We start from the raw sequence: 144,179 nt of genomic DNA on the forward strand, positions 1-144,179 counted from the left end.
TGAACATTCTTCTAGTGACTCTTGTCCATGCTCTTTAAATACGCAACGTGTGTCTTATGAATGTGCTGTTATGTGGTTTCCATGTTTATGTTTCTTTTAGCAACACATCACGAAGCACATAGTAATAATCCTTATCAATAAATGTTTCCTACTAAGTGGTCTTTGGATTTTGAATGGCTGTATTTAATTACTTTGCAGAGAACACCCCATAATTGCTTAGTCACCAGAATGCAAGAACTTTCCTTACTGTCCAGTTATTGGGACTAAAGGTTAGAGAGCTGAAGGACAGTGGCTGTGGCACATGCATTCCCACTCCATGGACAGCTCCCCAAAGTCCCAGTAGTCTTGTAACCCCATCTCCATTCCCACACCCATCTATTCACCCAACACCCGAGATACAGAAATTGGAGGAAGCCTTGAACTAGGACTTCCTGACCTAGGGAGAGCACTCCCCAGGGCCTGATGGGAACATGTCATGGGGCTTGCGAAGATGTAGACCCAGATGTGCAAGGAGAAAGACATCCTTTCTATGATCATTCACCTTAAAATTGCCAAGCTGCATTCCGTACCCACTGAACAGGAAAAGGGGACTGGTTAGAGACCAGGGCAAAGAGACAACTGTTGCCACCACACTCAGACCCCTTTACTAGGCTAGGGGTGCTGGAATTGCCCGCAGCCAAGTGGATGCCACAGAGAGGAGCCAAGTGTGTGCTGGCCCCACTCACCCACTCAGAAGAAACATATCTGTACAAAGATGGAAACAGTAACTAGCCTATGGGCTTCTCTACCGTGGGTGGATTTCAAGGGCGTGGATGTGGTTGGGGGGTCATTGGGACACCCTTCTCTGAGTTAACTGTGCCAACGGAAACCTCACACACCCTCAAGAGCTTACCCAAGGGTTCTCTGAGGATGTGAGTGTGCCATTCCTACTACCCAGAGGACACGAAACCAAGGTAGGGCAACAGCAGTTAGAGATTTAGTCTTTTTCTTGACGCATGTGGCCCTTCACAGCCCCTCCCTCGCATGATCTGCAATCAGAAAAGGGAAGACCATTCAGTCCGAGGCAAGAGGTAACAACCTGGCCATGTAAACCAGTGCCACAAACCTTGGCTTAGGCCTTGAAATTTACCCTGGGGACAGAGACGATGTGTCTTCTAAGAAAACAATTACCATGCATGACATTTTTTCCTGTATTCTAAAGGGTCATACGTTTTATGCTAAGAACACTGCTCTTCTGACACCTAACAATTCACAGAATTATGAGTCTAATATTCTAAATGTATGTGTGTGTGTCTCTCTGTGTGCATATGCACATGTGTGTGGGTTCCCACGGAGCTTAGAAGAAGGCATCAGACGCCGCAGAACTGGAGTTACAGGTGGTTGTGAGCCAGCAGACGGAGTGGATGCTGGGAGCTGGACTCTGGTCCTCTGCAAGAGCAGCAAGTGCTCCTAACCACTGAGCCATCTCTCCTGCCATATAATAGTCTTGGCAATATACAGACTCACTCAAGATAGGGAAAAGGAGTTTTAAACAGCTGGTCCTTATCCAGGGCTGAAGACAGCATTCTAGTCACTGTTACTGGCTAGAAGTGAAGCAGAAACAATCCTATGTACAGTGGTGTAAAGAAGCAGCCATGGATTCTGTTCAAGGGTTTTGTGGGTCAAAAACTTAACAGACAACAGCAGGAGAGCATGTCTCTGCTCCAGAGCTCTGGGGACCCTGAGCTAAGAAACCAAAAGGCTGGCACACCTCAAACATCTGGGGCTGGAAATATCTGGGCATTCTTTACTCAGACAGCTGGCACCTGGCAGAAATAACTTGATGGCTGCCATTTGAGACAGTTGGCAGTTGGGCACCTCCATGTGGCTCTCTGCCTTGGAGATGGAGTATCTCACAGTACAGCACTGGCCTCCAGAAAGGGGTCCCCCGAGGGAAAAATCCAACAGAAAATCCAATTGGGTCCCAGTTTTAGAAGTAAGTAATGTATCATTAAAGCAGCCACAAAACTCTTTCTCTGAACAAAAAGTGTTAAAAAATAGACGGAATTCTTAATGATATACTGAATTATAACACCCCAGTTAAAGTCAACTCATGCTTTGTCCAAGCCCTCCATTACTAGTGCATATACATACATATGCACATATATGTGATTTTTATATATATATATTCACATACAATTATAATTATACATAGATCAATAACAAACACAGTGTTCCAACATCAACAGTTTTTCAAGATCTCAATACTATAACTCAATTCTGACACTAAGTCCTTGTAATTATATTTAGTGTGAAGCCATAAGCTAAGGGCTCAGTTCCACAAGGTGACCTGCTCTTCAGACTCCTGGCAATCAGAAGTCTACCCTCACGCCTGTCTGACTTGGCCCTCTCTTTCCTAGAAAGACTCAGGACTCAAGAAGGCATCAAGCTCACAATGATTAGCTCTTAGGAATGTCACATGGGGGCAAAGGGCCAGAGCAGAGCCCAGAGTGCTGCCTTTGGGCACCTGTGTGCTTGAGTTTTTCAGTCCAGAGGTTCCTGGCCTCACTGTTTCCAAACTGGAGGGAGACCTCATTTGCTAGGCAGGATTGTTTGACTCACTGGCCCCTGAGGATAAAACTCCAGCTGCAACTTCGCTCCCCTCCTCGGAGGACAAGCACAGTGCATCAAGACCTAAGCCTGTGGTTAGTTTCTTCTAAACAGCGAGTCTACTCTGCCCATCACCACTAAGGAACGGCCAATTCCAAGGGCTCCCATAGCTCTGGTCCAACAGCCAAGGACAAAGACTAAAAGCACTATGTAAATTTGTTGCACAACGGAATGGTCAGTATTTATCTGCAGGATGTGAGGCTGCGGACTGGGACAATAAAGAAGAGGAAGGCGTTGAGCTGCAGAACCCAGAAAGGGGACAAGGAAAGAAAGACGTTCCTGAAAATTCTGTGAAATAAGCACCTAGGGGACTCAGGGAAGAATGACTAAGTGCAGGAGGAAGCGTGTGCTTTAAACAGTTTTTCCCGGTAAAGGAGGAATTATTTGCTTGTTCACATTCCCCTGATTGTTCGAGATTGCCGCGGAGACACTACTCAAAAGAGTTGGCTTGCAGCCAAGGGTGCCATGTGACCATCAGGGCGCATGCACTTCCTCCCAGCCACACGGGAAGGTTGGACAGGGCTGAGAGAAAAATCCAGCAAACAGAAACACTCTTCACAGGCGTCTACTTCCAGAGAAACAGCAAGCATGCAGAGAACCCGCTGGCATGTGAAGACAGGCTAGGTGGTGTAGTTAAAACACGCAGCACTGGGCACCCCTGAGCACGGTGCTCTGAGGCTTGCCCCGGGCATCTCTGCCATTTGCAGACTGGAGCAGCGAGAAGCAAGTCATGTACCACAGGTTAACTCTTGGGGGTTCTTGTTGCTTAAGACAAGGGAGGGTCAAGCTGAGCCCTCTAAACTCATGACTGGGGCATTACACAACATATTTGTGGCTGTTGGACAAGGAGGTGAGGTGATTTCCTAGACAGTCATATTTCTAGTAAGAAAAGAAGGCACTGAGCCCATGGCCTCTAGGCTTCTGTTTACTGTCCACCGCAAGGCATCGTTGCCGGTCAGCCATTTTGTTTTTTATCTCCTACAGAGACAAGGCCTCTTTTTCAAAACGATACTGGATTCTGGTTTTCTATTCTTTGTAAGCAATTGGGGAAAGCTCTTTGGCACTGTGTAGTTAATACTTTTTAACACCCACTAAATTTCCTGGGCTGAAATCAGCATTACACCCAAAGCAAGCGGCACCCCAGGTCAGCAGCAAGTGTAAGAGGACTCCTTCTCAGTGCCCTGAACATTCTGGATGGTACACACGGAAAAATGCCACGCTGCTCAGCCCTACTCTTCCACGTCCAGCTGTGCTGTCTGTGAAACCCTCCACTGTAGGGTGGAATGTGAATACGCAGTAAGTGGGAATTCTTACATTTAAAACGAAACCTTAAAATTATCAATGGGTTTGTTGGTTCAGAGTGGTTTTGTTGAAACATTAATCTGTAACTAAAACTTGGTGTCAAACACAAAGGCATCAACACTTCTGAGCAAAGGCTCCTGGGATGGGACCAAGAAGGAGCAGCTGGGACCTTAACAACAGGTGTGTTCCCTCCCTCTTCCTAGTAGGAAGGTAGACAGGAAGTAGGAGGTAGACAGGAAGTAGGAGGTAGACAGGAAGTAGGAGGTAGACAGAGAACCACTCAGATGGCTCTGCAAAACACCGTCTTCAGTCCTTGCTCTGTGAGCACCATCACTTCAGGTGTTCTACAGTACCAGTTTCCTTGGGTATCCTAGGTCCTGCAGACCAGTCAAGACGAGACCAAACTAGACCAGACCAGAGCTGTGCAGTGCTAGGGGGAGAGGCCAATACCAAAGAGCTTGATGGACAGTCAGACTAGCCAATAGGAGGGTGCCAGGTTCAATGAGCAAATCCATCTCAAAAGACAAGAAGGAGAGAGTGATCGTGGAAGACATCTGATGGAGACTGCTGGTCTCACACATACACACACACATACACACACATTGACACACACACACACACACACCATCATACACATGATTTACACACACACACTCACACACACGCATACACACACCATCATACACACACAGACACACCATCATACACACACACACACACCGTCATACACACACATATGATCTACACACACACACTCACACACACGCATACACATACCATCATACACACACATTGCCACACACACACACACACCCCATCATCATATACATATGATCTACACACACACTCACACACACGCATACACACACATCATCCTACACACACACACACACACTGCCATAAACACACACACTATCATCATACACATATGATCTACACACATACACACCATCACACACACCATCCTACACACACACACACCATCATACACACAGAGACAGAGACACACACACCATCATCAGACACATATCATCATAAAAATACCATCTCTCACACACACAATCATCACACACACACCATCACATACACATACACACCATCACACACACATACACACACATACACACACACCATCATCATACACATACTATGCTACACACACACACACTATCCTACACACACATACACACACACCATCATGCACACACACACTGCCATACACACACCATCATACACAACACATTATCCTACACACATACACACACACAACTCACACACACACTGCCATAACATACCATCGTACACACACACACTCAGAGAGAGAGAGAGAGAGAGAGCCCAATCCCCAACCCTAAAAACAATTCAAAACAGGGGCTGTAGAAATGGATCAAAGATTAAGAGCACTGGCTGTTCTTCCAGAGGTCTTGAGTTCAATTCCCAGCAACCACATGATGGCTCACAACCATCTGTAATGAGATCTGGTGCCCTCTTCTGGCCTGCAGGCATACATGCAGGCAGAACACTGTATACATAATAAGTAAATCTTTATGAAAAAAGAGAGCAACTCAAATCACAAAACTAGACCTATCGACAGGGGAAAATATGGGTAAGAGGAATCAAAGCACCCATTCTGAAAGCTTACTTATATAAATCTGGCTTCCACAGAGGAAGCCCAGTCATGAACTAGAGTTAAGACACTGTTTCTTTAAGATCATGGTAAGATGGGTGGTAACAGGACAGACAACTATTTAATTGCTGGTTTATTTGAGGGTCTGAAGAAAGCACTGAGTAGCACAAACTCAGAGCCTGAAACTATTTGCCCGTAATGAAATATTTTCTGGAAGTGCAAGGTGGACTGCAAAAGCAGAATTTTCTGGGAGGTAAGATGCTTCCATGGCGGCAGGACCAGCAGACAAAGCCCTTGTGTCCTGGGCCAGTCTGCCACACAGGTATGTGCGCCAGCTGGGGATTCAGACTGTGGCAGGCAGCCACAGGCACAGATGTGTGCTTTCCATCTGAGCCTGAGCGTCTGTAGTAACCACCAAGCACACACTCATTCTGCACAGACTCACTGAAGGTCTGTCGTAGGCTATGCTCTTGTTTGTGATGAGGGGGTTATAAAAGGACAAGGAGCAGTCTCTTGGCATCCTGTCCTAGGGACCCTGCCACGCTGGAGCTTGTGATCCAGCAACCTGGGCCACTGAAGAAAGTATAACAAACTCATGGATATAAGCTCACATCTCCGCAAGCAATGTGAGGCTCAGGGCAAAGTGAATGTGATTCTGCACATGCTCTTACACACCTCTTCACCCGAGACACCTCTCTTTTCTAAGTGGCTCTTAGAAATGCTCTCTGTCCCCAGATACCCAGGGCCCTATGCCTGGCCAGCTACATGCAGCAGACAATACAGCCTTCTCCTCCAGCCTTCAGCTTTAAGCCTCTGCCAAGTACGCAATTGCCAGAGTACATCTCCTAGAAATTGTGCATGTGCTCGTGTGTGCATGTGTGTGCATGTGTGTATGTGTGTGAGTGTGTGCATGTGTGTACGTGTGTGCATGTGTGTATATGTGTGCTCGTGTGTGCATGTGTGTGTGTGCATGTGTGCATGTGTGTGCATGTGTGTATGTGTGTGAGTGTGTGCATGTGTGTGCATGTGTGTGTATGTGTGTGAGTGTGTGCTCGTGTGTGCATGTGTGTGTATGTGTGTGAGTGTGTGCATGTGTGTGAGTGTGTGCATGCGTGTGTGTGCATGTGTGTGTGTGCGTGCGTGCATGTGTGATCCTTGAATTGTCTGCTGTAGTCTCCATGGGTACTGAAGCTGCCCCTGCCTAGTGCTCTCAACACATTGTATGTCAGAGGACTCCAGAAGGAAGTTCTTTTGCAAGGTTTGCTATGCTCTGTTCCTCATGTCCCTACTCTGTCCTTGAACCCCTAGAGACACTTAATTCAAGTGAATAAGAATGCAGTCAAGGTCTAAAATGTCTGGTCTGGTTCCTGGTTCCTCTAGAAGCTGTGTGACACAGCAAGCTTCTTCTCCTTTCTAGGCTTCAGTCCTCTTGCGTCAAATAAAGATGATAACATTATTTGTTGAAAGGGTTGCCGTGACAATCCATTGAGTTATCATACACGAACTGTTTGGAACAGCATGTGTGAAGGCTGAATACATATGTGTATTTGCACATTTCAAGATGGCTAACAGTCAAAGAGCTACGCAGAGGCAGTGTTTATTTGTGTTTGCATCCTAGCTCCTAGCACCTGCCCCCCATGGGATAGGTACTCCTTTGGTAAATGAATATATTAATGAATGAGCAAGTAAAACAAACAAGAGTCCAGAAGGCTGGATGAAGTAAAGCCGCTGGCTGGGAAAACAGTCACATGCCAGAGGCTCCAGGGCCTCAGCAGATAATAGGGAGACCAAATCCCTACTGAGCCCACCTTCCACCGGCAGGCGCGTCCCTCAGCCTCCTCCAGCAGAAACCGTAAGACAAGCCACTCACATCTGCACAGGGAATGGCTCCGCTCCTGTTTTAGGCAGCCCCATCCTGAAGGGGTGGAGACCTGTTCTCTCCTTGTGGGTGAAGGGTGGGAGGAAGGGTCTAAGGTGAGATGAACAAGGGGCTCGGGCAGTCAAAAAGACCTTGGGAAGAGGTGGCCTCTTGTGTGGGATTGTGAGCTCCCTGTACAGTCAGCTGTCCACTATTTTTTTTATTTCTGTGACAATCCACACCAGTGTCATTGACCCAGAATTGAGTCAATTGAATTCACAGTGCACTCCACACATGGCAGTTTGGCCATCTCTGTTTTCTGTCCCTGCCTTCTAGCACTTAGCTTTCTGTTGTCAAAACAAAACACAAAGAAATTTGCTTGGGCTCTTCACTCTGAAAGAGCAAAGTTGAAGGACCAGGGTTGGTGACAGGCTTCTTGGGACTCTGGCATTCCAAGACAAGAGATGGGGAGCACAAATGTACCATCTTTTGTAAGGCCGTTGTGCTCAGACATTGGGACAACTTTACCAGACCTAATTACTTCCCCCAAGCCACCCACCTAAATACATCTCACCTGGTTTAGGTTCCTCTTTGTAACTCACAAAGGGGTTTAAATGTCAGTACTTGAAGCTAGGGAAGAGTCTTCTCGAACACTCCAGCCATACTAAAAGCAGCATGTGCCCTGTAAGAGTTGCCAAAGCAGAGTTACATGATGTGGGTAAAGTCTGCACTGCTACAGACTTTAATTACAAGACTCAGGAAAAGTGATGGCATTGAGCTGTGATACCCCAAAAGTATGTTGGTTTGTCAAAGACAAACATACGCTTGATACTTGTTGAAGGTGGGAAGACAGATTGTGTTAATCAGGGGCTACATTTGTTGGCCGCAGAGTCACCGCCTAGTGTCATATGAATGGCAGCGGGAGAGACCAGTTCAATCCTAACTCCAGCAAAGATCCATGGATGTGCAAGACCCTCTTTAATTTACTCAGACAAAGAAAGCAATCTGGAGCAACTTATTGTTAGCCATGCTATCTGTTGGTTGGTTAGTTGACTGGCTGACTGGCTGGTTGGTTGGTTGGTTAGCTGGCTGGTTGGTTGGTTAACTGGCTGGTTGGCTGGTTGGTTGGCTGGCTGGCCAGTTGACTGGTTGGCTTGTTGATTGGTTGGTTAACTGACTAGTGGGCTAGTTGGTTATTTGGTGCCAGGGTCCCAGGGTCTCTGGTTAGAGAGAGCAATCTTCAGAGAACCCAGAGCCATGGACAGTATGGATGGTGCCAATTCCACAGTCAGGTCAAGGAGAGGAGAGGAGAGGGGAGGGGAGGGGAGGGGAGGGGAGCTGCACCATGAAAACTGGAACAGTCTGTCAGCGTGTCTGTCTGTCCATCAGTTTTCCAGTCTCAGGATTGGAGGCAAGTTCTAGGTTACTTTGGCTCCAGGAAAATTCCCTACTCTTTGGTTCTGGCACAATCAGCCCGTGCATGCCGGTCTATGGGGACACAGGCATGCAACTCACACACAACCACGCCAATTCTCCGATCAGCCTCACTGCTATAGAACTCTCCAAACACAGGCGTACACTTGAGAGCTAGTCACACCCCAGTCCAGATGCAGTTGTGATGGCCTACCCTCTCACACACATACACCCTTTCTCTCCTTACTACCCCACGCAGGGGTGGGGGTGGGGGTGGGGGTGGGCAGTTCCTCTACCACAAAGCTCTTTATCATCTTCCCCACAACGCCCCATCGTCAGTCAGCCACACTTCATATCCCCACAGCAGGCTTTCCGTATTGTTTCATAGTGAGAATTTGCCTCTTGGGATTCTTCACGAATTCACCCAGTCACATTAGTCAGCGCATGCCCTTTGCTACAATTACAGCCTGCTCTCCCCAGCCCAGATAAAAGTCCAAATCTTGGCCTTAGCAGCACTGTGCCCTTCTCTTACCCAATATTTCACAGTCTCCAAAGAGGCATAAAGGTGGCAGGCCCTCCTTCCTTCTTTGGACATCTGTCCCAGATGTATGGGGAACGGTTACTCACATAAGCGCAGTCACTCCCCAGGACGTTATTGACACTCCTCTCTGAAAGAGCATTCTAGACCTTTCTTGAGATTGGCATCTCTCTTCTGCCTCCCCCTGGAGAGACCGCAGCAGACACACGGAGAGAGACTGAGTTTTGTAGATGCCTCAGACTTCCAGGGAAGTATTCCCCTACTGAGATCTCATACAGGTTTTAGCTTCATAGTAATAATGCCGGCATATCAAAGTGTGGGCTGTGGGCCAGGAATTCTTCTGAGCATTTTTTCTTTCATGAAATAACTCATCTAATCTTCAAAATGATACAAATGCAATCAATATCATTTAACAGAGCTGGAAAATGAGGCAGAGGGTTATATATTGCTCAGAAGTCCTTGGTTACCGGGTGCTGAAGCAGGAACTTGGATGCTGTTTCTCTAAGTCCTGCCCCCTAACCAATGTGCACACAGATGCCAGTGACTGGCATTATATAACACGGACACCAGGAGACTCACAGTCCCTGAAAGGGGGAAGGGGCAGCTCTTACAGGGCAGGTAACAAGTGGAGTCCAGATCACTTTGCAGCTAGGACTGTAATGGTCACCTTAAGTCTCCAGTGTAAGTATGGGCACAGGGTGTGTCCCCTCACACCTGGCTCTGAACTCTTACCATGGCTGAGAACTCCAACTAGGTGATTTTTTTTAAACACTAAGACTTGCATGCAAAAATATCTTCAATATAGGCAGCAATTTGAGTTTCTTGATTAGACTGATAATTTTTTTTTTAAAATGTGGAAAACTCTCAGAAAATTTATAGAGACATCTGATTTAATTTTATCCCTCAAGATTTCATGGAAAAAGGACGAAGGGATTTTTTACAGTCTGGCCTGAAATGATGATTAGAAAGGTCATATACTTCCATTTATTAAATATTTTCTGTGAACAACCTGACCTGTGAATTTCTCTAAAGATAGAGACAAAAATGAAATCTTATTGAATTGAATTAAAGATGACTCTGCTCTGTAATCAGGGACAAGAGATTCATAAAGGACTTTAAAAGTCACATGTGTTGGAGGGGAGGGTGGTTAGGGTGCATGTGAGAGGGCAGAGAGGGTAAGAGGCAGGGAGGGAGGGAAGGAGGGAGAGAGGGAGGGAGGGAGGGACGGAGGGAGAGGGAACTAGGATCGACATGTAAAATAATAAATTTAAAAAAAATGCTTTGACTCCAAAATTTAAGTTCAAGGCCAAGTTACTGGGGAAAAGGATTTCTATTTGTGTTTCCACAGAAAATGAAAAGCTGTGGATTCCTTCCAGACTAATGTGGTTTGATCAAGCCAGAGTGCCTGAAACAGAGTACCAGGTGATCCTACATTCAAAACAGCTGGACAAAGCAGCCTTGCAGACTACAGCCAGGATTTCTGCATCTTCTGAATCCCCCATGACAGCGCCCCTTACCAGCAGGAAGTAGTTTGGAAAGAACGACGCCCAAATTCCCAAATATTATCTATAAATGTTTGTTTTCATTTAAATGGACTTGGTTATATAAAATAAATAAATAAATAAAGTCACGTGTGATTTGCTAACATGTGTTATCTCTTCTCACATTATTTTTCTGAGGCATTGGGCTTTATTACAGCAGAATGAAGCCTAACAAATTGTTATTATCATGTCTCTCTGCAAAACCACACTTCTGAAGTTAGTCTGACTAGAAGTAGAGAATTCCAGTTAACTACAGAGCAAAATAAGTAACTAAGTAACTAAACACACAAACAAAGGTGTATTAACATGATCTGTATTTGACCTGAAATGTTCTCAATACAAAAAACAAACAAACAAACAAAAAAAAAAAAAACATCATGTGACATGTGCCTATAATCTTGGGACTTGGGAGGCTAAGGCAGGATGATTGTGAATTTGAGAACAGCCTGGGTTACATAGTGAGAACCCTATTTGAAGAAAAAAATACAATGTTAACATTGTCTATACAATTTATATTGTTTCAATGACCAAATACAACAAAAGTAAAACTCTGCCCCAGCTGATTCTTTTGGTATGATATTTAAGTGAATTTGTTGTTGTCTACAAAAATACCTTTCTCAGGAACCACAAAGTAACCTGTGTGTATTCAGGCTCCCCTGGGTGGCGGCAGTCTGGGGTTGGAAGAAGGTGCAAATCTCCCTGGTAGGTCTCTCAGAACAGGAATGGGTTCAAGTCTTTCTAAAGGAGTTGGCTCAAAGACAGGCAGATGATTCACAGCCCCCAGTCCCAGACTCCAGAGCCACTGCTGACCAGTTGGTCCCTAGTGACCTCCCTGAAGGCCATCTGAGTGGGCTCTGGGTTTGGGGATGAGTGTGAGTTGGTCATTTCCCTAGTGTCCTGGGAGACATCAGGTGGCACACGGCATTCCTTCCAGATGTGGGTGGGAGGGATGGGCCCAATCTATCCCTGCCCAGGTGTGTAACAGTATCCATACACAGCTCTTGCACGTAGCAGGATTCCTGGAATCTGTTTAGGGGGCTATGAGGTAGAAACCATTTCCATAGCGATATGAAGCTACCACGGGACCTTTTCCTACCATGCTGACATCTGCCCTTGTAGAGGAAATGAGGGGGGGGGGACTACAATTGCAGGAGCCTTAACATGAACCCAGGGAGGTCAGCAACTACCCACAGCAGCACACTTCACAGCCACACTCAGCACAAACGGATTTGGTTATATCTCTGCCGTTGAATACAGCCTTGAAAATATTCTGAGTGATGGCATGAGGGGGGGGGGGTGGCGGCCTCCCCTGCTCACCAAATGCAATAGCTGCCTTTGCAACACAGGGAGCTGTGCTGGTAACAGCCACCTTTTCACAAGAGGGTATTTTTACTTCAAAGGATAATTGTCAAACTGTAGTTATTCCGGCGTGGGGAATTTGGCAGACTACTCTAGAAAATGATCGAAGTGAGCTGCTCATTACAAGGAAAACTGGAAATATTTGTGGCCAGTGACAAAAATGTGAGCTTTCAAGCAAACACTCAAATTCTAGAGAACTTGCATTCAACAGCAGGAACCTGGAAGCCTCCCAAGGCTTGAATGTCCTTTTTTTTTTTTTTTTTTTTTTTTTTTTTTTTTTTTTAGAAGGCTGGCTGGCTATAACAGGGATCTGTCAACATTTGGAAGATCCACCCAATTCAATGAACCAATATTTTCTGCATGGGCAATGCATGGTGTCACAAAATCACACAGGGAAAAGATCCATTCTAAGTCTGAAATGTACTGATGGAATGAATTACTGTCACAGCTCCCTGTCACAGTTCCAGATTTCCCAATGCAACCGGCCTTAATGAGGCCACCACTTGAGTTTTGGTATTGTAAAGATAAGGCACACACTGCTTTTGTTAATGTGTGATAAGTTTACTGTGAGTTACATTTCTAACTGGGTTAAATGCCGAGTGAGGACCCATGTAAACAGAAACCCTGAAGGGCTTTAATGATTATTAGGATGGTAGGACACTGCTCTTGTTCACCGGCATTCCAGATTTTCCTCACCATCTCTCTCCCTTTCCACTACCATCTTCGTGTCCAGAAATCCCTGGCAGCTTTCCGGACACTCCGTCCCCAACTCAGGCTGTGCTGTGGGATGATGCTCTTGTACACTGCCAAGATTTGTCACTCAAATTGGTCTAAGAAAATGCTGATTGGCCAGTAGCCAGGCAGGAAGTATCAGCAGGGCAAGCAGGCTAGGAGAATGCTGGGAAGAGGAAGGAAGGAGTCAGGAGTCGCCAGCCAGCTAGGGAAGAAAGCAAGATTTAGGCTATCTTTTTTATTTACCAGCTCAAAGTTACATTAGAGTCTTCTCGAATGTGCCAAAGTGGGGAGTGTACAGAAATAGTTTGCGTGTGGGTAGCAAAGGTTAAATGACAGCTTAACGTGGCTCTAAAATGGCAAGGCGGCTCAAGTGTCAACTGAAGAAAGCTGCCTTGTGTGGACAGAGACACCTGGCCTCAGCCAGCAGCACAGAGGGACACGTGCAGATCCCAATAACCGGCCACTTCTTCCAAGGGGGGGGCAGTAAATAAGGGAAGGAGATCACGCCACCCTCCACAGAGGGCTCATGTAGCTGGAGCAACCGGTTAATTTGGGCTCAAAGAGTGGCTCTTACCTTAACACAACAATTGGAAAATGCCAGGGGGTAAAGCTAAGAAGGAGAATGCAGCTCTAACCTAATTTGAAAAGAACAAAATGTGACTTCCAGAAAAGCCCCACCGGCACACGAGGACAACTTTATCTTCTCTGGGCACTCTACGGCATTCTGACCAGCCAGCTCCCAAGGCACAGCGAGGGTGACAGACTGGGGGCATCTTGGTCTCCAAAGGGACAAATGGTTCTCTCTTGGCTTCTGACAAACCCTCAGGGGAAAAGTCAGAGCTGAGTGAATAAAAGGGTTTCCTGGGAAACAGAAGATACAGGAGGAGTTTGGACTAAAGTTGGACTCCCACCACTCACCATCGAGGGCGAAGAGTTTGAGCTGTGACAGCCGTCACTTTTCTCTGGAGAAAGGGGCTCCACACGATCATTTCAATCTGGAGCTATACAAGCTACGCTTCAAAGTTTTTGTTTTTAGGACAAATCACATTTGTAAGATTTTTGCTCATGGCAAAGAATGACTTTTCCTGCTGGAGTCACTTGTGATAGATGTATGTGTCTAGTCTTGCCAGTGGCATGGCCAGGCAGGGGATAAAGTGGAAATGTCCAACCAAGACTAAGGGATCTAGGTTGGTGACACGAGATGTTATTTTTATCCACAGTAGCAGCTAGAAATGACACCACAGGGCCAAGATGAAGGGCGGAAGGGAGGAAGAGGGGATGAGAGGGTGGAGGCCTCATTCAGACTTTCTCAGTCTTTTGTTCCCTGCATGAACACAACTGAAGAAAGCTGCCGTGTGTGGACAGAGACCCTTGGCCTCAGCCAGCAGCACAGAGGGACACGTGCAGATCCCAATAACCGGCCACTTCTTCCAGGGGGGGGGGCAGTAAATAAGGGAAGGAGATCACGCCACCCTCCACAGAGGGCTCATGTAGCTGGAGCAACCGGTTAATTTGGGCTCAAAGAGTGGCTCTTACCTTAACACAACAATTGGAAAATGCCAGGGGGTAAAGCTAAGAAGGAGAATGCAGCTCTAACCTAATTTGAAAAGAACAAAAGGTGACTTCCAGGAAAGCCCCACCTAGGAGAACCCCCTGTAACTTTAATGTGAACATTTTGCTGCTATGTATGTGATTATGGTCGACATGCAGTTTTTATTTCGTAGGGTACGCCCACTATTTGATGAGTTTGGTTGGTGAGCTACCATTACCAGGCTTGTTTAGACTGCTTGACTTAAGGACTTAAAACCGATAGCAGCAAGCTGAAATATGACTAGCACTGGTAAGCAAGAGAGTAAGTTCCTTCACGATGGCACCGAAGTCTCCAGTTAGCAGGCAGTCATGAGCACACACTCTGTGACCTTTTCAATGAATTTAGTGACTCTTTACATTCAGGTAAATACTGAACCCCTTCCTTTACATACATTTCCCAGTATCTTCTCTCTACAGCTATCCATACTAGATGAGGAGCCAGTCTAGAGATGCTAAAGTGATTGCTCCAAGTTCAGTGGCTTCTAGAAAGTGCTGGGAGCCAAAGGCTCTTTAGTATCACCTACTTCTTCCCTTGGGGTCTACGGAGAGAGCAGCCTCTGTGTCCTCAATGCAGTGTTAGTCATCAATGCTTTCAGACACACATTCCCTTTACCTGTTCCATGTGCTCGTTAATCCCCACAGAGGGTTAGATGCTGTGATTACTTTGCTCTCAGTTTGCAAAGCATCATTCATTAGCTTTGCATCATTAATTGGAATTAATGGCAAAAATGATGGTCCAGACCCATCCTGTCATATCAAAATTAACTCAACTGCAACAGGGACCTAGGCAGCTGCTTTAGATAAAGAGCATTAGGGTATTGGTAGCGAAAACGCCATCACTGCCTCTACCACCCTCTACTCACCATCATCACAGCTATGGTTGACTAAACGTCATTTGTCTGCCCAATTCATGTTCAATTTCACAGTCTCACAACATAGGAGAGTGTAACCCTCCCTGACCTTTGCTTGTTTGGGGCAGTATTGTGGAGGCTGAGGCAGGAGGACAGCCAAGTTCAAGGCCAACCTGGTCAACTTATAACCTGTCTCAAAATAAAAAGTTAAAAGAGGCCTAGTGTCTTAGAGCTTCTATTGCCCTGAAGAGACACCATGACCACAGCGGTCCTTATGAAGGAAAACATTTCATTGTAGTGGCTCACTTAAAGTTTATAGTGGGCAGCTAGGCAGCGCGCAGGCAGACATGGCGCTGGAGAAGGAGCTGAGAATCCTGTATCTTGACTCACAGGCAGCAGGAAGTGGTCTGTCTCAATTGGCATGGCTTGAGCATATATGAAGTCTACTTCCACAGTGACCAACTTCCTCCAACAAAACCACATCTACTCCAACAAGGCCACACCTCCTAATAGTGCTGCTCTCTCTGGGGGCCATTTTCTTTCAGACACCACAGCTGGGGACGTAGCTCAAAAGTAGAATGCTCACCTGGCATGTTTAAGGTCTTGCTCTAATTTGTTTTCTCATGATAAATACCATGACCAAAACCCTTATGACGGCTAATGTTGGCTATCAACTTGACATACTTGGGAAGAGCAGCCCTCAGCTGAGAAAATGTCTCCACCAAACTAGGCTGTCCATGGCCTCTGTTTCTGTTTGCTCCAAGTTGTGTGTGTGTGTGTGTGTGTGTTTTGTCTTTTTTTTTTTTTTTTTTTTTTTTTTTGGGGTCTTAGCACCCCTTATGAAAGACAAAAGAAATCTTAGCAACCTGAAATATGAAAAAAATCTTTCCCTTCCTGAATTGCTTTTGGTATTTACCATGACCAAATTAAGAGAGGTCTTAACGTGCATATATTAATGCTCCTTCTCTAGCGCCATGTCTGCCTGCACGCTGCCTAGCTGCCCACTATAAACTTTAAGTGAGCCACTACAATGAAATGCTTTCCTTCATAAGGATCGCTGTGGTCATGGTGTCTCTTCACGGCAATAGAAACCCTAAGGCCAGGTTCAACCTCTGGGCTATATCCCAATCCTTTTTTAACTTTTTATTTTGAGACAAGTTCTAAGTTGAGCGTGTTGGCCTTGAACTTGGTGGTCCTTCTGCCTCAGCCTCAAGAGTAAATGGGATGAGAGGCCTATGCCTCTCATCAGGCTTGGCTTATTATCTCTATTTTTCACTTAAAGCAAGCTGGGTTCAGAAAGGTTACAAAGACAATATGGCTTCTAGACCTTCAGGGACCTTGGGATAAAGCTTATTCTTATCATTATTGGTGGATCCCAGCAACCATACTAAAAAGATGCTAAGAAAATTAAGATTATGGATGGTGGTGGCGCACGCCTTTAATCCCAGCACTTGGGAGGCAGAGGCAGGTGGATCTCTGTGAGTTCAAGGCCAGCCTGGTCTACAGAGCTACACAGGAGAAACTGTCTCAAAAAACCAATTTTAAAAAATCTGAAATAAGATTAGCCAGCTCTGTCTTCTCTACCCTGGGAGCAGCTCTCCTGCCTTGGCCCCTCACCCCTGAAAAAAATGCCTGCTCCAAGTTCATGTCCACTGGCTCCTTGATCAGGAGCACCTCTCAGCTGCTGAGTCGTCCTGTCTGCAGTGGAGTTGAATCGACCAGACATGGACAGATGAGGGTCTCACCCCTCGTCCTCTGACCTCACTCATTCCTAGCTGCAGCTTCCAATCAGTGTCATTTCCAGGCGATGAGCAGATCTGGTTAGTAGTCCACACATCAGCCACTAACACGGTAGCTGTCTTTTCTAACAGTCTGCCGCTGTGTTCCATACCATCTTTTTACACTGGGTTCCCTGCTTGATCTCATTTTATACATCACAGGTCCCAGAAAGCCCTTGTTCCTGTAAGTAACACAGAGAAGGGAACCAACTGAGCTGAGGGTCTCTGCAAGAGCCACAAGCATTCTTATTAACCTCTGGGCCATCTCTCCCTCTAGCAGATACTGAAATGTTTTCTCTTGTGTATAGTTTATAGAGAAGTTCTTAGGATAGTGGAAATAACTGTCTCTCCTCAGGTTTGGAAGTTACTAATGTTTTCCTGCATACACTTTCTCACATACTGTTTAGATCTGGTCCCTTTATCCATAAACACTTCAGAGTATATTTCCTACGAACACAAGTTTTCTGGATAAGGGAATATATTTTTTTTTCCCCAGCCAAAATTCAAAATTAACATATAAGCTCCGATACTAAATTAAAAACGGCAAGTATGAAGAAAAGTGTATTGCCATCCTAAGAGAAATGATTAGGGCTGCTTTGTTACTGGGATATTCCTAGACCTTGCACATAGTTCCTGGCTCATAGTGGACACTCACTAAAACCTACCACTACATAAAGCAAAACTTTATGTGACTTTTCATAATATGAGGAATAACTAAGTCTCCATGGGCCTGTTAGCCAGCCTAGACTGATCGTTAGAGCATGCACAGTAGATCTCTCCTGGCAGCCATCCTGTCGGCCACAGGGCCTTGACAACAGCAGAAGAGATGGCGTGGACCTGGGTGTGGGAAATGACCAGATCACTGTAGGGAGCCGTCCCTGCATTCTCCATTACAAGATGGCGCCTGCATCCAGCTGGCGTTGAGAGTAAACAAGTCAATGCGCAGGTGCAGGGTGATTTTTTTTCCCCTCCCTTGGCCTCTGCCTCTTCCGTGGCGTCATATGGGCTGATGGGCTGCAGCCAATCGGGAGGTGACACCTCCCAGGCGAAGGTTGTAAACCTATATAAGGGTTGGGTTTTGGATGTTTGGCGTCTCCTCTCTGTAAGCTTATGCTCTCCCTCTCAAGATGCATTAAAGCTTTACTGCAGAAGGATCCTGAGTGTGCCGCGTCGTTCTTGCTGGCGAGACTGTAGCGCGGGAGATTTGGTGCCGAAACCCGGGAACAGAGACCTCATCATCGTCAGCACCATCGGAGACCCCTTGACTACAAGGAGGATTCAGAACTGCAGGCAGATGCGCTCGGAGAGGTATGTCTTTTCTGGACCCTGGTAAGAGGTCCAGGATAGCATGTCAGAAACCGAGCATAGTGAGAGGTTGGATGCGCTCAGGAAAACACCGTCCCCACCCCACCCCAAAAAAAGTTAAAAAGGCCCTCCCGGTGAGTTTAATGACAAGGGAGTGTATTTGGCAGAAAATAACAACAACTGATAGAGGAAATGTTGCTGGATTAATTCAACTGATATATTTTGAAAATGCTTTGACTCTAATGTTTAAGTTCAAGGACAAGTTACTTGGGAAAAGGATTTCTATTTTTGTTTCAACAGGAAACCTCAGTTCATATTGCAGAATTGGACCTTCGAGTTTGAGCAGACGCTTCAGGAGTTGAGAGCCGTCATTATTCAGATCAACTCCACGTGCCTTGATCTATCCTTGATGGAGGGACTGTTGTCGTGGATTGCTTCAGCTGTTTCCTATTTCAAGGAATGGGTGGGGGTGGGATTGTTTGGTGCAGCCGTTTGCTGCGGACTTGTGTTGCTTCTCTGGCTGGTCTGTAGGCTCAGAACCCAAACTAAGAGAGACAAGGTGGTTATCGCCCAGGCACTTGTAGCTTTGGAACAAGAGGCTTCCACTGATATTTGGTTAACTATGCTTAAGCAGTAGGCCGCTGGCTAGACAGCTCTTGCACACCCGGAGCCCAGGCTCATTGCACAGGGTAGAGTGTCAGGCTTGAGCAGCCCATGAGGGATGCCGAGCAAAGCATCTCACAGGGAGTGCCTGGCATGCAGGTCTCTCTGGGAGGTATGTTGTCCTGCATAAGGGTTGCCTGCCCTAGTCTCCCTTTCCCAGAAAAACGGCAGAGGACAGGTCGAGAGCGCTTTGGGTCAAGCTAACAGCCTAATGGCGACTCTCGTACACAGTCTTCATGTTTGACTGGGAAGGTACAACCTCTGCCTCTATCCCTCAATACATGGGTGACGTTTTTGCTTGTAAATTTGAAGCCTTTTCATTAATAAAAAAGGGGGAGATGTAGGGAGCCGTCCCTGCATTCTCCAGTACAAGATGGCGCCTGCATCCAGCTGGCCTTGAGAGTAAACAAGTCAATGCGCAGGTTCAGGGTGATTTTTTTTTTTTCCCTCCCTTGGCCTCTGTGGCGTCATATGGGCTGATGGGCTGCAGCCAATCAGGAGGTGACACGTCCCAGGCGAAGGTTGTAAACCTATATAAGGGTTGGGTTTTGGATGTTTGGCGTCTCCGCTCTGTAAGCTTATGCTCTCCCTCTCAAGATGCATTAAAGCTTTACTGCAGAAGGATCCTGAGTGTGCCGCGTCGTTCTTGCTGGCAAGACAGTAGCGTGGGACATTTGGTGCCGAAACCCGGGAACAGAGACCTCATCATCGGCAGCACCATCGGAGACCCCTTGACTACAAGGAGGATTCAGAACTGCAGGGCAGATGCGCTCGGAGAGGTATGTCTTTTCTGGACCCTGGTAAGTGGTCCAGGATAGCATGTCAGAAACCGAGCATAGTGAGAGGTTGGATGCGCGCAGGAAAAAACCCGTCCCCCCAAAAAAGTTAAAAAGGCACTCCCGGTGAGTCTAATGACAAGGGACTGTATTTGGCAGAAAATAACAACTGATAAAGGAAATGTTGCTGAATTATTTCAATTGATATATTTTAAAAAATGCTTTGACTCTAAGGTTTAAGTTCAAGGACAAGTTCCCTGGGAAAAGGATTTCTATTTTTGTTTCAACAGGAATTGGACCTTCGAGTTTGAGCAGACGCTTCAGGAGTTGAGAGCTGTCATTATTCAGATCAACTCCGAGTACCTTGATCTATCCTTCGTGGAGGGACTGTTGTCGTGAATTGCTTCAGCTGTTTCCTATTTCAAGGAATGGGTGGGGGTGGGATTGTTTGGTGCAGCCGTTTGCTGCAGACTTGTGTTGCTCCTCTGGCTGGTCTGTAGGCTCAGAGCCCAAACTAAGAGAGACAAGGTGGTTATCGCCCGCCCAGGCGCTTGAAGCCTTAGAACAAGGGGCTTCCACTGATACTTGGTTATCTATGCTTAAGCAGTAGGCCGCTGGCTAGACAGCTCTTGCACACCCGGAGCCCAGGCTCATTGCACAGGGCAGAGTGTCAGGCTTGAGCAGCCCATGAGGGATGCCGAGCAAAGCATCTCACAGGGAGTGCCTGGCATGCAGGTCTCTCTGGGAGGTATGTTGTCCTGCATAAGGGTTGCCTGCCCTAGTCTCCCTTTCCCAGAAAAACGGCAGAGGACAGGTCGAGAGCGCTTTGGGTCAAGCTAACAGCCTAATGGCGACTCTCGTACACAGTCTTCATGTTTGACTGGGAAGGTACAACCTCTGCCTCTATCCCTCAATACATGGGTGACGTTTTTGCTTGTAAATTTGAAGCCTTTTCATTAATAAAAAAGGGGGAGATGTAGGGAGCCGTCCCTGCATTCTCCAGTACAAGATGGCGCCTGCATCCAGCTGGCCTTGAGAGTAAACAAGTCAATGCGCAGGTTCAGGGTGATTTTTTTTTTTTCCCTCCCTTGGCCTCTGTGGAGTCATATGGGCTGATGGGCTGCAGCCAATCAGGAGGTGACACGTCCCAGGCGAAGGTTGTAAACCTATATAAGGGTTGGGTTTTGGATGTTTGGTGTCTCCGCTCTGTAAGCTTATGCTCTCCCTCTCAAGATGCATTAAAGCTTTACTGCAGAAGGATCCTGAGTGTGCCGCGTCGTTCTTGCTGGCAAGACAGTAGCGTGGGACATTTGGTGCCGAAACCCGGGAACAGAGACCTCATCATCGTCAGCACCATCGGAGACCCCTTGACTACAAGGAGGATTCAGAACTGCAGGGCAGATGCGCTCGGAGAGGTATGTCTTTTCTGGACCCTGGTAAGAGGTCCAGGATAGCATGTCAGAAACCGAGCATAGTGAGAGGTTGGATGCGCGCAGGAAAAAACCCGTCCCCCAGAAAAAGTTAAAAAGGCACTCCCGGTGAGTCTTAATGACAAGGGAGTGTATTTGGCAGAAAATAACAACAACTGATAGAGGAAATGTTGCTGGATTAATTCAATTGATATATTTTGAAAACGCTTTGACTCTAATGTTTAAGTTCAAGGACAAGTTACTTGGGAAAAGGATTTCTATTTTTGTTTCAACAGGAAACCTCAGTTCATATTGCAGAATTGGACCTTCGAGTTTGAGCAGACGCTTCAGGAGTTGAGAGCCGTCATTATTCAGATCAACTCCACGTGCCTTGATCTATCCTTGATGGAGGGACTGTTGTCGTGGATTGCTTCAGCTGTTTCCTATTTCAAGGAATGGGTGGGGGTGGGATTGTTTGGTGCAGCCGTTTGCTGCGGACTTGTGTTGCTTCTCTGGCTAGTCTGTAGGCTCAGAACCCAAACTAAGAGAGACAAGGTGGTTATCGCCCTTGACAACAGCAGACGAGATGGCGTGGACCTGGGTGTGGGAAATGACCAGATCACCTCAGCAGATGCCTGCTCAATGGATCTCCTACGCTGGGTAAGGTTGAGGAGTATATAAGGCTCACCCCTTCCTGGAATAAACAGAGCTTTGTTTCAACCTGTTCCAGATACCTTCCTCCACCCCCAAGGGACACCTGTCAGGATCCTGCAACAATGATGTTTCCCTAAAAGAAATCAAAAGCAAACCAGCCACGGAGGCAGTCATTTCTTTATTACCTGTAATTTGTAATTTGCATGGTACAAAGGAGTGAAAAGCTTTGAATACAAAGGACTTGGGGGGGGGGGTTTACCGTTGAAAGATTTTACTTTCAGTATTATTAATTGTGTGTGTGCACACTCGAGTGTGCATGCATATACACATTTGAGTACAGGTGCCTACAGAATCCGGAAGGCAGTGTTGGATCCTTTGAGGCTGGAGCTATGAAGGTGGTGAGCCACTTCACATGCATGCTGGGGACCAAATGCAGATCCCGAAAGGACGGCGCACGTCCTCAACCATGGAGCCGTACCTCCAGAGCCACAGAACTCCTTCTACAGATGACACTGACAGTCATAGGACCACAGCGTCATCTTCCTCAAGGCTCTCCTCATAAGTAGCGGTTTCTGATGTACTCTCGGTACAAGGCACTGTCCTCTTTACCAAGGGGCTGCATGACTCCTCTGGTGGCCTGGATGTGGGCGTGGAAGATCTCTGTAGACTTTCTGTCTACTCTTGGGGGCTGAACTTCATAGATGTTGTCTGGCGAGAAAGCTGAAATGGGAGTTCTGTGAGGGGCAAGAGAGAAGACTGTGTTAATGGAAGCAGAAAGGGCTAGAAGGGGCCGAGGGAACCACCTCTGCGGCTGCTGCTGGCTGGCTTCTCCTCTGGCTGAAGACTGCTGGATAAACACCGCCTGGGAAGCCGTCCCTGATGCCCAGGAGGGGCACAGGTCCTGTTCCTGTCTGTCTGCCTGCCTGCCTCTCTCTCTCTCTCTCTCTCTCTCTCTCTCTCTCTCTCTCTCTCTCTCTCTCACACACACACACACACACACACACACACACACACACGAAAGCCAGAGAGAGGAAAGGGGTAAGGGAAGGATAAGCAGCGCATAAGGGAAAGGAGGAAAAAGTCCAGGTAAGAGAACCCTGAGATGGCTAAACGTCCCATTATCAGGCCTGTGTGTGTACACGCGTGCTTCATGCCAAGGATGATGAATGAAGATGACAGAATTTATAAACACTGGTGATTTATCTCGCAGTAAACAGGAAAGCCCCAGAATAACAATGCTGCCACTACCAGCATCAGTATGATCCCCGAGAACAGACAGCATGTGTATGTGTGCTCTTCCTGTCTCAGCTTGTTCAGAGATGAATTACATACTGTAATGCACACCATTTGACCACAGAGCTACGGCATCTTAGCCTTCCGTTAAACCTCTATTTTGGACTTATAGACAACCACAGTTTATTATTGACAGCAAGGCAATCAGCTTACGTGGGAGGGTTTTAATCCATGGTCTGTTGGTCCATTGCTTTTGGGCCTGTGGCAGTCTGTGTGTCCTGGTAGGAGTGTGTGACAGGGGCTTCTACGATACACACAGGGGAAGAGGAGAGCCCGGAGTCCCAGCATCCCTTTAAGGGCAAGTTCTGGATGAGCAAACCTCCTTGACTATGCCTGTCCTTTGTAGGCGCCACTGCCTCTCAATAATGCCACCAGCTGTGGGCTTCGGGGTCACTTGTCTAAGCCATAGAGACGTTCGTAGTTCTGCCGTCCAACATGCATTTCTACTCTGTCCATGGAAACAATACTTCCTGTTTTCTCACTGACAATGAAACCTTCTCCGTTTTACACTTGACAGCTTCGAAGATAATGTCCTTGGCTCACACGTTTCTTCCTTGATGGTTTGAAACACACTACACCTCAGGGCAATCGATAAAATTTTTTCCACAAGAAGTCTTCACAGAAGCCTAACTGACGCTTTTCCTTCAAGGTTTGCTCACCCACACCCTGGCGTTAGTCAACACAGGTCAACACTCTGAGGCACGGTGTGCTCTCCAGAGTCTCACATGTCAGGCAGGCTGCTTTAGGGTCTCTGTTGTAGTAGTTTTTCTTTTTTAAGGGGCCTATTTATCCGCGTTTAAGCTTTGCCTATTGTCAGCATTTGAAACTTTAAGTCATCTCCATGTCTCTCTTTGTTCTGAATGTAAAGGCTTTGTATTTTAGCTCACTGTGAACTGGCGCATTGTGTTTCCAGCCTTTTATAGTCATCTGGCGGGCACGTGTTTGTTGTCTGTGGGATGCTTGTAGGCTCCGTGCTCTGTTCTTGTCATAACTGTGTGTGGGGCTGGCCTCTGGGACTCCTGCTGCACACCCCAGGGAAGGCGGCGGGGCTCAGGAGACCCCTAACTTCACACTGCCTCTCCTCTGTTATTGTGTCACCGTACAAAAGCAAGCCAGCTTGCCCTCCGAGGCTTCCTTTGTGTTCAGATTCTTACATCTTTTCTTAGGTTTTTGAGGAAGGGCCTCATGTAGCCCAGGCTATCCCTGCCTGCTTGATGCCTCTGCTTTTATCCCAAGTCCTGGAACGTAGGGCATGTGCCTGCCTGGCTCATCTTTACTGCCAAAGTCCTGCTCAATTTTGACACATCAGCAATTCCTCCTCACGTCTGTTTGCTACCCAGGACGGGGGCTTGGGTTATTTCAAGGGTTTAAGTGACCTCGTCAGTGTCACCCCCTTTGGGAACTCACCAAGGACAGCTGGACACACCTGATACAATCCCTCCCAGCATCAGCAGCCACACTAACATTGCCTGCTATGATTTCCAGTGGGGAACCCCACTCCTGGGTCCTGAGTTCCGAGATCATCAGATTCCCCGCCCCCTGCTCCTTCCTCATTTCTTCCTGTGCGCAAACCGCAGCATCACCCGAACTATCTAGCTCTGCTCTGAGCTCTGTCGAATACCCTGCCATGCAGTCCGAGGTAAGCGCAGTCTGTGGGTGATGCCGTCTGAATCTGTTCTGCCAAATGCTCACGACTTGGCTGCCTGCTGGTGGGCTTTGGAGAGGTAACACAACCATGGCTCGCCATCCTGGTGGAGCCATCATAATTTGGTGGTGTTATTATTGCAAAGAAGTGGGAGGTAGGAGGTGAAGCCTGATTCATTAGAGGGAGCTTCTGAGTGGCAGATCTTTTCCTGGGCTCTTCCCCAGCCACGTCCACTTCCTGTCTGGTGCGACGGAAGCAACCCTGTCCCTGCCCCCACCACACCACGAAGCTCTGCTTTGCCATGACCCAGAAATAATGGCACCAGCTATGCCAAACAAAAACCTCCTATATTCTCCCCAGAACCCAACAGACACATTTATCTTAGAAGTATATTTTTCACACATCTCCCAACTGGACAACTAAAGGAGAGACCTGTCGCATAGCAACACACAGCCGCTCTCTCAGGTCATCCGCCTGCTCCCACGATCTCCTCTGGCAGGCCTTGCTCTCCTTGGAGATGGTGAGCCCATCCCAGGAGTCCAGATGGGGAAGCTCTTATCTTCCTTCCTGACAGTGTTATTTTCCTTTGCTGCCAGAGCACCTGGGAGCAGACAGTCTTTGTTAATAGGTTACTAGGTCACAGGAAGACTCTTGTGGGCCTGATGAAGACAGCTGTGCATGCCTAGAGACCTTGGACTTTTAAGTACTTCTGTAACGAAGAGCGGGCAGCTGGGTGGCTAGAGGGACAGACAGACTGTGACAGACAGCAGATTAGATTCTTCAGTACTGACTCAAGCACTCCTTCCAGTATTCCGAGTTCACTGAAAAGAAAAAGGAAAAACAAAAACCAACCATCCCGGAGTCCCTTGGCACCTGGCTTCAAAATGTGACCATGGGTTTTGTTTTTGTTTTTTACTGTTGTCTTAGCTAGGGTCACTATTGCTGTGAAGAGCCACCATGACCACCGCAATGCTTATAAAGAAAACATTGAATTGGAGTGGCTGGCTTACAGCTTCAGAGGCTCAGTCGGTTATCATCATGGTGGGGAGCACAGCAGTGTGCAGGCAGACAGTGCTGGAGCTGTTGCAGGGCAACAGGAAGTAGACTGTCACAGTGAGGGACGCTTGAGCAAGAGACCCCTCAAAGCCCGCCCCACAGTGACACACTTCCTCCGACGAAGCCACACCTCCTAACAGTGCCATTGCCTTTGGGGGCCATTTTCTTTCAAGCCAACACATCTGTGGCATTCACATGATGCTTGGGTTTGCAGCCGGGCCACACAGACAGGAGTATCTGTTTTGTAGACGGGGGCAAAGGTGACTTCACTCTTGATGTGGTCAGTGCATCGGTGACATTCTGAATACGGCAGGGAAGGCAGATGAGGCAGCCCCTCCGATGGCATGCCTCTTGGTTCAGGGGATGATTTCTAGAAGCCTACTCTGCTGCCCTCCAGTGATCCCAGAAACCACCGGGAAACCAAGAACGGTTGCACAAGGCACGGATCTCCAGAACTAACCGGGAGACAGAGATGAACGGTTGCACAAGACACGGATCCAGGGTTAACCGGGAGACAGAGATGAACAGTTGCACAAGGCACAGATCTCCAGGGTTAACCGGGAGACAGAGATGAACGGTTGCTTAATGCACGGATCTCCAGGGTTAACCGGGAGACAGAGATGAACAGTTGCACAAGGCACAGATCTCCAGGGTTAACCGGGAGACAGAGATGAACAGTTGCACAAGGCACGGATCCCCAGGACTCACCCCAGCTGCACTGGTTCAGGGTCTCTAGCAAGACAGCTTTGACATCTATATTTGTATTTTTTTTCTTTTTGGATTTGGAAAATTATAGAGAAAACACGGTGTACATGTGCCATCACCAACATGAGCAAAAACATAAATGGTGACATTCAGAGAGCAGCCCACAGCCCCAAACAGAAACCACATCCCCTCTCTATAGTAACCATTTTCTAGAACACTTAAACACTCCTGGTTTTTGGAACTTGACTTCAATAAGCTTATGGTGGTTTGAAAAGGAGCGGCCCGTAGCTCACAGATTTGAATGTTTAGTCACCGTCACAGGGAGTAGACTATTTGAAAGGATTAGAAGATTAGGAGGTGTGACCTTGTAGGAGTGGGTGTGGCCTAACTGGAGGAAGTGTGTGCTGAGGTGGGCTGCCTGCCTGCCGTGCCCCTCCACCCTCATTCCCAGCCTATGGATCAGGATATAAAGTTGTCAGCTACCTGTCCCGCACCATGTCTACCCACATGCCGCCATGTTCCCCACCATAATGGACCAAACCTATGAAACTGTACACAAGCCCCCAATTAAATGCTTTTCTTTGAGAGTTGCCTTGGACATGGTGACTCTTCACAGCAACAGGACAGTGACTGAGATACTACACTACCTCGATATCACCAGATCTCTGGAACCCAGGACTCGGGGAGAGGTTAACCATGATAAAGTGGATGCCCGCTTGGTACTGAAGCTCATTACAGGGTTACAAACCATGCTCAGCTCTTCCTCTTCCCCCCTACATAAGCCATTTCTAAAGCCACCCTATGGACAGACATCCGCACATGGAGGCAGCCTTTGACAGCCTGGGGGTGCCAGGACCCAGGTGTCACACAGGTCACTGGGGCAGCTGGAGTGGCACTGGACCCAGCTCCGAGAAGGACATTATTGAGGCTGGGTTTTCATAAAATGAACCGCTGCCAGAATGGAGGGCAAGCCTTAATTAAAGTAGTATGCTCGGAGTTTTCTACTGGGAAATTACTCTTAATTAGTGAGGTAAGGGGTGATGGGAGATTAATTACATACGGGGACTAATCAGATACACAAAATAAGGGTAACAGGAGTCAAATTCCTCACTGCTGTGGAAGGTGGCCACTAGTATGGAAAGTAACAAGTCTGGAATAAACTCTGGACGTTTTATAATTAGAAGCATTATAAACCTAGAGATATAAATGTACCTTATCTATGTTTAGAAAGATGTTGGACATTTATACATGTAGTAAAAGCAGACATAATAGATACTTATGTAGTTCTGTTTAGTATCTGTGCACGTCAACGCGCATGTCCTGCTTGAGCGGACCTGCAAGCAGTGACCCTGCTGTGGCAATAGGTACACCTCGTGCCCAGATCTTGGCTTTAATTTAATTTCCCAGCAAAAAGAATCAGGGACCCTCGGAGAAGTGACTGATTTCAGGGCTAGGACAGGCAAAGAACACGATGAGCCCAAAGCATCTTGTCCGAGAAATTGGGAAGCGCTCTAAGAAAGATGAGAACATGGCCAAAGGACACAGGGGCAGGCTGAAGCGAGGCTGGTGAAATTGGGGACAACCTGAGTATCAGAATTAATGACAATGATGGCTTATGTCCCATTGAATATAATAATTCAAGATCTCATAGTGAGAAAGATAAATATGAAAAAAATGCAAGGTTTGATGAACAGAGATGATGTCTAAACTTCCCAGGTGCCTTGCTAAAAATATTCACTAATTAAGAGTAATTTCCCAGTAGAAAACGAGCATACTACTTTAATTAAGGAATTAAAATAAACATTGAGTAAAAGCTGTCTGTCACCTGATCGGACAAATCTAGCCGGGAACTTGGGAAGGGCCTATTGGCTCTGGCTCAGTGTCCCTCACAGGGCTGCTGCCACCCCACTGACAATCACCGCCGTCCACTCAAGACTTAGCTGTGGTTGAGAACCCACGCTCGTTTACTCGGTTGACAAGGTCAGCTCCTTCCAGTTGGGTAGACGCTTCAGTTTTTCCTGAGTCTGTATATAGGGCTGCTCCCAACATGAATGCTTGCTTCCCCCAAACAAGTGGCCCAACAGACCACTTCAAAACCTAGCTGCTTCTGCTGTACACACTTGGCTAATAGTTCGGATCCCCCAAAGGCCTGTGCGTTACAGGCTTAGGTTGCCAGCCTGGGGCCCTGAGAGGAGGCAGCAGAGCCATGGAGAGAGGTGGGATCTAGTAGGAGGGTCTGGGGTAAGTTGGGCGCATGGCAGGGCTATGAGACTCAAGCCCCTTCTCTTGCTGCCGATCTGCTGTTATGCCCTGTTGTTAGGCCCTGCTTTGCTGCAGGGCAACGAGCATGAACCACAACCTCTCAGAAGGAACTTTTCTCTTCCCAGGTCATCACCCCAGCTAGTTTCCTATGGTGACAGAAAGCAGGCTAAAACACTACTGGCCAGAGACAGCCCTGGCACGGTGGGCGGGCACGGCACTGGGGTGTGACTAATAGAAGCAGGGTCAGTCCGAGAACTGCCTACTGAACTTGGGTATAGTCAGAGCACACCGAGTCAACGTACCGTCTACAAAACAAGTGACCTGCATTCTGAGTGTCAAAGTCATGAGAGAGAGTGGTGGCGTGTTCCAGAACGAAAGAGGCTTAAACAAGTAGAAGCAGTGTGGACTCTGGACTGGACCCTCTCCTGCGCAAGGATGCTAGTAGGTCCTGATGAGGCCTGAACAGGCTTCAGGCTCAGACAATTGCAATGCATTGGTGCCGGTTTCCTGAACGGCTGTCATTCTCTCCCTTGCAGGAAATGCCCGCTATGGAATAAGCAGGTTATGGCTGCTGGAGAACAGGGAAAAGGGTATCAGGTCTACAACCGATTGCAAACCCAAATATAAGAGGCATTTAAAGTTGTCTAAGGTAAACTATTACCTAGAATTCTAACAAACATATTGTTTATAGGTCAGAAATATGTGAACTTTGGTTAATTCCATATGCAAGAAAACCAAAGGATTTCATAACACCAAAGATAATGAATTCTGACCTTCAATAAAAAGTGTAAAAGGGCCCTCTCAGCTCCCCCCTGTCTGTCTGTCTGCACTCAGCTCTCCCTGTCTGTCTGTCTGCACTCAGCTCTCCCTGTCTGTCTGTCTGCACTCAGCTCTCCCCTGTCTGTCTGTCTGCACTCAGCTCCCTCCCCTGCCTGCACTCAGCTCCCCCCTGTCTGTCTGTCTGTCTGCACTCAGCTCCCTCCTGTCTGTCTGTCTGTCTGCACTCAGCTCTCTCCTGTCTGTCTGTCTGTCTGCACTCAGCTCCCTCCCCTGCCTGCACTCACTCTCTCCCTGTCTGTCTGTCTGTCTGCACTCAGCTCTCCCCTGTCTGTCTGTCTGTCTGTCTGTCTGCACTCAGCTCCCTCCCCTGTCTGCACCCAGCTCTCTCCTGTCTGTCTGTCTGTCTGTCTGTCTGTCTGTCTGTCTGTCTGTCTGTCTGCCTGCACTCAGCTCTCCCTGTCTGCACTCACTCTCCAGCCTTCCAACCGCCCAGCACCTGTGGCAGGGCAGCTCTTCGGGTGGTCAGGACAGATCTGTGTGGTGAGGTCTACCTTAGTTCAGATTTCTCTTTAGACAAAGTGTAACTTCCTTGTAACTGTTTGTAGCAGCAATTTCTGAAAGAAAGGCTCTCACTCCCATATTTTCCTTTTCCAGGGTCCCTAAATTCACTGGGAGTGGCCTTGTACAGCAAAGGCCTCTAAAGCTTTCAGGGCAGGTCACTGAGCCCCCTCCTGTTGCCTGAGCCAGTACCCAAGCTCTCCGTACTTAGCACTGGCCACCCCTTCCTTCGGGAAGCATCTTCTTCCCCTGGCTGCTGTGAAGCCACATTCTTCTGTTCCCTCCCTGCTTGCCTCGTGGTCCCTAAAACTCCCCTTCTCCACACACCTGGGGCAGTAGGCAGAGAGGGAAGGCATTGCTCTCCAGCAGCTCCCCACACCTAAGCTCCTGCGAGCTATCCCTTGACACCTGCCCCCACCCACCCTACCTTACCCTGCCCCAGAGCGCCAGAGCGCGGGGGCTGTGGCTCTTGCCATCCTTTGCTTCTCTGATGCGCCCAGTTTGGTCCTGCCTGGGTCATGATGCATGTTCTCCCTGCACTGCAAATGTTCCGGGTCATCTCAGAGAAGACTCTTTTTAACCCAGTCTCAGCTCAGCTCCTCCAAGCTATCTGCTTTGTTTATAGAGCACCTGAGAGGCAGGCCAAGCTCCTTGAGTTCCAGGCCAGGCTCTGTGAGTTCCAGGCCAGGCTCTGTGAGTTCCAGGCCAGGCTCTGCAAGTAAGGATACATGGCGAGATCCTATCTCAAACAAATAAAAACACAAAACCCCTAAACCAACCAAACAAACAACCAAAAAAAATCCTAATCTAAAATAAAATAGTGTCAGACCTTCACTGGCCCCAACTACTCCCTCCCATTTCCTTGGTTTGTGTTCTCCAAGACATTTATTGCAACAAGGAAGTGTCTTATGTATGAGGTTGCTGCTTCATCCTACATACCCTGGGGCAGAAGGACCCTGAAGGACGCAGGTAGCCTGCCCAGTGACAGAGCCGGCAGCACCTGACACCCTGTGAGTACTTAATACCTATCGAGTGAATAAACGAATCACCCACGTTCTGCTCAAGCTCTTAGCCTTGTGGCTGTGGTCATGATAATCATACATTTTTAGAAATTATTTTTATTTCACGTCACTTTGCTTGACCTCAGACCAAATGAAGAGATGCCGCAACACTGCCACCTCAATGTGGCCTCCCTTTGAGCGCTCTGGGTGATGCAACAGCATGATGCTCAGTGACAGAGACTCATCGTCATGGCCAGCGCTGACCACTGTGAAGATTTTTCTCTTCAGGAATCTTAAGTCTCCATCCTGATAAGTCCCACTTACTGGTCCCCAAGTCAACTTAAAAACCCTGCTTTACCTCCCCATGATTCAAGCATTACTTAAGGAGATGAGCACATGACTTCTAATCCTCCCCTCTGAGATAAATGCTCTGGGCTATCTCAGTATGAAAAATTAAACAGCACTGGGCATGAGAAAGGGTTTGAAAAAATAAGTCCTCCATCTTATCTGAGCGCTGCAGTTTGTGCGTCCTTGGGCTCCCAGGAAACACAGTCTCATTTCTCAGGGACAGCCGGCCTCTCGGCCTCAACCTCTCTCTGATATTGAGTGAATTGAAACACACACAGCCAGGCTCGCAAGCATCCTCCTGGAGCCTTATCATTTTCCAAACACATTTGCCACTCTGTATTTTCAGTGCTGAATACATTTTACATTTTTATAAGCCGAGAGAAGACTCTCATGATGTAACGGTTCACTAATGAGCCTTGTGGCAGGGGCTCTTTGCTGAGGGCATTCAATGATTTATTTCATGAATACCTTGCTAGTGGAAAGCCATTTTTGATTGTCCGTTCCTTTAGGCTTTCACTGTGTTCATGGTGCAGGAGGGCGGACAGCTTCTGTGGTTAAACAGACAGCATTTTGTCCAGGATCTGGGTCCTCTGCTGGGTCTTGCATGAGAGTAAGCCATCAATGAGTATGGCTGAGCTGAAGGAGGGGGTGAGTGAGTAAACAAATGGACTGAGGATCACAGAGGAAGGTGCTCCAGGCCAAACCCTCACCTCACCTCACACAGGGAGCCACGGCTCAGACAGGCAGCTCAGACATTCAGCAATGGTAGTTGTGGGGCCAGATCCCAGGATCATGCTCTCTTTCTTAATGGACACGTAGGCAAGTAAATTGCCAGTTAACTGGCCAAGCATAAAGTGTGTGTTTTGTGTGTGTGTGTGTGTGTGTGTGTGTGTGTGTGTGTGTGCTTAACTCGCTATGGTGGCCTTAGTATGTTCATGAACTCCAAATAACAACATTCCTTCAATCACAGTAGATCGTGTAGGGGCAGGGATGGCGCGTGGCCCAGTCCTGTCCACTGGACTAACAAGGAGAGGGAGGGAGTGCCCTGTGCAGGCTCTGGGACTCCTCGTTCCTAAGCAAGACAATGAAGCACTTGCCTCCCTGAGACTCAGGGGGCTGTGACAGCACCCCGGGGTCACACAGAGTTCCTGAGTCCCCTCCACAGGTGGGTGGCCCTGTCTACGGCTTCAACCACGGAAGTGTAACTGGTTTCTGGTCTTACTCCACAAACTTCCCTATGAGCGCATACGGAAAAGGAGTAATAACACTCAAATATTAAACATGGGAAAGTACATAATAAGAAAAGACTTGCTAGTGAAGTTTAAGTATAATTAGGACTTAATGGGGATTGTGTTTTTACAAAGTCACGCATAAAAGCTCCCAGGAATGCTGAGTCACACTTAGGCCCGCACAGCCATGAGTACACGTAAAACGAATGCATGTTAATATCTTCAGCACACATTTTCTCTCAGCTGGAAGGAACTGGAAGGAACAGGCACATCGCACCTGGACACTTGTCTATCCGAACAGAGGCAGTGGCTGTTGGGGAGAGGCTCAGGGACACAGCACTAAGTCCACGATCACCCACCACATACAAAAAACGACAGTTACCTATCCAACTAACAACACAAGAAAAAGCTAAGCCATCTCAGGTATGGTTCTTACATGCAAAGCTAAACACGGGCAGAAACAACAACAACACAAAACAAAACCCAATATTTTATAGGCCCCAAATGCACCCTACACAGAAACTACACAGAAACTACGCAGAAACTCGGAGTGGGCCAGAGGAAGAAGGCAGAGACGGGGCAGAGGGTCAGGCGGGCATCCCAGCCCCTGGGCTGAGCCATTGTCACCTATGATCTCCCACCTGGGGCTGGAGTTAGTCCCTCAGCTGCTTCACCCTCCAGCCTTTGAAGACTAGACTTGGTGTTTGGGAGAAATAACAAGTTACCCATGAAGGTTAAAACGCTTTCTGGGAGGAAGACGGTTTCAGAAGGAGGAACGGGCGGAGTCCTAGGGGTGGGGGAGGGGGGACTGAACTTCATCATATACTGTGAGTCAATACTTCTGTTACCTACAAACAGAGATAGAAAAGGATCCACAGGACACTAGATGCAACTCATGGGGAGGGTGGTGGCCCAAGGGGAGACTAGGGGACTGAGAGCATGAGGAGCTCTGCAGCAGAGTTACTCCTGGTGACTGGTAAGAGCGCAGTTAACGCCACTGCTGTGAGTTATCCTTAGGGGACACTGGCAATCCATCAGCATGAAACTTACGGATTCACCCTGCATTAATTACATTTCACCTTCCCTGCACCTGAAGTCAGACAGTACCCACAGAGTCTAGGCCTTGGATTTGGACCCATTTCTCAGAAGCGATTTTTACACGAGTGACACATCCTCCTGGAATAGAGCAGCAGACACAGAATACGCGTACTCACGTCTTCTTAACCTACTGATTGGCACGTGCAATATAACAACTGGCAGAGCACTTGTAAAAATGACAGAGAGAAAGACGGAGAGAGACACAGAGAGACACACAGAGAGACACAGAAAGACAGACATACACACACAGAGACACAGAGACAGACGGACAGACATACACACAGAGAGACAGAGACAGAAAGACACACACACACAGAGAGACAGACAGACAGACAGACAGACACACACACACAGAGATCACCTACCCTTACAGCATCCTAACTGCCAGGTGTAGCAAGTCCCATGGGAGTGCTTTTAACTCAGCACGTGTCACCGGGCAGAGAGAAAGGGACGATTCTGAAAGCCTGGTGATGCTCACCCCTCCTTTCACAAGTCAGCAGGGAACCAGGAGACAGGTGAGGAGGAAACACAGAGGGTTACACCTGAAGAGTGCTCAACAGGGGTCAAGGCCATGACACCCAGCGGGACGCATGGGACTTCATAATTCTGGGAGCGGCAGGGACGTTGTGGGCTGACCTTAGTATAGTACAGCAAGTTTCTTCTAAACCCAATTTAAGGTCTGTGTGTAGACCGAGGAGGACACAGACACAGGTTAACCTCGAATAACCTAGCAGCAGGTCTACATCAACCCAGATATTTACCCTAGAAGTCTCATTGTAACTGTGTGTAACTGTGCAAGGGCGTGTGTGTGTGTGTGTGTGTGTGTGTGTGCGTGTGTGTGCGTGCGTGCGTGCGTGCGTGTGTGTGCGTGTGTGTGTAGGAAAAAACAAAGGTACACTTTCTTCAATCATTAACAAGACTCAAAAGAAACGTAGTAGAGACATAGAAAGGTGTCTACTGACCCTGGTCATGCTATAAGACCAAAGTATGGGCTGTTAATGCTAATAGACCTCCATTTCTACCCAGTGGTTAGAAAGGCAGCTGCCAGCCCTAAGCATTTGCAGCTCGGTGGCAGGCATCATGGGCACCAGAAGCATCTAGTCTTGGATTGAATCCTACTTCCTCTACTTGCTGGCTGCTTGAGCTTGGGCATCTGCACTTGGCCACCTCTGTGCAGTAGACATGATAAAATACTCCTTCTATGGGAATTGAGTTAATGCAGCTTCAAGGACACAGGTCAGAGGCCATCTCACACTGAACGCATAGTAAATGACGGGTGTCCTTCCCAGTCAGATACTCTGGGAATACTGTGAGTCAGGAAGCTGTCACACAACAGTCTGGGTGTTTGTGGTGGCGACAACTGACCAGTGTGGGTTTAGCTGAACTTCTAGGAGAAGTCCTGCAAGGTCTTGGGTGCAGTGTCTAGCCACCCCAGGCAGGTTTCTGCATCTACAGTTTAGGAACCCTCTATGCCATGGGCATATAGTTTATATTAGTGAAGGTACACTTAACGTTTGCTGTTGTAACTTCTCTCCAGTTGAGAAAATGAAAGCTGGTAAGCTTCAGAATCTCAGGAAAAACTGGCAGACGCCAAAGCACCCAGGGACGAGCAGACACAGAGGCACGTGGACTTAAAATAAGATTGTCATTTTAAATGCGCTGGGACCTAAGCTGCAGAAGAGGAGGCTTCAAGGGCCTCGCACAAGCCGAGTCTCTGCTGGTCTGGCATAGCTCTAGAGATCTAAAAATGAATCGTTGACATTTTAAGAACCTGGTTATAGAGTTCCAGTTTAAAGGGCACACACACAACCCTCTCCAAAAACACGAGTGGCAGTTGCCATGACAGCAAAAGGCAGAGCCTCCAAGCCTTTGTTACCCTGTTGGATGGAGATGCTGTACAAAAACATACTCATGGCAGACTCTTGACTAATGAAGTGGGAAAGGTGAAAATATATATATATATATATATATATATATATATATATATATATATATATATTTCCAGATCCACACGGGTTTTGCCTGTTCATGGATCTGGAGAGCAAGTACTGGCATATTAATAAGCAGCAACTAAGTAGGCCGTAAGTAAGACAAAAAAAAACACGTCTAATATTGAAAAGCCAGGCAAATTCTTTCCCCTTCATCGTCGTCTCCTAACAAGCTGCACCTTACTGTTTTAATAGAACGGTGCATTTGAATCACACGACTCAGCTACCCAAGTGTCCTGTGTCACTAACATCCTGACACACTTGCGTTCCTGGGCTCACTGATTCCAACTCAGACTTCCGCATGTTAAGCAGCTATGGTGAAGAAAAAGTGGTTTCTAGATGTTTCTGTGTGCTTCCCTTGCCGTCAAAATGAAGAACAAGAAGAGAAAAGATATGTGTGGGAGGGAGAAGGGAGAAGAAGCAGCCAGGGGGCGTGGTGACATCATCGCAGCACCCCAGGGGGTGTGGTGACATCATCGCAGCACCCCAGGGTGTGGTGACATCATCGCAGCACCCCAGGGGGTGTGGTGACATCATCGCAGCACCCCAGGGGGTGTGGTGACATCATCGCAGCACCCCAGGGTGTGGTGACATCATCGGGTGCCCACCCCTGTGTACGGAAACAAGCATTCAGTGCCTGCCAATAGGAAACACGCTGATGGACTGACCACGTTGGTTTACGACGGGGAAATGGACATCTAAACGTCAACAGTGCCAGACAATGGCCTAGACCCCTCCCATAAAACCCTATCTGAATCCTCACGATGACCCCTCTTACAGAAGAAACTCAACAGAGTGTGTCTTGTCTGGGAAGCCCTCCTGGTCACGACCCCACGCTCTGTCCTGGTAAGCAGAGATGATGCCCATGATGGCCCCTTACTACGCACTTGCTCCTGACGCTGGGAGAGGTATGCTGGCTTCCTACTTGCCACCCTCCTCAGCAGCAGGAGCCATCTACGCCTTTGCATCTGAGGTACCCGAGTCACTTGGTGTTTTACATGTATGTTCAAGGCAAGTGGGGTGAATACAGTTCTGTTTAGTTAAGAATTTACTAAACTCCCGTTAAACAGCCACTAAGTTATTAGCAATGACAGGGTCACGTAGCAAGAAGAGCCGAACCCACCCATGCTCTGGAGCCGTGGGTTCTCAACCTGTGGGTGGAGATCCCTTTAGAGGTCGCACATCAGATATTTACATTATAACTCACAACAGCAGCAGAATTACAGTTATGAAGTGACGATGGAATAGCAATTATGGTTGGGGGTCACCACAGCACAGGGACCATGTTAAGGCAGCTGTAGGAAGGTTGAGAACCGCTGCTCTGGAGAGCCTTGTGGTAGACCAGAAGTCTCCTAGTCAGGGTGAAACTCATGGAGGGAAGCCAAGGGGTGCAGTTTGAGGGTCCCACTTCCTCTCCGCCACGCCCGCCACTGTCCCCAACACACAGTATTCAGTAAAGTAAGTACAGGGACAATGCTTTCTTGTGTCAAATTATACTAAGCTGGTGTCAGGACTGGGTGTTTTCCCTGGCAAGTCATCAGACATGCTCCATGAACGGCATGGATACAGAGACTTTTCTAAAGGTTTAATATATGGCCAGTGAGAAGGCTCAGTGAGTCAAGGTGTTCACCACCAAGCCTCACGGCCTAAGTTCACCTGGCAGAAGCACAGAGCTGACTCCTTCAACTTGTCCTCTGACTTCCACACACATGTTGTGGTGCACGCAGGTGTGAGCATGTGCGTGTATGCGTGTACATGCATGTGTGCAGGCATGAGCGAGTGAGCGCGCACACATACCCACACACACGCACACACCCCAAACAAAATGTAAAAGTTTTCCAAGTTGTATCTAGTACTTACAATTGTATAACCCCGTCAGAGCACTTGGGACACGGCTGCTGGCTGCTCCTGTCCTCTTTACGTTGACTCTGCCCCAGCTGAACAAACCTACAAATTGTAACAGATGAGAATGAGCTATGAGAGCAGGAGCTCGCCCCAGGCAGAGCGGCGTGGCTGAAGCCCCCTGCGCTTATCTGTTATCAAAGTGGGAAACTACACCGTGGGCACGCGGGCGAGAGGCTCACCCGAGGCGGGAAAGCTACGAAGGACCCAGAGCCCTGGCTCAGCTTCTTCAGGGCCTGGCAATCCTTCTCTCACACCCCAGCTACTCCAGCTACTCCAGCTACTCCAGCTACTCCAGCTACTCCAGCTACTCCTAGGAAAGCCCTCCAATCAGATAGAGGAAGGCAGACAGGCCGCCATCGCACACCACCCTCCCCAGGAAGGCAGAGTCATTCACGAGCGCACTAACTCAGACTCCTGACCACAGGATGGCCCGTTCCACACACGCCCATTCCCCTCAGATATTCGGAGTGGTCTGCTCTGTTTCCATGGGAGGAGACAGGGCAGGGTCAGGGAGCTCATTTCCTTTCTGTTTGTCTACCATTTAAAATATCTCCCTTTGGTGACTATGGATAACCTCATCATTTATTCTTCATAAGCTTTTTTGAAGGTCAAGTGCTACAGAAGCAGCAATTATGAGATTCTTACAGAGCTGCTGACAGACTCCCTAGAACTCGCTGACGTTGATGACAAGTGATGAATTGTGTCCACTGTTGCGAAGAAGAGAGAATATCATGGAGCATTAGCTACACACATTAAAATTTCTCAGCTAAAGTATACAGCCACTATCACAATAAAACATTAAAACTGTGGTGCTGGAGAGACGGCTCGGTGGGTAGGAGCACTGGCTCTTTTCCAGGAGACCTGGGTTCGATTCCCAGAACCCACATGGCAGCAGACAACTGCTTATAACTTTAGTTCCAGAGGATCCCAATGCCTTTCTCTGGCCTCCTTGGACACCAGGCAAACATGTGGCACACACATACACACATACACACACACACATACATACATACACACACACACATACACACACACATATACACATACACACACACATACACACACACACCACACACACACACACACACACAGAGACACATACACACTCCAGGGCCCTGTGTCCCCGAGTCAGCTGGGCCCTCACTCCAGGGCTCTGTGGCTGACTCAGCTGACTTCACTGTTCACACACACTCTATGGACACCAGCTTAGGGGGAGACCTCAGGGTAGGAAGCCACAGTTCGGGGCAGAACCCCACGGGCTCATGCTCAGCTCTCTGCACCAAGATAGCCCCAATGTCGGCTGAAACAAGAGCGTGGCTATGCAGTCCCTGAATATACCTCAGTCGCCCCGGCGTAGCTGCCCAGTGAAAACTTCAGGAGTTTGCATGGAATGTCTCCTGCCAAAGGCCCATGCATGAAAAGCTTGTTCCCGGCACAGGGCCGCTGGTAGGGAGGAAGGTGGCAGGATTCTTAAGATATGGGGCCTGGTCCGAGGCTTCATGTCACTGGAGGGTATAGAGACCCTCATTTGCTCTGCCCTTCCGTGTCCCAGCCAGGAGACAAACGGTTTTGCTTCAGTAAGCATTCCCCACCATACTGTTTCCCTTTGCCTCGAGTCCCAACAGGGTCAACTGGCCAAGGGCAGAAATCTGCACATTTGTGAGCCACAGCAAACATTTCTTCTATGTTCATTATCTCAAGCAATCCTGTTATAGCTGCAGACAGCTGACTTTGCCTCCGTCAATGGCTACGGACGATGAGGAAAGCAATACCCTACACAGGCCTGTGGAAGAATGAGGTGTCTGGAAGGGACGCGGGGCCGAAGGGGGGGCTGCTTTCACAGGGAAGGAGTGGACAGTGTCCCCTGCCCTCCCCTTTCACGGTAGGCATTAACGGCCGAGGGAGGGACCCCAGTGGAAGAGCATAAGTTGTCTAACCACAGGATTGCCAGGAAGCCCAGGGTATGCCTGCCTCCTGGACTCCTGGACTAGTCACCTAACAGCCCTGCACTTTGAGACTTTAAAGAGATTGGTAATCTCTTTGTAACCAACTACAGAGGCGTCTGAAGAACAAGCAATACACTGGAAGCCTTATGTGACTGGAAGGAGGTATAATCTCCCAGGGTGGGCTGCCCTGCTCTGCAGCCTTCCCTCCTGGACAGCCTGCCTTCCCATCTTCTCAGGCTGTTTCCAGGGATGCTGAGGCTGACAGAGCCTGTATCTCACTCCTGAAAGGGGACAAAATGAAGTAAAGCTCAGGGTCCGAGCCAGTGAAGGCTCCAGGGGAGCCATGTCTGAGGCAAAAACAAAGCAAAACAAAAAACCCCAGGAAACACCTGTTTCACCTGAGCTAACACCTCAGTCCTTGTCAGCCACACTCACACCTTGCAAGAGGCTTGGGTGTTCACCTGGCTACCGGCCCCCACCAGCCGTCCTTCCAGGCCAGGCTGCTTAACGCTGCTGCGTGCCCAGGGGTGAGCATGTGCGGCTGGGTCTAAGTGACTGACTCAGCTCTAGCTCAGAGTGACACAGGTTTATAAAAGTACCCGGTATGAAGGCTGATTTTGTAGCCAAGATATGGCGCGTATTTCATGGTCTACGAACCACAGAATGGATCCTACTCATCTGAAATAAAAACTGGCATCATTAAAAGGAAATGTCCTTAAAAAGAAATGCAGAGTTTGTGCTTGTTTGCATTACAGAAATACACAAGGTGAATCAGTGAGTGGCGTAGGTGAGTTGACATTTCCATGGAACATACACGTTGTCTGAAGGTTAAATTAGGCTCAGGAGATGCTTACGTTGGTCCCGCCAGGTTCTTGATGTCTTTAGGGTAAAGGATCTCTTGGAAGATCTTAGAACTGGAATATTTCCTCACACACACCTAATGCCTCTTGGTGAGCCCTCCTGTCAGCGAAACCCGGCTTCACCACACACTGTCGACTGGCACACGCACTCAGCCACTTCTCCCCACACAACATCTAGATCAGTTTCTGAGAGGTACTTGATCTTTATACCAGGAGGCGGGGGGGGGGTGTTAGCTGTGTATTCACGCCTGGCTTCAGATGGACATGGGCAGCATGATGCGTAAATGTCCCATACATAGCCTGTCAGCTGGGGTGGGTAGGGGCAGCACCTCGAGCGCTAGGTTTTCTTCAGGACCGTGGAAAGGAGTCCATTTCATCTTGACTAATGGCCAGAGAGCTTAAAAATGTCTTTATGTCCTTAAGTCTACAGCTTGGTGGCTACAGGATGTAGACTTGGGCCCAGGTGCTGTCTACCCTCAACCCTGAAGGCTGGATGGCAGGTGCCGCTACAAAAATACCTGGAGAATCAAGGGGAGTAACTCTCTTTGCTCCTTATACTTGATAATAGAAGTCCTCTGCCATTTTGTCTCCACCCACTGCTGGCTGAATACATAAGCGTGTAAGAATAAACTAAGGGAGCATTCGGTATGGATTGAATCTACCCTCCCGACAGCTACCCTGTGCCCACCCTGCCCCCACTCAGGTTCGAACCTGCAGCTGCTCGGCTGGCTCTGATTGCAGCCCCCTGCAAACACAGCCCCCGACAGCCCTCTACCCCCAGTATAAACCAGGGTTTCAGATCTGCGGTCCAAGCAGAGTCTACGCCCCACCACCGTTTACAGTGCTGTTGGCCACTTCCTCAGCCTGACACTCCAGCGTCGTCTGGGAAAAGGGAACTTCGGCTCCATAGCTCCGTCGGACTGGTCTGTGGGGCAGTCTGTCTGTGGGGCAGTCTGTCTGTGGGGCAGTCTGTCTGTGGGGCAGTCTTCCTCGCTGGAGGAAGTTGGAGGGCCCAGCCTTCTGCGTGTGCTGCTCTTTCTGGGCAGGTGAACCTGGGCTGTGTAACAAGGCACCCAAAGCCAGGAAGAGCCCCTCCATGGTTCCTGCTACAGCCCCTGCCCAGGCTTCTCTCAAGGACCTGCAAGCCAAATAAACCCTCTACTCCTTAAGTCTGGTTTGCTCAGTATTTATCACAGCAACAGAAAAGTTACAGCATATGTCATAATAATCACACGTCTTCCTTCCCTTTCTGTGTGAAAGTCTCTCACCTGGCATAAATGGAGAAGTCTTCCTCTGACAGGGTATCCGAGAGGTTAATCCCATACACTTCCTTCATGGGCTGGACCACACTCTAGAGTTTTAAGAACAGGAGTCAGTTAGAGTCAGATAATCTCCATGTTAACATGCCCGGGATGAAGGAAACAAGCCTAAGAGCTTACCTACAAAAGCAACAGTACATTTAAAAAAATATTTCTCAGTTAATATCTTTCAAAACAAAACAAAACCTGTTTGTTGGGAGCAGTGGCTCACAGCTCACACCTGTAACCCTGGCCAGCGCTTGGGAGGCTGAGGCAGGACTTCTGTGAATGTGAGGCTAATCTGAGTCACATAGTGAATTCTAGTACAGCATGGTATACCCTACCTCAAAACAAATCAACAAAAATACAAACAAACATAAACCCCAAGAAAACTGCTGATTTCTGTTTCTTACTAAAATGGCTTAGTTTAAGGTTTTAAAATGTGTTAAATAAACATGGCTGTTGTATCTAATGCAGGAGTTGGAAACCTCTGTTGCTACTACTCAGCTTTAGCGTATGGTGTGAGCCACCATATGCAATGTGAGTAGGCACAGCAGGTTTCCAACATAACTTTATTTTCACAAACAGGCAGCGGGCTGGATTTGGACAATGTCAGTTCATTAACTCCTCAACTAACGGGATGAATTCTCACCGCACCGTGACTTAGCCATTTCTAGAGAGCAGTTTCCCTCACAGCCAGATCATTGGGCCGTGTGCTGTTCTGTCTATTTGTCTTCCTTACTATGTTAGCAAACTCGATTTCACAGGACTCATTTCCACTGGCATATCCAAAGACCGGGACCCAGCTCCAAACTCTGTATGCTAGGTGTCCAGGGGGGACATCAAGTAAATGCCACGTTCACAGACAGACAAGATGCTCTCAAAACTTCTGAAGGGGTAAGAAATTTTCCACTACAGAGAGGAGCACAGCCCAAAGCATTTCCAAGTTTAAGTGGAACGCGGCCATCCTATGCTGTGCGTGGGGTAACATGACATTTTCTGCTCTCGGCCTTTTAAGTGACAGCACAGTGCTAAAGGTCCTTTTCCAGAGCCTGGGGCGGCTCACACACTTCCACCTCGCACCTCAGTCACTTTGGCACTGTCCCCGGAGTCGGCCATCTTCACAGGAGTGGAGCGCTGAGACACAGAGCCTTCATCTTCCCGGTCAGTGCCAGAGTCGTCCTCAGAGCTGCTGGACACGGCTTCCTCGCTGGGCGGTGGCGGGGCGCTGGCTGCTGTTTTCCGCTGCAGGACCGTCTCCTCTCGGTTGCTTTTGCTTCTTTAAAAAAGACAAATATGAGTGTGAGCCTCTTCAGGCTGCACCCTCAGCCCACGTCCGTCCATCCGTCCGAGGGGACCCCAGGAGCGTGTAAGGGGCCAGCATCTGGATTCAGGTCCTGCTGGGGCGGAAAAGCTAAAACTGCTGTAACTAAAAGCTAAGGCAAATGTACTCGAGAAGGGCGGAGGCCTCACCGCTTGGCTCCTGCACCTTCTCCTGGTAACTGACTCAGTAAGCGGACCGTGCTGGAGACCCAGGGCTGTCACGTGGCTGCTGGGGATCATATCGGACTCTCCAGCTTACAGAGAAAGTGTTTTACTGACCCAGCCATCTCCCACCCCCTGCCCCCTACTGTTAAAATATTTCAGTGTATGCCGCTAAAGAGGCGGTCATACTTGGAGACATCACCGGAAAGAAGGGAAGCAGTATGTCTCACCACTTAGTGTAAAAACAATCTCATTCTGACCTTCTCCAACTGAACGTTAAACCGACAGTATTTCTGTGCTACACCCCTGCCCAGGCGGCCAGCGGGTCGCCGCTCTGTCCTGGGAACACCTAGGTGGAAAACCCTCAACACTTCCCTTTTTGAAACTTAACATCCGGTCAGGGCTCAATGCGAAGCTCCTGAGGGGTCATGGATTTGGGGTACAGAAGTGGAAGGCATCCGCCTCTGACCCCGGGTGTAAACTACACCTAGCTCAAATCCAACTGCATAGCCACCCATCAATACAGCTGGGATACTGTATCTACAGTCTTGCTGTGACTTCTGACCCAAGTCCAGGAGCAATGCAACCATGGTAACCAGGTGGGTCACCCGAGGTGACAGAGAGCGTCTTTGGCCGGAACACTACACACTTCACTCCTATCTCTGAGTAGGGAAGAGGCAAAGGTGGAGTGTTCTTGTCATGTTGTTAAAGCAATTTCTTCCTGCAAATAATGTTTTAGCCATGCACAGGAAATTTATCAAGCTGTCAGAGTACACTTGCTTTTACTATTCAGATGCCAACAAAGATCAATGTAATAAGGACAATTTTTAATTAAGTATTCTATGTTGAGAAACAAAGAAGGCTGTGTTGTTGATAGAGCATCTGTCCCCATCTTTATCCCATATGGTATGCTCACAATTTAAAGTAATAAAATATACCATGCTGAGATTACTGTAAATTCTATTTCTCAATAGTGGACGTTTTAATGACCTCAGCGCTACACATGAGCTACAGGTATAGATGCAGCGAACAGAGTTTAAACGATGTGACTTGACATCATTAGTTCTGCATGGAGATACTGCCGTAAGCACGACTATGTTACATAAATCTTTACATTTTCATTCTGTATGCAAATCTTACCCCAGTACAGATTTCCCTGTTTCATCTGGCTTTCGCACAGTAAATGGACTTGGATCAATGCCAACAGTCTTAGGCATAAAATCACTAGAAAAAAAAAAAAAGAAAGCAAGAAAAGGTAAAATACCGTAGCAGTCACCATCCATGTAGATGACGGTGGCATGTGCCTCAGTTTACACTCACTGGTCTCTGCTACCCGTGCCCCTGGGGTCTGTACTAGTTTAACACCGGTACCCTGGAGCGTCAGCTGACAGGGATACAGAGAAGCCATGAACTTTAGCTCTGGGCAACGTCCATGTGACCACATCCACATGACCACATCAACGTGACCACGTGGCTTGACTTGTAACTGTAGGAGCCCAGGAGTTTTGAATGTAAAGTTGTGTTTGCTGGAAAGAGATGATACCCAAGGCATTTCGAGGATGTGTACCACCTGGTTAAATATCACAATTAGTCCTCTGGTAAATAAGCCAGTGGCCAAACACTAAGCCATTCAGGCCTACACACCATCACACCATTTTTTTTTTCTCCAGCTTTGGAGCATGTCCTGGAACTTGCTCAGTAGACCAGGCTGGTCTCGAACTCACAGATCTTCCTGCCTCTCCTTTGTTGGGATTAAAGGTGTTTGCCACCAACACTTGGCTACATACCATATTTTTAAGCCAGATCACAAAAGGAGGTAGATATAATGATCAAATCACAGTGGTATGATCCACCTCATTAAGCTAGGACTAATTCATAACACTCACTACTGTTGGAATCTGGGCTGATCGGAATGAAATTGACCCCCATTGACTCAAAGGGAATGGCCTTATAGGGGTGTGGCCATACTGAGGAGAAAGTGTTCCTGGGGGTGGGCTTTAAGGCTTCAGAAGCTGAAGCCAGGCCCCGTCTCTCTCTCTCTCTCTCTCTCTCTCTCTCTCTCTCTCTCTCCCCCCCCCTCCCTCCCTCCCTATACAGATACAGACCCTCAGCTCCTCTCCAGCACCGTGTCTGCCTGCATGACATCATGCTTCCCACCATGACGACCATGGACCGAACCTCTGAACTGTAAGCCAGCCCCAATGAAATGTTTTCCTTTATAAGAGTTGCTGAGGTCATGGTGTCTCTTCCCAGCAACAGAAACCCTAACTAAGGCAAAATGCTTCACACAGAAACTGATTTACTGTCCCACGCACTGAGATAAGCCCAGGTTCCTTCCCCAGCATCAAGGTGTCCCTTCCTCTCACCGCAGAAGCCAGGCACACCGCAGCCATGCACGCAGGGCAGCAGTGGGTGAGATCTGCTGATAACCCTGGCCTCTGGTGAGCTACACGGGGGGGGGGGGGGGGGGTCAAAGTAATCTTGGGTCTGGCTCAAGATGTCTACTTAATGCTATCTTACTATTTTTGTTTTGTTTGAGACAGGGTCTTGCTGCATAGACAGATTTGGCCTTGAGTTCGCACCATACCCCAGGGTGGCCATGGCCTCAGCCTCTGGCCTCAGCCTCCCAGAGGCTGATATAACAGACCTGTACCACCATGCTGGCCAAATGTGTATCCATGGTCTGAAAATATCTTGGTAAGCAATTTATGTTTTCCTTTTTAAATATAAAGGGAGAAGGGGGGCATAAGATGAAGGAGGAGAAGGAAGCATCTGCAGACTCACATGTGTGAATTTGCTTACTCACTGCAATGCACGTGTAGACACTCCCTCGCAGGCACTTCCGGCACGTGCTGTCAGGAGCCACGAAAGCGGCCAGCAGGTGGGCTCTGCCCTTGGTTTTGCTCTCACACACGGACCAGTGTCCTTTAAGCCATCTGTTCAGGGCTACTCTCACATTTGTGTGCCTTCTGTTGGTAATCTCGCTGTTTAAAACGGTCCCTGAGCGCAATGCTATGGCCTCTTAGTGTTTCTAACCATAAGAAGCCTGTGATGTGCCTCATGCAGACAATGATAGACAAGCTTGAGCTACACTGCTCTTAGCCATTAGTACACTGCTAGGAAGGGGGGCGGGCAGGAGAACAGACGAGAGGGGAGGGGAGAGGGGAGGAGGGGAGGAGGGGGAGGGTGTGAACATGAGGGACAGAAAGCTGTAACTTTATCAGGGTTGCATAGACCATGGCTGTCCTGAGATAAGAACCCAGCTTTTCTAGAACCATGAATTCATGTTAGCCCCCAATTTCCTCATTCAGTGAAAAACACAGGGTTCACTCCAAATGGCAAAGTAGGGCTAACGGTGGACATTTTTCATAAGAGCAATTATCCCAGTGGGCTAAAGAGGGAGCTGAAGTGATAGGCTCCCTCCCCACGGCAGGGCCTCCCATCACAGGAGGCTCTCTGAGTCAAGGCCCACTTCGGTAAAGACAGACAGACAGACAGACAGATCTCCAAGAGCTAGAGAGCTCCCCGCGCTTAGCTTGGGAGTGCCCACCACATACCGTGCCGAACTTGTCATGGCCAAGCAAAAGGTATCATCAAAACTGCTGAGTTCATAGGGCCGGAAGAACTCATTGTGAATGTCTATCTCCTCCTCACATCTGTGGAACTTCTTCACAACCAGCTTCTTTAGGTTTGCAGCGCAGATAACTGAGGGAAAACTTCCATTACTGCAAACACTTACATCTGTGATGTCAGCACCACTCAGAGAAGGCGTGGCCACATCCTGTGCTGGATACAGCACTGATGAAGTTCATTCACCCAGACTCAGGAGAGGGACTCACACACACACAACAGGGTGTATCTGCCTGTAACTGCCCCAAGGAGGGTCCTCAGAGTTCCAGGGAGGAGCAGGGAGTTACTTCAGAATTTAACTACGCTTTCCCTTAAATTCCATTTTACTCTTAAATCCCCTGCGCTGTTAACTGTTCTTGTTAAAGTCCTTTCTAAGCCCGGAAGGTGCCCAGGAGGTGGTGGGTCTTGCAGCCAAGTCTAACGACAGGAGTTCCATCCAGGACCTACATGGTAGCAGAAGACTGGATCCCATGATCTCCACACATCGTCCATGGTGCACCCACATACACACATGCCCACACAAACAAAATAAATGAACAAAGTGCTTTCCTGTCTCCCAAACAACCAACCCACCTTAGTAATGTTATTAATGACTTTGTCCAGAGTTTCAAGCTGCACATACTTGGGAAATGAATTAGTAATTTAGTAACAACCTAAAAGTCCTTGGTAACCCATCCTGAACTTGGTCACTCAAAGTTCGGGTGCAGAACCATGGCTTAAACACAACGAAAACCTGGATACCCAAGGTCGAAACAGTGACTTACTAACATAGTAATAGGAATTACTAATACAGTCAGGACTACAGGATACCTAAAGTTGGGGAGACACTTAAATTTGGAAATATCACTCAAATATATAGCACATTTTAGTATATGACTTTATTATATAATTTCTCCTGCCTTTCTGACATATTAATAAACTTTAGTTTAAATGTGATAGAATGTACTTTTACACACACTTACACATACATATTTGTATATATATACCTTTTCCACTGCTTAGCTATAGAAAAAATGTTTAATTTTGGCTTAATTCCTTCCTCTTCGCCTCTCAAGGACATAATAAAAAATTAACAAGAACTATAGTCAGGGGGCTGGTGAGGCAGGCGGCTGCTCTTCCAGAGGTTTTGAGTTCAATTCCTGGCAACATGGCGGCTCACAACCATCCATAATGAGATCTGCTGCCCCCTCCTGGACTGCAGACATATGTACAGGAGGAACACTGTATACATGATAAATATTTTTAAACATGCAAAAGAACTAATCTATTTTTAAGGAAGGAATATAATCAGTCCTAATTTAAAATGAATTACATCCCAATGCTTGCACAGTCTATCTAATAATTCTAAGCCACAAGGAGGCAGGGCCTACTCAGGTAGAAGGAAGCATTACAGTCCCCTAACAAAGAACAACATAATGATGAATCCACTTCTTTCTATAAAGTATCATATCAAATGCTGATGCTTAATTCTGTCTAGGCAGAGTCCCCAAACACATGGCAGAGAACCTAAAAGAGGAGCAGGCACTCACCTTCATCGTATGGCAGTGGCAAATGCTGTATCACCTCCGGTGTCCACCAGTGAGTGTAACTACAAAGGAGAGATGGACAAGAGTCACCGAATGTAAACCCTGGCAATCCACCAGTCTCCAGATAAAAGACGCTGGCCCCTACTTCAAAGGCCCTTCCTTCTCCGTTAATAACACATCTGCAGAGCTTTTGACACAGTAGGTCTTTATATGCTAAAGTGCTCCTCACGCCCATCATCAGAGACCAGCAAAATACCTATGTGCTCTGCTGTTGCTTAGTTTTGGGGGGGTGGGGGTGGGGGAGTGGGGGACGGAGGGGTGGGGGGAGGGGGAGTGAAGGAAGGAAGGTAGGAAGAAAGGCAGGTTTGCACAAACCATGCAGACACAAGGTTACTCCCCTGGGGACTCTTTCACCTGGGGAGCTGTGAGACTCTGACCCAGGTCCAGTTATCTGAGAGCTAAGGTTGCTTTCCTACTCTGCTAGGGGATATGTGTAGTTAATAAAGCAACTCATTGAAATCACAGGCGCAAACTGGATAGTCCTAATGAACAAGTCCCTTAGGGCCCATCCATTCCAGCCTAAAACATGGAGCACTTCAGTAAACACTCCCGGCTTCTCCTGGGAGAATCACCTCTGATATACGTGGAGAATCAGAACAAATAAATACTGAAACTCCTTCTCTCTCAACAAAGGATTTAACTGTAAATCAAATTCTCATGAAATGGAGATTGCAGGAGAAAGAGCTGTGTCAGAATTTGTGGAGGTTGGAAAGTGAGACAGTACATACAGTGTGAATGGGAGCCAGATCTCCAGTAGTTTAAAGGTATTTTAGACACAGAGCGAAGGATCACCAGCCTATAATTCACACCGCCAGAGGAACTAGGATACAAGGAGGATTCTAAGAGATTCCCACAAGGTCCCTCACAGAAGGGAAAAGGGACAAGATCCTCTGAGCATATGGGGATGGGGGGGGCAGTGAGGGGAGAGGGAGCTAGGAGAAAGAGAAGGGGAGGAGAGGAAAACATGTGGGACCAGGAAGATTGAGTCAGGGGAGGAATAGATTGGGGGGGGGGAGATACCATAGTAGAGGGAGCCATTATAGGTTTGAAGAGAAAACTGACTCTAGAGAAAGTCCAGAGACCTACAAGACTGACCCCAACTAACAACGTGAGCAACAGTGGAAAGGCTACCATAAATGCCCTTCCCTGATAATGAGATTGATGACTAACTTATCCACCATCATAGAGCCCTCATCTAGTACCTGATGGAAACAGAAGCAAACACCCACAGCTAAACACTGAGCCGAACTGGAATCCAGATGCAGAGAGGGAGGACAAGACCAGGCTACAGAAACCCACAGAGACAGCTGACCTGAACAAGGAGGAGCTCATGGATCCCCAGACTGATAGCTGGGAATCCAGAATTGTACCTACTCTGCCCCCCTGAACGTGGGTCTCTGTTAGAAGGCCTGGGCAGTCTAAGGGACCTCTGACAATGGGACCAGGATGTATCCCTTGGTGTAAGAAAGGACTTTGGGAGCGAATTCCCCATGGAGGGACACTCCCTTAACCTAGAGGCAGGAGGGGGGCCTAGACCCTGCTCCAAATGCCTTGACAGATTTTGATGACCCCTCCTGGAAGGCATCACCCTCCCTGTGGAGTGGGGGTGGGGGATGGGAGGGTGGTCAGGGGCATGGGAGGGAAGGAAATAAAGCCTATGGCCCAAACACTGCAAAGAAAATTTAATGTAAAGGGCTTTAAAAGATAAAAATGCTGAAATTTATGGTTATAAGTGTTCCTAATTATGAAAAAATGCTGCTGGCACCCACACTGAAAAGGACAGGATGGAGCGGGAGCCGGGGACCTGGGCTGGGGGCAGCGCCGACGGCTCAAAGGCCTTCCTGTGTCTCATCAGGACTTCTGTCCAGATCCCCTGTGCGCAGGAACCCCTTGGTCCTCCTACAAATCAAACTCTGAGTCCTGAGGTTTTAGATGCCACCTGGTGACCCTGAAGGATTGTTTCCAAGTTGCTTTCTCAACATCAGGCCTGGGACCATGAAAAGGAACAGGGAAAAGTCTGCCGCGGACAGAGGCTTAATTCACCCATTCAGCATTTATCAGTCACCTATACTGTGTCAGACACTGCTCAAAGCGTTCAAAGGGCTACAGGGAAAATAACAGCCATGCACAAGGTGACAGAGGTGTGCACAGCCCAGGGCAGACGCAAGCGGTGGATCAACTCTAGGTAAGTGTCCTGGTGCAGACAAGATGCAAATCTTACTCCACTGGAGATGGCTAAACGCATTCTTCTCTGTGTCATTCCAATTTTAATAAATGTGCTGCCAAAGCAACCATGCTGAATGCATTCTTGATGACCCCAAGTAAGAGGAAGACAGATCTCAACTATATGTCAGCAAAGGTGACATCAATCCCAGCAAAGTTCAAATTTTCCATTGAGATAGGATATGAGCAACCTAAAAAAGGCAATTTTGCATATACAAATGAGCCACATCTGTGTTAATTTCACTTCCTTTTGTGGATGGAAAACTGGGTCAGAGGAATCATGGCCTAACTCTTAGTCGGGTGGAGCATGATGGGGCACACATACATGTAAGGCAGAGCATGTGTGTCTTCCGTCCTCTGATGGCCCAACACAGGCAAAGTAAGACAACAGAGAAGATATCCATTCGTATATGAGGAACTTGCTAAAAATACGCTGCTTCCAATTGGCTTGCTTAGGAAAAAGGAGCAAACGCTGTCTGAAGAGTTTTAACTTGGAACATACTATACAGGTGTGGTGGCTTGTATGAGAAATGGCTCCCATAGGTTCGTAGATTTGAAAGTTTGGTTCCAGTTGGTGGGACTGTTTTAGGGTGTGGCCTTGTTTAAGGAGGTGCACCACTGGAAGAGGGCTTTGAGGTTTCCAAAGTCCACGCCTGGCCCAGTCTCACATTCCCTCTCTGCCTCCTGACTGGGGACCAGATGTGAGTCCTCAACTACTTCTCTTCCTGCCATCAGCTGCCAGGCTCCCTGCCGTGATGATGATGGACTCTGAAACTGTGAGCCAGCCCCTAATTAAATGCTTTCTTTTACAAGTTGCCTTGATGGCGATGTCTTTCCATAGCAACAGAAAAGTTACCTAGACAGACAGACAACTAGAATTAAGAGATACCGTTTTATCAGTAATCTGAGACCAGGCTGTGAGTCTTTAAACTGTATTATTAGACTACACTTTTCTAAGTAACAGACTATGATTTGAGAAGCCTATGTCCTGACTGGGTCTCAGAAACAAAGACGCCCATGAAGAAGACATGCCCTGAAGAGAATGGACCGAGATGGACAGAGGATGAGAGGACAAGGACAATCTTATCACCTCCATCTCCTCTACCCCGGGAGCATTTGCTCAGGGGGAGGACACCTGCACAGAGCAGAGCCCTGCTTTGGGGCTAGGGACCACCCAACAGGAGACTGAATGCGGAGAACTTCTTCCTTTGAGTATGACGCCCCATAAATCACTCTTTTCTCCTTAATCCCTAGAATTAAGAGTGTTGAATTCTGCTGGATTACTTAGCATAAAGAGAATTTGAAGATATGCTGTCTTTAATTCTACCTCAAGAGTTCTTTAGGACATAAACAAAGCAGTCAATATTGATGAGCAAGACAGAGACACACGGACAGGACAAGACCTACAACTGTTTAAATGATCCCAACCACAAAAGTACCAGACAGGGTTACATGGATGGGGTTATCGGATGGCGAGCCACAGGTTGGACTCGGCATTTTTCATCCAAGACTTAAGCTGGGATCAGATGGGCAGCTGGTTAAGTCTGGAGAAGCATTTTATACTTCTGAATGCTATGGGTACATTTAACTAATAACGAGGATGTAGCTAACAACATTTCTGTCTTGTGGAAGCAGGCAAAGACTATACTGGCACGCGCATGGCGTCCACGTGGCTGTGTGGCGTGGCTGGGGTGTGGTGCCTTGAATGAATAAGGGACTCGGAGAACACTGTCACAGCAGGGTGCTCCAGTAGCCACACTAACGCCGAGCAGAGATTGCAGACATCATTCACTGGTCCATGTCCCAGCGGTCTCACAATCACTTGCAAATGCAGGCCAGACTCTGACGCCTACCGCAGGTATGACCACAAGCTTAGGGCAGACTTTTACAACGACCAACTGAATGCACACAGGAGAGGATCAGGACACTGGAGCCCCTGAGAAGCTGCTATGAAATCTCAGGAGGAGATTTTTAATGTCTGAATTTATCTTTAAACATTTAGTACTAATGAGTGGATGAGAAAATCATCCTCCAAAGGGCTTGGGGAGCTGGGACGCGTCAGCACGTGAGATTTCAGTGAAGCAGATTTCAGCCCAAATCGAGAAACAACTGTGTGAGTGATCCTCACGAGGGGGTGGGGGGCATCCTGGTCCTAACATAACACTAGGCTGGCTAAACACAGGGTAGATGGCAACTCCCTGCACAGACGGCAAACTCACAAACCAAACTAGCAGGACCAGAAAATCAACTTGGGGGAAAAAAAAATCAATGAAAACAATTGAAGTGTGATATCTAAAACCAGGCTGGGGACATTATAAACACGTCACTGGCATCTGAAGCAATATATGACATATTAACCAGGCCTCGAGCAAAGGTTCAGTGAAGGGTTTGAGTACTTCACGGCATGTGACAAGCTCTGTTTGCCAGCAGCATCAGTTGATAACTGGTACTGTGGAGCCAAAGCAGGCGCAGGAGAATAAGGGAGTGAGCCCGTTATCTATCTCCACAGAATTGCCAGGCTTGCAACCGCTCTTGCGGTCCAAGTAGCTGGACAATCTCAGCCAACACTCTCTCTGTGCCTCAGTTTCCTATGGTAGGAAATGGGGCTGTAACACCAGCTTCCTCTTGTTCCCACACATAGCCCCCCCCCCAAACCTCCTGCTTCACTTGTGTAACCCAGGGCAAGCTAGCAGTTTACACTTGGGAGTACACGGACAGTTGCTGCAGCAGGAACCACAGTGTGGGTTGTTTCCAAGTTGTATCTTAATAGTTTCAGTCCCCAGCACTGCAGCATTCCAGAAAATCGACGCATTCAACTATACTAGGGTTTACACAGATGCCATAAACAACAATCTTAAAACTTCATCTACACAGAAAAAAGATCATGGATTGGGTATTTATTTCAATAAGAGCGGATGGGAACAAAATTGAGAACCCTATAAACCCTGAGACTTTGCTAACACGTGAAATATTTCTTCAACAACACAGGCATCTCCAACAACTACATGAGCATTCAGACTGTCTGTGTTCTGCGCACACAACCACAGGTGGGCAGCAAGCCAGAGTAGTGGTGGTAAAACAACTCGGCGGAATCAGCCTGACTCCGTGAGAGGAAAGAACTGTTGGGAGAGTTTGATGTCCCTGCATGCTTTGAGACGTGAGCCATGTTCCCACTCCCTATATATTGCTCAGGAGCCCAGAGCCCCAGCACACATGCTAAGCCTCATTTCTCAACCCTGTGCTCATTTCGTGCAACAGTTACTCAGACAGCAAGTTTCCATGACACACTAGGGCAAGCAGATACCTCCTCCTAGTTGGTAACAGGCTCATGGTGTTTTTGTGGTGCAGGTAGAAGTCTGTGGGGAGTTCCCAGAGATGGGGTTTCCCTTCAGAGGGATGGAAAACACCCAGGAAGAGATTGATGGAATCTTGTCTGTCGGCATCTAAAATGCAAAAATATGTATTTCAGAAAACCCATTGTTGATGCAGACACCCCAGGAGGACATCATCCCAGAGAACACGGATCCAACTATAGCTTCATAGACCAGATCTCTATTAGGATGCATTTGTATTTCAAGCTCTACACATACACACACTCACACACACACACACACACACACACACACACACACACACACTCAGTCATCCATGATCTGAGGAGGAGGGAAACCTTGCTTGTGAAAGATGCCCCTCATAAAAGGGAGAGGACATGGACCACTTCTTGAATGTCACCTTAAAGCCCACAGATTTGTTTGTAAAAATAAAAACCTATCGCTAGCATTTGTTAACTCGTCTCAGTAAACACCACCCGAAGGTATGTGCTAAGGAGAGCATGACCCAATTCCTATAGAAATTCTGCGGCTTGACCTTGACCAAGGCAGCCGCGGAGTTCCCACTCTGACCCCTTCTTCCACACCACAGAGACCCTTTCACAGCAGCAGAACGCTGGCCTCTTTGGTGACCATGAAGACAGCACGGGCCCCTGGACAGCATCCTCACCCTAGCTGCCCAGCCACCTCAACTCTGCCCCCTGACAAATCTGACTGGCACACGTCCTGGGTCCTTCCCCTTGATATGCTTTGTGGCCACACTTGCAGCGCTCCCGGCGCCCACCTTTCCCACTCTGCACTTTGTCCTCCCCGGCTGTCTTCACCATGGCCTTACCACTCTTGTCTCAGAGGCCTCAATAGTCAAGTTCCGCACAGACAGTCACATACCCTTTCTGAAAGCAATGGAGGACTACGAAGGAAGTGCAACAGAGATGCCTGCTGGGAGCAATAAAGTAAAATGTGTTTTCTTCCAACAGGTACAGTGAATGCACAGACTTGAAATTAGTATTGGGTTGCCTTGTCATTTTAGCAAAAGCAGATGAAGTACCAGATATGTATGCCTATTATTAATAGTTTGACAGGAGGCATTCCGCTAAAATAGCACTTACCTTTCAGGTTAAAAGGAATACATAAAGGGATGTGTTTATATGTTGAGTGTCTTTGGGGCCTTTTGCTCTACTTGCTGACAGATAATACGTATGAGACGATGCAGACACCACCGCCCCAATTTTTATCTCTTTACGCAAGGTTTCGGCTCTCCAGGTAATAGTATTCTCTGATGACACTTGATAATTCATTTCATGCAGTGCCATGCAGCTCTCCAGTCGTCAGCCTTGCTTTCAAGGAGTTTCCTTCCCTTTTAAATCCTACACTGTCTTCCTTTACAGCCAGCAACTATGCTAAACACGGAGGGGTGTCAAGCATTTCTTCCTCAGCTGACGCTAGTCCACAGACCACCAGGAGTTACTGAAGCCACGGCTGTTCTTACAATAGGAAGTCTCCCTCTGGTGGCACAGTCACCGAGGTTTGGGCTAGAAAGCCACCCTGAGAAGCTTGGGCATTGGGTGGATATTTTTTTTTTTTAAACAATGTATTATGTTCATGAATGATTTTCTGCATGTTCATCTGCACACCAGAAGAGGGCATCAGGTACCACACGACTACAGTTACAGAGGGTTGTTCACTGCCGTGTGGGTGCTGGAAATGGAACTCTGAAAAGCTCTTAACCGCAGAGCCATCTCTCCAGCCCAATACCCTCCCCCTGGTTTTCTGAGACAGGGTTTCTCTGTGTAGCTCTGGATGTTCTAGAACTCACTTTGTAGACCAGGCTGGTCTGGAACTCAGTCTCCCAAGTGCTGGGGTTAAGTGTGTGAGCCACCATGCCCGGCCTCGCTGGACATGCAAAATCAGCTACCCTTTTCCTGTAAGAGCTACCTGTAAGATGGTAGCTGAACAGAGGGTGGTCCTCTGTAGCACAGCTAGCAGGAGGGCAGATGAGAGTCTGCTTCTATACTCAATTATACTTTAAAAGCAAAGTTCCCCTGAGCCATTAAAATGCCATTTAAGCTATTATACTAACCAGTTTTATTGCTGATGTATTTGAATGGCACAGGACTGAAATAATGATTTTTAACTAATTGTGGAACTCAATTATTTGTTATTCTGATATCGAGTTTATGATGAAGTAGCCTCTTTTATCAGCAAAATCGTACTTTTGAACTGTTGGGGAGAAGGAAGAATGAAATTAGATCCCTACCTTGTGCCATTTAATAAGACAAATACTGCTGAGCTGTAAGAATGTAGACACAAACACGTGGGACACTGAGAAGGAGATAGAATCCACGAACATGTAAAAACCGAGCTTTGCTATTTATCAAACCATTTCTACTGAAGGCTTGCAAGCCGAGTGCTCAGAGGGAATCTATGCCTGTGCACGTGTGGTGGGTAACCTCGATTACCAACCTGACTGCACCAAGAGGCTCCTGGATTAGCAAAGCGTGCCTGCGTGTGTCCGTGAGGGTCTTCTGGAGACTGTGGCATTACTTGTGGGATGAAAAGCAGGAGGCAGGCCTACTGGAGCGTTCTCTGGGGGCCTGTCCTGCCTGGCCCCTTCCTGTACTCCCCTCTGCTTGGGTGGGAAAGCTCCTCCAGCAGTTAGGGCCTACCACAGGGACACTTAGCCCAAGTGTGCAGGGCCAAACAGTCATGGGCAAACCCAACAAAGGCGTGGACTAAACTTAATCCGACCCTTAGGTTTACATGACATATTTTGTCACACTGATGAGACAGTTCATTATGGCCCTGAAAGCCATGTCTAACCTATTAAATATGCTTTTAAATTCTACATAAGCAAAGGTAAGAAGCAAACAACAGTCTGTGTTCAAAGACATTTGTTCAGGAGGATTCCAGATGTACACTAACTAAACTATGACACTTACAAAAGATAGAGTAGTTACTACACAATCACACTGTAGAAGAACAGTTAATGTCACAAGGCTATTCATACCATCTCAAAGGGTAAGAGCAGATTATAAACCACATGCATAATAAAAGCAGAACAATCATGTTTGCCTAAACATGATCAAGTGGCTGTCTCTGGAGGTGGGGGTTATGATTTATTTACGAGATACTTTGTACTTTCTAAAATTAACACACACGACTTTAATAACTGAAAAGAAACCATTCAACAAGAACCTTCTATGTTCTTTACTGGAGGCACAAGTCTAACATGGCTGTTGGAGTTTTATATTTTATTAAGAAACTTGTGAGTGTGTGTCTGTGTGTGTATGTCTGTGTGTCTGTGTGTCTGTGCATGTGTGTCTGTGTGTGTGTCTGTGTGTCTGTGTCCCTAACTATCTCCCTGCTCAGCCCAGAGGCTGGCTGAAGTGTGGCAAAGCGGTCTTTAACCCTTGAAAGAAAACCATTCTACATTTCACCCTTCTGTAATACTCAGTTATGACAAAGTGAAGTGTACGCCCCAGTGACACCATGCTTCTTAAAATAAAGACGCCTGCCTCACCCCTATTATTCATAATGCCTTTCATAACAGCTCACTGTTAAGTTGCATAACTTTACTGTACCTTTTATCTGTACAAACTGACCTCCTACATCACCCTTACCTTTTAAGCCATGCCTTTCTTTTTAAATCATCTCCGTACACATTGATTTCTGTTTTCTACTCCGAGCAAGCAGCACTGGGTCCTAATGTGTCAATCATGGTCACTGCTGCAGGGGGAATGATGCCGGCAGAGGGCCAGCTCTCTCTAAGGGCAGTTCTGAACCTTTATCATGGTGGCACACACCCAGAGAAGTCCATGCTTGCTGCCATGGATTACAACTGCACCCCTCTATCTTCTGTACGACTTTTATGTGTTTCGTCTCCACGAGGGATCTGGAAGCCTGAACCCCCCAGTGTCTGGCGGCGAATGAGATCTTCGTAGATAACAAATTAAGATGCAATTGTACGGGAGTAGAGCAGGCTCCTGAGTCAGTGGGGCTGGTGTCCTTAATCCAAAAGAGGGGTGACACAGGAGGGGACAGGTGAAGTCTGCCCACATCCCAACACGCAGCAATGGCAACTGGGTGAAGAATCAACATTGTCCAGTTTTAAAACACCAATTCTGGGGGTGGGAACTCTGTTGGCAGAATGCCTGCCAACTATGTACAGACATTTGTGTGTAGTCCCCAGAACCCTAGAAGTCAGGCATAGTGAGTTACTCCTATAATCCCAGCATTCGGGAAGGTCAGAAGTTCAAGGTCATTCTCTGCTACTTGGCAAGTTTGAGGCCAGCCTGGGCTACATGAGACCCAGTATCAGAGAAAAAAAAAAAAAAAAGAAAATTACTTTAGTGTTTATTTAATGTCTGTTGAACAGTTGTTGAGTACCTTCTAGGTCAAAATTGTATTTTATTTAAATGTATAAATAATTTAAATCCTATTTAAATAAATAGCTAAAAGGAAGAAAGCACAAGAAGACAAACACACCTAAAATTTAGGCGGCAGAAACTCCTGCTGCCAGAGGCTTACCTGAAAAGGCATTGCTGTAGTACCGAGACAGAGTCTGCATGATGTCTTTGGAGTGCTGTGTCCACGGGGCTATCTTCCTGTAGGTTTTTACCCGATGAACAAGCTGAGAGCCCCCATATTGTAGGGAGAGGGTATCTCCATGGTCTTCATACAGTTCCTCAAATAACCTACACACAAGGAACACACACTGTACAACTTTGCCACCAGGTCTGGTGACTCAGGTCTATAATCCCAGCTACTAAGAAGGCCGAGCCAGAAGCATCACACATTCCAGGCCTGCCTGGACGAAGAGTGAATTCACAGCTGCCTGAGTAAGTTAGTGAGACCCTGTCCCGGAACAGAAGACGAAGACAGGGAGCTCAACGGTCGAGGGCACAGATTAACCAAAATAAATGTACAAGCCATTCCCTGGGCCAGAGTCCTTTACTTTATGAATTCTTCGGAATCTTTCAAGTGGACTCGTCAACATCTTGGAAATAAGTGCAAATGTAAAATGTATGGTGCTTTATAGAGATCCAATGCCCAGGTCACAGAAAACTCTTAATGAGAAAACCAGGCACCAAAAATCTAACTTACCAAAGCGGAAACAAGCTGTTTCTAACCATATTAGACAGACTCCTACACTCCACAGCCTGCCAGATTAATTCACTTCCATGACACCATTTGGTTCCTCTGAATTGTGTGTGTGTGTGTGTGTGTGTGTGTGTGTGTGTGTGTGTGTGATATGTATATAATATATATGGTCTGGTTATAGACAGTGCCTTACTGCAAAGGTGACTTACAGACATTTATTTCTCACAGTTCCAGGGGCCACAGAATCTAAAATAGAGGCATCAACAGATTCACTGCCGAGCAAAGGCCCATTTCATTCACAAGAGGGTGGGGCTTCTTGTTTGACCTCACACGAGGAAGAGACTAATAAGCAAACGTCCCTTGGTCACTTTTAGTATGTCACTAATCCCGACGATGAGGGTTCTGCCCTTTGATCTAAGCACGTCCCAAAGGTCCAGTCTCCTAACACCGTCACTTTGGGAGTGGAAACTTCAACTCGCGGGCTGAAGGGAGACATGAACATTCTAGCCACAGCAGACACACAAGCCATATATACTTTCTCTCTTCAGCGTTGACAGACAATGAAGAAACAGCAACTTTAATGAAGACTCTCTCTCACACTTTGTATCTTCACTTTAAAACATGTTCAGAGCTGGTGCTATCTTTCATTGGCATTTGGGTTTTACTTAACCTACTAGTTAGTCTAAGTCCTTTGGATTTATCTAAAAAAAACATAGTGCTTAATGATGATGCAAGCAAACAAAACAAGACCCGGTGGCAACAATACACCAACAGCTGACAGAAATACAGAACTAACTCCAACACTGTCAAACAATAAAGCGATAAATCTTTGGGAAGCTAAAAGTAGAAATGGGTTCATGAAAATTCTTGTGAGTCAAGCCTGCTTTTTGTCGATGCTGACATCCAAATGGCAGCAGATAAGGATTACCTCACTACGTCCGTGTCAAACTGCAGGTTTGGCTTGTCAATCAGTCCTAAGGAATGCAGCTGGTAAGCCAGAGCACATTTGCCCACCATGAACTGCGCTGTGTTGGTGCGATCTAAACAGTCCACGCAGTTGGTCCGAAGAATGCCAGTCTGCAAGAGCACAGTAAGGTATTAAGTCTTTGTCCAGACAGCCACACTGCTTCTGAACATCAGGAAAACCCCTCCTAAAGTAACAGGAGACAAGCTCTGGGCGCTTACCCCAAATAAGCAAAGCTAATGGTTAAAACAATAAAGGACAATTTGCTAATCGTATAAGGTTACAGTTAACTGTTCACTTAATGTCTCCTTAATAGCATCACTAAAATCAGTCTACATTTGAATTTACTTTGAAGGCTTAACAAGGTTAAGCAGTTAATATTTTCTGTGTTACTAATTACTAAAATATTTGCTATCACTCCTTTATTATACAAACCATATATTCAGTGGTTGAAGCTGTATTTCTTTAAGGGTGTGTGTGTGTGTGTGTGTGTGTGTGTGTGCCCACGTGCTTGCCAAGTGTGCCAAGTGCGTGCTAGTGTCCTCAGAGGCCAAAAGATGGCATCGGTTCCCTGGAGTTAGAGTTTCTAGTGGCTGCAAGCCACACCACAGAAGTGTGGGAGGGGGTGGGCTCTAGGAACCAAACTTAACCAAGCCATCACTCCAGTCCCAAGCCGCGTCACTCTTAAAGCATAGCGAATAAACGTAACGCTCACTAGCTCACTTTCCAAAGTCAGCCTAACCTATCGTTCCTGTATTCTTGTTTTCAATTTCCAGTAGCAAAAACTTATATGTAGAAAATGTATAGGCTATAGTACCTACCAGCTATACATCTCCCTATAAGATTTAAACACTAGCAGGGAGGCTTTTAGAAAATCCTTTTCAAGTTATTAATAATCTTACATCAAATACATCTTAACAGTTCCTAATAGAAAACACGACAAAAACTTAGCTGGGTATGGCTGCAGATGCACGCAATCCCAGCACTCGGGAAGCAAAAGCAGGAAGTCTGTGAGTTCAAGGCCAGCCTGGTCTACATAGTGAGTGCCAGGCTAGCCAGAGAGGGACTACACGTGCCTCATAGTGAGACCCTGCAAGCAAAGTGAAACAAAAGCCAAACCCCAGTTCCCACAGAACGTTACACCCACGACACAGACGGTGTTCGCTGTAAATGTGACATTATCCCTACCTGCAGACGACCAGTGGGGTTCACACAGCCTCCCAGCTCACTCCACCTGGGTAAAGCAGACGTTTTACATTTATTTTCTTCTAGTGCCAGGCCGTGGGCTCGCTGGCGTGTGCACTACGGCCAGGCCACAGCACCCCTTGCTGTCCTTTAACTGCGCCCGCTGTGTTCTACCGTCATCCCTGCCTTCCTCTACGCCCGGGCTTCCTTTGGTCTCTGCCACCACACACAATTGCAGGCACCTTCCTGGTAAAGCTTTCCACACACCTGTGTACACACCCTGTGCGTTAAGATTCCCTAAAATTCAAACCCTGAAAACTGTAGCGGGAGGAATCTTCCAAACATAAAATACTAATGGTTGATTTGGGGTTTTTCATTTGACCACCATAGTTAACCTGGAAATCAAATTCCGGAAATACATAACAGTTGGTTCCTTTAAAGACAGATAAGGAACAGACCTTTATCTGAAACAGCCAACAAACTAGCCACAACCAAAGAGTTTGGAGCAAACCACTGTAGAATGTTAACAAATTCTACGTTCAGGAAAGCATACGTTGTCGACCAGAAAGATTTCCCTGTTCTTTCCAAATGCTAAACACTGAATTCACTACAGAAAAAATTTATTTACACATGTGTTTCATATAATGTTATTCCACAAAGCAAATGATTAGACTCCTGTGGCTCCCATCTGAGGGTACATAACCATCACAGGAATTTCCAAGCACACAGGGAATGTTCATTACACACTCCCCTGAGCAGCCTGCCTCCACAGAAGACTAAGCTAATTTGTCTACCCAGTCTCTAGTTAGCATAGACTTCCTGTATTTAGAATAGTGTGTGTGTGTGTGTGTGTGCATGTGCACGTACATGCCGCAAGCTCTTGGAATCTGCTTCTCTGTGCCTCCTAATTCTGGAGTTACATGCGCACACAGCCATGCCCAGCTTTTCACATGGGTGCTGGCAATTCACACTCAGGTCCTCGTGCTTTCGAGTCAAGTGCTCTCACTAAGTCCTCCCTCCAACCCCTAGAATATTTTGTACGTAAGAACAAACACCTTGATTTAAGTCTTCTTTGCATAAGTGGGGTGGGGTGTAGGGCACTTGTATACGTCACAGTACCCAGTCAAGGTCAAAGGACAACATGTGGGAGTCTTCTCTCTCCTTCTGACTTGTGGGGCCCAGGGCTTCAGGCTTGGTGGGAGGAGCCTCGGCCTGCTGAGCCACTGTGCTTACCTCTCACACTGTGTTTTTACAGAAGGGATCTCCACCTGGCCTGAGCTCACCAAGTAGGCTAGGCTGGGCAGGCGAGTAAGCCCGAGGGATTTGCCTGTCTCTGCCTCCTCAGTGCTGGGGTGGCAAGCACATGCCACCACACTGGCTTTCTTATGGCAGCTCTAGGGACTGAACTCCGGTCCTCGGGCTTGTATGGCCATCGCTTTATCTCCCCATCTCTTCCCTTAAGTTTTCAGTATCATACATACTTTTCATCTGGCCGCAAAGTGCTGCAGTAAGAGTCAGGGCGGTTTACAAAGAAGCCTGTCTTCTTTACCACGCTTTCTGCAATCACATTTAGCCGATCCAGAACATTGCACAGCTTGCTGGGGGGGGAGGGCAGTGAAAAGCGAGAATCTACTGTTAACGCACATTTAACCTCCCGTCCACCTAAAGCAAACACCGACAGAAGCAATGCTCACGTTCGGCTTAGGTACCCGAACACTGAAATAATTAAGGTAGAAATAAAACGCGCACTCAGTAACTAACAATAAGACCAGTAACTTAACAGCAAATACTGGTACATCCCTCGGCCTCGGCATGGGACATTCCTGTGAGAGGTTTTGAACAAAGCCTTTCCCTCCTCAGTAGCAGTCAATCAAATCACTACGTAATCAGGCAATGATTATGCAGAGTGCAGAGGCAGGGAAGGCAAGATTGGAAAATAAGTTAATATGACTGCATCCGTCACCTAACTAACACATTCCAGGTAAGTGGTGCATGTATGTGCGCCTGGCGTGTTAACTCCATAAACCATTCAGGGAAAAAGCACAACGTGCACAACACAGCAACAGCAAATAAACCCAGAATCACGATGCATGGTAGACAACGCAAGGCTCGATGGGGAAAGAAGGCTTCTCAGAAAGAGATTAGTTTTGGAGCCAATCGAGAGATGGGAGAGAACAGGAACATGTGACAGCAGGGACCGTATGAGTGACAAGCTACCGGGAAACCCCGGGGCAGCACTAGCTATGGGCATAAAGACCAGGCTTTCCCAAACATAACGTCCCCGAATAACTTCAAGTTGCAACACTTTGGAAGCAACTAGCTGAAGGGGCTTGATGGGCAGTGAGGAGCTGGGATTCCCTCTCAGGAGCTGCCCGTGTGTGTCTATGAGCGGGGCTGCCTGGAAGGAGTTCTTCCCCGGAACAAGGTAGAACGAGACAGAAAAAGACGAACGTGCCCCGGAGGACGGGCGAGCTGCCCGGGGCAGAGCTGCGGGCTCTCTCACCTCTTGGTGTACTTGGCCATGTCCCAGGGGATGTAGACGATTGCGTGCTCTGGGGGCAGGAACTGGTTAAGGTAGGTGATCGCGCCTACCAGTTCTTCGCTCAGGATCCTCTCATGCTTCCTCTTCTCTCGCTCCTTCATCAACAACAGTTGAAATGATTTTTAAGTTAAAAACCCTAAAATGTGGGGCCGGAGAGACGGCTCAGCGGGTAGGAGCACTGGCTTCTCTTGCAGGGGACCCAGGTTTGATTCCCAGCAGCCACGTGATGGCTCACAACCAACCACAACTCCAGCGGCAGGGGACTCTGATGCCTCTTCTGGCCTCTGTGGGCACCAAATACACACACAGTGACAGACGTGCAGACGCCACAGCCCCATTGCTGGCTGGCATCGACGTTTCTGCCACTCTCAGTCATGGTGATGACGTTCAGCTGTCACAGACTGAACTACTAACCGTTGTGGGGACAAACAAGGGGTCGTTTTACACAGCTGAATATATCAAATAGACAAATTACATAAGAATTAAGAACAGGATTAAGAATCAGGGTGAACGTATACTTTGCTTATAGTTTATCTGGGGAAGTTATATATCTGGAATTCTCAAAAGTTCTTTAAAGTGAATAGGGAAGTTGATCCCTTCTGACATTCTTGAGTGAAATCTGCCCTTTTGAGAAAGAATGTAAAGAAAAGATTACTATTGCGCCTTCATGGCCGTAGGATCTGCTGTGTGCAGCATGTACTGGGTTAGTGTTGACAGGCTACTTGGTTGGTCTCCTAAGGGCTGTAGACTCCTTCCGTAACCCAATGCGAACACCCCCAAACAGGTCATCCTACCACACGGGCATCGTACGACACACGCATCCTAGGACACGGGCATCCTATGGACACAGGCATTCTTTGATGGTTTAAACACAACTTACCAAGACCTTCTAACAAGTGAAAAAAAAGAAGTATTTTCTTTTTTATTATAAACAAAATTACTGATGACAGGGCTAAGGGTGTAGCTTGATGGCTGAGCTCTTGCCAGGCATGTGCAAGGTCCTAGGTTCAAGCCTGTGTCCACATGATTGACTGCCTTGTAAATAAGCTCTTTCTCTTTCGCAGAACTCCTTTCAAACTACATTGGCAGACTACAGGGAGGCAAAACAGGCCTAGTTCAGTCAGTTTCAATCACATGAATTAAAAAGCACTCTTAATGTGTATAATTAACAGAGAATTCCAAGCACTACAGGCTCAGGGTTCCATTTAACAAGGGTTTTTCAGTTACACTCTATAAAGCATGAACAAGATTCATTCACCTAGTTCTAGGTATATGTTCCAGTAATACCTCATCACTCACTGCTCAAACAAGCTCAGGGGATTAAAATCTAAACAATTTCCACCCTGAAAATCTTCTCCATGGAAAAACTCCAACCCTGATAAGCTCTATATAAGCCCTGTGCCTGATCAGTTGGCAGCCACCCTTTTCCAACCGGGCAGAGGCGGCCACCCTCCTGGATACCCTTCCTCTGAAATAAACCTATTGAATGAGTTTTGGGTAAGCAACTTATTTTGCCAGAGCAGAGAAGCCATGGACAGCTCTGCTGGAGACTCTCTTAGCAGAGTGGAGCAGAGCTGTAAGAGCTCTTTCTCAGAGAAGAGTAGGATTGCTACAGCCTGTGGGAGAGACCATCCCCCACCAGAACACAGTACAGCCAGACTCCCCACAGTCAGGACAGCCCCTCCTCACGGCTGTGGTACAGCCAGACTCCCAACAGTCAGGACAGCCCCTCCTCACGGCTGTGGTACAGCCAGACTCCCAACAGTCAGGACAGCCTCTCCAGCGCTGTGACACGTACACCTATGGCTCCACATTGGTTGGCAGTTTTTAGACTGCCCAGGGAGTGAGCTGTATCAAGGTGAGGGTATAGCAGCTTCCTCTGAGTTCTCAAGTTGTTCTGAGACGATTTAATGCCGACCCAGCTCACACAAGGAATTCAGGAGCCCGGTAGACCAGGTCACGCTCTTCCCTTCAGAGAGATCTACTACTGGTTCCCCAGGGCAAGCCCAGAAGAAACCACATGAGATCTGAGGCTAAAGTAAACCCTGCAAGCTGGCAGGGCAGACATCTCTCTCTCTCTCTCTCTCTCTCTCTCTCTCTCTCTCTCTCTCTCTCTCTCTCTCTCTCTCTCCCTCCCCTGCCCTCCTCCTTCCCTTTTCCTCTGGGGAAGAGAAAACCACAGGCTGATGCCATTTGTCTGGGGAAAGGTGGCCAGGCATGCTTGATGAGCACATCATACCTTCACTAAATTCAAGACCACGATGGGGGAGCCAAACCTCTGGAGCATCTGGTCAAAGTGGAGAGCAGCCACATGCGCGAAGGGGTCTGCCTGGTCCACTGAGAAGAAAAAGGGTGTGGTGTGTAAATAAATACCTGGATGGACTATGAGGCAGAAATAAAAGAAGTGTACAGTTCTGAAAAACGTTGAAAAGAAACGCAGTTCAACTAACCCAGCACCCTCATTCCCAAATCTCAAGGAGCTCCCTGGACGCTCACTCAGCATATACTGAATGACTGCCATTTCCGAAGCAACATAACACCCGGTTTACCGACAGTTAAAACTAAGGATGAATTCACTACACAAAGCTGACAGAAGTCATTCCTCTACATGCTCTTCCGCAAAGGGCCAGATCTCCCCAAACCCAACCGCGTATTATGTGGCAGCGATCATCTTAAAGGACAGACGACAGACAAAAGCCGCCCCCAGAAGGCTGGCCCACGCACGTGTGATGGGTGGTTTAGGCATCATAGTTGAGATGTCTTGGGACCAGTACAATGGAACCGACCCTCTGACTTGCACATAAGAAGAGTAGCTGCCTGCAGTAAAGGACATCACGGAAGCATCGCACAGGATCTGCTCTGTCTCCACTTCATTCGCGACATCGCCCTGGAAAGAATGGACGGAACACTCACAGGTGGTCTACGCTCTAGGAGCCTTTAAATGAAAAATATCTGAGCACACGTGAAAGTACAGCTTCTATTCTTCATACACGTTAAAGGAGGTAAGCCACACACCACCACTACTCGAGTACACACTGTAATAACCAGATTAAAACATGATCAAAAAAAAAAAAAATTAACGACAGCAGAGAATTGACTAGAAAAAAAAATCAAATTAGTTACTCAACACTAGCAGCAAATAGAATCTTGGCCAGTATAAATGGTAGCATGGCAGAGAAAAGAAAAACAATTATGTGAAATTATTATGGAGATTAAAAAACCTGCAAGAGTCTAAGAAATTGTAATTCTGACACCAAAGAGGGGATGTGCCTGTGCAGACACACACACACACACACACACACACACACACACACACCACACACGCATGCGCACACACATGCACACAGAGGCACACGCACACACATCCATTAGGGTGTTAAGAAGTTAGCTGATAAGAATGAGCGAAGCTGATGTGAATGCAGTGTGGTCTGTCAATCTTACCTCACAGTTTGCACCTCTCTTGAGAAAACGAGTCCCAGCAAACTTACTGGATCTTCTGGCTATGAGAGTCACATACACTGGTCGTCCATAGATCAACAGCTCTTAGGAATCAAGTTAAAGTGTCAGCACTTGTGATTGGCACAGAAAGCTACAAGAAGCATTATCCTTCATGCATGTAATACATCTTGTCCAACAGCCTCAAGACACTAAAAGCTCCACCGAGAATGTAATCCCACGGCGTTCAATGGTTCCTGCTCAAGTGGTAATTTCTCTGACTCCTCAAGGAAATACACACGTTACCGAATTATGTCTCTCCCTGAAACCAAGTAAAATGTAAGAAGTACAACTAACCCTTCCTTACTCGTTAGCACCATTCGCCTCCCTACAAGGGCACGGGCCACTTAATGTTAAGGGCAGATTAGGAAAACGCCGCTAATACTGAGAAAAGGGCAGGTATAACCCGAAAACGCAATCCAAAGCCACAGCCTGGATGGGCGGGCAGGAACTGCTTCATCAACACACACACAGCATCCTCTGCTTAAGTCATCTTACCTAGCTGAGTTACACTCTCATCTAGATAAACGAATCAAAAAGCACCTATAGGTTGAACAACCGTGGTCCAAAAATTTAAAACAAACAAAAGGAAAGCCTTGAGATCAGAAGTCTTTTAGTGCCGTTATGACCCCAAATTGTAAAATTCTATACCTGAACTTGTGTTATGGGTCAATCAAAACATAAGTACTCTAAAAATGTCACATAAATGTATTCAGTCCTAATGTTCAAGGCGTATGTGAAACATTAGTCAACTTGAAGCCTATCCTTGAGTTATCTAAGGTTTAGGCAAATATTCTAAAACTCTAAAACATCCAAACTCTGAGACAATTCTGGTGATAGGCATTCTGGGAAAGCGAATCATCGGTCTGTGCAGCTGTGGGGTTGCCAGGAGAATGCGCTGAGGTAACTGATGTAAAATGTCTGGTGCCTGGCCTGTCGGAAACACTTAATAAACAGCAATTACTCCTACCACCACACAGGCTTCCAGAATTCATTAAATGACCGATCACCAAGAGCCCAGACTCATCATTTCAACTAATGAGCTTTAAAATGATAATCTATGATGCGGTTTACTATTTTAAAAAACAAACATTTATTATGATTACCGTACGCCAAGCTAGCTCTTGTAAATAGAAACCAGGCTAGAACTACACTTTAGAAATGGTCTTCAGACACTGGGGCACATTCTCCTTGGTGGGGAAACACTCACACTCTTCCCAGGAGGATTGTATTTTTGGAAAGAGACAAAAGCGACTCAGGACCTAATTTTGTCAGGTGGCTGAAGTGATTCTAGAGCACTGAGCCAGGTCCTTCCCCCACCCCCACCCCCCTCATCACAGGCTGTGCCCTGAGGCTGCCCCACCCCCAAAATGCTCCGGAGTGTATAAGAAGACACAGTGATGGCCACATCTCCTACTCATGATATTGCTGCAGGCTTTTAAAGGCCTAAGATGGAAGGAAAGAGTGTAAGTGAAAACCGAATTCACAAATAGCCTCTGCTGTCCCAGAAAGCAGCAAGAGGGATGAAGCAGGGCTAGGGTACACATCCTGCCCTCCTCCTCCTCACAACACAGCGACAGCCTGCTGGGAGCTCTCACCACTTGTGAGGACCAGTGAAAAGTTAACCTGAGGAGAAAACCCACCACCGTCCCTTACATCCCTTCCCGAGGCAGGTCTCCACCTCACCAGGCCTCAGCCACTACTGCGGCCTTTCCTATACGCATCCCTCGTCACACAGCCGAGAAATGGCTGTCAACTCCAGCTTCATGGACTACTTTATACATGTCGCCTTCCTGAACTAAACCTCCAAGAGTTCTGGGAGCAAACCCCAAGTCCTTAGCCTGATGAGGGCAACCTGGCGAGCGAAAACTGACTACTGAGGCGGCTGAGCCTCACTCTCATCTTCCCCTGTCACTGGGGTTTGGAAGACAATGGCCCCCACGGAGCGGCACTATTAGAGGGAGTGTCCTTGCTGGAGGAAGTGAGTCACTGTGGGGGTGGGCTCTAAGGTCGCCTATGCTCAAGCATTTCCTGTCGCCCGTGGATCAAGATCTAGAACTCTCTGCTCCTTCTTCAGCATCCTGCCAAGATGATAACGGACTGATCCAAACGGTAAGCCAGCCCCAACTAAATCTTTTCCTTCGTAAGAGCTGCTGTGGTCATGGCGTCTCTTCACAGCAACAGAAATGCTAACTAAGACAAATCTCATCTCCCTAGAGTTGTCATACTCATCAAAGGAAAACAGCAGTTTTTGTTTGTTTTGTTTTGTTTTGAGGTCTACCCTCACGGTGCTTGACCAGCCTGTGACCTCTCTCCGTACTCCGTGCTGGGACCTGCTGGGACCTGATCTGTGTTTATGGCTTTGGTCCAGGTCTGTTCTCACGAGCCACGCACCACACCACACCCCTCTTCCCAACGCACACTTTTCCTGCTGGAGTGTTGTACTGGCTGGGTTTATGTCAGCCAGGGTCATTTGGGAGATGGCAACCTTGACTGAAAAATGCCTGTGAGGTATTTTCTTAATTAGTGATTGATGCTGGAGGGCCCAGCCCACTGTGTGAGGAGCCACCCCTGGGCAGGTGGTCCTGGGTTCTAAAAGAAAGCAGGCTAAGGGAGCCATGAAGAGAGAGCCAGTGAGCAGCCCCCTCCATGGCCTCTGCATCAGGCAGGCCTCCTGGCTCCTCTGTGCTTGAGTTCCTGTCCAGACCTCTTTCCATGATGAGCAGTGATGTAAAAGCATAAACAAATAAACCCTTTGCTCCCTAAGTCTGGTCACAGCAGTAGTAACCCTAACTAGAGCAGGTCCACAGATCGGTAATTATAATCTTACAATGATGTGCATCCTAAGTGTTTATAAAAAGGATACTCGACTGCCCACAGAACCCATGGATAATATACAGCAGCCAGTCACGGTGCACAGAAGCTTTAATTATATCCAGAAGCTCGCCGTTCCACACATACTTCATATAAGGCTCACTAGAGATCCCAAACACGCCTGAAAAACAAGAGTTGGCAACAGAAAGATGAGGGCATTGACTGGCATCCAGCACATTTTAAAGCTCTTCTGCTTCTGTTTGTAACATCTGTTTTGGGGAGGAGGAAACAGGAGGGGGAGAGTTCGGGGTCACCCTCAGCTCTACAGCACGTTTGAGGTCAGCCTGGGCTACAGGAGTCCCTGCAGGAGAGGAGCGACCAGAGCATATGGGGGGGAGGGGGCGGCGGCTGGGGTGTGGAGGGGAGTCTGGGGGTGTGGGGGGTTTGGGGGTGTGGAGGGGGTTGGGGGTGTGGAGGGGCTGGGGTGTGGAGGGGGGCTGGGGTGTGGGGGGGGTTGGGGGGTGTGGAGGGGGGTTGGGGGTGTGGAGGGGGTTGGGGGGTGTGGAGGGGGCTGGGGGTGTGGAGGGGGTTGGGGGTGTGGAGGGGGTTGGGGGTGTGGAGGGGGCTGGGGGTGTGGAGGGGGGCTGGGGTGTGGAGGGGGGTTGGGGATGTGGAAGGGGTTGGGGGTGTGGAGGGGTTGGGGGTGTGGAGGGGGTTGGGGGTGTGGAGGGGGTTGGGGGTGTGGAGGGGGCTGGGGTGTGGAGGGGTTGGGGGTGTGGAGGGGGGCTGGGGTGTGGAGGGGGGTTTGGGGGTGTGGAGGGGGTTGGGGGTGTGGGGGGGTTGGGGGGTGTGGAGGGGACTGGGATGTGGAGGGGGTTGGGGGTGTGGAGGGGGGTTTGGGGGTGTGGAGGGGGTTGGGGGGTGTGGAGGGGGTTGGGGGTGTGGAGGGGACTGGGATGTGGAGGGGGTTGGGGGTGTGGAGGGGGGTTTGGGGGTGTGGAGGGGGTTGGGGGGTGTGGAGGGGGGTTTGGGGGTGTGGAGGGGGTTGGGGGTGTGGGGGGGTTGGGGGTGTGGGGGGGTTGGGGGGTGTGGAGGGGGCTGGGGTGTGGAGGGGGCTGGGGTGTGGAGGGGGTTGGGGGTGTGGAGGGGGGTTGGGGGTGTGGAGGGGTTGGGGGGTGTGGAGGGGGTTGGGGGTGTGGAGGGGGTTGGGGGTGTGGAGGGGGGGGCTGGGGTGTGGAGGGGGTTGGGGGGTGTGGAGGGGGGCTGGGGTGTGGAGGGGGTTGGGGGTGTGGAGGGGGTTGGGGGTGTGGAGGGGGGTTGGGGGTGTGGAGGGGGGTTTGGGGGTGTGGAGGGGGGGCTGGGGTGTGGAGGGGGCTGGGGTGTGGAGGGGGTTGGGGGTGTGGAGGGGGGTTTGGGGGTGTGGAGGGGGGGCTGGGGTGTGGAGGGGGCTGGGGTGTGGAGGGGGTTGGGGGTGTGGAGGGGGTTGGGGGTGTGGAGGGGGCTGGGGTGTGGAGGGGGCTGGGGTGTGGAGGGGGGGTTGTATCAAGCACTCTCCCACTCTCCCACCTTACACAGTGACTTAGCATTGAGTTGGCTGAGGTGATGCCATCTTGTCCTGACTTTGTTTAGTGTCTCTCTAGTCCCTCCGTGCCCCTCCACCCCACCCCACCCCAGCCACCTCCATTTGGCAACGCTTTTGGGACTGTCCATACCCTGACCATAGTCCAGGTGTATTAACCAGAGTAAGAGATGCTCGTGCAGGACAAAACAGAAAACTAAAATACCTAAGAGGACGTGAAAATCAAAACTAATTGCTGTGTAGTGTCTGGGAAATACTGCCACACTCTGCAGAAACACATGTTGCTCTGGCCCCTTCCAGCACTGCCTTCATGGCGGTTTTGTCTGTAAAAGCGCTGTACCCCTGAGCTCTGGCACCAAAAGACTTTTCAGAGGCGTGATCTCTCTCTCTCGGTCACCTCCTAACAAAAGGGCATAAATACTTTTAATTGGCTAATCGGTGCGTTCGCCAATAGCTACCTCACGTGGGACACCTCCATAGTCTGTACGCTCGAAATGCTCCTGCTCTCCTCAGAGACGTTTGCACGGAAGAGCTTATACGACGCCCTTAACACACACACTTCCTGGTGCCCCAGAGACTTGGTGGGGATTTTGGCAAACCTACTCTTCCATCTTCTACCCTCACTCCCTGTTTCCTACCGTTTCCCCAGATGAATAATTACGCACCCCAGGTGAGAATGCCTGCTGCCAGCACCTACATTAAATGACAAGGAGAAACAGAAGTGGATAGAATCAAGGACACTAATCCAATGCCCTTGAGCCGAGGAGATTATTGTGGCTCATGCACGGGACCCACAGCTTCTCCCAGCTGAAAAGGAAGTGCCAGGGTATCTCTGGGTGACTCGATGTGTGAAGAACAATTCAGCAGTCACTACTGCCTTCCAGATGGAAAGCCACCAGCAGGCAAGAGGGGACGATCCCAAGATCGTCAGGGCTGGCTTTTCTCCTTACATTGAGAACAGAGTGTGGTCTGCTGACACAGTGCTGTGTCTCACTAAGTCCTGCTCCCTCCCGGGACACAATGGCATAGCTGTAAGACATCACCTGCTGGTAGCTTACAGCAGCAACAGGAAGACAACATTCCCTTCAGTCATGCCCACCCAGACTGTTCTGGACACAGCCAAAGTCACCTCAGAGGCCTAAGCCAGAACGCACACCACACTTTCAAACCCAGATCTGGGTGGCATGTGCGGCAAGTTCAACACCACTTTTGGTTTTATCAGTTACTCACCAGCTGCCTGACCCATAGTTTGGGTCACAGTTCCATGTGTCTGAAGCACAGACCTGCTTGGCCTCAGCTCAAGTGACAATCAGGTAAACTAAGCAGAGTCCAAGCACAATGCGGGGGTGTGTGAGTGTGTGTATGTGTGTGAGTGGGTGTGTGTGTGTATGAGTGTGTGAGTGTGTGTGCGACTGTGTGTGAATGAGTGTGCAAGTGTGTGTATGTGTGTGAGTGGATGTGTGTGTGTGAGTGTGTGTGTATATGAGTATGTGAGTGTGTATGTATATATATGAGTGTGCATGTGCGACTGTGTGTGTATGAGTGTGCATGTGTGCATGTGCATGTGCATGTGTGTAACATCCAGCTGAAACAGGCTGGGCCCCTTCCCAGGCATCCTTCAAGGTCAAACCTCTGTCTACTTTGGATTCTGCCTCTACACCTGCATCTTCATCATTAACATTTAAGTTTCATGAAGTGAGGGACTCAAAGCCCTCACTGGTTTAGGACTTTCCCACAGCTGGCCTGCTTCGGATGAGGTAATGTAACTTTACACTTGAAAGGATTCTGTCTGTCGCAGCACTCACAATAACAAGCCGTTTGCTTTGCTAGTTCTAGGCCAAACCCAAAATTCCGGCAATAAAGGCGAAAGGGCACTGGGCCTGGCTTAGTCAGGTCTCCAGGGACCCCGTAGGCTACTCTGGTGGTGGCAGGTAAGAAGTCGGCCTGCAAGAGACCAGTAGCTACATCAATCTGAGACCAGTCACAGCACCAGAGGCCTCTGGACACTGGCCGTTTGAGCTTCACCCTGGACACTGGCCGTTTGAGCTTCACCCTGGACACTGGCCGTTTGAGCTTCACCTCTGGGCCTCAGTTTCCTACCCCATCTTTATTTCTGTACAACTGGCCCATACCTGCCCAGCAGAGGTGTTATGTGGTTTAGGGTATTATATGTCAAATGTCCAGCGCATAACAGACAACCCAAGGTAACTTCTGTCCCAATCTTGACTCATGAATTGACTAATCTCTATGAAGGAAAATAAGATGGTGTGCACTCTACAGTTTTCAAAGAGTAATCCTCTATAAAACTTCACCAAAGACTAGATCCAAATGCGCTCCATTAAAAAAAATGTATGCATAACTAATTTCTACCTGGCTTATAAATAAAACCACACAGTGATTAATGATGGCTTTAAGAGTGAATCGGTCAAGGTTATGTCTCCAGAACAATCCATGAAAGGATAAAGACCACCAAGGGATACAAGGGTTAAGGAATGAGAAACACGAGAGCATCTAACGAGAGTCACACTCGCATGTTAGCTATGCGGGAATCACCTACCGCTGCCACCCTGGGTAACCAACCCTTCATCCTCAAAGATGTCAAAGCTGTCCTGGCGGGTCTTGGATGTTTCGGACTTTAACATCTCCAGGGGCATTCGCAAGACGGTGAGGTTATACTGAAGCGAGTGCGACAGGTCATAGCTGTAACTGGGAAGAGGACGCAGATGTAAGAATTTACACAGGCAAAGACGCCTGGCAGCCCCTGCTCCCGAGAGGAATTACAATCCGTGAGCTAAATCACTTTGCACCTGTTACTTCACTTTAGACGAGCCCTTCCCGACACAGCCAAATACAAACCTGAACGGAAATTAAACGCAAACCCCGCCACCCACCCGACTTGCACATCTGTACTGGAAATACAGTTATGATGGGGTCAGGTATGCTCACTGAGTGGCACAACGTGCGTTTTTAACCTTTTGCTTCATGATGATATCAGTCTGTCTGATATCACATAGCAAGTTGAACTTTCTTATGTCCATGGGAGTGTGTCTATAGATAGTGAAGTACTGTCAACAGTGCTCGGCTCTACCACAGTTTACACATGAGCAAAAATCACTGCAAACTTCATGATGGAACAGGGAGGCGTATATAATGTAAGCTGCTACAGTGAAGTGTGTTCTAGGAGAATAAAAACCATAAAAATGACAACAGGCTCTGTATAAGTAAAGTTTGGTCTTTGGACCTATTATAATTCTGATTTCATAAGAACAACCATTTTTTTTCCTTTTACTGAAAGTAGTTTTTTTCCTCACAAAACATAACCTGATTATTCTGATCTCTACTCTCCCAGCCCCTCCCTACCTCTCTCCCAGCCAGATCCACCCACTTTCTGTCTCTCATTAGAAAACAAACGGGCTTCTCTATGAGCCAATAATACAATAAATATAAATTATTAAAACAAGAAAAAAACTAACACACCCGATTTGGACAAAACAAACAGAGGGAAAAGAGCCCAAGAGAGGCCACAAAAAGCAAAGGCACATTCATTCGCTCACTCGTGAATCCCATAAAAACACTAAACTAGAAGCCATAATATAAAGGAAAGGGCTCTGAAGGGTAAAAAGAGAGAAGAAAGAATATATATAAATAAAGTAAAAGTAAAAAACAGTAAGATAATTTAAAGAAATAAAAGGAAGAGCCCTGACATGTATTCTGAGACAAGGAACTCCAAATTTGCTGTACAGTTCATTCTCTGCTGGCCATTTACTGCTGGGCTTGCAGCCTACCCCTAAGAGTAGTTTGTTTCCCAGTGAGACTCCCTTAAAGGAAACTACATTTTCATTTGCAAGCGGTTATCAGCTGGAGATAGCTGTGGGGCTAGAGATGAACGCATGTGTCCAGTTCTCCTTCATCTGTAGGGCTCCAACTGCCGGGGTCCGGTGAAGGCCCTATGCATGCCACGTTGGCCTCTGTGAATTCGTATGTGCAAGGAGGAGCAACAACTTCTAAGTATTTCTAGTTACCTATTGCAACACAGACTTTCAGAAGCTATCCTGAGGGCTAAGTGCAGTATTTAAACAGCATCTTAAGTATCACAATTCTCTTGGGAGTCACACACATTATTATTTCTCCACTTTATTTCCATAATTTGACTGAAATTAAATTCCAGTTTTGTCTGTAAAACTCAGTTTTAGCACCTTTGCTTAACAGATCCCTTTACTAGCACTTGGCCTTGAGTGGAGACAAGCTGATTAAGAAGCTGGTTTCCAGGTGGGCACGGTGGTGCAAGCCTGTGAGCCCAGCATGTGCAATCCTGAGATTCCAGCATGTGCAATCCTGTGAGCCCAGCATGTGATGCCTGAGATCCCAGCATGTGCAATCCTGTGAGCCCAGCATGTGAAGCCCGAGATCCCAGCATGTGATGCCTGAAGCATGCGTGTGCAGGCCTCGTGTGGTGGTATATATGTAGTTGACCCCCATAAGCTCATATAGAGTGGCACTGTTAGGAGGTGTGGCCTGGTTGAAGTAGGTGTGGTCTTGTTGGGAGAAGTGTGCCTCAGTTCTGACTTGCTGCCTGAGGATCCAGATGTGGAGCTCTCAGCTCCTTCCCCAGCACCACATCTGCCTGCACGCCACCATGTCCCACCATGACGATGATAGACTAACCCTCTGCAACTGTAAGCCAGCCCCAATTAAACGTTTTCTTTTACAAGAGTTTCTGTAGTCATGATTCTCTTCACAGCAATAGAAACCCTAAGATACCTGGGATCCCAGCAAGTGCAGGCTGGGGCAGGTTCAAGTTCAAACCCAGCCTGGGCTACATAGTGAGCCTGTCTCAAAACAACATCATCACCACCAAGCTGGTGTCTGGTTTTCAACAATCAATTCTTCCTGCTTAAAACAGCTCTTTTATTACAGACGAGTCTTGAGAGTGCAACGTAACCTTCTTCAAGTCCTACTTACAAAACGCAAAAACTCAAAGTATTTTCACTTGTGGAATGACTGGATTTAGAGTTCAGTATGGCCAGGAGTGGCATGGGGACCCATTTCAAACGGTGTGCCCAAGCTTCCGTATAACTCAGACACTATAAGCATAAAATGACACAGCCTTATGACGACTAGATAACAAAGACAAATACATGGAAATATACAACCACTAAGCACATGAGGTTAAGTCACTTCATTGAGATCCCTTTGTTCTATAGTGTAATAATCTCAGCTTTACATTATTACTTCATAAACAAATAGTTGACTCTATTAACAACTAAAGACAAATCTCTGAAAACGCAAAGCACCTGTTTGTGACAGCACTGATGGGCACAGATGCCGTGCTTGCGTCACGTGTGAGTACAGATGCCGTGCTTGCGTCGCGTGTGAGTACAGATGCCGTGCTTGCGTCGCGTGGGCCCTCACTCCAGCCCTGCCTGGCGACTGCCCGGGCCCAGCCCACCTCGGGTGCTGATTGGTGCAGGCGCGCTCTCTCTGGCCTGACTGGGTTCCTGATTGGCAAACGCTTTTTTCATTTTGCCTTGCAGTCTGGACACTACAGCAGACAGAGTCATCTTTTTATCGCAGTTCTCATTTCTGCCCAGCCTGCATGTTGGTCACCACTGTGCCATAACAGTCTGCCATTTGCTTATTTGATTTATTACCAGCTGGGTTTGTCTGCTTGCTGGCTATGTTAAACAGACCTCCACAAATATCTCTATATCAAAAGAGATTTCTATTTTCTCTCCAAAAACATGTTCTTAGGCAAAACTATTAATTTATAGGTATCACAACACTTTTACCTATTTCTAACTAATTTTTACCTAATTTTTCCAGATCACAGAAACTGAACTATGGCACTGTTACAACGCTGCATTAGAACTAATACAGTCTCATTTTTATAATTTAAAGTTCCAAAATGAGATTGTTTCTTTAAATTATATCAATGCCTTCCTGAAACAAAGGTGATTTTTATAGTGTCAATAAATACTTGTCTATTTAAATTTTCAAGAATCAAGTTTGTAAAAGGAAGAAATTCTTAGAGTTTAATGATTTTTGATGAAATAACCTGGTTATTGATTGTATTCTAATTCTCTTTCTATAATCTGATAAAATTAAAGTGACTAATACAAGCAAAATTAAGCTCAAACCTACCTAAAGTAAAAATTGCTAGAGAGATCCACATTTTGAAATATCCTTAGATACCTAAAAAAAAAAAAAGAAAAGAAAAAAAAGAAAGCACATTATGAACATGAAACGTTATTACTTTTCATGGCTTAGCATACAGTCAGGGTATCCTTACATTAGTGTGTGCTCACTGAGCTGAGGAACTCCAGCCACGTCTGGCATGGGTATGCATCTGCCAACCGTCCCTCCGAGTCCCTTAGCTTACTTTGCCCCTTCTTATGTTCACTCACATGGGTGGGCACGGGCTGGGAGCAAGGGAGGAATAAGGACAGTTTGGGTTTACAGCGAGCTGTGCAAACCCTCAGATAATAGAGAGAAGACAGTTGCAGAGCTGGCAAACTGCTGTGCGTTACCAGAACCTCAAGTTGGAAAGATTTTTAACGTGAAAATAGAGGGAGCAGAATGTGGGTGGGTGTGCAAGCATGTGGGCGCTGGGCTGGGTGGCGGCTGTCCCCTCGCAGTACTTCTCTGCCTCCTTCCCTTGAGACACCGCCTCTCAGCCACCCTGAGCAGGGACGGGCGGGCGGAGCTTGCTGTTTCTCCAGCTGGAATGGCTGCCAGCAGGCCCCAGGGCTGCTGCTGTCTGCTCACCCTACAGCTCTGGGGTCAGAGGAGCCTGAGGCCACAGCTGCATCTTTGCATTGCTGCACTCCCGGGCACCCATGGGGCCAGCCCTAATACCCCCCAAAAGCATTCAGTTGATGTCATATAATAAAAATTAGAAGAAACCGTTACAGTTGCTAGTCGTTTAGAATTTAGTTATGCTCTGTCGTGTTGTTTAATATCGTGACTTCAGAATCTTAGAGTGAAATCATCTTATGGTTAATACTGTGGAGGATGTGGACAGTATCCACAATAGAGTATCCTGTCTAAACTGTTACAAAAGACTTTTACACTGGAATTTGGACCCAGCATTTGATGTATCTATTAAACATTTGTATTTCTGTGGTTCTATTGTTATCAGAAACAAAAAGTAACTTGTCAGCACCAGTACATACCTAGCTTCATCAGGGTGACTAATCCGGACGGAGTCATTGGGGATATAAATCATATTTGTATCTTCAATCTTATATATTGCATGACCTCCAATGTCTGCCATTTTTCTCCGCTTAGTTATTAACACAATATAGTAGCCTTCTAAAAACCTGACGAAACCTGTGCAGTGATAAATATAATGCCACATTATTTTAGATACATATTTACCAAAGACTTTATACATTTCCTACTTTAATATTTTCTTAACTTTACAGCATATACACTTTTGGCACTTATATAACCTAAAACATTACTGGGGGCTGGCGATGCGGCTCAGTTGTTGAGGGCTTGCATAGCATGTACAAGGCTGTGGGTTCGATCCCCAGCACTGGGTGAATTCGGGCACACTGGCACACACTTATCACTTGGGACGGCAGCCGCAAGCAAGAGCAGATGCCCCAAGTCGTCCCCAGCTATCTGGTGAGTCTGAGGCCACTTGTACACAATATGTGCTCTGTGCACATTCTGTATCTCTAACAGTATGCTTTCTATACCTGAGACAGGGCCATGTAACCCATACTGGCCTCAAACTCTTCTGGCCTCTCCACAGGCACCAAGCATGCACGTGGTGCACAGACGTGCGCATGTAGACAAAACACTCATGTACATAAAGAAATAAAAAATTAATGAAAATGGATATTTTAAGTTGTAGCAAAATAGCTTTAAAAGAATAAGATTAGACTACTAAGCAATTAGTAAGTTAAAAGAAGTATTGTACTTAAGACATATTCCTGTCTTTAAGTTTAAAATATAATCAGCATCTGAAGTGGAATTTAACACACACGGAACTTATGAATCGACACATAAGAGCTCATGTGATATTAAACAAGCATTCTCGGACCCACAAACACACAGCCAATCAATAAGGATCCTCGAAGGACTTGTTAAAAAATCAGCAGAAAGCCAATCAAAGGAGGCAAGCCAGCGCAGAAGCCGATCATGCTGCACTGGCTACTTTTCTGGTTAAGGGAGGAAGACGGGTCTGTCTCACTGTCTGAGGGGACACAGACTGCGCGGTGGATGAGGAATGCCACAGAAGGGATGGGGACAGGGACTGGCCGCATCGCATCCGCAGCGAGAAAGCAGGGACATGCAGGGGACAGTAAGCTGCCACTTACTCCCCTTCATTCAGACTGAGGCTCGAGCGTACGGGATGGCACTGCCCGGGCCCTCCCCCGACAGCCATGCCTTTCTGGAAACACACTCACTCACGGACACGTCCAGGGAATGTTCTCATGGTGACTCCAAATCCCCTCGGGTTGCCAATCAAGCTCACCCATTCATTACACACGCCTTGCCACTGTCTTCGTGGACAGCTACCAGGACCCACGATGGGGTTAAAAGCGGATGTGCAAGCTGTGGCACCGCGTTGAGAAAAAATAATTCAAATATGGCAGTTAAATAAACAGTTAAAATAGAAAGTGCTCATTGGAAACTTGAAATGACATAAAGCTCACATTAATCGTTAATATCAGCAGCAATGGTCTAGTTCATCTTATACCTCACCCAGTGGGTTTAAGAAACACTCAAAGTCCCAGCGGTAGAGAAGCTGCTCTCTGCTTTTATTTTTAGTTCCCCAAAGCCCTGAGCAATCTCTGCCTTTGCCACGATGGCTGCTTCCCAGTGCCCAGGCCCTGGAGGCCTCTTTGCATCTGCGGCCTCTGCTGTCACTCCTACAGAATCGCTCCTTTCTTCCCTGTTTCCAAAGTATCTCTCAGTCCATCCTCGGGACGCGCGTAAATCTCTCCTGCCCATTCCGGGTCTAAGTACTACAAACTCCACCGTGATTCTACTTGGATTAGATGACTGGGCTGTATAATTATAGCACCAGAGCTGCCCTGTCTATACTCATGTCTACTCATCTCTGTCCTCTGTCCTCTGTCCTCGACCAATCAGGAGCAGAGCTGTCGGTAATGGGTAACCCTTGTCAGCATGACAGGGCTTAGAATCACCTAGGGCACCAATCTCTGGACAAGACTGTGAGGCTATTTCCAGAGTGGGTAAACTGAGGCAGGAAGACTCACTCTGAGAGTGTGCAATGCCAGCTATGGGCCGGAGGACGGGTGCGAATGGAGACGGAAAGCCAGGAGAAAGTGAGGCGAGCACCAGGCCCGTCCCGCTCTGCTAACCCGCTGTGGGCGCAATGTGACCAGATGCCCATGCCACTGCTGCCCGGCCTTCCCTGCCACGAGGGAAGGGCTGCACCCTCACGCTGTGAACCAAGTAAACCTTTCTTTTGTCAAACAATGAGAGAAAGCAACTAATGTGTCACTAGACCGTAGAGACAGGGGTAATGGTCCACCATAATGAGGGGCTATAGAGCACCTAACATAGGAAAGGAAAAGGGACAGAGCTTGAATAAACCTGGGGGAGCAGCCTCAGGCTAAAGAAGACTCAGAGAACATCATCAGGCCAGGGATACAGGCCACACCTTTAATCCCAGCACTCAGGAGGCAGAGGCAGGAGGATCTCTGTGAGTTCTAGGCCAGCCTGGTCTACAGAGCAAACTCCAGGCCAGGCAGGGCTACACAGTGAGACCCTGTCTTGGAGAAAGAAACATTATATATATATATATATATATATATATATATATATATATATATATATGTGTGTGTGTGTGTGTGTGTGTGTGTGTGTGTGTGTGTGTGTGTGTATGTGTGTATATGTATGTATGTTTATATGTATATATATGTGTGTGTGTGTGTGTGTGTGTGTGTGTGTATAGATAGATAGAGAGAGAGAGGGGTCTTTGAAGTAGACTAAGGGTCCAGTCTCCCTGAAAACAATGATAGCATAGCTTGGAATCCCTTATCTGAAGCTCTGCTGAACTTGCTGGGAACAGAAACAGCGTCTCCCAGTCACACTGACTTACACTAGACAGTGAGAATAGCTTAGCAGCCGGGCTTTTAGAAAACCTTTCTCCCTGAGTAAGAAAGTGCTTAGCGGCCAGGCTTTTGAAAAACCTTTCTCCCTGAGTAAGAAAGTGGTCACTGTGCTGGCTAGTTTTTATGTCGACTTGATTCAAGCCAGGGTCATCGGCAAGATGGACTCTTAATCAAGAAACCACTTCTCTAGGGCTGGCCACAGGCGAGCCTGTAGGGCGTCTTCTTGATTGACGGCTGATGCAGAGGGTCTGGTGGTATGAGATGTGGTGGGGCTGGCTGGTGGGCCTGGGTGATATGAGAAAGCAGGCTGTCAAAGCCATGGAGACCAAGCCGTAAGCAGCCTCCCTCCACGGCCTCTGCGCCATCCTCGCTGAGTTTCTGCCCTGACTTCTGGATGATGGCCACTTCCATTTGGATGATGGACTACGAAAGCCAAATATCTCGTTTCCTCCCCAGGGTGCTTGTGGCCACGGAATTATCACAGCAATAGAAAACCAACTAAGACATCACACAAAGAAGGGATCTGTGGCAGGTTCTACTGTAGCCTGTCCTTGGGGGAACTTCCTGTCCATTTTACAGCAAGTTTACTATAGCTGTAATTATAGCTGGAGGACAGCGGGGCAGATGTTAATAAAACTCTTCATTCCATAGCAAGCCAGACAGCAGGTTCCTCCAAGCTCTTCCCTGTTCCTTCGTGTCTATATAAACCTGAGCAGTGCTGAGCATGAGGGCAGACACCGTCCAAATGCAGCCGGACTGATTGACAATGACATTTAAAGCAGCCAAAGCCACAGGTGATGTGTTAGACTATACAGCTATCGGGCTGTAGACACGCTCTTTAATCTCTGTCAACATAAACAGGGATGAGGGAAGGAGGCACATCACTTACCGACAATGCCAAACGCAGAGACGGCTCGGAACAACCCAGACGACCCTTTCTGGCTCGTCTTTGTTCTATTTCCTAGGTCCAAGCGGCCAAGAAGTTCCCGCACTTCTTGCTGAGTGTACACATGCTGTAAAACAAGCCCAGGCCACCGTAAGGTGTGCTCGGCCCTCGCGTTAGGTATTTGCCTCTGAGAAGCTGCCTACAAGACTCAACAGTGATTTCATGAGCTGTATCATGTATGATTAATTGCCACTGTAAAAGGCAGCAGGTTCTAGATGACTAGTTACCACTGTAAAAGGCAGCAGGTTCTAGATTACTGACTAAGTTACCATTGTAAAAGGCAGCAGGTTCTATAACTGAACGGTTAAGGCTGGTGCCTGGATTGCATTGCTAGGTTCAAAAATTACGTCAGAACTTCAGATTCAGAACTTGGGATTCAGAGATCAAAGGGATCCACCTGTTTTAAAGTTTGTGAACCCCTTAAAATGAGATGCAAACCCTTGGGTAGATGCGCTTGTACGAGACGGCCCGCATCTGATGGTTTCTCAAAGTCTCCCCATCAAACATCTCCACCCCCAAGTGAAACCAAGAATCACTCCATCATATTAGTTAAGTTTCCAGGCGGAGCCCAGGGCATGGACGCTGAGGAGCAGTGCAGGAAATCAAAACCATAATAGTGAATTTATCCACAATTGTGAGAACACAGAACACTTCTGCAAATGAAAATGATTCCAGATCATAACTATTAATGTGCTTGAATAAAGAGGAGCCTATGTAGATTCAGAAATATTTAGCCAGGAACCTCAGTACCAAGGGTAACTTCCTTCCTTTGGAAAAGCTAAAATTAACACTTCAACACCACTACATTACCTTGTACCTTTGACTAATAGCCTCATGCTCCTGTATGACTTGAATTAAGCCTAGGCCCTCCACAGTCTGGGTAACAACTGTTTGCCATTCCTGAGTGCAGGCCAAACCAATGAATGCGAGTTCTCTGACTCCCTGGCTTCCTACTGAAGCATGGCCGCTTGCAATCTCTCCAGTAGATGCAGTATTAAGTTACACCGAACCCTCAAATGACAGCTGCTTAAGGAAATGCACTTGTTATCTTCCAGGGGCAGTGTGTGCTCTCAGAAACATATCAAACTGAATGACAAAGTTTAATTTTACCTGATCTCTCAACACCAGTAACTTCTGGAAGCCAGACTAGAGAATATAGATGTATATCTAAAAGAAAAAGAAAGGAAGAAACAAACAAACAAACAAACAAAGCTCTTATCAAGCTTCTGTGGGCCGTGAGTGAGGCCTGCTACTCACCCTGTCATCAATAATGACCAAATCTCTTGGCTCCGTTCTATCAATTTTCAAGACACGGTATTTCGTTTCTGCATGGTTGCTCCCAACTAGAAAGTATCTCTATAAAGAAAGACACTGTCAGTTTTAAAGTCATTTTGCCGTAGAAACGTTTATAACCACATCACATTTTGAAAATGCATTCATAAAGTCAGGTTGCCTCTTCAAGAGAGTTTTTAAAATGTGTTCGTTAACTAGAGGACTAAATAGACAGAACCCCAAAGGTCCATTATTAAATTGAAACATTCTCAGTGGCTTCAAAATAGTCTTGTTGAAATAAGCCCAGGAACTGGGTCAGACGGATTGAATTCTATTACAACACTGGAGACTGGCCTATGTGTTGTTTAGTCTTTGCCTGGAAGCAGCAGCACTGATAAGCATTCGAACGCCCAACATGTCATTAGGAAGTTTAGACAATTACAGCTATTAAAGTATTATAGTTTGGCAATACGGCCTTGAAAATGTTTTATGTAAAGTATGAAAACTCTGAAGGCACACACAGTCTAAGAGATTGCAACAGCTGCACAGTCCCCAAAGCTTTTCACAGAGAAACTACTGGAAACATTACACATCACACATCTGAACACAAAAATATTAGTTGCCAGATCACCGGGAAAATAGTAATCCTGTATTTAAATATGAAATTTGTAAATGTAACTACACAGACTGTCTTTGTGTGTGTGTATCTGTGTGTTTGTGTGTTTGTGTGTGTGTCTTTGTGTGTGTGTATCTTTGTGTGTGTCTTTGTGTGTGTGCTTGTGTGTGTATGTATGTGAGTGTGTGTTATGTGTGTATGTGTGTTATGTGTGTATGTGTGTGAGTGTGTGTGTTATGTGTGTTTGTTATGTGTGTATGTGTGTGAGTGTGTGAGTGTTTGTGTGTGACTGTAGGTTATGTGTGTATGTATGTGTGAGTGTGTGTGTTATGTGTGAGTGTGTATGTTATGTGTGTATGTGTGTGTGTGAGTGTGTGTATGTTATATGTGTGCCTGTATGTTATGTGTGTATGTATGTGTGAGTGTGTGTGTGTTATGTGTGAGTGTGTGAGTGTGAGTGTGTGTATGTTATATGTGTGACTGTATGTTATGTGTGTATGTATGTGTGAGTGTGTGTGTGTTATGTGTGAGTGTGTGAGTGTTTGTGTGTGACTGTAGGTTATGTGTGTATGTATGTGTGAGTGTGTGTGTTATGTGTGTGTGTATGTTATGTGTGTATGTGTGTGTGAGTGTGTGTATGTTATATGTGTGCCTGTATGTTATGTGTGTATGTATGTGTGAGTGTGTGTGTGTTATGTGTGAGTGTGTGAGTGTGAGTGTGTGTATGTTATATGTGTGACTGTATGTTATGTGTGTATGTATGTGTGAGTGTGTGTGTGTTATGTGTGAGTGTGTGAGTGTGTGTGTGTGTGGCGGCACTAAGAGTCAAGCCCAGGGCCTCATCCGTGCTCAGCACACACTCTACCAAGCTTTCTCCCTAGTTCAGTTATTCTTAAAAAGTAATATTTTTCAAACTAAAGGCTTGAGAAGACACTGCCACATCAGCTTGCACTTTACTATCTAACCGGTCAGGTGAGCAAAGCAATTAAGTAATAAAAACAAGTGTTTACAGCCAACGTCCAGGTGGAGAGTCCCCACCATAGGGAGGCAGAGCGGAGAAGACTGACGTGCACACTGGAGCTGTGCAAAACAACAGAGGGGCCCAGAACTGACTCCCCTAACACAGGCCTCCTTTTCACTGCGGGATGATTTTCTATCGTCTACACTAATGGCCTTCTCTGGGCAAACACACAGAAACATGGATCTTATCATTCAGCTACTTCAAAGAGGTGAAAGGGAGGGAGGGGGAAGGGGGAGGGAGAAGGAAGGGAGAGAGAGGGGGAAGGGGGGGACGGAGGGAGAGGGGGAGGGGGGAGGGAGGGGGAGGGGTGGAAGGAGGGGAAAAGCCACATGAAATCTCTAGAGTTATTATAGATCCCAAAAGTCTAAGTATTACTGCAATGAGATAATGTTTAGACAGTTCCTAATGGAAAAGGCAGGTTAGTGGGCACCGGCCAATGTGTTAGTGGCCTTGGGAGCACACAGAAGCCAGCTTTTTACCTCTCACATCCTAACACTCAGAACAGCCAAAAAATGAAAGAAACGATCCGGGGAGTGAGAGATGTGGGTGGGGGAGGGGACTATCCACAGACCCGAAGGGTTTCCGCAGAGAGTAGCGCCCCCGTGTGGCGCCAGTTCTGAGGCGTTGACGGGGCTGGGGAGCACAGAGAAACTGCACCGCCCTCTGGTGGCGGCCGAAATCCGCTCTCACACCAAAGCGGTCTTTAAATAAAAGAGGTAACTTTTCCAGAAAGGCCTGTTTCCATTCAGTCTCCTCCTCTCCTTGCTGATCACAGAGATGCTGTGGCCACAGGGCCGTAACACTGGGTCACAGGCAATACTTTAATTCAGGGTGGAGCTCCCCAGAAAGTCCTAAGCCGCAGCCACTTTGACCAATTCATAATCTTCAGAAGACAAACAGTTCAACGCGGCAACAAGAGCTGCACATTGGAAATAAAAGATGTCCAGGTGCAGGCCATGCCAGGCAGGACAGGTAAGGCCTGCTGTCTGAATCCTCCCGCGTCCTCAGTTTGGAGCCTGAAGACCTAAGCTGCTGACAACCCATCCTCCCCAACTGGTGTGTCCCTGCCCCATGCAGGCTGATACTCAGGTGTGCAAGAACAGAGACTAGATTAGCGGAACAGAAACAAGACGAGGCTGGCTGTCTGCCTTACCATGCCTACTCAGTATTGTACTTGAAGTTCTAGTTAGAGCAATAAGACAACTAAAGGAGATCGAGGGCTTACGAGTTAGAAAGGAAGAAGTCAAACTGTCACTATTTGCAGATGATGTATTGATATACACAAGCTTCCCCCCAAATTCTACCAGGGAATTCCTACAGCTGGTAAACACCATCAACGATGTGGCCGGATACAAGATTAACTCAAATAAGTCAGTAGCCCTCCTATATACAAATGACAAACAGGCTGAGAAAAAAATCAGGGAAACAACACTCTTCACAATAGCCACGAATAATTTAAAACATCTTGGGGCGACTCTAACCGAGCTAGTGAAAGTCCTATATGACAAGAACTTCAAGCCTTTGAAGAAAGAAACTGAAGACGATATGAAAAGATTGAATGATCTCCCATGCTCATGGATTGGTAGGACTAACATAGTAAAAATGGCCATCTTTCCAAAAGCAATCTAAAGATTCAATGCAATCCCCATTAAAAATCCAACACAATTCTTCACAGACCTTGAAAGGACAAATCTCAACTTCACATGGAAAAACGAAACAAACAAAGAAACAACAACAACAACAACAAAATCAGGATACCTAAAACAATCCTGTACAATAAAAGACGTGCTGGAGATAGCACCATCCCTGATTTTAAGCTCTAGTTGGCGTGAAAACAGACAGGTGGATCAATGGAGCAAATCAAAGCCCAGATGTAAAGCCACACACCTGATTTTTGATTTAAAAAAAAAAAAGCCAGAATTATACAATGGGGAAAAGGCAGCATCTTCAGCAAATGCTGCGGTCTAACTGGTTGTCTGCATGTAGAAGAATTCAAATAGATCCATATCTGTCACCCTGCACAGACCTGAAGTCCAAGTGGATCAAAACCTTAACATAAGTCTAGATACCCTGAACCCGATAGAGAGTGGGGAACAGCCCTGAACTCACTGGCACAGGAGACAACTTCCTGAACAGAGCACCAACAGAGCAGACACTGAGATCAACAATTAGTAACTGGGACCTCATTAAACTGAAAAGCTGCTGTAAGGCAAAGGACACGGTAAATGGGGCAAAATGGCAGCCCACAGAATGGAGAAAGATCTTCACCAACCCCACATCTGATAGAGAGCTGTTCTCCAAAATATATAAGGAAGTCAAGAAACCAACCATCAACGAACCAAGTAATCCGATTTTAAAACGGGGCACAGATCTAAACGGAATTCTCAACAGAGGAAATCCCAAATGCCCAAGAAACAAAGGATGTTCATCATCCTTAGCAGCTTACACCTGTCAGAATGGCTAAGATTAAAACACACACACACACACACACACGTGTCAGTCAATGCTGTCGAGGATGCGGAGCAAGGGGACACGCCTCCATTGCTGTTGAAGTGCAAACTTGTATAGCCACCGTGGAAATCAATAGGGCAGTTCCGCAGAAAAGTGGGAATCAACCTACCTCCAGGCCCAGTTATACCACGTCTGGGCACATACCCAAACGAAGCTCCACCATACCTCAACTATGTTCATTGCAGCTTTATTCATAATAGCCAGAAACTGGAAGCAACCTACAAGCCCCTCAACCAAAGAATGGTTAAAGAAAATGTGGGTATTAGCTGTAAAGAATAACCATGCTACAACCCACAGAGCCAGAGAGGCTAAGTAAGGAGGAGTGCTCATGGGAACACATGGGTGGATGGGGGACAGGTGAGGATGGGAACGGGAGGGGTCAGGTTGCGGAAAATGGAGGGAGGCAACTAGATACTGGGAAAAAAAATAGCGGCAATGAAGTGAGCAGAGTCTCTTCTGAAAATTAAGAGCCATTGTTCTGGAAGAGCTTAAAATGTGTTGGTAACTTCGGCAATGGTGGCGTGGCAGAAAGATGGCCGTGTTTCTAAAATATATATATATATATATATATATATATATATATATATATATATATATATGAAACCCGAAAGGAATCCAATAGGCAACCCATTAACAGGAAGCTCAGAACCTAATGACATTATTCCCTCCCTGTAAGGCAGGCTAATTAATCACTCACTTTTCATCTGGGGGATGAAAGCAAGCCAGCCTCCTTGCAAAGGAGGAGATTTCAGGGTGTATGACAGCTTCAATTAAGGCCCAACTTCACTTGAACTTTTGGGTTACATATATTACTTTTAAAAAGTGTCTTGAAGTTGCTTCTCGAAGTTTCACAGTCACAGGCCTGCTGTCTCCATATCTAATCTGCTGAGCCCAGCAGTGAGTTAATGCAGCCCAGAGGCAGGAAGCAAGCCTTGGGGACGGCAGGCTTGGTCAAGTCCACCTGATGGAGATCTGACTGTGACCTTAATGGGTCAGGTCTGGCACATTCTCCCAGGAATTAATGATAGGAAACTATCCAGTTTTTAAAATATTGGGTGTTACCAAGAAGGGGAGGCGTCACCTTCACTGCAAGTGTGAAATTCCGTCTCCCCAAACCGCATCTCTAAACTGCTGATTACTCTGGTCCTCTCTCCCGGACGGCACTCTGCAGTCCCCTGATCCAGTCCCTCCGCCAACCATCCCATAGTACACTACTCTCTCTTGTTCCCCAAACACATATTAAAGGTTAATTTACTAAGAGGCATTCCCTGTGGTGCAGTTCTTATTTTATTCACGTTTGTGTGGTTGGGGATAAAGGGCAGCTTCCTAAATCCTTTTCGAAGATGTGAGAGTGTGTGCTTTGGGGAGGGTTGCATGTGCACACTTTTAAAGTTGACCATCACACATTCTCAGCATAGGGCATCTTCCCCAATGCTACACGGCTCCCAGCCTTGGGCTCGCCAACTGGCTGGCCAGCAAGCCCCCAGTGCCCGCCCATCTCTACACCTGGATTACAGGTGTGCACCACCAGTCCCGATTTCTCATGTGGATGCTGAGTCCAAACCCTGTGTCACAGCAAGCACCATACCACCATACCGACATCCTCAAAGACCCCACCACAGAATTTTCTTTATGGAAATTGGCAAGCACACTATAGAAGTCATAAGAAAACACAAAAAAATCTTTACTAGAGTAGCCAAATAAGTTGGAAAAATATGTCTGACTCTAAGATCAAACTATAATCTTCCAGAAAAGGTAGTAGGGCATAAGTAAACAGAGAAATAGAACAGCACGGTTGAACCTTTAATTGTTCAGTCAAGTAGTTTTTCACAAACACACCAAAGAAAGGAGAAAAGAGTCTGTTCAACATCTGACACTACACAGTTGATTTCTGGGTAAACACACACACACACACACACTAATCCTGTACTAACAGCCTCCAGGAGTCCGTCCACAATGAACAGGGGCAAGCCTGGGTGACCAATAGGGTACTTCAAAATGACGGCAGTGTGACTTCTGAGCTCATACCATAAGGACACTGTGACTTCTTCCTTGTTTTTCCCTCCGTCCCTCACTCCCCGGCCCCTTCCTCTCCTCCTCCTTCCTCCCTCTGTGGTGGGAATCTAGCAGAATCAATGTATGGGAATGAATAGCTGTTTTCCAGAAGTACTTAGACCTTGGAGAAATCACTGGAGAAGTGATTGTTTTGTTATCCGCAGAGTTATTTTCCTGAAGGAGCTTTACAGGCTTTGTGTGACCCTGGCACATCCGGCTCTCTTGGATTATTGGGCACTGCAGACAGTGCACAACAAAGACTAAAGTGGCAGGGATGAGATGCTTTCCTTCAGACGGCAGGGCTTAGATCAGGGCTTTGGTATGAGAAACGTCCTACACACAAAACAAAATAGCTTTTGCTAACAATCAATAAATATGGTCAGGGTTCAGCTCATAGAAACTGTTCCTCCCTGTACTCAGAGAGCCTAAAATTCATCTTGGAGCGGTCTCTTTCCTTGCCTGACCCTCACAACACAAAACACCTGACTATCTCCCTCTCCCTTTCTCCCTCTACTCACACCCAGAGCCAGCTGCCAATCATAAAGACACCTAAGGATTCTACAGAAACGTCCACTCGCCAGGAGCTATGGACAACAAACAGCTCAGCTTACCCAGCTGGATAAGTAACCTGGAGTAAACCCCACACCCTATCTGAGCCTCCAGACGACTGTGTCACAGGTGATGTTTAATTGTAAATCCTGAGACCCCCCCAAGGCAGAGCCACTCAGACTCTTGGCCTACTTAAATCATGTGAAATATTAATGCTTATTGCTGCCCAGATCCACTAATCTGCAGGTGAGAGAGTAAAGAGGTAAGTCACCTAAGGCCTGTGTTGCTAAAGAGTCTGCCAGACACACTATGGCCTATGGGCTGAAGATGGAAGATTACAAAAGAACTTCGGGCAGTGAATTGTCTCTGTCATTTCTAGAGTTTATATACTATCCTTCTGTGGTCTTTGAGGGAGTTGAAGACAGATACTTATGGTTATAGTTTTCCTTAGTTAAGCTTAAAGATAAGTTACATATAGGACTTTAGACTCACACATATAAGATAGATAATAGAATAGTTTCTTTTACTCTTGCTAAATGTTAATGGACTAAATATTGTTAACTGTGATTCTTATTTGATAACTGTTGTGTGATATAATTTGCTATGTTAAGCTTAAAACCCTTCTTTTTATTTTAACAGAAAAGAGGAGATGATGGGAGATGTCATTCTGTATGTGTTTCTCACACTGGTTAATGAATAAAGCACTGTTGGCCAATAGGAAAGGAAGATAGGAGGGACTAGGAGACAAAGAGGAAAGAGGAAGTAGTAAGGAGGAGCCAAGATGGAGAGTCTGGAGAAAGCAATATGCCAGCCGGCTCCCCGGTAAGAGAAATACATAGATCAGCAGAAATGGGTTAATACTTAAGGCAGAGCTAGCCGATAAGAAACAAGTAACCGGGCCAACAGAATTATATCTAATACAGAGTCTCTGTGTATTATTTGGGGCTGGCGTGGCGGCGGGACAAGACCAGGCGGTGGGCGGAAAAACCGTGCGCCTTACAAGAGAGCTCTCAGCTACTGCTCCAGCACCATGCCTGCCAACCTACTACGATGCTCCTCATCATGATGACTATGAACTCTAATCCTCTGCAATTGTAAGCCCTAAATAAATGCTTTCTTCTATGAGTTGCCTTTGTCATGGTACCCTATCACAGCAATAGGAAAGTAACTAGACACACAGAGGACTTTTTCAGGCAACAGAAATGTTTCATGTCTTAATAGGGCTTTAGAATGCACATGTGCATAGTTCTGCTCAAATTCCTAAGTTTAGATTTGTGCATTTCAATTTGTGCAAGGATAAATAAGTAAATAAACACAGATCTGCTTAACGGATAAGAACCGCCTCCTGCAAGGAGGGGTTGTCCTACAGAGAAGTGATTACCATCACCATTTGGCCACAGGGGTAGCTATCCAATCAGACCTAAGTCTATCATCTCATCCCTCACCCCCATGCCTGCAATGTTTGTGGGTTGCATTCTGGGGATGTTCTCAAGCCTGCTATCGTGTCTTGCTTTTCCAGAGCTGGAGAGTTGAGTCCTCCAGTGAGTCCCTGTAATGGCTCCTAGCATCCCAGCATCCTTCTAATGTACCTACTTTCATCTGCCAAACCCTCTCAACTAGCAGCCACTGCCTACATGGTGCATGTGGTGCCTGCAAGGCGCGCACAGAGCGCGCGTGCGCGCGCGTGTGTGTGTGTGTGTGTGTGTGTGTGTGTGTGTGTGTGTGTTCTCAGAACCATAAAGAATTTTGGTTGGCCTGAGACAGAAAGAAATAGAAAAACACAGGGTGAGCATAGGGAGCCACGTTGATGTGATTTTACTGGATAATTAAGACACAAAAATGTACACAACTGAATCTCGAATACGGGATAAAATGAGGGGCAAAGTGTGCTGTCCTCAGCATAGGTGCCACTCAAGAGTTCTGGGGAAGAAATTCTGCTTTAGAAACAATAGGACATTGAGTCAGGCCCCAGAATGCTCAGCTTATCGGTGGGTAAGCTCCAATTTACTATGTTTCTTACTAGAGACCGTCACCAGCACATTCTACAGAAAGAAAACTTTGTTTCTGAAGAGAAGTGAAGATACCTGTACATTCTATTCCATCTTCGGCTGTTTACCGGATCGAATGGACTTGTTTGCCAAATTAACTTAGAACCCGCAATTGTACACACATGAAACGTGGTAGACACCACTAGGATTGTGAGAAACTGGGGGCGTAAGGACTTTCTTCTCTTCTATCGGGGACTAGCCATGTTTCATTGAATATACGTTATGAGATACCCACAGGTTTGTGGCCATGAAGTGAGTTAAACACTGACCCTAATATCATGGTGAAGGGCAGATTCGGGTGAGCCACACTGTAGTAACTTCGTTTTCCAATCACAGAAATGAGGGAAAAACTGAACTTCTACTAACACCACTCTATAAGCTGGAGAGCTAACTAGCAACCCAATTAATTGTCCATGGCACGGAATCCCAAATATTAACAAAAACGGTGATTATTAACACCCATCACAGTGGCAGTATTCCACGGAATGCAAAACAGAAGGTACCTAGGCAAAGGTCGAGATGTTTTCATATCCCTGCCTTCACTATAAGGAGCGGACTCAAGGAGTTTAACAGATGCTGGGGAAGCTGGGCCGAACCGTCTAGTAACTCTTGCAGAGCTGTGCGCCGTTCCTGTGCACCACAAACGCCTGTGTGCATGCTCGCCTCTTTCTGCCAACCCACTAGCGTGGCCCAGGACCCCGCGGGCGCGCTCCCTCCCCGGTGCTGCGGCCCGGAGGGGGCCGGGAAGGCGGCGCCGCCTCTGCCCTGCGACCCCGCAGCGTCGCCCGCCCCCGCTCGCTGCCCGCCCTCCACGCGCCGCAGACACTCACGGCTCTGGTCTCGTAGAGCACCAGCTTCTGCACCAGGCTGATGATGGGGGCAGCGGCCGTGGGCATGGCTCCGGCCAACGGCCGCGACAGCGCGGGACGGTGCCTGCAGACGGACGGACGGACGGACGGCCCGATCCCTGCAGACAGACGGGCGGACGGACGGACGGCCCGATCCCTGCAGACAGACGGGCGGACGGGCGGACGGACGGACAGCCTGACGGCCCGATCCCTGCAGACAGACGGGCGGACGGACGGCCTGACGGCCCGATCCCTGCAGACAGACGGGCGGACGGACGGCCTGACGGCCCGATCCCTGCAGACAGACGGAGGACTCTGCAGACCCCGCTCACCAGCACCAACCAGACCGCGCCGGCGCGCTAAGCCTTCAGCAGCCCGCGGCCGCCGGGTGCTTCCGGGTTCCCCGAGCCCCGCCTCCCGCCAAGCCCCGCCCACACGCGAGGGGCGGGGTTACAGGAGTACGGCGTTGCTGAGGGCGGACGCTAACGGCGCCATCTTTGTTTAGGGCAGGCTGAGCGGGGCGGGGAGATCGGCTTTATCTTGCTACTTATGGAGAGCAGGTCAGGGGACCGGAGTCTCGGTTCCAATCGGTTTCTCCTTGTTTAGTCTTTATTTTCCGGAAAGCTGTGTCGACATTTGCACTTTTCACGTGCGGGGCAGGCGAGCGCGCTGGCGCGGGGGCCGCTCCGGCTTAGCACACGGTTTTCCCGTCGCTGCCGGGCGCAAGCGGACACGAAGCAGACAATGCACGCGCTCGCCCTGCTCATCACCTCCGCATTTTATGGTTATGAATACAAAAGCAGACCTTTAATTATGCACTGGAGTTACAGTGCCACCCCCTGAGGCCCCGCCCTCCCTCTCCCCAGGGCCCTGCCAGCCGCCCACGCGTTTCCAGGGCAACCGCCCAACAGACACTGGCAGCCTCCGCGGTAGCATCCGCCGGCCCCGGTCCCCAGGGCCAGGTAAGCAGCCCTTCTTCCAGAGGCGGGAGGCCGCTGTCCACCGCGTGAATGCAGGGAGAAGTCCGCCTCCTGCGGGCCCCGAGCGAATCTCAACCAGCTTTCCACAACCGGTTCCCCTTTATCCCACGATGCGGCCGACACCTGCTGTAGCAGCTGAACTAGCCTAGGCGGGAAGGGCTAGGTTCCCCGGGGATCGCTCTGCCCTCTCCACACCCAGAATTCGCCGCTAGGCGTTCTCATGATGAAAGGGTAGTAAAACTAGGAAAACGCACACACATAGCTGAATGTGACGTGAAAGTCCGCTGTACATTCAAAGTAGGGATGCTACGGATTTCTGACGTATCCGAGTGTTTGTTGGTAGTTTTATAGTTTGATACATCTTTTTTGAGAAACTAGAAAGATGGCAGGAGTGTCATTTCTGGCATTTAAACTGGCCAGTGTGTGTGTGTGTGTCTGTGTCTGTGTGTGTGAGAGAGAGAGAGGTCAACCTGGATGTTGTTCTTCAGCCAACAGGCCCTAGGTAATCCATGGTAATCAGTCCATTTACCTCCACCTTGAATTGAACCTCTTAACTTTTCCATTTCATGATACAAATCAGCTCTTCTAATGTAAGCTAAACATTTGCAGAATGTTTTGGTTTAGAAAAGTCATTTTTAATTCTGATTTTCAAATATTGTTTTCAGTTATTATTTTATACTACAATTAGTCACTTCCCTTTGAGGACTTTCTTTGTTTGCATCATCTAGAAGCAGAAAAGAGAGACAATTTAAAACGTGCCAAGTTGCAAAAGGACTTTGGGAGCGCATTCCCCATGAAGGGAACTCCCTTATCCGAGAGGCAGGAGGGAGGGCCTAGTCCCTACTCCAAATGACTTGACAGATTTTGATGATCCCTCCTGGAAGGCATCACCCTCCCTGGGGAGTGGGGGGGGGGGGAAATAGGGTGGGAGGAGGGGATATGGGAGGGGGGATCGATATGTAAAATAAGAAAAATAAAATAAATAAGTAAATAAATAAATAAAACATACCTGTAACAGCATGAATAATAAACATAAAAACACTTTCAAAAACAAAACAAAACAGAACCAAGTTGTTATATAAGGGCCGATCCCAGGAAACAGTGGCGAGGAAGGGAAGAAACTGGGAAGCGGGAATATTATCCAGCAAACTTCTTGGTCAGCTAAATTCTCTAGGGGATGAGGAGTGCATATCTTGGAACCATTCCCTTTCTATGGGCAAAGGAGCATCATGCTTATTCACCAGCTCCCACTGAGTACTGGTGGGGTACTGATGCCTTGGAAGTTCCAGTTTGTCTGCGCTCAAATAGAGAGCGTGTGGAACTCAGACAGAATTCTACATGTTGGCATTCAAAAGTTCAGTTATTGCCTAGGAGAGGTGTGTGTCACATGCATAAGAACAGCTCTAGTAGCATCTGCTGCCTTCCACCCTTTTAACCACTCACACCCATGCTCCTCACACTGTCCATCGTCACAGCATCCACCCTTTGAGCCATCCATACCCATGTTCCCCATTTCGCCGCCCACCATCCCATCACTGATCTTGAAGGCAGTGTCTAGTCCAAGTTTCTAAGAGGGAGGGACTTGCAGTAGGGAAATTAATGCAGTCAGCTGCAGAATTCATTGGGCCCATAACTGACCACACATTACCTCCCTCTTTACATTCATTCTAGGTTTCCCTACTCTTGACCAGGACTAATGCTAGTCTAAGCTCTTTGTTCTGTAGGTAACCAGCTGTCGTTTCTGCGTCTCGGCATGAAGACATATCTCAGAGACTCACCAGAGCTCAACACTACCTTCCCAACCCCAACTATTTAATCCCAAATCTACCTCCACCTGCCAGTAGTGACGCCTCACAGGCTTGTGGAGCCAAAAATGACCCCAGCAGTTTTAGTTCTGTGAAACCTTGACTGAGGTCTCTGCTACAGCCATTATCTCTCCCATCAGTCAACACCAGTCCACCACCACCAGAGTCTTAAATTGTGAAGGATTGCTCAAATCAGTCACAGAGTGATGGGGGTAAGGACCATCCCTTACATGGCTCATAGAGGAAGTGCACTGACCACCCTCTCCCACACAATACTAAACAGTGCCATCGCTGGGCCTTTGAGATGCCTGTCTAACACAGCAGCAACTTCTGGGTGAGCTGGGGTGTGGTAGAGACAGTGACCCCACATCTAACTACCTCTTAAAATATCTGCGTTACTGTAAAGATCCGAGGCAATAGCATATGAGATCCATGGATGGAGAAGGTAAGCTCACCTAGAACCTGTATAATCATTCTGCCAGGACTGAAGTTCTGGCTCCCCAAGGGATGTGTCATATGGAAGTCCTTGCCTCGTCTCAGCTGTGGAGATGTAGAGTGACTGCTGTATGGAACGTGTTAGGGGGCCTTGCTAAGTCATGGCATAGCCTCTGTCACTTCATCCGGCCACCTGCAGCACTCAGAGTATCATGGGAAGATGGGCTGACATCAACTGGATGATCACCTTGCTTATCTGTTTGCTCAGTGACTCTTCACAAATGTGTGGTTTGTGAATGGAAAAAGCCACACATTGCATCCTTGCTGATACTAGATTTCCGTGCTGTATTTAAAAAGAAAAAAATGCCACGAAGTTAACATCTCAAAGCATTTATTATCTCACAGTTTCCATGGCCAGGGGCCTGGCATAGATCGGCTGGGCCCTCTGCAATCAGGTGTTGACTGAAATGTGTTTTCAACCGGACACATGACTAGGAAAGCATCCTGTCCATTGCTGGGAGCGTTCGCCTCTGGCATCAGGGCAGAGGTTCCTGTTCTCTTTAGCTGTTGGCTCTGTGTTGCTCTCCACTTGTGGAAACCAGACCCCATCCTTTGCCGTATGGTCCCCTCACAAAATAGCTGCTTTCTTCTGAGCCAACAGGAAGTGTCTCTCCAACTGCTAAGATGACGTCAAGTATAATAGAAGGTAGCCATGAGAAGCAAATCGCACACCCCACTTACACTCAAGGGAAGTGGGTCATGCAGGAATGCAGATGGGAAGAGCTCACTTTAAATGCACCTGCCAGACGGTTTATAAGCCCAGGCCTCTGTACGTCCTTTCTCATCAGACCTTGATGAAGCCAATCCGAATCGCCCAGCAGAAGCTCCGCTTAGCGCTCTGCCTGCAGGAAGATGTCTCCCAGTCACTGTTTCTCGGGCTCCCTGGAACTAAATCTAGGAGGAGTGTCTCATTTGCAGTGTGCACCAGTACATCATGACTCTCCGGTGACGTCTTTCTCTTTCCGTCACCTCTTTCCCAGGGAAGTCTACCTGAGTTTTGAACTGAAAGGAAACCTAAGAAACAGATAACGGGGCCCAGAGCGGGGAGCCTGGAGTACATATCTATGAACCTTATTTTTGCCCTTCCAGACCTGCTTACGCTCCTTCATGACTGCTGCGGCTCTAGCTCAGCTTTGGGGCTCTCTGCCCAGCCATCGTTGAGAGAAAGCCCTGTCAGTTGCGTTCCCAGGAGCAGAACTGTGTCACCTCTACCCACAGCCCCGGGCCACAGAGGGCAGCCTCAACCATGGAAATGCTTGCGTGCCTCTGTGTGTGTTTGTTTCTTGTGGCCTTGGTGAAAAGAATGTCCTCAGGCTGCTCCTGGGAGCACAGCACACTGAAGAACTCTCTGGCCTCCTACGGACCCTAACTTAGCAGTTCTGGGAACCTTTAGTACCTTTCTCTAATGGTTTACCAAAGCATGCCCAGCATCCCATCCCAGTTACTGTGGGTTTCTGTTTCTTCCAAGCTTTTAGGACCTTACCAACAGAGAACTCAAACTGTGGGTGTTGTTGCCTGTCTGTTAAGCCGTGAGCCCCGGGAAAGGACAAAAATATCTGCAAACTCTTACCTGATCTAAATTCCCTGACCCTGAGGCCTGAGGTTGATCTCTCTCTCTCTCTCTCTCTCTCTCTCTCTCTCTCTCTCTGTGTGTGTGTGTGTGTGTGTGTGTGTGTGTGTGTGTGTGTGTGTGTGTGTCTCCCTCTCTCTCTCTCTCTGTCCCTCTCTCAGCAGTGTTTGCCCACCCACACAATCTGCCTCCATTTTGCACAGAGCAGTAACTGAGATTAAAAACACCCTTTTCCCTGGGAAAATACCCAAGGAAGAGGGTTAATTATTGAATTAACTGCGGGACTCGCCTATCATCTGGAGAAATACCTATCAAAGAGCTTCATTTTAAAATCCCACCTGTCAAAATTTGCCTTTTCAAACTGATCTGTTAAAATTTATTTCCAAGATTTTATTTTCCTTTTGTTAATTGCATCTTGAAATTTTCTTTTATTTTTTCTTTTTAAATTTTACTTTAATAGGGCAAATTAACATTAGCATTAATTTAACATTGTATGATTTCCATTTTAATTGTATGGTTACATTGATGTGATAAAGTATTTTTTTTTTTGTTTTCAGTAATTGGGACTTTAAATACATTCATAATTATTTCATTTTAGCCAAGAAAAAAGTTTATGTTTTTTTTTTACTATTTACATAGTAGATTTATTGAGTGGGTAAATATTTTATTGGTTCAAATATGTAAGCAATTTGCAAGTTCTTGAAAAGAAGATATGCTCCTTGGACAAAAACAAACAAATCCAAAAACTCACTGATCCAATTTACTTGTGATTCATTTCAACAAAAGCAGCATAAATTAAATTCTGCTATTACAGACATAAAGTTTAAAGTGATAGGTTGTACCCAGAACTTAACAGCTCAAACTAGCAAAAGCTTTCTATTAAAGATCAGCCTTGTAGAAATTTAATAATTTAATAAGCATTACAAGTGTGTGTGTGTGTGTGTTCAATTTGATCTCTTGGACAAGTTGACCTTCCTTTTAAATAGCCTTTGTTATATGCTGGTCCTTTCTCAGATGTTTAAAGATACAGAATGGCTCCTGGGCTAAGAAATGAATGGAGCTCTTCCCTACCTCCCTGCTCCTACAGCTGTAAGCCCTTCAGCTTTGCCTCTCTCTCTCTCTCTCTCTCTCCAGTTGTTGCGTTTTCTATTATGGCTTCTGCAGAGAAGACAGAAGAATATCCTTTTGCAGATATCTTTAATGAGGACGAAACAGAAAGAAACTATTTGTTGTCCAAACCTACTTGCTTTATTGTATTTGGAAAACCAGTAAGTTATCTCTTCTGACTTTTAGTATTTTTTTTATTTTAAAATCACAATCTTATATTACCATACAAACGTGGAAACCATATAGTGTGTGTGTGTGTGAGAGAGAGAGAGAGAGAGAGAGACACACAGAGAGAGATTTTCATAATATCACTTCAACTCCGATGCTGTGTTGATTTTGAGTTTATAAGTGTCTGTGTTCTTGTGCTGACCTCTAGAACAGAAACCTAGGCTACACTGATGTTGGTTTTAATCGTATAAGGATATAACTTACCTACACGCTCTACCATGGTGACTGTTGCTGCTTTGTGACCTAGGGGTACTTCAGATGTGATTTGAATATAAGATCTCCTTAGAAGCTTGTTGCGAGGCTCTCTGGATATATAAGATGAGCTGGGAGGTCTATTAGCAGAAGGTGCTGAGGGCAAATGGGCCTGAAGTGTACTAGAGAACCAGCTAATTGTCTCCCTGCAAAACAGGGAAACACAGAAGGAGCTATTGTAAAGTTGTTCACTTCTAGGCAGCTGTAGGAAGGACTTCCACTGAGCTAGATGATAGCTAGAGGGCTGGGCTAGTCAGTTAGAGGGTCTTCCAAAACAGCAGAAGCCAAGGGGGATCCTGCCATTGGTTTAATTTTTGGTAAGAATCATAGGACAGGTAACCAAGAAACATTTCCAGCAATTTTCATTATGTTTCAAAAAACGTGGTTCTAAATGTGAACACCAGTAACATTCAGGTTCAAACGTCACTTCATCAGAGTGACCTTGTAACCCTGGAGTAGGATGCTGTCCAAGGATGTCAGTTACGAGGCTCAACCGTGCTGTAGGAGCTGGGGCTGCAGTCACAGCAGTGTAGGAGGCTGAGGCAGAAGGACCACAACCCTACGGCTGCTCTGGCTGCAGAGTGAGTTCACAGCCAGCCTGGGCAGCTTACCGAGGCTTCACATCAAAATAAGAAATAAATGCAGGGTCGATGATGTTGTTCAGTGGCAAGGTTCTCATCCATGAAGCCACAATACATTAAACCCCAGAGCAAAAAAAAAAAAAAAAAAAAAGAGGAAGTAAAATTATTAGGTGGAAGTCACCAAAATTTAATATATTTTATGATGGTTTATAATTAGAATTACAAATTTTCACAACATCCCAATGGTATAGCTTCTGCTTCACTGTGAAATGAATGTTCTGTTGGGTTTTAATAACATTCCTCTTTTAAAGGGTACTGGGAAGACAACATTAGCCCGTAATATAGCGCAGGCCTGGAAATGTATTCGTGTTGAAGGTAAACTTAATGTTTTCCAATACTTTAGTGTGAATAGCTTCATAGATTCACAATATAGAACTGCATAGTGAACAGCAAGTTAAGATTCCATAATTACTGTTTAGTGGTCCCCTTCATCACACGCCTACCCACCAGCTTTCTAATAGCATCAGTCCAGTCATGTTTACTAGATATCTTTGGCTTTTCTTTCCTCTAAACTGTTATTTCCATCAGAACTGTTTATATGTGTGCACGAGCATCTTCTTAGAGATAGAAAGAGAAATAACTAAGGTTTTCTTCAGAGCATTTTCCAGAACTTAACCTTATTGGAAAAAAAAGTGTAGTTTTTAACTAATAAATTTCCTTAATTCTTTGAAGCACGTAAGACAACAAGCATGTAAGACGCGCGCGCACACACACACACACACACACACACACACATACACACACACACACACACACACACACACACACACACACTTCAAATCAGTAAAACTGTTTACTTCCTAATAGAAAAGTAAGGATGAATAAGGAGTTCAGGAAGAGAGGGGCTGGGGAGATGGCCCGGTCAGTGAAGTGCTTGCCACACAAGCGTGGGGACTTGAGTTCGACCCCCAGCACTCATGTCAACTAAAGCCAGGCGTGTGGCAAATGTTTGCAATCCTGCGTTGGTCAAACAGAGATAGGAGGGTCCCTGGAGCTCACTGGCCAGCCAGCCTAGCCTAACTGGCTGTTGAGCCCCAAGCCCCAGTGAGGCCTGAGGCGTGAGGCCTGAGGCTGGCCCTTAGCTTCCACCCACTTGTGCTCACATGTGCACGTGTGTACACACAGACACATGTCCATGCGCACACATGTGTGCACACTGCACACAGCACTCAGAAACTTCTAAGGAATGCAAGAAAACTTTACTTTTACATTATTAAAAACAATTAACACTGATTCATATTTGTCTAACAAGTTGGTGGCGAATCTTTGAAATCCTCGAACTAACTGCAATCACTGTTGGCAAGAATGTCATAAAATGGGCACTCTGTATACTGTTAGTAAACTGAGAGGCCACAATTGTTGTATGTGTGGTAACACAGAATACATTTACAAAGGACTCAGAAATTTTCCTCTTTAAAAAAAAAAAAAGATTTTCGTTTGTTTTATGTGTGTTTTTGCATTCATATGTGCATGTGTACCACGTGTGTTCCTGGTGCCCACAGAGGCCAGAAGAGGTCTTGGATCCTCTGGAACTGGAGTTATAAAAGCTATGTGGGTTCCCTGCAAAAACAGCCAGCTGTCTTAGTCACTGAGCCACCACCTCTCCAGCCCGTCTTTTGGTTTGAGCCTAGCCTTTAATGGCTGAGCCACCTCTCCAGCCCACAGCCCATTTTTTAAAAAAAATAAATATGATTATGTTTCAGATCCTTAAAGAATATGAAGGCATCTAAACTGCTGGTGCCATAATTCAACTCAAGTCCCGCACCCCCAGGTCAGGCTTCCACCATCAGGACGCATTCCATCCGAGAATGGCACATTTCCTGGAATTCTCAGGGTTCTGTTTGAACTAGTGTTCATCCATTTTCACATTTCCTGACACATCCTTACCCTCTAGACTATCAACATAGACAGTTAATGAGACCAGGGCATTAAAGGGTCTAGACGGATGATAGTGCTGCTTGCTTCTGCATGAGGTGGAACAATTTACACGTCACTGTTGCACACCACCTCGTTCCCTGATTCGATCCTCCTACTGTCTACTGCAGTCCCCCAAGGCACCGTGGTCCTCAGAGACTCATCCACTAAGATTTTAAGCCAGTGGAGTGGCCAAGACGAGCTCTCAGCCCAACAGTCTTGGCCTCTACCTTGGCCAATCTTAAATGATCCAGCATGCATAAATAAATATGCTTTGCAAATTCTCAGGCGACGTAGCCACATTAATGTTTGCCTCCAGTTACCAAGCGTTCAGAAAGTGTTTCCTGTGTTTGCTTGCACTCACGTGATGAACTCCTCTTCCAGCTTTATCGGTTTTGGAAGAACACATTGCCACTGAGACGGAAACGGGAGCTATGGTGAGTAAATCTGCATTCCCCACTTACTGCAATGCCTCCCCGACGGAGAGTGCAGTGACACACAGCGTCTGCTTATCCTAGCTGCAGTCCCTGCTGGTGAGAGGCCACAGCATCCCAGACGAGCTCGTCACAAAGCTGATCCTGGAGAAGCTCAAGTCTCCAGAAGTCTCTCACTTCGGTATGTCTGTGCGCGTGCGCGTGCGCGCTGGCCTCTTCCTTCAGCTTCGATTCACGGATCTCACAGCCCCTACTGAGCTGAGAAGCTCAGATTCAACTGCTCCTTCGTTTTTAATCCTCTAGTGTCCACACTTGCTTTTTTGGTCTTTTTGTTGTTGGTTTTCGAAACAGGGTTTCCCTGTGACTTTGGAGCCTGTCCTGGAACTCGCTCTATAGGCCAGGCTGGCCTCAAACTCACAGAGATCACCTGCCTCTGCCTCCCGAGTGCTTGGATTAAAGGATTAAAGTGCGCCACCACTGCCCAACTCTGCTATCTGATGATGAGTCAAAGCATCAAGAAGGGTCCTTGCCTTCTTGCAAGGCCCCTGTCTTCTCCTATCTGCTCTCCTGTTCAGCCTGCTGTTGTAGTGTTATCAGCAGTCAGTCTCTGTGGGACATCCTGAACTGCTTCCCTCTGAGACTATTGCCAGGGCTATTCCTGCTCGCCCAGCATGCTCCTGTTACTCACACCAAAAGCCTCTCCTGCACAAAAGGATTCTGAGCAAGATCTTTGCTTTCTCTAATTCTCCAGACAGGCCACTGAAGCCAAAGAAACTAAAAAGAAAAGAGCAAAACTCTGAGACATTTGTAAAAGAAGGGAAGATGCATGAGCCCCTGGGAGAAAGACATCCCCTGAAACAGATTTGTTGAATGAAAGAAGGAAAATTCCGGAAGAGAGTTAAGGGAGAACTTTGTAACTGTAAGAGTTAGGGCTGGACGTGTAGTTTGGTGGTAGAATACATGCCTGTCATATTCAAAGCCCTGAATTCAGTTCTCAGGACTGAAATCTAAATAAATCTAAATATGAATATAAGGATTAAAATTAAAATATGTTGCAATAAAAACTGTATCAAAGCAAGTCAGGAATGCAGCAACAGACAGTATCATTTGTCCTTTAAGAAGTTTTCTCACTTTATTTGCTTTTCATAAAATGTTTACTGTGCTCTCGAGGCTGAAGCATGGTTTATGATTGTTCCTCAAAGGAGAAAAACATTAAAATAGCAGAAAATATACTGAAGTCTTTTCATTTCTAGCTGAGGAATTAAGACATATTTTATTAATGATAGATAAGTTTCTCAGGCAAGCAAGTGACATAATTTAAAAGTAAATGGGGGAAATCAATATGATGCCTGTACCCAAGACTGATTTCAACAAGATTTCAGCTTCTGTGTGGAAATGCAAGCCAACGATGTTCTAAAGCCCAAATCATACTGTGTTCTCTTCCGTAAGCTTTGCAGCAGGCAGAGGGGCGTTATCACTCTCTCTATCCATGCACATGGCATATGTATGTGTTCTACTATGTGATTACGTACTAATTTAAAGATGAAAATAATAGGCCACTTAAAAGGTCCTGTGACATAAAGAAGTTTCTTTCTGTGAGTGTCTCATCTAAAACAAGGTGACTCGGATTTTTTACTTATTGTTATGGTTAAGGCGAGCACATACACATTATGGCAAGCATGTGAAGGTTGGGGCAACCTGAGGAAGTTGGTTCTCTTCTCCCAGCCTATGAATGTGGGGTTGAACCCGGGTTGTTGGGCTTTGTGACAAATACCCACCCCACCCATCTTACCTGCCCCCAACTTAGTTTTTTAAAGATGTTTCCTCCCAGTCAGTGATGTTTTTTAATCATAAAAACATTATTCATAGCTACACTTCATGTGGTAATAACTATTAACTTAAATTCATGACAGATAGTTTTACAAATTTCACTTACTTGCAAACAACTATGTGATTGATATCTTCTAACTTATAATAAAGGCATGCTCTCTCACAGTGGCATATAAATTGTTGACCTATATTTTACAGGTTACATCATCACGGAATTACCAGCACTCTCACAGGACACCACGACCACTTTGAAGCAAACAGAATTAGTTAAACATTTAGAATTGCAACCTGATGTCATAATCAATATTAAGGTAAGGATATTAGTTGCTTCCTGCAACAGTGTATCTTTCCCTTCCAGAGAACTTAAATTCAAGGGGTGCTTTCACCCTTAAAAAAGACCTACTTTATTTTTCAAAGTGTGTCAAACGCCGGGGCTCGTACATGTGAGTGCAGAAGCTCAAGAAACAGAAACCAGAAGAGGGCATCGGCAACCCCAGGGCTGGAGCGGCAGGCCATTGTGAGCCACCTGGTGTGGGTGCCGGGACTTGAACCTGGGTCCTCTGCAAGAGCAGTACATGCTCTTAAGCACCAAGCTCCAGCCCGTGTTTCCATGCTTTCTGGGTAGTCATGGAAACAGTCACTTCCTCACCCCATCACCAGACTTGATCATCGCTAACTTACTAGAACTCTGTGGCATCAGAATTTAAAGGCTAGATAACATGATCTCTAGGGCCCCGTTTCTGAATCTTGTAAATATTTTATCCATGGAGTGACAATAAGTATGGTACATATATATCCATATTTTGGCAGGAGATAGGTGGATTTCCTCCTCATTTTCCTTCATTCTTAACCTCTTTAAGCTAAAATCATGAAATTCTGTGAAACTTTGCTGATTAAACTGATTTTCTGTTCTATGTTTTTATTCCTTTCACTACTCTGCTAGCTCTCTCTCTCTCTCTTTTCTTTAAAATGTCTGATAATATCATATGTATTAATTTCACACAAATAAGACTGTTGACTTGGCACACAAATCATGTACTAAAATTTGCCATGTACTAGAACATAATTCAAAATACCATCACAGAATTGCTTTTGCTCAAATTTAAGGAAAAAATTTTAAATTTATCTGGTGAATAATATGAAACAGGAAATAAAAGCATATTCAAAAAACTAAATTCAAGAAAAGCTAGTATTTTCAAAGAGGAGTAAAGCCCAAAGTGTTAGAGAAATCATGCCTAGAAAAGAGAGACGGTTCAGTGGTTAAGAGCACCAGCCGCTCTTCCAGAGGACCCAGGTTCACTTCCCAGCGTCCATATGGTGGCTCAGAAGTCTCTGTTACTCCAGTTACAGGGTATCTGGGTATCTGATGTCCTCTTCTGGCCCGCAGGGCTACAAGGCACATTCGAGGCACACAGACATACCCGAGGGCAGAACACCCACACAATAAAAAAATAAGAACATTGTTAAAAAGAAACAAAAATAGAAAGAAAAAAAAAGAAAAGTTACACTTTTCTGAGCAGTTCAGAAAAATGTGCAGACTTAGAAAGCTTCGTGCTTCTTTGTGTAAGAGACGACACTATAGGGTGAGGATTCTGGAAAGGAAAACAACAGTATCTCGTTGAAGGGATGACTAATGCTTCCTTCCACCTCTCTAGCACGGCTCAGTGGGAGCCTGCCTCCCTAGGAGATGACGTTTTAAATGGTTTCATAATGTTCTTTCCTAGTGCGGTGACTATGACCTATGCCAAAGGGTCTCTGGGCAGAGACAGCACAGTTCCACAGGGTACATATATAGTAGAGAACAGTGGGACCCCGAGATCATCGAGAGCCGCCGGAGACGGAAGAAGGACACGCCCAAAGACGGAAAAGCTGAGGAGGAGGAAGAGGAAGAAGAACAGGAAGAAGAGGAGGTAACGTTCCAGTGCGGTCATTGCCACGTGACGGGTCCAGTGCGGTCATTGCCACGTGACGGGTCCAGTGCGGTCATTGCCACGTGACCAATCCAGTGCGGTCATTGCCACGTGACCGGTCCAATGCAGTTGAGAAACCCTCAAAGCGAGGACCTTCACACTTCAACTCAGGAAAGGCATATCCCAAATCACTTACGAGAAGCGGTCTTGATGCAAATAGCATGAGGAACTTTTATTCCAAGCGTGCTGGGGTCCACAGTCACACGCCACACAGGGTAGAGGACAGAATGGAGACAGCTTTTACAGGGTTTACAACAAAGCCTGTGCATCACAAACCAATCATCTCATAGCATCAAGAGCTCGAGCGGTGTGGGCCAATCAGTTTAAACCACCCAAGCCTGTGCTTTATAGACCAATCAGTTTTCTATAGCCCCAGAGGTCTGCATTTGCGCGGGCTCCTGGGTGGGGTGACAAATGGCAGTTAGGTTAGGTCACTGGGGTGGGGGTTTCACAAGCAGTTTACTAAGTCAGATAAGCGGTTAGTCAGCTCATTTCCTGTTACCTATGAAGGATGATTATAGCTCAAGGCCTGGACCAGCGCTTGACAGAGAGTACATAACACAAAGCTGGATAGGACAGAATGGTTTAATTCAGCAAGCATGCTCACAGCACGCTCTGCTGCAGAGATGGACACATCTTTTACAGAAGACGATATGAACTGAATGCCTCAAAATGCACAGCCTTCAGCTCAGTTATCCCAATTTTAGGAACTATTCTGTGAAGATTTTAGCAATGTAAACATATATTGTTCAGTATAATTCAAAATTGCTCATTGAAATATTTATTTAAAAAAATCAGAAGCATCCTTATTTATCCAGCTGTAGAGTAATAAATAAGTCACCATGTATACATGGAAACAAATATGTTACTTTAAAATCCTATAAATGGTTTAGGTAGAGTATGAGTTACTTATGAGCGTGCACTGATAAAAACCCAGGGAGAGTAATTATGATACTAAATGTGGTGTAGGTGGTGGTACCTGCCTTTCATCCCAGCACTCAGGAGATGAAGCCTGGAGGACTTCAAGGGATGCCCGTCTGGGATACAGTGGGTTCAAGGCCAGCCTGGGTTCCGTAGCAGGACTCAGTCTCAATGCTAAAATGACAGCCTAAATAAATGGCATTGAGAGTTGTTCCTGTAGAGGAGCTGAGCTCTGTTCTCAGCACACACTCTGAGAAGTTCACAGTTGCCCCGAGCTCCAAGAAGATCCAACAGCTCCAGCTTCCCTAGGCATTCTTGGCATTCTGTGTGTGTGTGTGTGTATGTGTGTGTGTGTGTGTGTGTGTGTGTGTGTGTGTGTCGTTCTGCCTTGACTCTGCTACATGCTTCTTCTTGGTACTTAGCAACATGCTAGTCAATCACGTGACTGGCTGGATGATAGAATTCAGACAACATGCCAGCAATGCCCTCTCCACATTGCGTTTATTGTGTTTTTCTCATCAGTTAGAATTGCCGGCCAATGTCCATTCACTTCTGAGTGGCTCAGGACACGCTGCCTTTCCCAAAAGTTGCTACTGTCCTTCTCAGAAGCAAATCACTTTCCCCTCTCAGACTAGCAGTGTGTTACATATGTGTCACCTTCCTGTGCGGTCTCTCCCAGCCGCCGCGTGAGTCCCCGGTGCCGTGTGTCGGTGGGAATATGAAGTGCCTACAGTGACTCGTGATGTAGTGGGCACTCCACAGCTGCCCACCGGATGAGCGAAGGCACGAGCCACAAGCTCAGGTGTTCAGGGACTTCAATTTCCCTCTTTGCCTCAAAAGAAAAGGCGTCCCCCCGCGTTCTGCTTAGTGAGAACAGGGACAAAACACCAACCAGCAAGTACCAAGTTGAGTTAAAGTTCAATTTCCGAAGAAGGCTCCCAGGAGTGCTCCATCTCTAACACATGAAGTCCTCGGTCTCCAAGTCCTCGGAACACAAAGTGGTGCTCCGGGATGCCCCTCATAAATTGGATAATAATTTCCCTAAGAGTTAAAACCCTGTCCCTCCCGTCTGTGTCCCCCGTAGGCATTTATGGCTGAAATGCAGATGGTGGCTGAAATTCTTCAGTACCTGGTCCAGCGGCCTGAGGATTATTTGGAGAACATTGAAAGCACTGTGAAGCTTTATAAGGACATACTTCTTCATGCTCTAGAGGTGAGAACGAGACGTTGTGTGAGTAGGGACGTTGACATTCGTCCTTCATGTACGGTTAATGGTTTCAAGTGAATGATTAACAAAAGCCCTCACAAAAGGCTTTCATCTCCTTTTGCCTCTTCCTTTTTTAAAGGTGTACTTATTTAGGGGGGTTGTGCGTATGCATGCTAATACGCGCACACACGAGAGCACGTGTATGTGTGTGTGCCGTGTGTGTGTGTGTGTGTGTGTGTGTGCGCGCGTGTGGTGTGCTGTGTATGTGGCATGTGTGTGTGTGCTTGTGTGTGTGTGGTGTGCTGTGCATGTGTGGTATGTGTGTGTGTACACCACATGTATTCAGGAACCTGTGAGGGCTGGAAGACAGTAAAGGAACCTAGGCTGTAGTTACAGGCAGTTGTGAGCCACCTGTGGGTGCTGGGAACTGAACTTGTGTCCTCTGCAAGAGCAAAGTACTCTTAGCCATCTCGCCAGCCCCCAAGTCTCTTCCTCACAATCATGTTATTTTGCTCCTACAGAGCATCCCTGTGCTGCTCGGGATAGATTAAGTGTTTTTCAAAAGTCACTAGGCTGCTTACAGAGACGGGAATGTGAATGTGGACCTCACCAGCAAGATGAACAGTTAGAACAGATCCTGTTTTTCAACTCAGTTTGTCAGACTTAAACCCAAAACAGCAGTGATGGCAGGAAAGACTGGGCATTCTCTTCGCAGTGCTTATGAGACTTTTGAAGTACAAGCCTTCCAGAAACAGTAAACAATACCTACTGACATTAAAACCTACTTCCTCAGAGTCTGAGGATATGTTGAAAAATGTGTTTGGTGTGGTATTTATATGGGGGGGGGGGGGAGGACAGAGAGGATGAAGAGTATGTCTGTCCTTCAGTGGCCACTGTCAGTCCAGTTACTTTGGTAATTATTGAAGAAATTATATTTTAAATTTAAAAATAAGTAGAAATGCTTTCAAACAATTAACATGATATTATAATCGACTTAAGTGTGGATAGCAAAGGAGTATTAAGTAAGCTCTGTAGCCACACTATGAGACCCTAACAGCCACAATAATGTGATGTCGACACAATCTTGTAAAGATTTAGGGGAATATTAGTGGGTGGAAAACAGTGATAGTTATAGATTCCTTTCAGTGCCTGGATTAAAGAGGTTTTTCTTTGTATTCTTCTGTTCTGTAAATTTCCTATAAAAAGTGTGCTCTACAGTAACAAAAGGTGTAGCATGCTATTATCTATATGAAGAAGGCGCTGGATTTAAAAATCAAATTGCTCTGTGTTTTCAAAAAAATAGCAAAGCTACCGTTATGTGCAGCAAACCCTCAAAACCTTTTGTGTTAAGAAGGACTTTTAAATTTGGAGAAGAGGAAAATGAGGGGGAGGAGGCCAGCAGCAGGAGCTGGGGTGTAGTCCAGTGATGAAGCAGTTGTCTGGTCTGTGGGAATCCCAGCACCTCAGACAGGTATTCATGGTATGAAAGCAAGCTCTGCTTTTGCACGAGGATCTGTCCAGTGCTGAAAACGATAGGCATCACAGCCTGCATGAGGTGAGTGGGTTAGCTCTTAGGCATTCCTGTTAGCTCTTAAGATTTTCACCCCGGTTTTCTACTTTCCCTGTGATCTTGAGTTATCAGATTTCTATTTGATTTCCTCCAGGAGGTAATGGCTGAGCATAATCCCCAGTATCTCATCGAGCTGGATGGGAATAAGTCCCCGGAGGAGCTCTTCTTGGTGAGCACGGGGTGCTGCATGCACATCTAGCAGCCAAAATGTTTCATTGTTACACTTGTTTGGCTAGAAGAATTCTACTTCTAATTTAGTGCATTAATTTTTTGCTTTGACACCTTAAAATTCCATGTTGCATTTAATCACCTGTTCATGTTTAAAGCAAAACCACGTTTGAATTTAAATTTCTCTGTAACCACCGTGTCTCCAAGGAGACTAAAAGCAAATGGCAGACAGTACGCGCAGCAGGGGAGGCTGAATATTGGTATCCATTAAGGGTGTGCAACTTAAAAACAGAATGCCACTTTACACCCACTCTGATGGTCAGGGCTTTTGTTACCAGTGAGATTCTAGGCCTAACACCTCGCACCACAAATCAATGACTAACACAAAACACCATGACTGTTTTTTAAATTTCCTAGGTATCTGGCATAATAATAGGAATGCACATGGGAAGGGAGTTGCCGATTCCAGGAGGGCCTCCCATTATATAGCATCCAGTATATCGAGGGAAATAATACAAGCGGTGGTTTGTGTTACAGTTAGAGAAGTAATAAGGTTTTATAGCAATTGTGACAGGGGACAAACCCTAATGGTCATCTGTGTGAATTTCACTTAGAGGAGGAGTAAGAATTAGACTTGAAGGCTAGATGGGGGGTGGGTGGGGCACGGTGTCTGCTCGTGGACACGGGGTGGGTGGGGCTCATGGACACGGGGTGGGTGGGGCTCATGGACACGGGGTGGGTGGGGCTCATGGACACGGGGTGGGTGGGGCTCATGGACATGGGGTGGGTGGGGCACGGTGTCTGCTCGTGGACACGGGGTGGGTGGGGCACGGTGTCTGCTTGTGGACACAGGGTGGGTGGGGCTCATGGACACGGGGTGGGTGGGGCACGGTGTCTGCTCAGAAAGAGTCTGACAAAGTGTCAGGAGAGAGCAAACATAGGAACTGCACTTAGGGCTGACACAAAGGGGTGTGACAGGAAGGGTGGCACAGTCCTGGGCACGATAGGCTGGGAGGAGACTTCAAGAGTGCGGGCCTCACCGTGAGGGAACAGGCTGGAAGCCAGCAAGCTAAGGAATCTGCTCAGACACAAAGTGGTGGTAGGATGGCTGCTGTGGTCTCAACCCAGCACAAGGTGGTGGCCTAACCTATGCTGCAGCGGTGGGAGTGGACAAATAGGGCAGAGGAAGAAGAGTTGGAGACAACGGCCGTCTCACCGGCCATGGAGGGCGCCAGGGGGGCCACATCAGAGAGAGCCTCGCGTGGGCCATGTGCCTACAAGATTCCGCAGCTCTCTCCTCCTGCCTGAGCCAGTGCGCATGTTCAGTCTTCAGCTGAGTGATCTCCCAGTGGCGTCTGCCGCGGCTGTCCATCCTCTGTCCCTACTGTGTGTCTCCTTGGCCCCTAGGAGCCCCACAACAAAGCTCCGCTGACTCAGCCTGGACTCCAAGGATGTAAGTCTAAGGTTGGAGAACAGTAGTTTTCCCTCCCTGGGAACTCCTCTATGCCCCGTAGGAGACTTCACTGGGTCTAACAATGTTAAATACCTTCTCAGAAGGGCATGGCTTAAAATTTTTCTGCCCTGGGCCTTTCACCCAAAGCATACACCGGTACCCCTAGCTCCCTCAGTCAACATTCAACAGCTGCATGTCTAACTAAACGCCAAGTGTCACCTCCTATTGAAAGGAGCAGGGCACCAGTCTACAACACTGTCGCCCACCCCAAATGTGCTTTTCTCTTTCAATAAGTGTCAACACCATCCCCGCCATCCCCAGAGCTCTGCCCGTGCCTGTGGTTCTCATATCTGCAGCCCATCCATCGGCACAGAGACTCCTTCAATAAGAGCTGAGGTTTCCTGCCTTTTGCTACCTGCACACACTTCTTGAAGACAGAAACCGCAAGAAGCCTGGCCGAGAGTTGCCAAGTGTCCAGGCCCCGGTTTGGAACAGCTACTACATTTCATTTCCCAAAGCAAGTTTCATGGAGAAGCGGGGCATGAAGGGGCTAAGGAAGTCTACGCCAGCTAAAATAGACTGAGGTGTTAACAAGCAAAGCCAGGCAAGGAAATGTGAGGGACACTCCAGGCCACCCGGACTCCACTGCACACCAGCAGGCTCTTGGCTGGATCACCATCTCTCATCACACATTTTTATTAGCTTGGTTATTTTTACTCAGATTCTCCCACACCGCGCCTCTATTCACTCCCCAGAGTTGTCATGGAGAGGTCCACAAACGAGGCGCCTGAAAAGGACCTAACTTATGCTCTCACAGCTCTGACAGGTGGCAGCTCAGAGTCAAGGAGCTGGCAGGGTTGAACTCCCTCCAGACCGTCTGCAGGAGCCTCTGTTCTCACGCCTTCCGGCATAGACTTCTGTATCTACCTCTTCCTCACTGAGCTATCTTCCATCTACCTGAGGAGGGCCAGAACCAGAGGCCAGAGTATCATCGGTTGAAATGTGTCCTCTAAAAAGATTTCAAAGTGCCGGGCGTTGGAGGCACACGCCTTTGATCCCAGCACTAGGGAGGCAGAGGAGGCAGATCTCTGTGAGTTCGAGGAATCTACAGAATGAGTTCCAGGACAGACTCCAAAGCCACAGAGAAACCCTGCCCCCCCCCCCCACACACACACAAAAAAAAAACAACAAGAAAAAAAATATTTCCAAGTTCTAACTGTAGTCTGTGACTGTGGCCTTATCTGAACATGAGGTCTTTGAGTATTCATTTCAGTTAAGATAAGGTCATATTTAATTGGATTGTCTCAGTGCAATGAAGACAGCCTCAGGCAGAAGGCAGCAGTATAATGAGAGAGGGCGGGAGTGGGGTCATGCATCCTTCAGCCGAGGGACACCAGAGAGCTGGGACTGGGGCCCAGCTGGTCCGGACGGTGCCGACCATGGCCGAAGCCCCAGCTTCTGTCTCCTGCAGTGCACAAATGGGCATGACGGCAGATGCTGAACCCTGTGGTGACGTCTTTCTTGTATAAATAAAGCCTGTCTGGAGGTCAGAGAGTGGAGCTTGCCGCTGGCTAACCATAGAGGTCTGGAGGTCTGTACAGTCAGACAGGAAGTGCGATGGCTGTGCAGAAACAGGATATAAGCCGGGAGAAACAGGGCCTCGCCCTCTTGTCTGCTGAGACGCTAAGGTCAGGCGTGGCGGTGGCTTGCTCCTCCTCTGATCTCTCGGCATTTTCCTCCATATCTGACCCTGGGTTTTTATTACTTAGACAAGTTAAGAACTCCATTCATATAAGCCTAGTGCTCGGGAGGTAGAGACAGGCAGTTCAGGACTTCAAACGCATCCTCAACTACCTATCAAGTTCAAGCACAGCCCGAGATGCATAAAACATTGCCTCAAAAGAGCAAAATATTCTAAAATATTCAAGAAACACCTAACATTGTCAGTAAGGCATAGAAGCAGGAAACCTGAGCCTGAACAGTGGGCCCATGACTTTTTCATATGGTTTGACATACCCAAGGCCGATGTATTCACATATCTGTCCTTTGAATTTAGGCAGTTATAGAGCGGCTGAAATACTTGAATCTAAGAAGAGCCGCCATTGTCACCAAGCTGCAGAGTACAGAAGAAGAGATGAATGACATAGTAGACACTGTAAGTTCAGTTTTTATTTAAAAGCCTGCCTGTTCGATGTTAGCCGTATCCTTAGCATGTGCCTCCTCGGGTCTAAGGGATAGCTCTCCATAAGGACATCTTCTTCCAGGAAGCAGGTATGACCTGAGCGCAGTACTCTTTGTGACACCAACTACAGGCAGAGATTTCCAAATGACAAGGGGGTAAATTCGAGCACGCATTCATCGCCCGCACTGAAGTTGACTGCTGTGCTGGCTCTGATGGGCTGGGACGCAGTGATGGATGGGATGCTGGTCAGATGGTAACTGCCAGGCGCTGAGGGACGAAAGGTTTTTAGTTGGAGTGTTTGGTCTATTCTCCGAGGTTTAGCTTAGCCTCTATGCATAGACACTGTTAAAACGGTGGCATTGTAAGTAGATAACAAAATTCAAATAGGCTAGTAGTTGCAGAGGTCATTTTGTTATCCCGTGCCATTATCCTGGAGCTGTCAGCAGGTAGGTGCAGGTGGAATGTGTGAACTGGCTCTGCAGGAGCAGGGAGGTGGGCACAGGGGCTGGGGGAAGCTGTGAGAAATGCATGTGCTTCCCTTTGACAGAAAAGGCCAGGAGTTGTGGATGTGTTTGTCAGGATAGACTATCTCCATGATCTAAAATAAAGTCCTGTGTCCAATTAACTCTCAGAGCTTTGTGGGGCTGGAAAAATGGCTCAGCGGATATGAGTGCATATTGCTCTTGCAGAGGACCTGGAGTTGGTTGCCAGCGCCCACATGGTGGTTCGCAACCATCTTTAACTCCAGCTCCAGGCAATCTGACCCCTTCTTCTCAGGCACCAGGAGCACATACATACATGCAGGCAAACAGTCAAACACATAAAATAAAAATAAATCTTAAAAAATATCTGAGAACTTTAACTTTATACATTCCATGAAGCTCCTTGGTTAAGCTGGTCCATCTGCCAGCTTCTGTGTGCTTTGAAAGAGTCTAGACACATGCTTTTCAACTAAGGACAAGTGGTATTCATAGACTCATTGCGGCGACACATCTAAAGCAGGGACTCCCAGCCCTGATGGTACAGGGGGGCGTGTAGAAAGCTTCCAAAACATACTAATGCCAAGACCCCTTTAGACAGAATTTCTGAGGTAGGATCTAGTACTGATAAAGCAAAACAAAGCAATGTGGGCATTAAAAGTACACATAACAACAACAAAAAACCCTAAAACTTTTGTACACCAAAGTCATTGTCAGCAGAGTAAAAAAGTAACCTGCATGATGGAGGGTGTTGTCTACAAATCACAATGCAACAAGGGTCTAGTATGAAAACACATGAAGAATCCTCCAATATATAGCAACGAAGGAACCAATTTATAAGTAGGCAAGGTAACTGAGTAGACATTTCCCTAGAGAAACATATAAACAGCCAGTGATGTGGCGAAAAGGGGCTAGACAAATAGTTCAGTAGTTAAGAGCACTGGCTGCTCTTCCAGAGGACCTGGGTTCGATTCCCAGCACCCACACGGCACCCTAGAATCTTCAGGCGCTCCAGCTCTGGGTGATTCAATGCCGTTGCCACCGGCCCCCCTCACATGTACATGCCCATATGCTCGCACACACACCCACACATCATAAAAACAATCAAAATTAAAAATATGTTCAGTCTTACTGATCATGGGGAACTGGCGATCCAAAGTGCAGAAGGATGTTACCCAAAAATCAGGACACCAAGTGTTAGCAAAGAAACTGGAACTCATTAGCATTGCTGTTCTCAGATTAGGGTTCAACAGGGACACTGAGAATTACCAGGAACTAAGGGTTTATCAGTGCCATAGACAGACAGACAGACAGACAACAGTGCAGTAGGGGCTCCTCTGTCAGAGACAGACAGCAAGGAGTGACACTGTGCTACCTAGGTGAGTGCTTACACGCACAGGCACACACACAGGCACGCACACGCACAGGCACACGCACACACACGCACAGGCACAGGCATGCACACAGGCACATGCACAGGCACAGGCATGCACACAGGCACAGGCACACACACACACGCACAGGCACACACACAGGCACACACACACAGGCACGCACACGCACAGGCACATGCACACACACAGGCACACGCACATGCACACAGGCACACGCACATGCATCAACAAATGCTTGCACAGATAGATTTTAAAGAATTGAAAACTAACGTCATTAAATCTTAGGTGAGTACAGAACACCAGAACTGACCCCAAAATCAACATGTGCATTCTAAATTGTGCCTTAAATATGGTCACAATATGTGTGATCAAATAACCGCCGAGTGTCAAATGCGCTGCCGTCAGCACAGCTGAGGCTTGCCTTCTGAGGTTGCATTTGCTTCACAGGAAGAGCTGTTCCGGACACTCTCGGCATATAAACTCCTTGCGCCACGGTACAGGTGGCACCGCAGCAGGTGGGCGCGCTCTTGTCCCATCTCCTTAAAGGATGGGAACATTTTTTCGGGATCAGCGGATTTTTCTGTGAGGTTAGTGAGCTTTCCCGAGCCTGCATTTGAAACGCGCTGTGTGATGCTTTCGGCTGTTTACGCTTGCGCTGTATCTTCAGTTTCCTAGGTAAAATGTACTGCCTGTCCTCTGAAGAAACATTAAAACAGTTTTCACTGAACCCCCGTCCCTGCCTTCTGCCACCCATGCCAATCCCACCGTGTAAAATCTTTTTATTTGGGCCCCGGAGCTCAGGGAAAACAACGCTGGGCAACCTGATTGCAGAATACTTCAAAGGAAAGGTAAGTTCTTGTCTACCCGTTGCTTTCATTGTAGTTTCAGTGGGGTTGCCATGGAGAAGGCATCTCTCCACTGTCATCGCGCTGTTAGCTGTAGCCCCTCCACCTTTCCGGCAGCCCCCGTGGCTCAGCCTCCATCTCCTGGGTCATACTCCGCCCGGCTCCCTCTCCCCGCCCTCCCCGCCCCCGCATGGCTGGTGATTTCTGTATCTGCAGACACTACCCTCTCAGCATCCTGGCGTGCTGGTTTAATTCTCCCTCCTCAGCGATCTTGTTCGGCACTCTACAATGTAAACACCTTATACTTAGATAGCAGTAACGGCAGCTAAGGCAGGCAGCTTTGGAATACAACTAAAGGCAAAGCCAGAAGATTCCATAAGGGTTGGGACATAGAGAAATTACTGAGGATTAGTGTGTGTAGAGGGCTCCCTGTGAAAGCAGGCTTAGCAAAAAGGTGGTGTGGTCAGAGAAACCGTGTGAGAGTTCTGAGAGCATTCGAGATACTGGTGAGCGAGGGGACACATTGTCTACGTGTTTTTAACTTTTTTATTATGAAATATGAAAAATGTACAGAAAAGAGGAACCAGTGAATTATCATAAAATAAACCCTCATATTACCAACCACCCAATGTAAGTACGGAATATTCTTAGTTCCCCAGAAACATTCTCCACGCTTCTTCCAAGTGCCCATCCCCACACGCCCCCACGAGGTAACTACAGGTAGTTAACTTCCATACGCCTATGGTTTTATGATGGAAGCATATATTAAGTGCCTTATGTGTGCGTGTGTGATTGTGTGTGAGTTGTGAGTGTGTGTGTGTGAGTGTGTATGTGCCTGTGTGTGCCTCTGTGTGAGTGTACGTGTGTGAGTGTGTGCATGTGAGTGTGTGTGATTGTGTGTGAGTTGTGAGTGTGTGTGAGTGTGCGTGTCTGAGTGTGCGTGTCTGAGTGTGAGTGTGTATGTGCCTGTGTGTGCCTCTGTGTGAGTGTACGTGTGTGAGTGTGTGCGTGTGTGTGTGTTTTAACTTTACGAACTTAGTTAATATCCTTTACGCCTGGTCTCTTTCACATAACACTATAATTGTAATTGCTACCCATGTTATTACATGCAGCTAGAGTTTATTAGTTTTGTTTTATGAATTTTTGGAAAGAGAATTCAGGTTGATTTCAGATTGATGCATTGTGAACAATTCCCATAAAAATTGTTGCGTGAGTCTTTTGCACCCACGTGCATATCCGTGGGAATCTGTCCACTAGGACTGTTGTCGGTACTGAAGGGTAGGCGTGTGTTCTTTCAACCTGTATGGACCATCCCACACGAGCTCTGCTAACTCACTCCCGTTAGCTGACTATACGAGCTGTTATGGCACATCCCTGACAACTCTTGTTTTGGGGATGTTCCTAATTTTAACCACTCTAGTGTGTCTGGTGATATCCCATGTACCCGAGGACTCAGAAGGTTGAACGTTTTCATGTTTATTGGCCATTCATATATTGTCTTTTTGACGTGGGTGTCCATCCGTCTTACCCATTTTTATTGTATTTCGTATGTGTTAGTAGTTTAGAGTGCTCATGATTGCATAACATTTTGTTGTATGAAATAAAAAGTGTAAAAGATTTAATGGAGAAGGACACCAAACAATAAAACTAAGTTTCTAACGAGACAATGTTCAAAACCCTGCTGAAAGTATAGCTTTTAAGATGGTGTGTCAGCGTGGCAGTTTTGGGGGGGGGGTCCTCAGAATTGGAGGGAATCTGCCAAGAGCATGGGAAGACAGGGGTCAGCTGATCTTGTGGAGTCCTGTCTGTCCTAAGATTTATGCTCCTTCACTGCTTGTGCTGCGTAGGTGTCCTGTGTCCCCAGAGCTACCCTCTTTTCGGTAGCTTACCTCCTTAACACACTGCCCATCTTAGGCTCCCACTAAGGACTGCAGCTTCTAGGTGGTGAATACCTGAGGTGGCTCCTGTTCTAGCTAGGGGAGTGCCCCTGGAGTCCACTGGGAACTAGGCAGGTAGCTACAGCTCTGAAATACGAATAGGCAGAACAGTCTCCACATTGTCAAAACCCAGCAGCATCCAGCACGCTGGAGGGATCTGGCAGTGGGCATAAAATAGCCCTGTGAAGCCCCGGGGTTCTCAGCCCCTTCAGCAGGAACATCGCTGCAGACGGCTAGATCCGAAATGTTAGCCAAGCTCCAGAGGTCCATCCATCCACAGACCTGGGCTCAGGGATGTTAAATCCCAAAGTTTTTGTTAGTTGAGCAGGGCAGCTGCTTGAGACTGTACTCTCAGAATTCCAGGACTGTTTCTCACAGCTATCTGTCACCCTGGAGCTCCAGTTGAATTCAGTGTCCTTACTTGTGACTGTTCCCTGTTCTGGGATTCTCTAACACCAGAGTGGCTAGGTTTTAACAGTGGGTTCACACTCAAGATGATGTCCGGCCATACAAAAGGTTTGTCACATTAACATAAAGTCTCGGAGAGTGACAAAGGGGATTCCTCTCCACTGCTGGCCTGTCCCGATTGGAATCGCTCACTGTCCCATCAGAACTTGCTGTTTGGGTTGGAGTCCTGTAAGGGCTGTGGGCTTGTCCTGGGGGTAAGAGGGCTGGTGTCTTCCCGCCAAGGTCACCTGGCTGACTGTTCTAAAAGTCAAATAAAGCACCAACTTGTGGTCCAGTAATTCCACCTGCAAGTAAGGAAAACATCTACAAAGAGATTTTGTATGAGTGCTAATTGTAGCGTTATCTCTAAGATTCCCAGGCCTGGACACAAGCCAGGCGCCCTTCCGAAGGCGAGTGAATGGAAAACCAGTGAACTCATGATAGAATAGTGCTGACAAGGAGAAGATAGACTGGTGGATCCCAGAAGCGTACTTCTAAGGGAAGGACCCTGAAGCAGATCACATCCTGCATGAGTTATAAGAAATTCTGGAAAAGATGCAACTGACCTACAGTGACTGAGCACAAAATAGCCAAGGGCTGTGGATGAGAGCTGGGGACAAAGAAAGAACAAATCCAATCCCCCGCACCCCCATCGGGTGGCTTAGAGACACCGGCAACTCCAGCTCCAGGGGAGCTGAGCCCACTCTCCCCGGCAGGCACCTGTACGCATGCGCACATACCCACCCCACAGAAATATACATAGCTACAAATAACAAAAAATCTTTAAATTAAAAATAAAACACTTTAAAAAAAAAAAATCAGTGGATTCCGTACATGATTTCAAGGATGCCTCAGGTAGTACCTATTTTTGGGAGACAGGTAAAGAGGTAGATTGATAGGCAGACAGGTGGGAAATGTGTTTCATATTCACAGCACTTTGTGATTACATCAATCTTGACTATTTCTGCAGTTGGTTGACTATGCTAAACTTATTCAGCCACGTTTCGATGACGCCCGTGAGAAACTCATTAGAGATACCATAGCTGAAGCCACCAACACAGCCATCAAAACCGTGAAGGAGAAGCTGCTGACGGAAATGCGAACCAGGAGGCAAGGTGGGTGGGGTGGCCCAGGAGGCGAGGTGGGTGGGGTGGCCCAGGAGGCGAGGTGGGTGGGGTGGCCCAGGAGGCGAGGTGGGTGGGGTGGCCGAGGGTCCGCTTTCAGCCTGCGTCTCGGTGAGTGGCTATGCGTGGCTGCTTGAGGACGGGCGTGTCAGTTTGTCCATTTTAGTGCCCTTGACACTTGCACGCTTAGCCTCACCGTGAATGGGTGGCGGGTGAGAAGACACTCACTCAGAACCCAGGGAGTCGGCTTCTCTCACTCTAAGGAAAGGTACTTGTAAATGTGGATACTCAGAGATGGCATTTCTTCACGGGTCTACCTACTGAGCGCAGGCTGAGCGATGACGTTTGCGACTTCATCCACACCCCGGCCCCTAGGACGTTTGTTGTTTTAGAGCCTCGGCTGCCAGCCTTGCTATAACTGTCCTTCTGTCCAGAAAACACTGCATTCGGTGACACTGGTGGACTATGAATAACAAATAACCACGACTCTCCAGATTTACAGATTTAAACGACCGGAAAGCTAACACAGAGACCACAGAGAGACCCCTCCTTTCCTAAGCCCAGCTCCTGACCATCACTCACTGCTGCTGCTCGGGGTATTTTTCTAAAAGTGACCTTTATTTGTTCGTTTTCCTCTAGGAAGATGAGAGTTCTAGCTTCACGACTCTTTTTGTAGCTCATAGAGGGGTTTGGTAGAAAACGGTATCTCTAGTTGTTGTCTGCTTTTTCTTACATACATACACATGGAAACATGCACACACACACACACACACACACACACACACACACACACACACACACACACTTCTGGCCTGGAACTACATAGCCCTGGCTCACCCTAAGCTTCAGCCCTTCTCTGCCTGCTGAATGCTGGGATCTTGAGTGTGAGCCACCATACCTATTGTAATAGAATAGCCCTCACTCAGCACTGCTGTGGATCTTTTTCACATTTAATTTCTAGACCTGAAGTTGGAGATCATTTCCAACAATTTTAGACTAGATTCAGGTGCCGCTGTTGAAATTCCTAGGACCTTTGGCACAGGGTTACATCATAAGGCTTTATGTGTATCAGTCCCAATGTGCTTTTCCTGATAAAACATGTATCGTTACAAAAATAATAATACCTAGTGTTTATTGAGTGTTTACTACCCAGTAAAGCTGTGCTGGCTACCTTGCATATAAGATCTGTGCATCCTTGTAACTCTTTTCGTAACTCTTTTGCCTTCGATTTCAGTGGATAAAGACACTGAGGTGAACCAAAGGCTGTGGGAATTGCCTGCAGGTGACAGCAGCGAGCCCCTGAGATTCACTTCAGTGCCTCCAGGTGGCAGCCAGCAGGCTGGCGTGGGTGCTGGGAACCAAACTGAAGTGATAGAAGGGCCTCGGGTGCCCTTGGCCACTGGTGACCGCTCTGCCCCATTACTGCATATGATTTTAAGGATCCCTTGGGGGCTTCTCCTGGAGAATGCTTTTGTCTTGTCAGCATCTATCAAGACAACTTTAACAATTCTCATGCTTTGGCCTGTTGGTTTGGTCAACAACACTATACTCCAATATCAGGGTTCTTTTTTCTTTTTTTAATTTCTAAAATACATCTTACTTAGTTGTGGTGTATTAAAACTATTTAAAATTTTGTTTACTAAGAACCTTTTCTGAACACTCACAATGTAACTAGTTGATAGCAATTTTTGGTGCTGTAGAAGATTTTGTTATGAGAAGTATTTTTGCTTACTTCATTTTTGTGGTTTGTTTGTTTGTTTCAGCTTTTTATACAAACTAGGAAGCTTTCTGACATTTTGTATTTTGAAGCCATTCAATAAGAATTTATTTTCATGGCAACGTTGTTCTTTCACTAAACAAGAACATTCTTCACTGTTTATTGTGCCTTTCTTCATTCTAGTTAGCCTACAAGCCAATGAAAGCATCCATTATATTTCCTAAAGAACTTTTCAAAAGAGCCAGAACTGGGATGGCTTGACACGCTAATATCTATCTAGATAATTGTCTTAGGTTAGATTTCATTGCTGTGAAGAGACACCATGACTACGGCAACTCTCACACAAGAAACATTTAATTGTGGTGGCAGCTTACAGTTTCAGAGGTTCAGTCTATTACTGTCATGGCGGGGAACGTGGCGGTGTGCTGGCAGACATGGTGCTGGAGCTGAGCTACATCCTGCAGGCAACAGGAAGTGAACTGACTCACTGGGCAGTGTCCTGAGCGTAAGAAACCCCAAAGCCCGCCCCCACAGTGACACACTTCCTCTAACAAGGCCACGCCCGCTCCAACAAAGCCATACTTGCTAATAGTGCCACTCCCTATGAGATTATGGGGCCAAAGCCATCCAAACCACCACAATGACCCAGAAGGAATGTTTAGTATATAACTTTCAAAATGCAGAATCCAAATGTAAAGAATACTCATGACCACTGAACAATTAAAGGAGGGAAGTCATTAGCCCCAGAGTGCATGAATTTATTCAAGGAACACGTGACTATCTTCTTTCCATTAAGTGAATGCCACGGGGCTTCCATACTCCTGGTGCTTACATTTTAGTGGAGAGTGGAGAGAGAAAGAAAGGAAGGAAGGGGGAGGAAAGAAGAATCCGTGTGGGGGACGGAAACATGTAACAGGGAATGCAGTACATAGTGATGGGAACGGGGTGCCGCAGTGCCCAGTTAACCTCTCCAAAGCAAAGACGCCAGACTGAAACTTAAATCTCAAAAGGAAGCTAGCCAGGCTTCCGGTAGAACAGCGGCCCTTCATGTTTGCCACAATCTTCCCTGAAGTTACTGTCTTCCCTATTGTGAATAGACGAGGAGATATTTTCCTGTGTGCTATGAACTTAAAAACCCTTTTAAATTCACTGACAATAAAATTAACCTTCACAACACCTCCAATGCTGGGATTCTAATCTCACATATACTTAAGTTTGTCAAGGGGGGTTAGTGAGAGGTTTTTAATCACAAAATATGTGCAATGAAAGAGGTTAGCCACTAACAGGGAACGACTTCCTGTGTCCCCAGCTAATGCACCCAATGCTTTCAGTCTAATGATCCTCATTTGACCCAGGAAAACGTGGGACACGTAGATCAAGTGGCTACCATGTCCACAACCCCTACGCAACGGTCAGAACGGAAACCAAGGCTGTCTAACTTCAGTAGACTCCGCCTGCCGCCCTGTCTCCAGCTGCCTCTCTTTAACACACGCATTTTTCTTTCAGAGGAGAGAACCTTAAGGGAACTGCAAATTCAGTATGCAAAAAAGGAATACGAAGACTTCATGGAGTACAAAATGTTTAAGAGCTCTGACGATTTACAGTCTGTGGCAGACGACGAAGGTATAAACACACCACCTGAGCCCGTCAGTGGCGGGGTCCATCCTCTGTGTGCAGACGAACTAATAAAGCGTCTCCTTCTACCACAGCAGTCGCCCAAGGCTCCCAGAAGTTTAGCCTCTTAGACATTGCTGACGAAGACAGAACTAGGTCGGAGAACGCCCTTGCTACAGACACCGAAAAAGACGGTAAGGAAAAAAACTACCAAGAAAACGTCTATGGAGCTTAGTCTGTTTGCTTTCTATTTGGCCATCATTTCAGAGCTCAACATCAATACACAAAAAGTTGAAAGCTTCAGAAGGCATAAAAGGCAGGCCTCACTTTTGCAGATTTCAGTTGAACAGCTACAGAACTGGATAGATTTATTAAAATGAAGAAGAGGCTGAGAAAATGAGGAGCTGCATACATGCAGAACCCCAAGAAAGGTTGATATTTTACAAGAATTATCAAACAGTTATTAATTTCTTCTTGATAGTTCTATAGTAACTTTGATATACTGGAACCAGTGTATCAGCCATCAACCCATAATTATAGTTGTGGCATTTCATCATTATTGATTGTGCTATTTAATCTTATGACATTGTTCTGTTCATAAGCTTAAATCCTGACAGCATATAACATTTATACATATAACATTCTCTTGTTTGTTTGTTTGGTTGGTTTGGTTTGGTTTTCGGGACATGGTTTCTCTGTATTGCTCTGGAGCCTGTCCTGGAGCTTGCTCAATAGACCAGGCTGGACTCAGACTCACAGAGATCCGCCTGCCTCCTGAGTGCTGTGCTGGGATTAAAGGCGTGCGCCACTACCGCCTAGCCACATATAACACCCTTGATATAACATTATACAATTATGTCTCTGTGTCATCACATAACAGCCATAAAGTCAACCTTCCTCTGCTTTGTGATAATAATGCACCACACAATTATGTTGCTTTATTAGGAACCTTGTTTTAAAGAATTGCATGATTTTTATGAATAGATCATGGCTTAGCTGTTAGATACTAGTATATATTGTGTGTGTGTGTGTGTTTGTGTGTGTGTGTGTGTGTGTGTGTGTGTGTGTGTTTGCCAGCCATATGCATGCAGGAACCCACGGGGATCAGTAGAGGGCATCAGATCCACGGGAACTGGAGTTACAGGCAGTTTGTTGTGAGCCACCATATGGGTCCCGGCAATCAAACTCAGGTCCTCTGCAAGACCAGTAAGCACTCTTACCCACTGAGCTATCTCCAGTCCTAAGCCAGTTCTTTATAGTATACATTTGTGTGTGTAAATAAACAATATTTAAATGCATATTAATGTAAGTTTTATCTGGATAGTAACATTAGTAGAACTACTAAATAAATGAATATGAAGCAACAGAAAAATTGTTTTGCATAAGTTATTCCAAATTATATTTTCTCCAGTAATCTACAGATATATATATATATATATATACATATACATATATATATGTGTGTGTATGTATATATATATATAATCACTTGCTCATTATTTTTCTTTCAGGGTTACATTAACTTTTACTTCTGACGTTTATTAAGATTTGTTCACTTTTATTTCCTTTTAAATAGGTGGCAACTTTTACATTTCATCAAATTTTCTAAATTGTTATATCAGTCACATCATTTCTTCAAAAACATCTTATGGTAGTCCCTTATTTTTCAATCTCTTTTCCCCTCAAAATTGAGTAGTTTGTCTTCTAAATCATCTTGCTATTGGAGTATTAATGGAGGCATTTTCATAATCAACTAATTGTTTTTCTATTATTGATTTGTGTCTTTACTTTTAGCATTTAAAGTTTTGCTCTGGTGCTCTTGTTTTGTAAGAGTGTCTTGTTAGGTTGACTTTGTTGTTCAGCTTTTTGTCTTTGGTTTTATGGCACATCAATAGTTGATGTATGATGAGCAGTTAGTTCTGTTTGTTTGTTTTCTTCTACTGATTCGAACCTGCCTGCTTTTCCTTGTTTTTATTTCAAACTAGTAAGAACTCATTGGGCCCTGTTATAAACTTGTATGTATCACCCTCTTTACACACACACAAGCACACATGTGCGTACGTGTACACTTCACAGCAGGCCATGCCATTTATTCAGATGTAACAAGTGGCTGCTGGGAGTACCCGTCTGATGCTGGCAATTTTCCACAACACTCTACAGCCCCTCTCCCAGCCTGACCCTCCCCTTTGTAGACCAAGCAGTCCAACTTAGAGGTCATCACCAGTGCATCTACCCACGGTGGGGTGCCAGTGTTGACAGCCTACCTTCCTGAGGCCAACGAGAGGCCATGGCCCCTGGAGCTCAAGACTGTTGCTCAGAAAAGATATCGGTGGACCCTGGTAGCAGCACGGTGCATGGCCATCAACATGACTGCAGGTCATGGCACAGGCCACGAACATCCACATGTCACCAGGTGATGGCCTGGTCCTCCAATGTCAACTCGGATCCCAGCCACATCAGTACCACTGACCCTCACAGCATCATGTGGCATAGTAGTCCTTTGAGGAGGTCTCCCTGGAAAGCGGACAGTTCCCCATCTATCCATCTCAAATATGTCTCTGTCTATCTAGAAATCCAAACTAACATACTTTCTATTATATGTGATTATATACAATCTGTATTTAATTATGCATTGTATTTTAAAAGATCTGTATAAACAAAATACCTAAACAAGAGGAGAAATTTACATATCACAAAATTGACCTTAAATTTGTATCAATAAATGAAAATCCATTCAAAGTATTTATTTCTATACCATAATCCCCTTTTTGCCTTTAAAAAGATTGGTTGTAATAATTAGCCATTTATAACCAAGCCCATTTAAATGAAAACATTTATAGACAATATTTAGAAATTTGGGCATCGTTCTTTCTAAACTGCTTCCTGTTGGTAGGGGGCACTGTCTTGGGGATCATAAGAAGTTACAGAAATCCTGGCTGTGGTAGTCTATAAGGCTGCCTTGTCCCAGCTGTTTTGAATGTTGGATCACCTGGGACACTGCTTCAGGAGGTCTTGCTTGATCAAACCATGTTAGTCTGGAAGGAATCCACAGCTTTTCATTTTCTGTGGAAACAAAAATAAAATCTCTTTTCCAAAGTAACATATTCTTATACTTAAATTTTGAAGTCAAGTCATTTTTAAAATATATAAATATCAGCAGCATTGACAATCGAGTGTATTTTAGCAGTTGTTCCTTCCTTACCAATTGAGCAATTCAAAGACAACACAGTATTCAGAGTCTCTGTGTGTTTTCCATCTTCACGTGGCTCTTTTATTACTCTACTTATTTTACCTCTATTTGTTCATTTTTTGAGACAGGGCTTCTCTGTGTAGCTTTGGCTGCTCTTGAACTCACTCTGTACATCAGGCTGGCCTTGAAATCACATTGATCTGCCTCCCGGGTGCTGGAATTAAAGACGTGTGACACCACACCCTGCTACTCTCTCAGTGCACAAGCATGAGGACCAGTCAGGTCCGCAGAACCCATGCACATGCCATGCACATGCCTCATGAGTGTGGCAGCCCTGAAGACAGAGACAAGGAATTCCCCAGAGCAAGCTGGCTAGGGAGACTCGCCGCATCGATGAGCTGTGAGCTTGACTAGGAGACCCTGCCTGTCTCAATGAATAAAGAATCATAAGATGATTCCTAACATCACCTCTGGCCTCCACACACATGTGCATACACACAGACACACACACACACACACACACCTATACTCATGCATGCATACTACATGTGCACACATTAAAATGGAGAAAGAAAAATACAGGAAACTTTAAAAAATAAATAAATACCCTCACCCAAACCTATTTGCATTTTATGGACTCTGGAAGCTAAGAAAAGTTGGGGGAACACATGTTTCCATCTGGGCACCTAAGTGGCCTCTACACAAAGCTTTAGTCTTCCAGCAAGTGTGATAGTAACACAGAGGGGCACGTATCAGTAGCATGGCTCATCTCAAGTAATATTGTCCATGAGCCCAGGAGTGGAATTTTCCTTTACTCGACTTTATTTATATGGACTTTATTTGACTTTATTTATATGGACTTTATTTTATTTATATTTCCTTTATTTGACCTTATTTATATGACTTTATTTATATGGACAGAAGAGTCCATAGAAGAGGTGGATGAAAGCCACCCTGAGGTGCTTCTCATGATGGAGGACACTCTGAGGCACGCCAAGGAGCTGAACTTTGAGCAACCATATGAAAAACATGCTGAGCTTCTAGACGAAGTCATCAAAGAGGTAAGGTTTGCCAAACTTGTCCTGGTGTGTGTCTAAATTGTTCTAACTTTTTCTTTGACTGTAGTCTTCAACTTCATGCACTGTTTTTGTTTGCACTGTTTCTTATATTTCTTGATTTTTTTTTGAGAATTTTATACATGACTACAATGAAATATGATTGTAACTGTCCCCTGGCTCTCCCTTAAGCACACCCTCTCCTAACTTCATGACTTTAAAAAAAAAAAATAACGAACTCCAGTTACAGCTGCCCACGTGTGCATGGGTGTGGGCCACTGACTGGAACACAGGAAGCCTGCCAGCAGCTGTCTCCTCAGTATAGAAGGATTCTCCTTCTTCCAGACTGTCCACTACCAACGGCTCCGATACCATCATATGTGAAGTACCCCACAGTGCTGGGTAACATATCAATTATCAGCAAAATTAAGTGATGTAATTTCAGAGTTCAGAAATTAATTCATCAAAGTTAATATAACTTATTGCCTTTGGTTCAGCCCAGTCAGTAGAAAGATGAAGTCCCCAAAGCCAGCACCACATTTAGGTCCCATCCAAGGGCTAAGTAGTCAGAGACGGAGTTCAGTTTCCCTGTGTGGCTACCTGTCTTCATCCAACCACCCTAGCATGTGTTGACAGGCGAGGATAGGGACACATGTAATTTTGCACCCAAAGAGGAAAGCCAGCCTCAAATGGCATGCCCGTGCTAATGGCAAATCAGAGCCTTTCTCTTGTTTATTAAGAACGAGGTATCATAGAGGTAGAGTTTACGTAGCAATCTTAGACAAACATTCAGAGAAAGCGTGCAAGATAAATAAATGAGACAGTTTCGGATTCTCGGTGAGCTTTTCTATTTCCCTATGATTGAATTTTAAATTATTATGTGAGAAACTCTGGGTACGGGGACTTATATCTGTAATGCCGGCATTCACAAGGCTGAGGCAGGATGATTATGAATAATTTAGGGCCAGCCTAATTTACATAGGCAGGTCAGCTGGGGACCTCTCTCTCTCTCACACACACACACACACACACACACACAAATATGAGAATGAAAAGCTTATCTATCACATGAGAATATCAGTCTAACTCACTGGGTGCCCCCCTTGATCACTGGCTTACCAGACCCCTTTGGGTCCCTCAGTATTTCTGAGCTCAAACACACCTTTTTTTTTTTTCATCTATTTATTTTACCTCCAGGCTGCAGACAGCCCTCCCATCCTCCCCTCCAAGTACCCTTCCTCCATTACCGCCTACACACCCCGATTCCATCTCTACCCAGGAAAGGCCAGGTCTCCTATGAGTATCAATAAAACTCGGCATATCGAGCTGCAGTAAGATTAAGCACCTCCCTATGTAATAAGGCTGGGCAAGGCGACCCAGTATAAAAACTAGGGTCCCAAAGTCCATTAGAAGAGTTGGAGATGGCTCCTGTTGCTGCTGTTAGGAGTCCCATAAGAGGATCAAGATTCACAACTGTAACACATATGCGGAGTGCCTGGGTCAGTCCCATGCAGGCTCCCTGACTATGGGCTCAGTCTCTGTGAGCCCCTGTGAACCCAGGTGGGTTGACTGTGTGAGCCTTCCCATGGTGCCCTCCACCCAACTGGCTCCTACAATCTTTCCTCTCCCTCCTCTGTAGAATTTCCCAACTCTACTTAATGTCAAACACACCTTCTAACCAATCTTTAGGTTGTCTGAGCAATGGTTTTTCCTTCAGAAGTGCCTGCTATTTCTGTATACTAGGGAAAGGGGAGTGGATCAAACATGGCCTTGCCTTTAAGGGTCTTCTACACTGAGCTGTCCCGGAAGCCACTCACTGAGTCTTTGTGTGGCAAATAGATATGGATGAGGCCCAGGAATCCATCTTGGCCTCATCAGTGAGACAAAACACCCAGAGAAGCAAAACGAGAATACAAATCTCCAGGAGTATGAATCCAACATTTGGGAGACTCCTGTGTGTGCACAGTGTCAGGGTTAACGGCCGAACGGTAGGCCACAGCTGTGGAAGCAGAGGGCTCTTATCATGTCCACTCCCATCATGTTGTTAGGTAGGAAAACCGTTTTCATAAGCAGCTAGAGATCTGTGATATTGTAAAGAGTATACTCTGCTGCTGTTTGGACCAGAGTCTCTATGTAGCCCTGACTGTCCTAGAACTTACTATGTAGTCCAGGCTGGCTTCAACTCAGAGGTCCTTCTGCCTCTGCCTCTACCTCCTGAGTGCTAAGATTAAAGGCGTGTGCCACCAGGCCTGGCAAGGGTATATTCCTTGGGGAAGCCATTTGCCCATTTTTTATTGGGTTGTCTTTTGTGGGGAGGGGTTTCTATACAGGGTTTCTCTGTGTAACAGCCCAAGCTGTCCTGGAACTCGCTCTGTAGACCAGGCTGACCTCGATCTCACAGAGATCCACCTGCCTCTGCCTCCTGAGTGCTAGGATTAAAGATGTGTGACACCACCATCCAGCTGGGTTGTCTTTTTAAATTTATATTATTCGAGGGCTGGAGAGCTGGTAAAGAAGAGCACTGGTTGCTCTTCCAGAGGACCCATGTAATATAAATTTAAAGCTCATTATTGTTGAACTCCAACTCCAGAAGATTGCTCCGTCTCCTGGCCCCTATGGACACTTGCATACAGCCATACAGAAACACACATACAAAATAGTTAAAAATAGAAGATCTTTAAGAAATATAAGTTCAAATTTCAATAAAGAATAATGAGATAAAATGTTTCTCCTGAAAAATTGACCAAGTTTTTTTTAAGCAGTCACTGCTCGTGGAGCGTTGGTGATAGTTGCTTTCTGGTTGTGCCAGTGTGCTTGCTGATGTCAATCTGACACACAAACTAGACTTGTCTGAGAGGAGGGAGCCTCAGCTGAGAAACATTGCCTTCATTAGTGGTTGATGGGGAGGGTCCAGCCGGTTCCAGTGGGGCCATCCCTGGCTGGTGGTCCTGGGTTCTGTAAGAAAGCAGGCCATGGGGAGTAAGTCAGTAAGCAGCATCCTCCGTGGCCTCTGTGTGAGCTCCTGTCCTGTGTGAGTCCCCACCCTGTGTGAGCTCCTGTCCTGAACAGCAACTGAAGTGTGAGCCAAACAAACCCTTTCTTACCCAGAATGCTTTTTGGTGGAGCTGCTTTGTTGCAGCAATGAAAACTCTGACTAAGAATGCCAGAAAAGGTGAAAGTTGGAACACATGTCTTTGGAAGCAATGTGGCATCTTCTGGAAATATCCTTAAACAAATATATAATCCCTGGATAACTGCTTCTGTGTAAGGTTGTTCCTCACAATGTTATTAAAATAACGTAATGCACAAAGAAGTCCATCGCTGTTATGATAAGTGACTTAAACACTAACCACATGCATTCAGTGCTCAGACTAATAAATAGCGGAAGTGCACCGTTATGTAACAAAGACTTTGCTTCCTGTTTTTAAACTAGTAAGACTTGATTACTTCAAAATTAAACCTGTCTTAAAATTAAGTCATTCTTACTTGATTCTCAGAGTCAGGGCCTTGTAGATGCTTGCTACAATTCTACAAGAAAAAATATCATAAATCTGTGATGTTTCAACTCATGGTGGTGACATCAGTGTGTGTCTTCACAGATAACAGAAGATAACAAGAACAGGTTTCCTGGTGCCCCGAAACAAGGAGGATGGATTGTGGACAATTGCCCTGTCATACGAGAACTGTGGATGGCCTTCATTGAAAAGGGGGTTGTGCCTGATTTGGTTATCTCTTTAACAGATGCAGAAAACAATGGTTAGTAAATATTTGTTATTTAAATTGAGAACAAATTGTTTGTTGCTGACATTTATTTCAGTTAAAATAGAGAATGGGGAGTCTCCTTAGATATAATTACCACCCCTCCTACTCTCCCAGCTGTGCCTGTAGGATGTGGTGATGCCTGAGTGAGACTTCCACCCACTGGGAAGGTGACCTGGGGTATCATGCTGGGACACTGAGCCTTCTAGCAGTCCTCAAAGGTTGTTCTTTGGAGCTGAGAACTGAGCATCGCCTCTCAGTCGGCAGCTATAACTAGTAAATCAACACTGTATAAAATCCTCAATCAACACTGTATAAAATCCTCAGGCTAAATGTAAACAGCTGGCACTTGACATTTTACGAAAATGTATTTGAGAGATGGTGGGGTCAAGGTTTGTGCAGTTCACCCTGACAACCTGAGTTCAATGCTTGTGACCCATAAGGCAGGAGAGAACCAAATCTCCACAATTTGTCCTCTGATAGCCATCCATGCATGTGAGTGTATGCGCACACACACACGCACACATAGACACACGCACACACACATACACACATGCACATACACACATGCACATACACACGCACACACACACACAAATGTGAGAAAAAACATTTTAAAATATTGAAATGAGAATTTCCGGCGGGGTGGGGGGGGATCAATGTTTTTCTCATGTTTTCATTATTTATGACATAGTAACATATGTCTTTCAAAAAAGACTTAAGACATTCTACTAAAATTTTAAAGACTCGGGGCTTTGTTTGGATAAGCACTTAAAGGGAAATGTGTGTGTGTGTGCACAGCCAGAGATTGTTTGTAATTAATTTCTAAAACAGGCCACACTGTGCAATTTCAAAATAAATTTCTTCTCTTTATCTACATTTCAGGAAAATGCTTTTTAAATAGAATGTATTTAAAGAATAAGACTGAAATTGATGCTAAGATTTTAGAAAGATTGCTATATGAACTTCGAATCAAAAAAAAGGAAGAGGAGGAAATACGGTAATGTTGTGGGGACTTAAAAACGGGCTGTGCACTGACCATGCCTGTGTGTTCAGCGGTTTTATTTTAGTTACATGCGTGTGTGTCAATTATGTGTGGGTGCCCACTGAGGCCAAAAGAGGGTGCTGGACCCCCTGGAGCAGAAGTTTCAGGTAGCCATGAGCCACCCAACATGGGCGCTGGTAGCCAAACTCAGGTCCTCTGCAAAAGCAGCAAGCACTCGTGACCACCGGGCCATGTCTCCAAACCCCAGTTGTCAAAACTTTTTTTTTCAATTATAAATTTCAAATTATGTACACATGTGGGGGAGATGTGTGTACATGCAAACGCAGATAGCTTCAGAGCTTAAAAGAGGCATTTGTCACAGGCGTTTGTAAGCTGCGTGTTGGTGCTTGGAATAAAACTCAGGACCTCTGTAAGAGAAGCAAGCATTTTTAACCCCTGATCCGTCTCTCCAGGATACAATTCTGACTAGAAAGAAACATTATGGTCTCTACTCAGTGGAGAAAAAAAAAAAAAAAACTAATGCAAACATTATAAATTGAACTCTCACAGTGCTACCATCCTGAAATGATTAGTGTCTATAATTTGACTACTTTTCTAGCCTTCTGCTTCTCGTATTTACTGCTACAGAGTTAAAATTATATTGCACATATAGTTTTACACCCTACCTCTTTTCACGCTATACGGCGACTCTCACCCATTGAGTCTGAGGGACACACTACAGATCCCTCCTCTCCTCTCAACTCACCTCAGGGCCTTTCGCTCTCTAACGGACTTCCTAACTGACAGCCGAAGTTTAAAATATAGCATTCCGTCACCTTCTTACCCAAACTGCTGCGGACAGGACTGTACCCTGTGCATAAGATGCTTAGCAATGACCCCTCTGCCGCCTGCCACTCTGAGAATTTAACCGCATAGTCCTGGGACGGCGGATATTTTTGAAACTGAATTTGGACCTTTTCCTTTCAGCAAAGCCAAAGAAGAGGAGATGAGGCTGGAAGAAGAAAAGCAGAGGATTATGGAAACCATGGCTAAGAAAGCAAAAGGTGGGTCCAGATCAGATGGAGGCTCTAGCAGCCGGCCAGGGGGTCTGATCACTCCAGATGGAGGCTCTAGCAGCCGGCCAGGGGGTCCCATCACCTCCCGCCTGCTGTGTGCAAGCTCATTAGCAGCCAGCACAGCCCCTCGCTAGCCCAGAGCCCAGGTGTATGCCTGCGCCCTGGCTGGAAGTGCCCCTACCTTCCCCAACGTACGCTCTTGGCTCTTTTACTCTTTACTCTTGGGGGCCATCAGCCAATTAAATGCACACACACACACACACACACACACACACACACACACACACGGGGGGGGGGGCGGGGAGGAGAGAAGGACGGAGGGAGGGGGAGAGGGAGAGAGGAGAGAAAGAGAGGAAAGAGGCAGAGAGAGGGAGAGAGGCTTATTCTTCTGAATGCCTGGCCTGAGCTTGGCTTGTTTCTAGCCAGCTTGTCTTAAATTATCCCATCCATCTTTTGCCTCTGGCTTTTACCTTTCTCTGTTTTGGTATATCTTTTCTTCTTACTCTGTGGCTGACTGGGTGGCTGACCCCTTTCTTTCTTGCTCCTTGATCTCTTTTCTTTCTTTTTCTCCTTCACCCACACCCATCCTCTCTCCTGCCTGGCTATTGACCATTTCAGCTCCTTATTAGACCAGTCAGGTGTTTTAGACAGGTAAAGGAACACAGCTTCACAGAGTTAAATAAATGCAAGGTAAACTGATGCAACACATCTTTGCATCATTGAACAAATGTTCCACAGCATAAACAAATGTAACACAGCTTCAAGTAATATTTCACAACAAACATGTTCCACTTTTTCCATAATGAATTTTATTCTCACTGGGATAATGGGTTCACAGGGCAAAGATTCCTAATGTTCCTAACGTGAGGCCCACCATTGCACCCTCGAAGAAGGGTATGCCACAGAACATGTCACTGTCAAGGGTTATGTGTGACTGCTGTAATTGCTTCGATTTGAAGAATCATGAAAAAGCTGGGGACATAGCCAAACTATAGCCATGCCTATCATCTTCATACTTAAACCATCACTTGTATGAAAGAACTTTCTCTTTTAAGGCTGAGGGTCTCAAACTAGAGCCTATGGATTAACTCCAGGTCTTTGAACTGCAACTGTATGTTTAATAACCGTCAGCATCTCCTTTGGCTACTAACACAGGAAACAAGGCCACCGTGGTGTTAGGTCCCTTGCCTTGGCCTTCATATATGTAGACATTTGTGTGTTGCGCCATAGTTTGTATGTATGTTTCCTGCCATTGTAATTGTAGTAGTTATGAAGCTGGGTGCTACTTATTCTTTAACACATTTTCTACAGCCCCAAAATAGGTTTATGTTCTAACACGCGTTTTTCAGCATAGCTGGTTGCTTGTGTATTTTATTTTGTGACAGTGTTATTCTAAAAAGAGGGGCATAAGCTTTGTGGGACCGTGGTAATTCACATCAGGAGATATGACGCACACAGCGGTAATGCACATCAGGAGATGTGACGCACACAGTGGTAACGCACATCAGGAGATATGACGCACACAGTGGTAATGCACATCAGGAGATATGATGCACACAGCGGTAATGCACATCAGGAGATATGACGCACACAGCGGTAACGCACATCAGGAGATGTGACGCACACAGCGGTAATGCATCTGTCCCCACCATTAAACCAAGTGCAGGGCAAGCACCTCTGACGTCTTATACCCCTTGCTATGTTTAACCCTGCCCAACAATCATTTGTTGGCTTTAACTGAATGATAATTTGTTCCTTGCAATTCTCTGTAGATGTTGAAGAGCCTGATAATGAAGCTGATGAGGAGGTTGATGCTGAAGATTTTGAAGCCCATGAAGAGCCAGAGGTACCCGAGATGCAGGAGTACACCCGAGGGTCTCTGTTGCCTGAGGGGTCTGAAGCATCTGAGTTCCCAGAAGCAGAGCATGAACCGGAAGCAGGTTAGCTCCACTTCCTAAATCTTAAGAACTTTAATAAAAGTTTCAGCTGAAGGTACTGGAGCTGAAGAGATGGTTCAGCAGTTTGGAGCATTTGCTGCTCGGCCAGAGGACCTGGGTTCAGTTCCCAGCACCCACACAGCAGCTCACAACTGTCCGTAATTCCAAATCCAGGGATTTCAACATCCACTGCTGGCGTCCAGTTCATTTACATATATGTAGACAAAACACTAACATGCATAAAAAATTTAAATAAATCTTTTAAAAGAAAAAAAAGTTCAAGATGAAGGCAGTGTTTGTAGACTTACCACCCAAAGGACCCCACATACCCACCCACACACACACACACACACACACATCTCCTGGGTTTGATGCCTGGTTCTGTCTACTGATGTGTTTCCTGGCTCCTTCTCCATCGCCCATGGTTATCTTGTGCAGTGATTTTAGTGAAGGAAGGGATGCATTTCCCCAGCCCACATACCACATGTGAATGTTAGGTCTTACTGCAATGGAAGTGCTAAGCATTGGCTTGGTAAACAGAGAACCTCTGGAGTCCAAAGGTTAAATAGCCATCTCAGAAACCTCCAAGTTTATCCTCTCCCTGCCTTGGTCCTCTTCTATTGGTCAGGGTTTATAGTGTTTTTACTAATTGAGCCATTTACAATTAGACACATCGCCAACAAAACTCCTAGGCCTGTCCCTTTCTACATCCTGCTCTAATAAAGTCTAAGTACTAGAGACCCTGCTGAATGGGTGCTAAAGTGTTAACTCAGAAGATAGCATTATGATATAATTGTGTATATATTTATATGTGTAATATGCATCCACATGTATATATAATCTATGCAAAGTGTGTATCTTAGAATTGGGCGCAGACGTGGGGGCTATGGCGTGAGAAGATGTGTAAGTAGTCTGCATGTCTGGAGCCATCTGGACTGGATGTGTGTGTGTGAAGGGTGTCTGTCTGTGAAATAGATGCTTTACAGCCTGTCCCCGATGGTGAAGTAGCTGTGACTCTCTTCTGCTCCTCCATCCCCACCCCTCAACTGCTGTCCTCCTGTATCCTCGGGGATGTTTTAGGGAGACGTTAAAAGGACTCCTCCCAGGCATTAGATCTGATACCGCAATAATGGGGGTGTAAAAACATTTAACAGTTACCAACCAGAATGGCATGTCCCATGTGTCAAGTATTATTCCAGTCGATGTCCTGTGGGAAGGGTGCATGTGGCACATGCGCATGGAGGGGTATACCAGTGCCTGTGCGTGCTCGTGGGAAGGGGAGGGCTCCGGCGTCTCCCTCGTCTACTCCCCCCCCATCGCCTCAAGTCAGCATCTGTTGTGAGGCCAGCTCACCATTTTGGCTAGATCGGCCGCCTCATGAGCTCGTGGGACCTGCCTGCCTCAGCCCATACATTCATGCCCAGGTTTGTACATGAGTGCTAGGGACTCGAACCCAGCTCCTCGGGCTCCCAGACCAACCATTCTTTCCCACTCAGGCTGCCATTCCAGACCTTCAGCATCCTTTTGTGTATTTTAAATGTTTATTTTCTGACTTGTACTCTATTTTAGGCCATCCCTAAAAATATAAATCTGTGTTTTTCAAATAGGCATATCATCTTTAATTGAAAGTATGTTTTAAAGTCGTCTTTGTGGCAAAGCTTTCATAGGAATAACATTTTAAAATTCAGGCACTAACTTAGATTTCTTCCTTAAGTCACTGAACCTCCTGAGGACCCTACAGTTGAAGCAGAAATCCAAAAGGAATCCAAAGAGATCCTGGAGTCTGAAGAAGTAACTGAAACAGGTTAGACCAGAAAATAGAAAAGAAGTTCCCATTCATAAAAACAGAAGTTCCCGTTCATTCACAAAAGTGTTTCTCTAGCGGATCAAACCTTCCTTTGGGTCACAGTCTCTGCTTACTCGTCCTCTGCCGTGTGCCAGTTGCCTTAGGGTGTCTATTGCTATGAAGAGAAGCCGTGGCCAGCACAAACCTTACAATGGGAAACATTTAATTGGGGCTGGGGTTCGGTTTCAGAAGTTTGGCCCTTGTCGTGAGGGTGGGACATGACAGGGTGCCGAGAGACCTCCATCGCCATCTGCAGGCAGCAGATGGTGAACTGCCTCTCACCCTGAGCACCGCTCGAGAAGAGGAGACCTCCAAGCCCACCCCCACAGTGGCGCACTTCCTCCCCTCAGGTTCCATCTACTCCAACAAAGCCACGCCACGTGCTGGCCCCCAAAGTCTTGTAGCCATGTCATAAAGCAATACTGCGTTTAGTCCAACCTCAAAAGTCCCCATAGTCCACAACAGCCTCAAACTTATTTTAAAGTCTCACGTTCAAGGTCTCTTCTGAGATTCATACACTCTCTTAACTGTAATCCCTGCAAAATAAAAGTCAAAAAAGCAGATCACATGCTTCCAGCATATAATGGCACAGGATATACATTACTGCTACAAAACGTAGGGAAGGGATCATAGTGAGGGAGCACTGGACCAGAGCAAGACTGAAAAGCAGCTGCACAAGCTCCAAAGTCTGCATCTCCACGTCTGATGTTGAAACCCCCGTCAGATCTCCAACTCTTTTCAGCTCTGCTGAGTGCCCACAGCCCACAGCCGTTTCCCTCGGGCAGGCTCCACTCCCTGTCAGCAGCTCTCCCTGACAGGTACCCACAGCTCTGGCACCTCTAACATCCTGGGGTCTCCAAGGCAATCCAGGCTTCACCTTCACAGCTTCACACAATGGCCTCTCTGGGCCTCCATGCAGGGACACCCGGACACAGGCCTGGCCTCAGTGGCTTTCCTAAGTGGAAGAGAAAGATTCCACAACCCCTTCCTTACATCCTTGACCGAAGCCAGAACCACGTGGCCCAAGCCGCCAAGTTCTGCTGCTTGCTGGGGCTGAAACATGGTCCCCTTTTCAATCATATGTTCGGCAGCTTCCTGTTTTCCATGGTTTCCTTTGCTGCCCAAGCTTGGCTGTCCTGGAACGCACTGTCTAGAGCAGGCTGGTCGCAAACTCAGAGATCTGGCTGCCTCTGCCTCCAAAGTGCTGGGATCAAAGGTGTGCGCCCACACCCAGCTCTGAGCTTTTCTTGGTTCCCTTCTCACAGGTGAAAGCTTAGCTCTGCGGGCTCTTGCCCTGAGGTTGCCCAGGCCTTTCTCCCATTTCTCAGTCTGTTGTCTCCTTGAACACTTCCTGGTGCTCCTTTCTCCTCAAATTTGACATTTTGTATTTTTCCTTGTTCAGTTTGTTCATTGTTCATTATAAATCTTCATTAGAGTGGAAGACTAATCACTAATTCCTCTGTCAATGGAATTAATCCAAACCTCTTCACTTTAGCTTCAGGCAGATTATTTTGACAAAGACAAAATTGTCACAAGAACAATCTCTAGGCCACATATTAATATTCTTCTCCTCTGCACCTCGTGAGCCAGGCCCCTACAGTTCCAATCACACTCCACTGCCTTCCGGGCTCCTGCTAGTGTGGCCCATGAAGCCCTGCTTAAAGCATCATTTCCACTGCTTTCTTAACCCAAACTCCCAAAGTCCACATTCCTCCCAACAAACGCGTGGTCAGGCCCGCCACAGCAATGCCCCAGGTGCTGGTACCAACTTCTGACTTAGTGAGGCTTTCTAGCTGTGAAGAGACACCATGACCACGGCAACTCTTATAAAGAAAGCATTTAATTAAGGTGCTGGCTTACAGTTTCAGAGGTTTAGTCCATTAGCATCATGGCAGCAGGCAGGCAGACATGGGGGAGGGGGAGGAGCTGAGAGCTCTACATCTGGATCCACAGGCAGCAGGAAGAGATCTGTCTATCACACTGAGCAGAGCTTGAGCAATAGAGACCTCAAAGCCAAATCCCACAGTGACACACTTCCCCTTACAAGGCCACACCTACTCCAACAAAGCCACACCTCCTACCAATGCCGCTCCCTATGGGGACTGTTTTTCTTTCAAACTGCCACACCAGTCAATATGAATTATAATTATTTATGTCAACCCATTAACAGCATAGCTATTCAGTTCATAGCGCTTTTTCGTCTTATTTTACAATTTACATTAACAGTTAAGGTTTCCATATGAAACCCACTTATCATTCACATGCTTTCAACTCTCTAATAGCTAATTATGAATGAAAGCATGTGAATGATAAGCTCCTGTGTGGTCTGACTAGAGATGGGCTTTTCAAGGCCCCCTTTCTCCCTCTGAACTTGCATTTGACAGTTGTTCTGCCGGAGTTCCCAGACGATGCTTACCCCAATGTTTCTGAGATGGAGCCTCTGAAAGAAGAGCTGAATAATTACCTTCTCATGTGGAAACATCTGGAGCAGATGATCACTGACAATCTGATTCAAATATTAACACTGGATATTTCCAACAAAACACCGAAGGAATTGCTTCAAAAAGTCATTGAGACGATGCAAAGTAAGGCGAAACTTGTGGCTTTCTTGTTAAATTGGACACTAGCAGTAAGAGCATTTTAGACCTTGAAAGTCTGCTCTGATGGCTTCTCAAGTAAAACACCGAGGACATCTAAAGGTGATCTGTAAGGCATTCTAAAACTACCGTAAATAACGCAGGCACTGGCCAAGCAGAGCTGACCCGGGTGGTGCTGAGGGCTCACAGAGAGGGTTTGTACACACACGGGAATTGAGAGATCCATGGTAACTGTTAATTTCTCTAACGTTTGACTATGACAAACGGCTGATAACTTTTTGTTCTAAAACCTCTTTTCCCTTTTAAAAACAACAGAACCTTTTCAGTACGCTGCGTGGGAACTAAACGCCGAAGATTATGACGAAGAGGCGGAAGACTTTCAGGCAGAGATGGAAGTGGATGAGGAACAGGAGGAAGAGGAGGAGGAAGAGGAGGAGGTATGGCCGTTTTCACCCATGCCGGGCAAGTGCCCAACCACTGAGCTGGATCCCCACCCCATCCTCAACTTTATAAATGAAAAATTTCCCCTTTACCAGAGCTACTTAATGAAAGCATAAAAAAGAAAACCGTTTTACTGTTTTCTTCTTTTTTAAAAAAAAAAATGAGTATTAAGACTATAAATATTTTATAAAGTTAACAAAAGCAGGTATGAGAAAGATGCCTTTGGAGTGTCTGGAAGGCTGTCCACGTGATAATGATCCACAATGCTCAACAGGACCAAGCCATATTCAGACACCAATCTACATCATTGGTGCCAGAATGACAATAACCATTGTTGTCATTAATAATCCCCAGATTAGGTACATGTCAACAGTAAAGCAGGAAATTGTTCTTTCAATAAAAGTTTCTAGAAATGAAAATATAATTTACTAAGTTAAATATGTTAAACAAACTTGCACTTGTAGTTAATTGATTTGTATGTAACACAAATATTAAAAACCCAGGAGACAGACACTGGGGTTCAAGCTGAAGATGAGTAAAGCAAAACAGTCAGCCAGTAGCTCTTACCTCTACCTCAGACTGAAACAAAACGGTGATCCTGGCTCCACAAACCCCCCAGAGTGCAATGCAAACACCAAGCCTCCTCAGACTGCAATCCTCAGAGTTCCACCTAGCCCTGTCTCCACCTCCCTACCGCTGGGGTTAAAGGCATAGGATCCCACGTGCTGAGATCATCTTTGTGTGAGCTGTTTCTCTTTTAGGCTGGATCGATATCATGTAGCTCAGGGTGGCCTTGAACTTCCGGAGATCTGTCTGCCTCTGTCTCCCGAGTCCTGGCGTTAAAGCTGTGTGTCACCTCCACCTGCCTTTTAGGCTAGCTAGCATGGCTGCTGGGATTAAAGGGGTGTGTCACCACTGCCCGGCTCTACGGCTGTGGCTAGCTTTGCATTTTGATATCCAGGGATTTATTAAATAATAAACATTATATCACCACACTTATTATTGCCTAATTTAAACCCAAAGATATAAGTATATGGGTGTAGCACCACATGATTTAAAGAGGATTCTGTCAACACTTTCCAGTACTTTGTCACCAAGGAACCGATGTAAGCATTGCTCAAGGATGTGGGGTTTGCCCTGCTCCTAGTCAGCCTGTCTTCATCTACCATTCCCTGTAGTGTTTTCTGTGCAGCCTCTGGTCTGCAATGAGTAGCCCTGCCTTGTGTCTCTGCAGGCAGTCCTGGTTGAAAACTTGTATTTTTATGTCTGAGCTTCTTTAACTCTCCAGTGTAAAATCTCACCAGTCACAGCAAGTTGGGAGCAAGGGCCAGGCTTCAGAGATGGGAAATAATTAGACCTAAAAAAAAAAAGTGCTTTTGCTCCAATTACCTTAATAGCAAGAGCCAAAAACGTGAAACTACTTCCTGGCAACTCAGCTGTGTCCTAGAACAAACTCAAATGTATTGATGGTATTACAACATAAACTTTGGTATCCACTCAAGGAAAGCCAGATCTGCTAAGAACGTATGATTTATGATGAAAAGAAAAAAAAAATCACCAACTCAAACTACTCTAGAGGTGAAAAATACATCAGCATTGGCTGAAAAGGACGTTGAGATGGCTGTTCTTGCTGCTATAAATTCAAAACAGGAAGTAGAGATCAAAGAGGGCATGATGGACAGTGTGGGCGGGGCGGGGCGGCTTGGAACGCAGAAAACATGAAGCGAGATGTGCCTGGCGGGAACAATGGTAGCCTAGAAACTGCACAAAGGGAGGTAAAGAAACGGAAACTATCTGAGACACTGCAGGAGCCTCGAGCAGCCCGCTGGACACACACTCGGAACCTACAAAAGTATGTGTGGGGGGAGAGAGCGACAATATTTGAAGAAACAACAGCTATACTTTCTCAGTATTTGGAGCGGCTTACAAGCTCTCAGATCCAAGAAGGTCAGAGAATCCCATGAAGGAAACAACACCGAGCTTGTCATATTCAGGTTGCTTGGCTGCGAAGAAGCAAAGAATTTCTTAAAAGAGGCAGCAGCATGTGTCTAGTAACACTTTTTTGTTGTCGCTGTTTGGTTTTTGGTTTTTTGAGACAGGGTTCCTCGGTGTAGCTTTACAGACCAGGCTGGCCTCAAACTCACAGAGATCCACCTCGTTTTAGGAGACAAGGTCTTTTATAACAGGCTAAGCTTGCTGTGACCTAGTGAGCCATGTGTCCCCACACACCAGCACTAGCATATAAGGGTTAGGGTGTGCCATTGTGCCTGACTCTTTATGCGGGTGCTTGGGAATTAAACTAAAGTCCCCATGCTTGCAGGCCAAGCAAGCCTCTATCAAGTGAAGTCTCACTATTTGTCTTAAGTGATGCATCTCTTGACTTAAGTTTTGTCAGATGAAATCACATCCAAGGCAAGGACATAAATGAAGAGAGGTGAGAGACAGTCTTATACAGAGCAGTCCAGATATGGGTGACACTTGCTGCAGTCCCTCAACGAACACTTGAAATTTTTAAATGCGTGTATTCCTTAAGTATATGTTTTAATTTAATGCATTTCCCCTAAATGCCAGGGAGTTATAGTAGTTACTTTTCTACTACAGATGAAACACTATAGCCAAGGCAGCGTAGCCTATAGAAGGGAGGGTTTGGGGGTGAGGGGGTGGTCAATGGGTCCAGAGGGTTAAGAGTCCATCACTATCACAATGGGGGCTCAGTGGCAGGCAGGCATGGCCCTGGAGTGATCCACAAATGGGAAGCAAAGATAATTAACTTGAAATTCCAAGTCCTACCCTGAGTGAGATACTTCTTCCAGCAAGGTCACATATCCTAATTCTCCCCCAAACAGCTTAAGTACCCAGTAACCAAATACCCAAGGCTTATAAGGAACCACCATGGGAAATAAGTAAGAAATCAATAATGAAAGTATAAACTAAATATATGGGCACCAGAGCAATGACTCAGCCGTTCAGAGCGCTTGCTCTTGCAAAGGACCTGGGTTTGGTTCCAATCATCCACGCAGTGCCTTACATCCCTCCAACCACAATTCCAGGGGATACGTCGCCTTCTTTGTATCTCTGCATTTGTATAGAGGACACA

General features: G+C 46.7%; 2 protein-coding genes across 2 annotated transcripts in view; one reads left to right on the forward strand and one right to left on the reverse strand.

The window, feature by feature from the left end:
- Positions 1–22,225: 22,225 nt before the first annotated feature.
- Positions 22,226–93,990, reverse strand: Fig4 (FIG4 phosphoinositide 5-phosphatase). Its single transcript, XM_051175565.1, has 23 exons — positions 93,895–93,990; positions 84,250–84,348; positions 82,936–83,059; positions 79,125–79,281; positions 78,094–78,144; positions 74,510–74,658; positions 70,426–70,554; positions 67,506–67,606; positions 66,789–66,951; positions 66,304–66,401; positions 64,026–64,159; positions 63,004–63,120; positions 61,526–61,571; positions 60,302–60,450; positions 58,801–58,967; positions 54,249–54,387; positions 48,665–48,723; positions 47,063–47,210; positions 44,646–44,729; positions 43,104–43,299; positions 41,991–42,073; positions 37,872–37,958; positions 22,226–22,782 (listed from the first exon to the last, which is right to left on the reverse strand). The coding sequence occupies exons 1-23, from the start codon at positions 93,958–93,960 to the stop codon at positions 22,605–22,607; spliced, it is 2,724 nt and encodes a 907-aa protein (XP_051031522.1). The 5' UTR covers positions 93,961–93,990; the 3' UTR covers positions 22,226–22,604.
- Positions 93,991–99,909: 5,919 nt separating this feature from the next.
- Ak9 (adenylate kinase 9) overlaps positions 99,910–144,179 on the forward strand; it is a 77,175-nt gene continuing 32,905 nt past the window's right edge. The window contains exons 1-22 of the mRNA XM_051175566.1: positions 99,910–100,030; positions 101,242–101,305; positions 103,289–103,341; positions 103,423–103,519; positions 105,367–105,479; positions 106,893–107,078; positions 109,144–109,272; positions 110,931–111,005; positions 114,514–114,612; positions 116,960–117,099; positions 117,180–117,360; positions 120,712–120,856; positions 124,089–124,205; positions 124,304–124,390; positions 128,299–128,447; positions 132,041–132,197; positions 133,086–133,200; positions 134,173–134,249; positions 136,034–136,201; positions 137,913–138,002; positions 140,429–140,629; positions 140,957–141,078. Of these exons, the coding sequence (XP_051031523.1) occupies positions 99,914–100,030; positions 101,242–101,305; positions 103,289–103,341; positions 103,423–103,519; positions 105,367–105,479; positions 106,893–107,078; positions 109,144–109,272; positions 110,931–111,005; positions 114,514–114,612; positions 116,960–117,099; positions 117,180–117,360; positions 120,712–120,856; positions 124,089–124,205; positions 124,304–124,390; positions 128,299–128,447; positions 132,041–132,197; positions 133,086–133,200; positions 134,173–134,249; positions 136,034–136,201; positions 137,913–138,002; positions 140,429–140,629; positions 140,957–141,078 (2,682 nt within the window). The 5' untranslated portion in view covers positions 99,910–99,913. The remainder of the gene's footprint in view (positions 100,031–101,241; positions 101,306–103,288; positions 103,342–103,422; positions 103,520–105,366; positions 105,480–106,892; positions 107,079–109,143; positions 109,273–110,930; positions 111,006–114,513; positions 114,613–116,959; positions 117,100–117,179; positions 117,361–120,711; positions 120,857–124,088; positions 124,206–124,303; positions 124,391–128,298; positions 128,448–132,040; positions 132,198–133,085; positions 133,201–134,172; positions 134,250–136,033; positions 136,202–137,912; positions 138,003–140,428; positions 140,630–140,956; positions 141,079–144,179) is intronic.

Source organism: Phodopus roborovskii, unplaced genomic scaffold, assembly GCF_943737965.1.
Source record: "Phodopus roborovskii unplaced genomic scaffold, PHOROB, whole genome shotgun sequence".
NCBI classification, from domain to species: domain Eukaryota; kingdom Metazoa; phylum Chordata; class Mammalia; order Rodentia; family Cricetidae; genus Phodopus; species Phodopus roborovskii.

What these genes read in the sequence shown, in the direction of transcription:
- Fig4 (XM_051175565.1), bottom strand. Translation starts at nt 93,960, where the DNA reads ATGCCCACGGCCGCTGCCCCCATCATCAGCCTGGTGCAGAAGCTGGTG. An exon ending in TGGGTTCTGTGGGCAGTCGA is followed by an intron (nt 67,607 to 70,425) that starts GTATCCTTTTTA and finishes TTGATTCCTAAG; the next exon opens with AGCTGTTGATCTATGGACGA. An exon ending in GACTTCTCCATTTATGCCAG is followed by an intron (nt 37,959 to 41,990) that starts GTGAGAGACTTT and finishes TACAATTTGTAG; the next exon opens with GTTTGTTCAGCTGGGGCAGA.